This window comes from Calliphora vicina, chromosome 2 (assembly GCF_958450345.1).
Source record: "Calliphora vicina chromosome 2, idCalVici1.1, whole genome shotgun sequence".
Classification (NCBI taxonomy): Eukaryota; Metazoa; Arthropoda; class Insecta; order Diptera; family Calliphoridae; genus Calliphora; species Calliphora vicina.
This window is the reverse complement of record NC_088781.1, coordinates 70,822,250-70,966,428: the sequence shown is the minus strand read 5'-3', so window position 1 is coordinate 70,966,428 and position 144,179 is coordinate 70,822,250. Positions and strand designations below refer to the sequence as shown.

The 144,179-nt window shown below is 30.6% G+C and overlaps 1 protein-coding gene and 1 long non-coding RNA gene across 3 annotated transcripts; one reads left to right on the top strand and one right to left on the bottom strand.

Moving 5' to 3' along the window:
* Window positions 1-28,885: 28,885 nt before the first annotated feature.
* On the top strand, window positions 28,886-111,690 carry aub (aubergine). 2 transcript variants are annotated; one of them, XM_065502433.1, is made up of 10 exons: window positions 28,886-28,999; window positions 46,365-46,528; window positions 58,798-59,017; window positions 62,410-62,912; window positions 67,569-67,761; window positions 67,836-67,963; window positions 80,297-80,451; window positions 109,850-110,239; window positions 110,307-110,417; window positions 110,488-111,690. In XM_065502433.1, the coding sequence occupies exons 2-10, from the start codon at window positions 46,427-46,429 to the stop codon at window positions 111,386-111,388; spliced, it is 2,703 nt and encodes a 900-aa protein (XP_065358505.1). In that variant the 5' UTR covers window positions 28,886-28,999; window positions 46,365-46,426; the 3' UTR covers window positions 111,389-111,690. The 2 variants fall into 2 exon arrangements, with proteins under 2 accessions (XP_065358505.1, XP_065358506.1); XM_065502434.1 differs by lacking the exon at window positions 28,886-28,999 and adding an exon at window positions 46,213-46,296.
* Window positions 56,351-57,684, bottom strand: LOC135951641 (uncharacterized). The gene is made up of 3 exons (XR_010575986.1): window positions 57,567-57,684; window positions 56,897-57,049; window positions 56,351-56,831 (listed from the first exon to the last, which is right to left on the bottom strand). It is a non-coding gene; the product is annotated as an uncharacterized LOC135951641 (long non-coding RNA).
* Window positions 111,691-144,179: the final 32,489 nt, after the last annotated feature.

Sequence of the window (144,179 nt, the reverse complement as noted above, 5' to 3'; positions counted from 1 at the left end):
CGAAGTCCTTTTCAGAAATATTACAGGAGAGACAAAAAACGTTCTAAAAAACATGCTTTGAAATATTTATGAAATCTGATAATGGAGTTTTATTTCTTACAGTTAGTGTCATTAATATTCGGTTTTTTACACATTTTGTTCGGAATGGTTTCAATTCCGTAGTTTTTATTCCGATCGATTTCGTTTTAGGTTCTTCAGATTCCGTGAAACTTATTAATTCAAAAAATATTTACCCCCTTATTCATAATCAATTTTTAAATTTATTACAGGTTTATAAAACAGAATTTCTATACAAAATTTGTTTTATAAACCTGTAATAAATTTAAAAATTGATTATGAATATGGCCTTTAATCTATATATGTATATCGAGTCATAACAGCAAAAAAGACGTAAGCGCCAAAAACCAAATTTTACAGGGGAAGGTTTTTTTTAAATATCCTTGGTTGAAGTCTAAGTATTACCGTGAAATTGAGTATGTATGCACAGTTACTTCTTAACTATATATTGCATTTATTTTATTTCATATATTTCCAAGATAACGGGTATTTATGTCGCTTACGTCTTTTTCGCTGGCAGTTACACCCTTCCAATTTTATTAAAAACACAACTTAATGTTTAAATTTTTTATATTGTTCAAATTATATTCATTTACACAAATTCAAATTAACGTTTTTAACCTTAAAAGACTAATATTAATTAATTTGTTAAAACTAATAAAGACGTGAGCGAAACTTTTTGTTCACAACATATGTAGAAAAAACAATAAATTGTACTTACGTCTAAATTGTTTTTGCTGTAAAATCATAACATAAAAAAGTAACGTGACTGACTGACTGATTCATTCATCATCGCACAGCCCAAACAGCTAAAGCTAGAATCTTGAAATTCGGGTAATGGGTTCCTTTTACAACATGTAGATCCACTAAGAAGGGATTTTTGGAAATTCGATCGTTAAAGGGGGACAAATGGGGCAAAAACGGGTAAAACCTATATATCTCCAAAACAAATAAACTTAGAAATAATATTTTAAATGCGTCCGCCTTTAATCAAAAAAAGAGCCGACAGGTGTCTGGTACTTTTTTGAAATTCGAATTTCAGGTGGACATATGGGGTAAAAATAGTCCCTGTAGAACCATCTGTTAACATGTACAGTATTGGCCATAACTAAAGCACCCCCTCAATGGATTTTTTCAAATCATAATTTTTTTGATAAAAACGGCTTTTTTGGGATGTATTTTGTATACATATATTTTATTAACTAATATTGTTAATGTTCATTTAATATTCATTTAGTAAAAGATAATTTTATTAAAAATTAATTTAAAATGATAAATCATATAAGAACTCAAAACGCATCGGACAAAACAAAAGCACCCTCTTATAAAATGTTTAAAAATTTGACTCGGTACTGCATATTTGCAATGTGAGTTATCGGGAATCACAATGAATGGACTTAAAAATTCCAAAAGATAAAAATATAGGAAGACGTAGTGTGCAAAATTTATGTTTTATACAGTTTATTGTAAAAAAACAATTACAAGGAACAAGAACTCCAGTAAATTTAAAATTAATGTTATTGAAGACTGGAAGACGGGCTTATCACTACATGAATTTAGTAAAAAATATTCAATTAACAGATCAGTTATTTCCAGGCTCGTTTCAAAATTTTTTAAGACTGGTCGAAAATCTCCGGTGCATTCTGGAGGTCGTTTGCGAAAGAAAACACGATATTATGATTCCTTGATCAAAAGAGCAATACAAAAAGATCCTGCAGCATCAGCTATTCAAGTACGAACAAGTTTAGGATTATGCGTTAGCGAAAGAACAATCCGTAGAAGAGTAATAGAAGCCCGATTATTCAGTTGACGACCAGCAAAAAAACATTTCTATCAGCTAAGAACAAGAAAGCTAGACTGAAATTTGCCAAAGCCCACATCGACTGGAGTGTCAAAAATTAAAGACAGTACTGTTCCCTGCCGAATCCAAATACAACTTAAAAAGTTCCGCTGGAATAAGGCGTGTATGCAGACCAAAAGGAGGAAGACTGAATCCTAAGTATTGTAAAGGAACAATTAAACATGGAGGAGGTAATGTAATAGTCTGGGGCAGACTTGGGCGTTGCCAATTACTTTTCAATTACCAATTACATTACATGTAATTGGTAATTGAAAAATACCAATTACCAATTACTAGCAATTAGTAATTGAAATTTGCCAATTACAAATCCAATTACATTTTGTAATTGGCAACCAACAAATACCAATTACAAGTAATTGGTTGTTGTTGTTGTTGTTGTAGCAGCAGTGATTGCTGAGTTGACAGCCCTTGGCCGAGTGAACTCGGGTCATTCCGGTGCGTAGAACCGGCTGTCGTGGGAATGACAAGTAATTGGTAATTGGCTTTTATCAATTACCAATTACTGTAATTAGTAATTGGTAAATGGCAATTACCAATTACATATAATTGGTAAAGTAATTGCAAGTAATTGATAAAAAAGTAATTCTAATTACGTAAAAGGTAATTACATTTAAATTTTTTTCTAAATTTCTAAACAACATTAAATAATAACACTCTGCTACAAAATAACACATTTTATCAGAACTTGAAAATCGGCCTAATGGGGGTTGTAGGCCTAGGTTAGGACATACTAAAACCGTTTTAAAAGATTTTGAAACACCCTCAAAATTTTGAGTTATTTTGAAAAAAACTGTTTAGTTTAGATCCTAGTACTTTAGTACCTAAAGGCAAAGAATTAAGCTTTCATAAATTGTATATTTTTTTTCGTAATTTTTCAAATTTAACAATCACACAGGCAACAAAATCGAAAAAAAATTAGAGGCTTTTAAAACCGCTACACAATTTTGATGTATTGTGGTTCCAGTTGTTATGGTCCAAACTTTAAATTCTATGGAAAAGTTTTTTTTGTAAAATAGTGAATTTTTTTAGACGTTTCTCCACATAATTTATGATAACTCAAAAAGGGTTAGTCGGATATTATAAAAATAAACTTAGAAACGTTTAAAGTTACATAACCTTTAATCCGCTATTTATTGCGATTTAATCGGCTCAGTAGTTTCTTAGTTATAATAACAAATTGAGCAAATTAGTTTGTTTAAAAAAAAATCGAAAACGGCAGAAATTGTTCAGATTTATTGCCTTATCGCAAAGCCTCAATTAATAGAATACACTTATTTTCAGAAAATTGTATTTTAAAATCATCAATATTTTGATCGAGCTGAAAGTAATAACCCAGCAGTTAAGAAAGTAGTAAATCTATCCCTTATAGACAAATGTTTGATGACTTGATTGACTCCAATTGATATATTTTGGGTCATTTGAAACGTATGTGCTATTTGTATTGCAGATTAGTTACTTTATGCATCCCATGTAATCTAGCGTAAAGACAATTGTCACTTAAGTGCATCTAAGTAATCTAAGTATTGCATTCGTCTCTATGTAATACAAAGGATCAATTGACCCTCTGCTTGGGACATTCACGTGTTAAAATAACTAGTCACGTAGCTAGTTATGTAACTAGTTGTCACCCTTAATGATAGTTAAAATTACTAGTCTCATACAACTGCTGGGAAATGACTGCGGTAAAACTTTGTATCTATGTGATGTTGCAAAATCGTTCGATAACGAAATCTCTTAAAAATTGAAATTGCAAATTGTAATGAAACAACATAACTCTAAACTTTTTTGAAGCGAAATGTTTTGAAATAATAATTTTCAATTGTTCATAGAAATGAAGAAGTTAGTCGACAACATTTGGAGTTATTTCTATAACAAATTCGACAAATATGTTGCCCATTGACGACAAAAACTTTTACTTTTATTAAAAACTTGGATAATATGCACATAAATATGCATTTTGAAATTTAATATAACTAAATATTCATTATTAATAAAATATGCAAAAATATGCACTAATAAATCAATGCCATTTTACAGCAAAATGTGCGATTATAATAGATAATTGTCTACATTTTATTTGGACGTTCGAGAAAAAACATGCATTTACATATTAATCCGCCCCCTAGTAATAATATGTTTGGATTCCATTATTTTTTTTTTTTATTTTTGGTATATTGTGTAATGTACGAGTTATTTAATAATTACATTGTTGGTAATAAATACTTTAAAAGTAATCATTACACATTTTTTATCAATTACTTTCTATTTCAATTAATTTTTACCCATTACATGTAATTTGTAATTGACAATAACCAAATACCAATTACATGTAATTAGTAATTGGCAATAACCAACTACCAATTATATGTAATTGGTAATTGGCATTCACCAATTACAAATTACATTTAATTGGTAATTGGCATTTGTCAATTACAAATTACTTATAATTGGTAATTGGTTATTGCCAATTACCAATTACACGTAATTGGTAATTGGTCCTGTAATTAATTACAAAATGTAATTGGTAGTGCCCAAGTCTGGTCTGGGGTTGCTTTTCTGGTCAAGGATTTGGGCCAAATCATAAAATTTATGGGATTATGGATCGGTTCATGTACCGTGATGTATTGAAAGCTGTAATGTTGCCTTATGCCCGTGAAGAGATGCCAATTATAGGGAGCTTTCAAGAGGATAAAGATTCGAAGCACCCCTCCAAAGTTTGTAAGACTTGGCTACACAGCAATAAGATTCAAGTTCTTCATTGGCCTGGTCAATCTCCCGATTTCAATCCTATTGAGAACTTGTGGCACATTGTTAATATGAAAATAAATCGTGAAAATTGTTGAAATAAGGATCGGAAATTTTCACGATTTATTTCATGCCGTTAAAATAGCCTGGGAAGGAATATCGAAAAACGTCATAAAAACATATTATCTTCTATGCCAAGAGATGTTCTTGTGCCACCCAAAACAAAGGATTTGCAACAAAAAATTAACTAAATTTTTTTTTTATAGTATATCCTTGAAGGGGTTCTTTAGTTTTGTCCGTTTCATTTTCTACCTTAAAATATTTTTTGATTTTAAGTTGCCTCTTATAGAAAGGTTAACTTTGAAAGTATTTGTTTATCAATAGTAAACATATTAACAAATGAAAATAATACATAATATATATTTAAAACTTTGATTTTATACAAAAAAAATACCATATGAAAAAATTCATTGAGGGGGTGCTTTAGTTATGGCCATTACTGTATATCTCCTACATAAATAAACATAGAAATACTATGTTAAATGCATCTGGCTCAGATCAATAAAGACTAGAAATCTTTTTGGTACTTTTTTGACATTCGAATTCCTAAGGCCTAAAAATTGTATTCTTTTTTGGTACTTTTTTATCAAAATGTATTTTCTCAATAAAAATTGCATGAATAATTATTTTCAAATAGTACGTATTACTGATAATTAATAGGTACCTTTTTGAAAATTATTTCTTCACGGGGGACAAAAAAGGGCCAAAAAACGGTGTAAAAACGGACATTTGATATTATTTATTCAATTTAAAAATAAAAAAATTACAAAATATTCTTCCAACCACACAAAAAAGAACCCACAACATGCTATTCGGAACTCAAATACAAAGGGGTAAAAAGGGTCAAATTTCAGTACACTTATATTGGTACTTTTTTTAAATTCATTTCTACTATTTTATTCTCAATTTTAAGTAGTTTTATTTTATTTTCTTCAATAAAATTGTTGTGCCTCCACTGAGATTCGAACCCATAGAATAATATATCCATAGAAGCGTTGCTGAGAGGGAAAAAACCTAAGTCTGTTGTCAAAAACCTAAGTCGTGAGAATGTATTAGTACAAAGTTTTGAGATTGTGTTGGTGCCTTTTTAATTTTCACCAGACACACTGAGTTGTATAAAAATGTTTAAATTTTAATTTATGTAAATTTTCTTCTATTTTCAATACCAAAAATTGAGGATCTAATTTTATAAAACGAAACGACAAACGTTATAATAAAATTCTATGGAAAATATTCAAGTTTTAAACCCTTTTCCCAATATTCTTCATACAAATTGCTTTCGCTTACAATCGTTTCGTTTTATAAAATTAAGCCCTGAAACTCTGTTCAATAAATTAAGGGCCTCATTTTGTAAAACGAAACGACAAACGTTAACAAAATTTTGGGTCTAATTTTATAAAACGAAACGACAAACATTAACAAAATTTTGTATAGAAACTATTCAAGTTTCAAACCCTTTTCCCAGTATTCTTCATACAAATTGCTTACGCTTCCAAACGTTTCGTTTTACAAAATGAGACCCTTTGTATGGAAAATATTCAAGTTTCAAACCCTTTTCCCAGTATTCTTCATACAAATTGCTTACGCTTCCAAACGTTTCGTTTTACAAAATGAAACCCTAAATTCCACCACAAATAAAATTAAGGGTCTTATTTTATAAAACGAAACGTCAAACGTTAACAAAATTTTGTATGGAAAATATTCAAGTTCCAAACCCTTTTCCCAGTATTCTTCATACAAACTGCTTACGCTTCCAAACGTTTCGTTTTACAAAATGAGACCCTAATTGCCTCATTTTGTAAATCGAAGCGTTCAGAAACGTAAACAATTTGTATGAAGAATACTGGGAAAAGGGTTTGAAACTTGAATATTTTTCATACAAAATTTATTTAACGTTTGTCGTTTCGTTTTATAAAATGAGGCCCTAAGTGTCAAAAATTAATAAAAAAAATATTTTTTTTCGTTTGAGCAAAATTAACGTGTTTCGGAAATAAAATGTGCTGTAAATTGTTAAAAAAATCATAAAATAAGTGTATAGAAGTGTAATAAAGTGGTTCGGTCTGTATTTAGCCGGAAAATCAAAGGTAAAATTTCAAGTATTTTAATGTGTTAATTTCTCTCACAAGTATGTTGAATTCACATATCACAAGTACGTGTGAAGAGAGGAATTATTTTACTCTCAGCTTACTCTCAGTTGCGCCTCTAGTTGTACCCTATGTTCGAACCCATGTAGTTCGGCTACACTTCAGTTAGACTACCTTTAGCCTACACCAGAATGTTTATTTTCATGTTTAGAATACTAATTTTATTTTGAAATATAGTTTTTCACCCTATTCACCATTAGTTGAATTCTAATGGTGTTGAAAATTCCAATAGTACATACACAAACCTTATTCAATAAATATAAAATTTATTCAACATGGGAATTTATGAGGGAAAATATTAATAACAGTGTTGTAAATATGTATGGTTGGTTTAATGCTATTTGAAATGTTATAGTTTTATTTGATTAAAAACTACAAAACAAATGAGAAATAAACAAATTATTTTGTTGAAATGTAAAACAAAACAAAAAATATTCATAAAAATATGTATATTCAAAAAAAATCACGTCTTTATTCCTATTCGCTGAAATAAGAATTTTGTTCTCGCAACATTTAATAACAATTTCAGTAAATTAAGGTCCTCATTTTATAAAACAAAACGTTTGGAAGCGTAAGCAATTTGTATGAAGAATACTGGGAAAAGGGTTTAAAACTTGAATATTTTCCATAGAATTTTATTTTAACGTTTCGTTTTATAAAATTAGACCCTAAAAAAATAAAAATGTAAAGCACTATTGCTGAATTCATACAAAAATTAAATACACTTTTATTTTGTATGTTTTTAAAAAGTTGTATTGGTTTACAGCTATAAATTTCTCTGAGCACATAATAACCGTATATGTGAGAGAGTAATTTGAAAAAAATGAGAGTCGGTCTACTTGTTATACATACTACTCTTTCAAAAACATTCATACAATATAAAATGGGTGTTCACAAACTAATAAACAAAAATTGTATTTAATACAAGATACACGATACAAATTGTTGTGAATTCAGCATATGTGTATCTATGAGTAAATCATTATTCATACTCTATTTATCAGTAGTATTAGAAACTATTTATAAATTTAAAAAACAGAATTAACGCACAAATTTATGGCCTCATTTTATAAAACGCAACGACAAACGTTAAACAAATTTTTTATGGAAAAAATTCAAGTTTAAAACCTTATGGTCTCATTTTATAAAACAAAGCGTTTAGAAACGAAAGCAATTTGTATGAAGAATACTGGGAAAAAGGTTTGAAACTTGAATTTTTTCCATACAAAATTTGTTAAACGTTTGTCGTTTCGTTTTACAAAATTAGACCCTTATTCTCAGTATTTTTCATATAAATTGCCTACGTTTCTGAACGCTTCGTTTTATAAAATGAAGCCCTTAGTATTAGAAACTTTTTATAAATTTAAAAAAAAAAATTTTTTTAGACAATAACAAATAAATTTTATGCGATCCCTAAATAATTTTAGGCTTAGGGTCTCATTTTGTAAAATGAAACGTTTGGAAGCGTAAGCAATTTGTATGAAGAATACTGGGAAAAGGGTTTGAAACTTGAATTTTTTCCATACAAATTTTTGTTAACGTTTGTCGTTTCGTTTTATAAAATTAGACCCTTAAAAAAATCGTTTATTCCCACAAACATTTATTTAAATATTTTTTATTTCGATGAATAGACAACACTATTTACATATAACCGTCACCTCATTTGAAAAAAATAGTCAAAGAATAATAACAAAATAGTTGTGTAATAATAAGTGCTCAAATTTTAAACAAAAAATTTTATAAATTCAATTAAAAGAAAAAATCTAAGTTTTTTATTTCGTATTCCATATACATATATATATTGTTACGTTTTAACCTTTTCAAAACGCTGGTTTATTTCCTTTAAATAAACCAGATACTTTTGATTGCAAATAAAAGGCGTTTAGTAGTTTGAAAATTGTAACAACTCTTTATTTATTTAAAATGTACAACAACAGAATTAAATAGTCACTCAATGTTTTTTTTATACACGTTTATAAATTCACAGAAATACAGACACTTTATAATGTATACGAATTCACTTGAAAAATACAGCACACTTTAAGGCACTCGGTTGATGTTTATTCAAATAGCGTCTCTGATAAACTGACTAACGACTGCAACCTCTGCCACTATTTATAATACTGCCATCTGCACTCTAGATTGCTCTTTAACTGTCAAAGTTCGAATATTCTAGATCAAAGTAAATTAATAAAGTAGACTCAGTAGAACAGCTGACTATTTTTTTTATTCAGTCTGAACTGTCAATTCACTTGTGGTTGTTGTGGCTAAAAATACAACAAGCCCAAAAGCAAACACAACAACAGGCAACTTTGACAGCTCAGACCTTAAACCAAAAACAAAATTGCTTGTGGTTTTTGTAAATGTTGTATTTGTTGTAGTACTGTCGCTACTTTATTAATTTACTTTGTTCTAGATCATACGCCATTTGTGGTGTACTTTCTACAATGTTCTTTAACTGAATATTCGAATTCAAACAGCGTTGCCAACTTACGATCAATGGTCAACTGAAAGCTTTTATTTAATAATGCCCACAGATATGTTACAGTTTGCTATTACAGCACTGTTACTTTTAAATCAGCCCTTAAAATCGTTATATTTGAATTCAAGTACAATTTCGTAACAATATATTAATCACCATTAAGTTTTTATACGTTTTTATCGTGTAAATTATATACGTACATATGTATTGTACATACATTCTCACCACAATTTTTCAAATTTGAAATTTTAACAAAATGATCTGCTATTAGGTCATATTGTCATAATGTCCTAATATATTATGATAGTTTAAACATTGTTTGTTGTGTTTCAAGCAATAATGTTCTAAACTAATAAGACTTTTTGAACTATGTTTATTATTTTGTCATAAAATAACACTTTTTTGAAGCACAATAATAATTTGTTTAAACTATCATAATATATTAGGACAATCAGACCGTTTGAATCCCCCAAATATGTTGAAACCATAGAATAAACACATAGAACGGAAGGAGAGAGTAATATATATTGAAAAATTACTCTCTTTTCACACATACAGGTGATACAATAACAAAATACATGCAATACATTCTCATGAATTAGGTTTTTGAGAACAGACTTAGGTTTTTGGCTCTCAGTTACCTATCTAGTTATTGTCTATGGTTGAAACTGTGTTTAAAAAAATATTTTTACTGAAATTTGATTTCAACATAAAAATGATTTACAATAGATGGCGTATATTTTGAACGCGTTTTTTGTTTTTAATAACTTATATATCACTCTGAAGGGTATATATCTGTCATTCATCCTCACTTAGTTATTGAACATTATAGTGTAAACAACAAAGTTTTTTTGTCGAATTTTGTGCCAACAAAGCGTCATATGCGGAAAGTTTTGCTTTACTTCTTTCATTTGAAAAAAGTGCCGCAGAAGTACACCTATAGATCACCAAAGCTTATGGTGAACGTGTTTCATCGGTTTCAACATGCAAGAGATGGTTTGTGCATGTTCAGAAGTGGTGATTTTGAAACGGAAGACAAAAAGCGCCCAGGACAACCAAACAATTTGAAGACCAAGATTTGGAGGCATTAATCCGTGAATGTTGTTGTCAAACTCAACTTGCAAATCATTGGGAGATACTCAAACAGCAAAACGTTTGCGAGCAGCAGGACTACAAACAATTTGTAAGGTGTATTTATTTTACACAATAATTAAAATTTCTATAATAAACATTTTAAAATAATTTATGTAGTTGTTTTGTTATTTCCACATTTTTTTTCGCTAACGAAGTAGCGGGTTGCATGCTAGTAATTCTATATTTTTGATTTTAATTTGACAACGTTTTTAATTTTAAAACAAAAGTGAAATTTTTGGTACAGAAACTGATTAAAAATTTTAGATAAATAAATAATTACAAAGAAATATCAATTCCACTTTGAAAACTGAAAGTGGTTTTATTCCGAAAGAAATTTTCGTTTTACTTTTTCTGAAGAAGCAAAATGCGGAATTAATTCCACTTTCGATCGGAATGGAATTCTGTGACAGGCCTGTATATAAATATGCTGGTATTATCGATAAAGATATACATTATTGGCCATAACTAAAGCACCCCCTCAATGAATTTTTTCAAATCATAATTTTTTTGATTAAACTGCTTTTTTGGGATGTATTTTGTATATATTTTATTAACTAATATTGTTAATGTTCATTTAATATTCATTTAGTAAAAGATAATTTTATTAAAAATTAATTTAAAATGATAAATCATATAAAAACTCAAAACGCAACGGACAAAACAAAAGCACCCTCTTATAAGATGTTTAAAAATTTGACTCGGTACTGCATATTTGGAAAGTGAGTTATCGGGAATCACAATAAATGCATTTAAAAATTCCAAAAGATAAAAAGAATGGAAGGCGTAGTGTGTAAAATTTAAAATACAAAAAGATTGTAGAGCATCCGCTAGTCAAGTGAGAACAAGTTTAAGATTATGCATTAGCGAAAGAACAATCGGTAGAAGAGTAGTAGAAGTCCGTTTATTCAGCTGACGACCAGCAAAAAAACCATTTCCATCAGCTAAGAACAAGAAAGCTACACGGAAGTTTACCAAAACCAACATCGACTGGAGTGTCCTAAAATGGAAGACAGTACTGTTTCCTGACGAATCCAAATACAACTTAAAAAGTTCCGCTGGAATAAGGCGTGTACGCAGACCAAAAGAAGAAAGATTGAATCCTAAGTATTGCAAAGGAACAATTAAACATGGAGGAGGCAATGTAATGGTCTGGTCAAGGATTTGGGCCAAATCATAAAATTGATGGGATTATGTATCGCTTAATGTACCGTGATGTATTGAAAGATGTAATGTTGCCTTATGCCAGTGAAGAGATGCCACTTATAGGGAGCTTCCAACAGGATAACGATCCTAAGCACACCTCCAAAGTTTGTAAGACTTGGCTTCAGAGCAATAACATTCAAGTTCTTCATTGGCCTAGTCAATCTCCCGATCTTAATCCTATTGAGAACTTGTTGCACATTGTTAATATGAAAATAAATCATAAGGAAATAAGGATCGGCAATTTTCACGATTTATTTCATGCCGTTAAAATAGCCTGGGAGGAATATCGAAAAACGCCATAAAAACATAATATCTTCTATGCTAAGTTTGCTTTGGTTTGGATGGCACAAGAACAAGGATATGCAACAAAAAATTAATTAACATTTTTTTATAGTATATCCTTGAAGGGGTGCTTTAGTTTTGTCCGTTTCATTTTCTACCTTAAAATATTTTTTGATTTTAAGTTATCTCTTATGGAAAGGTTAACTTTGGAAATATTTGTTTATCAATAATAAACATATTAACAAATGAAAATAATACATAATAGATATTTAAAACTTTTTTTATACAAAAAATACCATATGAAAAAAATGAACTGAGGGGGTGCTTTAGTTATGGCCAATACTGTGCTTTAGTTATGGCCAATACTGTAATTAGCGGAAAATGAAAAATGTCAAAAAAAAATCTAACAGAGCATGTGTTCAAAAAAATTTACATAAATGGTTTGGTGGTAACTCTCCGACCTTGATATATTGATGAAAGTATGTAAAACCTATTTATTGCGTGTCATTATTATTCGGTTTTTTCCGTTATTTCTGAAAAAACTTGTCAGTTAAGTAAATTTTTTGCAAAATAATAATACAACTTCACAAAAGTGAATAATAATTTTTATATTTTGTGGTAAAAAATTTAGTTTGTTGCCAGAGGTGATAATGGGACGCAAAGGAAAAAATACTTCTCCCGAAAAGATAGAAGTTGTAATTTTTCACTTCAAAACGGGTAAAAGTTACAAAACAATTTCGGAAATTCTTAATATGAAGGCGAATACAGTTGGAGACATAGTCCGAAGGTACAAAAATGAAGGTAGAATGCACTTACTAAAGCAGACAGGCAAGACAAAAAAACTAACCGATCGCGAGGAGAATTCGATTGTTATTAAAGCGAATCCGCGCTTAAGTGCACCAAAAATTACCACAGATGTCTTAAACGAGTTTGGGAAAGAAGTGTCAACATCTACCACCCGAAGAAGTATAAAGGCAAAAGGTTTTAATGGTCGGGTAGCACCGCGTAAGCCATTGGTTAATTTACTTAACCGAAAAGCTCGTTTGAGTTTCGCAAGGGAGTATCTTAATAAACCGTAGTCTTTTACTCAGAAAGCAAATACAATGTATTTGGATCCGATGGGCGCGTAATGGTATGGCGAAAACCAAACGAAGAGCTACAACCTCAAAATTTCAAACCAACTGTAAAACATGGAAATGGTCACGTTATGGTGTGGGGTTGTATGGGAGCTAAGGGTGTTGGAAAATTGGTATTCATTGATGGAATCATGAATAAGGAGTCATACTTAAATATTCTGCGCCAAAATTTAAAACAAAGTGCTGATAAGCTGGGTATTTTGGACTCGTTCAAATTTTATCAACATAACGACCCAAAACACAAGTCGCGTTTAATTCAAGAATGGCTCCTTTATAATTGTCCAAAGGTTCTTCAACCACCTGCTCAGTCCCCAGACTTCAATGCGATTGAGAATTTGTGGGATGAGTTGGACCGGCGCATCCGAAAACACGAAATAACATCTATAACCGAGCTAAAATCTAAGCTTCAAGAAGAATGGGACCGTATATCTGTGGCTTATACAGGTAGCGTGGTAAAAAACTAGACTTGCCAACCATCCCGTTTTCGACGGGACAGACCAGTTTTAGAGTCGAATGTCCCGTGTCCCGGCGATACTCTGAACGGGACGCCATTTGCCCCGTTTAAAAAAAACATAACTTTTTCATTAATTACCACAAAAAATATAAAAAAAATCAAAAATTGGAAATACCGATAAACAAGGATGCTTTATTTTCTGAAATATAGTATTTTCTAAAAACTGAATAACACTATTTAATAATATACATAGGTACTTAGTGCATTAACTTCTATGAGTTTCAATAGACTCATTAGTAAACATTATTTAACTTTCATGAAAAATAAATGGCACGATACTCGCTCTAGGATGCTTGTACCTTTAGTTAAAGGTGAGTTGTTGGTCCATTGAAATGGACTGAGTTTGTTGAATTTATTACTTCAAATAATAATAAAAAAGCTGATAAAAGCGATTAAAAATATAAATTTTAAATTATGGACTGAAATAGGTAAACTTTATTAAATAACCCGTTGCGCTTCGTTACTCCTACGTAGTAAAATATAAAAATTTTAAAGATTTTATAAACTATTTTTTTAATGAGGTGAAACAAATTAGGTAAAATTATAAAAAATAAATTTTCAGACAAAGTTTGAAGAATCTCGCAATTTTAATTATACAGATATTCAAAATTTACTATGTACTTTGAATGGAAAGTTTCACACCCACTGTTCCGATCTAGACCATTTTAGCTAAACTCTGTACAGTGATAAGAATTTGATTCATACAAAGTTTAAATACATTACAATTATAGTACTCCAGATATTCGAAATTAACTATATACTTTGTATGGGAGGTGTCACTCCCACTAATCCAATCCCGACCATTTTACAGCCAAACTATGTAAAATGATAAGTGGGCTATCGGACAAGTTTGAGGAATCTCGCAATTATAGTTCTGAAAATATTTATTTTCCTTTGTGTGGTAGGTGACTTAAACCTTGTTCCGATTCTTCCCAATTTGGTTAAACTTCATGTCGTGATATGAAATTGATTCATATAAAGTTTGAAGAATTTCACAATTATAGTACTCCAGATATTTGAAAATAACTATTTACTTTAAAAAATTCAGTCTCGCCAATTTTCAGCTAATCTCCGTATAGTGACAAGAATTTGATTCATACCAGGGCACACTTAGAAAGGTGACTGCGATGAAACAGCTGATTATTTTTTTTATTAAGTTTGAATTGTCAATTCACTTGTGTGGCGAAAAATACAACAAACCCAAAAGCAACAACAACAACAGGCAACTTTGACAGTTCACCTACTTTTTAAAAAAAACAAAGTACCTGTTGTTTTTGTATTGTTGTAGTGATGCAGTCACCTTTCTAAGTGTGCCCTGATTCATACAAAGTTTAAATACTTCACAATTATAGTACTCCAGATATACGAAATTAACTATTTACTTTGTATGAGAGATGCCACGCCCACTAACACAATAACATTTTCACCCAAAAAATGTAGAATAGTAAGGGTGATATTAGGGCAAAATTTTAAGACTTCCACAATTATAGTTCTCCAGATATTCGAAAATAACTATTTACTCCTGTATAAAGTTCAAAGACTTTCACAGTAATAGTTTTCCAGATTTCACACAATTAAAATTAATGTGTTATTATACACTGCTTCAAAATAACACTTTTTGTCAGAACTTGAAAAGCGACCTAATGGAGGTTGTATGCCTAGGTGAGGACATGCTAAAACCGTTTTCAAAGATTTTGAACACCCTCAAAATTTTGAGTTATTTTGAAACAAGTGTTTTAGGGTAGGTAGTACTTCAATACCTCTAACTCAGACATTTTAAAACCGATTTAAAAATTTTAAAAAATAATCTAAGAAATTGTTTTAGTTATTAAAAAAGTTAAATTTTTTATTTTATTTTTTTTCGTAATTTTTCAAATTCAACAATAGTTATTTTAATTTTTTTCTATGAAAACCAAATTTTTTTTGCACAGTGCTTTAAAGACAATTTTATATAGACAAAAAGGAGATATTACTTATTAAAATCGGTTTATATATTTGCAAAAGTTATTAAACATTTTCGAAAAAAGTTCGAAAATATTTACCCTGTCTTTTTACATTTATATGCGCTGGGGGGAGAAAATACTCAAAAAGGTATTAATGAAAAGTTGAATAACTTTTACAGTTTTCATCCGATTTGAAAAATTAAAACCATGTTTTATTAAGAACTTTTCTTTATACATTGATATAAATTTTTATAAGCTTTCACTTATAACTTACAAATGTATCAATAAATGCATGTCATTTTGAAGCGTAATAAGTTTTCTTTCCCAACACGTTAAAAAAAATAAAAATTGAACAAAAACTGACTGAGTTACAGATCGATAAGTTGAAAAACATCACTGTAAACGGTTTCTCAGAATAACTTCTGAATTTGAAGGTGTTTCTGAAATTTTTTGACACAATTTGTAATGTACTCAGCAAGTCCTATAACCCACGCTAGGTCATTTTCCATGTTTTTTCCATTGTTCTCTGATCATTTAGTGGTGTCCCGTTTTGGAAATTTCAAGTCTATCAAAAACATGTCAAATCGTCTAAGCGAAGTTATTAAACAAAAAGGTTATCCCACGCGGTACCGAATATTAATGACGATTAATATTTTATGTTACTTGAATTAAATTAATTTATTATTTGAACTGATATCGTTTTTAAATAAAATTTTGCATTTCTTAATTGCATTTTTAATAATTACGCAAACAAATTAAGCTTAAAAACCAAATACGTCTTAAGAAACTGTATTTGAATATGTGGAATGAATAAAACCGAATATTAATGACACTAACTGTACATATTTGATATGATTTATAACGACAAATAAGCACAGCTAAGAAGAAGTGCGTCTGCATCTTAAAGGTCTTTTTTGGTATTTGTAACATTTTCTGTTTCATATCAGAAAGTCGAGGTGATAATAAATTTCAAAATTGTCAAATATTTAATAATAAAAATTAATTTACATTTTTTGGTTGAAATTTAATGAATAAACCAATAATTAAAACAAGTATTATATAGTTAGTAACATACATATGTATTTATACTCAATTCCATTTGACTGAGATAATAATTTTGAAATTTTTACAAAGTAAAATGGACTTAGCTCTTTTGTACATTTATAGTTATTTAATAATAAACCTCTGCATGAATGGATTTGTAGTTAAGTAGTACATGTGTACTTGTAAAGTATGTGCTCTTACTCGAACTATATTTAAAAATAATGTTCATATTTTTGGGAACAACAAAATTATCGAATATGTATTTGTTGTTACTCGCCTTTATGTTTACTAGTTACCCTGCAGTTCATTGCACTAGTTCCGCTACGTCGAATTCGTTGGCCACTAAGAACTACTACTAGTGAATTTTCAACCCACTCGCAACGTTATTGACTGGTGAATTTAACACGGGGATGTCATTGCAAGTGGCCGATTGGCACACTCTGCATAACACTTCACTATTAAATTCAGTAGTGAAAATACTCCAGCATTTGAGAAAAAAAGAAAAAATAAATTTTTCTGAGAGCGGGGTTGAACTCATAACCTCTCGTTTTCTAGTCAAATGCTCTAACCACTAAACCACAGACAAGGCGAATTTATACAAGGTGGTGGTAGTTCTACAAAAACAACAAATGGTCTTAACAAATGTCAAAAAACATAAATTAAAAATTAAACAAATATTTATTAAAACTAAATATAGTGTAGATAATTGAATAGTGAGGGCATTACTTATTTATGCAAAATATAAATATTTTGTTAATTAGCTTAGAATATGTAGATATTGAAGTATAAAAACAAGCTTTGACAGATGTTAGAACCAAACAAGCGAAAAAAGAGTAATCAGCTGATTGACTGACTCCACCTTGTATAAATTCGCCTTGACCACAGAGCTCTTATTTGTACTGCTCTCTAATTGTTATTAAGAATAACATGTGAGTCTACTCTCTATTTTTGCATTTTCTACATTTCACTGAGAATGAAAACACAAACGGCCACATTCAGCATTAAATGTGGCCATCGAAGTGGTATATTTTAGAAGATTTTATTTTTCTTGAATTTTTTCAAAAACTAAAGACAAATAGCTGACTATTGTTTATTACTGAATATGCTGGTGAAATGTAGTGCAAATGATATCCATTTAACTACAACTTTAGCAGCCACATCGAACTAGTTAGTTGTAGAAGTAGTAATATAGCCAAGGTTGCCAATTTAGCCATTTTCCGGCTAGATCTAGCGATTTTATTTTCATTTAGCCATAAAAAAATGGCTAGATTTAATCTAGCCGGAAGATCTAGCCATTTTATTTTGTCTTAGCCATTTTTATTTTATAATTTTTTTAATCATTTTTGGAATTTTTTAAAAATAAAACAATATTTTTTATCAAATGACAAAGAAACTTTTTAAACAAATTCGTCTATTGATGATTTGATGAGAATATTATTGATTTTATTTTACTTCGAAATTGTTTTCAAAGCAAACATATCAGGCATATTAATCCTTATCCCCATTTTCTCAATCTCTGGTTATTTTTTATGGTGACGATATACTGACAGTTCTCATACAAAAATTCTATTAATTGGAAGTATATCGTTACGAAAAACGATAACCGGAGATTGAGAAAATGGGGGTTAATATGCTAAACCCCATTAACACGAAGTCGGTAAAAATTATTTTTGAAAACTGTCAGTGTAAATGTAACACATAACCAGACTTCGTGGTAATGGGGGCAAGAAATGTAATATTTATGAATTTGTATTCAGTTATTTTTGGCTTTTAGCCATTTCTAGCCATTTTTAATTCAAAATCTAGCCATTTTCTGAGCTGAAGAGTTGGCAACCTTGAATATAGCTAGTACAAGGTTTCCAATTGGCACTTTTCAAACTGCTGGGTAATTACAGGTTTGTTTTACACACGCACTCTCCACATACAAGAAGAGAACATATCGAGTATCAAGCTACAACCAAACTTCTCGAGGTACTTGCAGTACTACGTGAAGTTTGGCAAATACAATTTATATTTAATATTTTTTTATTTTTACTTTATCAAGAATAAAATATGTATTTATCTGATGATTTTAATGAAATTTGGCTTGTTTTATTTCTAATGCACAATATACAAATGTAAATGCCGTTAATTACATTAATACATTACTATAATCTCTACTGTATAATACACAAAAATACTTGCAGTACCACATGAAGAGAACATGAATTTTAAGGTACTTCTTTTTTTGTTGTTCACATATCATTTGTTCTTTTTTTCGGTACTCTATTAACTTCGGCTACTTACTTATTCGTATTTAATAAGCAAACCAGCGTTGCCGCTTTGGTCCAATTGGACCAAAATTGGTAGTTTCAAGTTAACAAATTGACTTTTGGTAGTTTGGTTGGTTTGTTCCGATATTTGTCGTATTTTTGTAGGCTACGATATTTCTGAATACATAAGTATTTTTAAGAACAAAATAATTAAAATAATAACGAAAAAACTACTTATGTTAATCCAAAATAATAAAACTACATATTTGCAAAATATGAAGATAGCTTTTTCTTAAATATTTAGTTTAGTCAGATAAAGTGTATTTATTTAGTAACTTTTATTTTTTAATAATATGTGTTAAACTCTGCTTCAATATTTCAGTTTCATCTGACACTTTAAATGTCCAATTATGGAAATTAGGACGCGTAATTTATTTCTATATGAAACTTATTTGTGTTGATTTTTTTCGGGATATCAACACTTTTAGGAGTTTTGTGCTCGTTTAAGTAATTTTCGGAAGAGGGCCTTATATGGGAGCTATGGTCAATTATTAATTGAATTTTTAGGTGTAATTTATTTGTAAAAATGTTATTTAATATCTATATAAATCAGGACATTAATATGGGGGCTATGTGAAATACATGGACAACTAGCCAGACAGACATACGGAAGGACATGTTAAATCGACTCAAAAATAAAATCTCGAAAACTGAACGATTTTAACATATTTATGATTGTAGTGTTCTTAAATAACTTTCTTCCTCTGGGTAATTTTATAGCAGCAATAATATAATTTTAAGTTAACTATTAATTTTGAAACGAATCCATATAGCATTTCTCAAATATTATAAATTTGGTAGGTTTTGGTAGTTTTTAATTAGAAATTTGGTAGGAAAAATATTTTATGAGTGGCAACGCTGAAGCAAACATTCTCTTCACTTCCCTACTTGTGCTCTGAGTAAGAGTACAAATAAATACTACATTCGACGGCGAGTTTCACACATGAAGAAAAAAACTTACTCGCTGCAGATGTCTATTTAATATTAACCATTCCTGACTACTAAAAATTACAAATTTTAAAGCTGTATATACTTTATTGGACATTTTATGTTTTCTACACATATATGACGGTTAACCGGTTTAACCAGTTTTTTCGATGTCGGTTAACCGAAAAACCGGTTATTTAAAAAGGCCAATTTTCGGTTAACCGACAAACCGGTTTTTTAAAAAGTCGGTTTTTTATAAACACTAGTTACATACATGTCAGATCTGGTGTTTCTCAAGGCTCCGTGATTGGTCCTATTTTATTCAATTTGTTTCTTAACGATTTATTCTATGAACTAAATTTTTGTAAGCCGTTTGCGTTTGCTGACGACATACAATTACTGTGGTCAGGAGAATTCCAATTTTCTGATGCTTTGGAAGCCACTATAAATCATAACTTATCTACCTTAAATTATTGGATGCAAGTGAGTAAACTTATGGTCAATCCTGATAAAACTAAAGCCATTATTTTTAGAACAAATAGCTCTAGTTGCCTTGACATAGATTGACATGTTATTGAAGTTAATAACAACATACGATGTCTTGGTGTAGTTATTGATGGCAAACTATCTTTTGAACTCCATATTGATAAAATTTGCTCACGGGTTTGCCAAACCTTACATAGATTGTATCATGGCGTAATGATTATAAGGTGTATGCGTTACGGCAACAAATACAACAATACAAAAACAAATAACTTTTATAGTGTCAAAAACAACTGACATAATGTATACAAACTACAGCAAAAAAAAATTTTGACAAGATTGAAGTTGTAAACAAACTCGAGCAAAAAAATAATCAGCTGTTTGATTAATGTCACCTTGTATATCATTACACCATGGATTGTATCATCTAAACCTGTTTCTGCCTTTGCATGTTAAAAAATCGTTGGCTCATGCGTTGCTAATGTCACAAATAAACTATTGTATTGAGGTTTATTCGGGTTGTAACTCAGGAAACAGAAAAAAAAATTAAGTCTATTGTTCATTAAATTGTGAGATTTGTTTATGGACTTAGGCTAAGGGCCCAAGTTTCTAATCACTTCAAAGATTTTTTGAACCTTGCATTTGAGGATTTTTTAAAGTTTCGTTTATTAATTTATCTCTTTAATATTAAGTGTGTTCGCGTACTTTCCAGCAGCGCTGCCAACTTTAACGATTTATCGTCATTTTGACGATTTTTTAAGTCAAATTTATTAAAATGATGGGCCCATAATCATAGTCAAAAATAAAGTACATTTTAAGAGAATTAAACTGGACTTTACTTAAGAGTAGACTTTATAGTGCATTTACACCTACGCCATAAACATGTTATAAGTTGTTTATGGTGATAAACTATTTTGAGAAACTTGTTTATCCATACAAAACAAAAACAGGTTTGTAACTTGCTTTTGAGATAAACTAGTTACAAACAACGAGTTTTTGCTAATGCAACTCTGTTTTTCAAAATTTTTCTGGCAACGCTGGTAACATTTGACATTTTTTCTAAAAAATATAAAAACAGTTTTCTTTTAAAAAATAGCCAAACTGCAAGAAAAAGTTTATTAAAAGAGTTTTTTATATAATATGGACAACGAAAATTAAAGGTATGTTTATATGTACATGTACAGTGACGGACAATACAATAGAATCACTACATATGAATTCGATTAAAGCGGTAAAACTACAAAATTTGATTTCAAAATTTAAAATTTGTTCATTATATATTAATGGTCATAACGTAAACAATAAATACAAAAAAATAAAATAATATATTCTTATGTTAAAAACGATGTCAAATCTAAAAGACTAAATAAAATATGCGACATTCAAATAGAATCAATAAGTCTTAAAATGATTAAAAATAAAAAATCATCATAAGAATTCGTTATTTTCTTAATATTTTGTTGCATATCAATTATTTCTAATAACAGCATCAAATCTTTTGGGGATTGAATTTAACAAACTTTCGCATGTAGATCGGGAAATTGTATACCATATTTCCTGAATTTTCTGCCAAAGTTCTTCCTTGTTTTTGAATTTTTCAGGTCCGAGTTTGTCTTTTACTATTTTCCATAGGATTTAAGTCTGGTTATTGAGACAGCCATTCCATAACATGAATTTTGTTATATAAAAACCATTTTTTGGCAAGACCTGACGTGTGCTTTGGGTCATTATCTTGCTGGAAGAGCCATTTTAATTGCATATTCCATTCTGCATGTGGCATTATAACATTCTCCAAAATATTTACATACAAGTGCTTATCCATATTTTCTTTAATCCAATAAATTGGACCAACGCAATACCAAGAAAAGCATCCCCATATAATAATATTTCCCCAACCATGTTTAAACGTTTTTGGTTTTTGCCATTTTTTGGACGTCTAACCCATGTCTTATCATCACTACCAATTAAATTAATGGTCGTTTCGTCCGTCCACTACACATTTTGCTACTTTTTTATATTTTCTGGCCCACACCAATCCTTATGATTGCTCCTGGTTTTAAATGAAATATTGGTAGTGATTCTATTGTAAAAGTTCGTCACAAAGTAAAAAATGTTTAAGTTACAAGATATTGGTAGAGATTTTGTAATTATTGAACAGTAATCAATAAAATTAGTACCAAAATATTGTAATTATGATATTAATCTTATCTTTTCCATTTTTCCACAACAAACAACTTTCTTTCTTTAGATGTCCCGGTTACTTTTATTGTTTACGTTTTTTGGATTTTTTTTTTAATTTTGTATGTCAGCTGTTCAGCGTTGCCACTTGTCTGTTTTTTGTTGTATATTGTATGAAAACATTTTCTACATTTGCGGTGGCACCCAGTTAAAGTCGGTTCAATTTAAAACATACTGTTACGTTTTAACCTTTTCAAAACGCTGGTTTATTTCCTTTAAATAAACCGAATACTTTTGATTGCAAATAAAAGCCGTTTAGTAGTTTAAAAATTGTAACAACTCTTTATTTATTCAAAATGTACAACAACCACAGAATTAAATAGTCACTCAATGTTTTTTATACACGTTTATAAATTCTCAGAAATACAGTTTATAAATTCAAACAGCGTTGCCAACATACGATCAATGGTTAACTGAAAGCTTTTATTTAATAATGCCCACAGATATGTTACAGTTTTCTATTACAGCAATGTTATTTGAAAGCATTATGCTACTTTTAAATCAGCCCTTAAAATCGTTATATTTGAATTCAAGTACAATTTCGTAACACTGCCCCCCGCTTAAGCCTGTTCGTCCCGAATAGGCATAGATTCACTTCTCCCATAGGTGGCTAGTCGTTCTAGATGTATGACTTTAATTCCCGATATCGATCTTCCACATTTCCGTATTCTATAAACCATGTCGTCCAATTTCTTAACTACCCTATGTAGTCCTTTGCAGTGATTCCTTAATTTGGATGGCAAACCCTTATTACGTTGTGAGCTATATCTGGTTTTCATTTGGTCATTTATCATTTTAATTCGGCTCCGAACGAGTTCATGCATTTCTTTTTCTGCTGAAGCACCTTCACCCATCTTGGAACCCGGCCTGATGATCTTTTCTCTGTGGGACAGACCTATTACTCCAACAGGAACCATTATGCCGTTGCACTGTTCAACGAGGGACTCCATTGTTACATGGCCACTTCTCACATCCGCTGGTTCTAACACCAACAAACCATTGTCTATACAATCCTCCACTTCCTCACGGCCCCATACCAAATCCTCTGACTTCGGTGGCAACCTTTTGTGCTCAACGAAAACTAACATTCTTACTTCAGACTTGCTCTCTTATCCGACGTCAAGGGGTATTTTAACATTTCGCCAATTCATGACTTTTTGTCCCATATCCAAAGTAATGCTGTGACTAATCATGAAGTCTGCACCAATGATTACTTCGTCCACAATATCGGCAACAACAAAGACATGATTTGCGCTAATACCACCAATAGTTAGTTTAACATCAACGGCAGGCTCTCCAGTAGCGGTGCGTAGACTTACATTGCAAATTGGTTCCATCGATTTCTTTACTAAATCTGTTCTGATGATAGATTGCGACGCTCCCGTGTCCATAGTAAGGATGTGCTTCCGACCGTTTATGTACCCACTTGCAGTAAGATTGTTATTTTCCTGCTGCAGTACTGATATGGAGATGGTAGGGCCATCAGGAGTGGGTGTCAGATCCTGTCCCTCAGTGCAAGCTCGCTTTAAAGGTGGCTCCTGTAATGCTTGATGATTCGCCATCTGGTTATTTCTTGATGCTGAAACATATCTGATTCGCTGTATTGGTGCTCTGCAGTTTCGCTGAATGTGACCCATTTTTCCACAGTTATAACATTTAACTTTGGCTTTAGTTTGTCTCTTACTTAAAGCCTTTAAAACTGCCTCTTTTAATTCCTTTAATTCGTTGATCATACTTCTATCATTTTCAGCGACAACCTCGATTTTCCGCACATTACACACCTGGGGCTTTGAGATTATCTTTGCTGTTTCTTGTACCAGCGCGAATGAGATGGTTTCAAAAAATGATGACTTTGGAGTGGCACATACCGCATATTTTATCTCTGGATCGCGAATACCATTCACTATCTTCAAATGCTCCAAAATCGGATGGTTCTCCCCTGGATAAATAAGCTGTAGCAAACGCTCGATTTCCATCGCAAAATCTTGTAGCGTCTCATTGGCATTCTGCACTCTACCACGCAATTCCATTCGGTATAATTCTTTTTTATGTTCGCCACCGTACTTACGTTGTAGCGCCTCCATTATGTCATCATAACAATTTCTGTTGCTCACTGGCACGCTTTCAAGAACTACTGCTGCATTCCCTTTTAAGGCCAATATCAATTCTATAGCTTTTTCTTCATTGTTCCACATGTTTCTAATGGCAACTGTATCAAACTGGAACTTGAACACATTAAATGGTGTGGTGCCATCAAAACTAGGAGTCTTTATTCTACTCGATGTTTCTGAAATAATTCGCACCGGTCCGTCTTGGCATTGAAGATTATTAATTTTCATTTCCAGATCGAGAAATTTATTATCAACATCTTGGGATTGTTTTTCTAGGTCGCTCTCTAATTCAGACACCTTTTTTTCAACGACATCCACTCTGCTAATAACCTCAGATATTTCCTGAATTTTCTTGTCTGTGACTCTAGATGATTCTTGAAATTTCGAATTTTCGTTCAATTTCGCTTCCAGGTTCTTGTTGGCTGTTTCCATTTTTTACATCATAGCCGCGAACATTGTGCTTAAATCCATGCTGCTTGCTGTTGAACGTGTAGAAACTTCCATTTCTTCCTTATACTCGAATTCGTAAGCACGGATGTCAATATCACGCCGTTTGAATTCGTCTATAAGCCTCTTTTGCAATTCTGCCTTGTTACCTGCTGTTTGTAGCTCCAACTTACTCAATTCCTTCTTGAGTTGTTCAACTTTCAGTTCCTCAAACTTCATGCTTATTAATTTGCAATCCCACTTCTGACACCAATTGTTACGTTTTAACCTTTTCAAAACGCTGGTTTATTTCCTTTAAATAAACCGGATACTTTGATTGCAAATAAAAGCCGTTTAGTAGTTTAAAAATTGTAACAACTCTTTATTTATTCAAAATGTACAACAACCACAGAATTAAATAGCCACTCAAAGTTTTTTATACACGTTTATAAATTCTCAGAAATACAGACACAATTTATAATGTACACGAATTTACTTGAAAAACACAACACACTTTAAGGCACTTAGTTGATGTTTATTCGAAAAGCGTCTCTGATAAACTCACTAACGACTGCAACCTCTGCCACTATTTATAACACTGCCATCTGCACTCTAGATTGCTCTTTAACTGCTCTTTAACAAAGTTCGAATATTCTAGATCATACGCCATCTGTGGTGTACTTTCTACAATGTTCTTTAACTGAATATTCGAATTCAAACAGCGTTGCCAACTTACGATCAATGGTCAACTGAAAGCTTTTATTTAATAATGCCCACAGATATGTTACAGTTTTCTATTACAGCAATGTTATTTGAAAGCATTATGCTACTTTTAAATCAGCCCTTAAAATCGTTATATTTGAATTCAAGTACAATTTCGTAACAATACTTTAATTTTGACTATGTTTGCAAATTAATAAAATGCAGGTTTTTATTTTAAAGTTATTTTTAAAAAGAACCGAGACCCTTGCTACTCTTCAATTGGTATGTGTAGAAACTTTTCTTATTGGTCTCAAATTTGGTAACTACTTTACGGTAATCGTTTTCGTGATTTACCTGAATTTTGGTCTCGTTTATATTACCTCGTTTAATGCCATGTTTCCACGGCAGTCTGAATTACCTAATTCGCGTTTTGAATTACGTTTGCGAATCAACCTGTTTACACGACAACATTCGTAATTCAGTTTGACATTTATTTCTTCTTCTTGTTTTTTTTTCTTCAGTTTACATGTTTTGTTTTTTGTTTATTTTGTTTGTTTGGTGCGAATTTTAAATTTGGCAATGGATAAAAAAGGTAAGTAAAAACATAAAATTGTAGCATTATTAATTAAACAAATATAATTTAATTATTATTTTCATTATTAGAAAACAGAAAAAGTGCAAGCAAGTGGGACCAGGGCAGCGATCGGGCTTTATTAGAGGTGTGGGCTGAAAGAATGGTAGAGCTGCGTGGCTTTAACTTTAATCAGACTTTTTATTTCTTTTAATTTATTTATTTAATACAAAAATCTTTTTCTTTATTTTGTTTTGACAGCTGATTTTGATACATAAATAATCGATAAAAATTAGAGATGACAGTCATTCGTTCGTAATTCATAAGGTAATTCAAACTGAATTACGTACGAACAAGGTAATTCGCACTTTAAATTTTGTATGGCGAATCATGTAATTCAGTTCGTAATTGGGGGTTGAATGACGAATGAGAGCGTGAATGACGAATAATGCCGTCGTGTGAACATGGTATAAATGGCACAACGTAAAAAGAATTTTCTCCGACCAACGAGATTAAATTCTTCACTAAAGTATTCGAATTTTTCTCTCTCAAATAAATAATAGGGGGTTTAAACGACTTGGGTAATGTTGGGAGGTCAGTTGTTTCTTCTTGCAAAATTTAAAATCTATTTGCAGTATTTTGCCTATCAATTTCCCTATCTTTTGGTACTTTTGCGGTCGAAGCTACTTTTGAGGATTTTGGGCTACGTCCTCGTTTTAGTACGATAATGTATCTATCAATCCCCACTTGGATTTGTGGTTTTTGTGAACTATTTTTGGTCTGACCATTTTTAGGTATTGCTCCCATTCCATGGTCAATTGGGTTCGTACTCACTGTGTATGTTTTTTTACTTGACATACTTTCAGGAGCTACCAAAAGTTTGCTGTTGGTTACCATATTTCCATGAACAAGGCTGACTTCCAAAATGTTAGTTGCTTTGTATTTGAACAAAGTATACTGTTTCATAATGCCGGCATACAAAATGCTTACTGTGTATACTATTTCAAAATGCCGAAAATGAGTATTTTGAACGCAGTAAAAAGCAATCACGCATCGGTTTTATAGTTGATGCTTTCTTTGACAATTTTTTATTTACGCACATAAATAAAAAAGAAAATATAGAAAATGGCCAACTCACAAATGGAAGTAATATTATTTTTTTTTGGATAAAAAAACTTAATATAAACACCAAATAAATACTTTTATATATTTTTCAGTGAAAAAAATTATAATTTGCATTATGTTCATTTCATATCGTAAATGTAAACAAAGTATATAGTTGCTTTGTTTAGGAAGTTTAAATATGTACATAATTAAATTACCGTAGGAGAACTGCAAACAAACTTAGCATGGATACATTTTGGAAGTCAGCCTGACTATTTAAATCTGTGGTTGTTGTACATTTAAAATAAATAAAGAGTTGTTACAATTTTTAAACTTCTAAACGGCTTTTATTTGCAATCAAAAGTATCCGGTTTATTTAAAGGCAATAAACCAACGTTTTGAATATGTTAAAACGTAACATTATCTTATCTTACATTGCATATTCTCTTCTTTTGCTTTATTTTATTATCGTTTACTTTCCGTATTTTTGAGAATAATTTTTATGTTTCATTTATTTTATATTTCTGTTCTTTAATAACTTGATGTCAAAAGTAAGTATTAAATTCGTAAAACTAAAAAGCGGGAATTATGAATCCCGCGTCCCGCGCAGTTATTAAAAGTGGGACAATACCGCGAAAATCGGGATATTTGGCAATGCTACTTAATACCCAACTACTAGGGTTCTATAGCTGAAACAAAAAGTCGACCTTTCGACTTTTTCCGTTTTTTAAAAAGTCGACTTTTCGAACTTTCGACTTTTTTCGTTTTTTAAAAAGTCGACTTTTCGAACTTTCGACTTTTTGTAATTTATAAAAGTCGACTTTTCGAACTTTCGACTTTTTAGTTAAATCGACTTTTTTCGACTTTTCGACTTTTTTAGACTATTTTCGACCTTTTTAGACTATTTTCGACTTTCCAACTATTTTCGACTTTTTTCAACATTTTACCATTTCTTGTAACAAATACATAGTTTCTACATTTATTGATGCGCCTTTTGTAATGTTTAGCAATAAAAATGAAATTTATCAAGGCGATAATAGTTAGAAGAATGTTGTGTAGAAAAAAGCTTTAATTTATAAACATTTATTTATTATTTATATTAGCATACACTACAAAAAATACAAGTGTACCAAATTGTAATAGTTTTAGTATAATGTTGCAATTTAACAATCTAAAAAGTCGACTTTTATCGACTATTCGACTATTTTCGACTTTTATCGACTATTTTCGACTTTTATCGACTATTCGACTTTTGAGATAACATTATCGATTGTTCGACTTTTTTCCGACCAAAAAGTCGATTTCGACTTTTTTCAGCAAAAAGTCGATTGTTCGAACAATCGAACAATCGACTTATAGAACCCTACCAACTACTCGATAATTCCACATCACTGATGTAGTTTAATCTTTACAATAAAAAAAAAAACATTTGTTGATTTTGTGTTTAATTTTTAACTATAATTGAATTTGATAATTATTAATAAGTTTATATCTATCTGATTTAGTTAAAATACTGGAATGTAAGCAAATTTCATTACCTTTTAAATCATATATGTATATTGCCATGTAACATATAGTAAGTTCTATGTTTTATGTATTATCCTATGCAGAACAAATAATGTTATTTGATACAAGAGCAGCTTAAAGATTAAACAAACAAAACAATATTACTTACAAAGAACATTTAATACCTATAATAATAAAACAAAGTGTGTGGGAGATACATATCGTCGATTTTTTTATTGGTTAGAAATCCTGAAAATTCACATAAAACTGTGATTTCTTGGATATAATGTGTTTGGTATCGTCTCAAATTTGACAGTTTTGCTTGTTGACGTACCCATTCATACAGAAATCGCTGAATATGATTTTTTGATGAAAATTATAGTCAAAATGGAACACCCACTTCTATAAAACAATTTTATGATTTGCTCTTGTTGTTGAACACTATATCTATCCATGGTGATTTGGCAACACAAACATTAAGTCATTCGTAAATCAGGTTTGGGTGGAGGAAAAACTCTGGAGTCATTACCATTATCGCTTAAGGACAGACGGCCTGCTTTTCACACTCGCATTGGTTAATGTTGGCGTCGTGTAACTGTACCTCGTTGCGGTTTCTCGAAGTTTACATTAGCCACATACAATAATTTTGGTTTTATAACCTACTAGCTAAAACCCGGTGTGTTTCGTTACGAGTACCGTAAAGATTTACAATATATTTAGGGCCATTATTACAACTTGCCTTTAAGTTCCAAATAGTAAAAGTTAACTTTAAGGCACCTTTTTCTATTGCTTAAAGTTAACTTTTACTATTTGGAACTTAAAGGCAAGTTGTAATAATGGCCCTTAGTCTATATAAAATTAGTTTAATAAAAAGTACATTAGCGGTATTCACAATGTAAGTACTTGGCCTAGTAAAACAGCAGAAAAGCTATTTATTGATAAATATTTCAATTTATATTTAATGTTTAGTATATACAATTGTTTTATTAATTATTTGTTATTCTAATGCCCTTGGGTATACAATATTTATACAATACAATTTTTGGTTTTTCCATCTGGTCATAGACTTATAAGTCTGTGGGTTTTCCCACTCGTGAACATGCTCTCCATGTGATTTCTAAATTTTGTCCATAAACTTGCAAAGACTGGCATTGAGCTTTTTCAATTGTCATTGCAAATGCTAAGCAAATAGAAAACTGCAATCGATTAAAATGAAATTTCAAAATTATCATCGGAATACGTTGCAGTAATACACAGTCTCTTTATACTTCCCAGTTATAATGGTCGCCTCGATTAGATTGTTCATTAATTTATTTTCTGCAAGTTGAGTTCCATTACAAAGTCGTGGTGTATTAAAGTAATTCTTAGCGGTTACCCTTCTATAAAGAACAAATACACAAACAATCACACAAACACAAACAATATTTACTTAACATTGTTGGTAGTCCGCCCATTTCTGTCCTACATATTCATATTGATAGCTGCTATAGCTTCTCCTATATATAATTGGTCATATCTCTGGTAGTTCCCACGCCCACTATTGTTAGTATGCCCATTTTTGGCCTAAATAAATAATTCATACAAAGTTTTTATATTTTTATCTTAACACTATGTAGTAGAAAGTCCAGTCCATGCCAGGCAAATCATCAAAGTCGAAAAATCCAAACAGGCTTTAATAAATAAAAAATTGTAAAGAATTTTTAGTGGTTTTTAAGGAAGAACAATTTTTTTTCTTTAATTGATTCCTTTATAGAATGAAATACACAATTAATTTTCAAACAAATAAGCCTAATTGAGGAATTATATATAACAAAAAGCAGTAACTAAAATTGACTTAAGTTTCCTTTAGTTACTTCGATATAAACCAAATATGAATAATTTTCATAAGTTAGACCCCTTTCACACTAGGCAATTCAGTTGCGCAAGTCTCTTGTGTTTGTAGATGCCAGAGGTAATGTCGGGTCAAGGAGAAGAAACTTTTACATGCTGTTTTTGTTGTTGGGCAAGAGACTTGCGCAACTAAATTACCTAGTGTGAAAGGGGTCTTAATCAACAAATTTCTTTATAGAAAATATTCTTTGAGAATACTGTAGAACTGCCCTTACGAAGCATACTCTGCTTTCCATATTCATGAATCACATTCACACTAACATCATGTAGAAAATGCGACATCTTGCTCTAGAAAATGCAACATACATTTGGCTAAAAACTGATTCCAACGTCTGACCTAGTGCTTTATTTATTGTTGTGGAAAATTACAGCCTTAAGTTATCTCCAATAGTTTGCAAATCTTGATAATCAAAACAAAACAAATCAAAACAAAAACTCAACAATTTAAATTATAGAACGTATGATGATACCCATATTTATACCCTACACCACCATAGTGGGGAGGGTATTATGCGTTTGTGCAGATGTTTGTAACGCCCAAAAATATTAGTCTAACATCCACCTTAAGTATACCGATCAACTTAGATTCACTTTCTGAGTTGATTAAACTCCGTCCGTCCGTCTGGTTGGCTGGCTGTCCATGTAAACCTTGTGCGCAGAGTACAGGTCGCAAATTTGAAGATATTTCGATCAAATTTGGTACATATTAATTTCAAGCCTATTGAAACTGGCTGAAATCGGTCCATTATTTCACCTAGCTCCCATACAAATGTCCTTCCGAAATTAGATTTTATCGGTCATAAATGTTTAATTTATAAATGTATCTCTACAAATTGCGCTTAAAATAAGTTTTATATATACAAAATTTATGTCGCCAAATTTTGTTACGATCGGTCCATAATTAGTCATAGCTTCCATATAGACCTGCTTCCGAAAATCACTTTAACGTGCATAAATCGCTTAAAAATTTTGGTATACTCACAAAATTCAACATAGTAAACTTTCATATAGACATAAATCATACGACCTAATTTCATGGTGATCGGTCATAATTGGTCATAGCCCCCATATAAGGCCCACTTCCGAAAATCACTCAAAAATATAAATTATTGAAATTTTAAAAGAAAAATGTTTTTGCTCTTTTACTTAGTGTAGGGTATTATATGACCGACCATACTTTCTTACTTGTTTTTATCAGCTGCTGATTATATACATATATTGTTATATTTTTAAATACTTTAATACACCATAGTTCGCAGTTGCATACTGCTAAATCCGAAAAACGGAAGTCTGGATTAAGCATGACAATCTACCTGACCAATACTATTTGTTTGCCCATTTTTATGTTTTTTCCCAATTATGGTCCTTAAGAAAAATTTAGGAAAGGTAAAAGTACCATTCAAACAATAAGGAATTAACATATGTACATATATAGAGTAATACAACAAAAATCAATTTCCTTTAAAATATATGAATTTTTCAGTACACTAATGTTTTTAAGTAATGAAATATTTATTCGAAATGTTGAAATATTACATCAGTACATGATGATTAGTGCATTAGTACTATTGAAATCAGTTCAAATAGTCACCCTTAACATGTACTACTAATATTTTTATGTGTCATTACTGGGAACTTAAAAGTTATACAAATGAAGAGTAGAACATTTTAGGTTAGGTTAGACCTATTGGATAGTAATTCAGACACAATGGCCCATAATCATAGTCGGAAATAAAGTATATTTTAATAGAAATAAAGTCGTCTTTACTTAAGAGTGGACTTTAGGTCTACCATAGACAAGTTAAAGTATATGGGTGAATTCCAAAATGTATGTATGCAATGCAACCTTAAAAATTCGAGCGATTCTTAACGCAACCGTGTAAACTTCCCAGCAAAAAAAGTGAGGAAGAAGATGCAGAATTTTCACAACAAATAGCATGCTTGATGTACTTCCAATTTTGGTGAAAAAGCTATGAATTTTACATTAGCTTGTCATTGGAGGGATGTTGTTTATTTTTGACAACTTTTTACTTAATAAATTCGATGCTTTCGATGCGATTAAATTTCGATTTTAAGGTGTTATTTTAATGTAGGTAGTGGATACCTATATTTTTTGGCATCTTGGATGGAAATATAAATAATAGAAAAAAGTGATGTAATTGAGCATTTATGAATTGATTTTAATGTAGTTATAAAATTTATGAAACAATGGTTGATTAATTTTAATGATTAAAAAATGTAAAAATTGTTTGTATACCAATTTTTACAGGTTTTAATAAATTTCATAAAATTCAAAAAATGTTGGAAACAATTACATCAACGAAATATTTATAATTCAGTGTCAAATACCCATATTTAAAATTACATCTTCAGAGGTAGAAAAGATTCATTTGCAACTTTAGATGTGATTAAAATGTCATATGTAAAGATGCACTTCCATTATTTTTTGCTGGGTTACTGTTATGAATTTTAAGTAAAACCTATTCAGAATATTATAGCACGGATAATTCTAAATATACTCTGCAAGTTTTATTAGAAAACGTTAAACCTAAAATCGTGAAGGTCAAAGGTCAAATTTTTCAATATTTGAAATTCTGGACTATAATATTCTGAATAGGTTTTACTTATAATTCATAACAGTAAGGAAATAGAGCTCATTCGCAAAAAAATGCCCAAATAATTAGTTTTTCTCGAAAATTTCAAAATTTAAATCGCAGGTACAGAAAAACTATAAGAGATATTTTCATAATTTTTTCACATTTTTATTGCCTATTATCTTCTCAATAAATCCCAATGAGATGATCAAAAAATTCTGAAATTTATTTAACAAAATTTTTAAAAATTTGAAAATGGAATTTTGAAACTGCCGTTAAAAAATTTTAATTTTTTTGGCCATTCCTGCGAATATGTTAACGGTATCCTACGAAGGCAAAAACTCATATAAACGTAAATATGGATATATTTTAAGTAAAAATGAGCTTTTATTTTAATATTTATCAAAATATGTTAATTTTGTTCCTACATTTCTTGTTCTAGTTGCCTGAGACACGTTAATGGCCTGGCGAATTTTTAATAACTTTAACATTTTTTGGCCAATTTCTGTTTTTTTATATCTCATTAGAACAACAATTATGTACACATTTCTATTCTTTTAAATTATATTGTAAAAGTAATTTTTGAATGCCAAAAATTTTACAAAAACTGAAAAAAATGCATTTTTCCCCTTGTAAATGCATCTCAAAACTTCAGAGGGCGTGCGGCACGTCTTAACCCCAACCGATTTACCTAAAATTTTTTCAGGATAATTTTTTTTACTAATGTTCACCAAACTAGGGGGTGAGAATGGCCAAAATCCAACTTTCGTTTATTAAGGGCCACACTAATGTAGATGTGTGTAATACACATTGAGTATATTTATTTATAAAAATTTAAAATCATAATAAGTTATAAGATTAAATCAAAAGAAATTAGGTACTAACAGCTAGGGTTTTAGACCTAAATATTATTATATGTTGAGTTTGCTTCATATGAGATGGTATATGTTACAATGTTTAATATTTTGAAGTAATGCGGTAAACACAGTTTACCGTATAGAGTGATCTGGGCATTATTTATAATGTTGCAGTTGTATATAAGATGTTGAATATTTATGGTGGATGTATTGTACAATGGACAAATCGGTTGTGGATTTCCTTTTAATATGTAGTGGTTAGTAATGAATGTATGTCCAAGTCTTAGTCGGATGTATTTTTTGAAGCTTAATCTGGACACTGACTGCGGATATGTTGGTGTGATTTTTAACCCATTAATCCATTCTGCAAAGTCAGAAAGTTTTGTGGAAGAGACAATGATATTGTTACGAAATTGTACTTGAATTCAAATATAACGATTTTAAGGGCTGATTTAAAAGTAGCATAATGCTTTCAAGTAACAGTGCTGTAATAGCAAACTGTAACATATCTGTGGGCATTATTAAATAAAGGCTTTCAGTTGACCATTGATCGTAAGTTGGCAACGCTGTTTGAATTCGAATATTCAGTTAAGGAACATTGTAGAAATAGAGCTTTCTAGATGGTAATGCAGTGTTATAAATAGTGGCAGATGTTGCAGTCGTTAGTCAGTTTATCAGAGACGCTTTTCGAATAAACATCAACTGAGTGCCTTAAAGTGAGTTGTGTTTTTCAAGTAAATTTGTGTACATTATAAATTGTGTCTGTATTTCTGAGAATTTATAAACGTGTATAAAAAACATTGAGTGGCTATTTAATTCTGTGGTTGTTGTACATTTTGAATAAATAAAGAGTTGTTACAATTTTTAAACTACTAAACGGCTTTTATTTGCAATCAAAAGTATCCGGTTTATTTAAAGGGAACAAACCAAACGTTTTGAAAAGGTTAAAACGTAACAATTGGTGTCAGAAGTGGGATTGCAAATTAATAAGCATGAAGTTTGAGGAACTAAAAGTTGAACAACTCAAGAAAGAATTGAGTAAGTTGGAGCTACCAAAAGCTGGTAATAAGGCAGAATTGCAGAAGAGGCTGATAGACGAATTCAAGCAGCGTGATATTGACATTGGAGCTTACGAATTTGAGTATAAAGAAGAATTGGAAGTTTCTACACGTTCAGCAACAAGCAGCATGGATTTAAGCACAATGTTTGCTGCTATTATGGCAAAGATGGAAGGAATGCAAATGAAAATTCAAGAAACTTATAAAGTAAATAACGAGAAGCTTCTAGCTGCACTTCGAGTAAACAACGAGAAGCTGTTAGCTGAAGTTAAAGCAACTTTCCGAGTAAACAAGGATAAACTTCTAAAAAAACTTCAAGAATCTTCTAGAGCCACAGATAAGAAAATTCAGAAAGTGTCTGATGTTATTAACAACAGAGTGGATGGCATCGATAAAAAGGAGTCGGACTTGAATAATGTTCAATGTCAAAAAGAGGCAGTTTTAGAGGCTTTAAATGAGAAACAATGTAAAGCCAAAATTAAATGTTATAACTGTGGTAAAATTGGTCATATTCAGCGAAACTGTAGAGCACCAAGAAAGCGAACCAGATATGTTTCACCATCAAGAAATAACCAGCTGTCGAATCATCAACAGGAGCCACCTTTAAAAAGAGCTAGCACTGAGTCAGAGGATTTGGTATGGGCCGTGAGGAAGTGGAGGATTGTATAGACAATGGTTTGTTGGTGTTGGAACCAGCGCTGCAGCGGATGTGAGAAGTGGCCATGTAGCAATGGAGGCCCTCGTTGAACAGTGCAACGACAGAATTGTTCCTGTTGGAGTGCTTGGTCTGTCCCGCAGAGAAAAGATCATCAGGCCGGGTTCCAAGATGGATGAAGGTGCTTCAGCAGAAAAAGAAATGCATGAACTCATTCGGAGACGAATTAAAATGACAAATGACCAAATGAAAACTAGATATAGCTCACAACGTAATAAGGGTTTGTTATCCAAATTAAGGAATCACTGCAAAGGACTACATAGGGTAGTTAAGAAATTGGAGAATACGGAAATGTGGAAGACCGATATCGGGAATTAAGGTTGAACATCTAGAACGACTAGCTGCCTATGGGAGAAGTGAATCTATGCCTATTCGGGACGAACAGGCTTAAGCGGGGGGCAGTGTTACGAAATTGAACTTGAATTCAAATATAACGATTTTAAGGGCTGATTTAAAAGTAGCATAATGCTTTCAAATAACAGTGCTGTAATAGCAAACTGTAACATATCTATGGGCATTATTAAATAAAAGCTTTCAGTTGACCATTGATCGTAAGTTGGCAACGCTGTTTGAATTCGAATATTCAGTTAAGGAACATTGTAGAAATAGAGCTTTCTAGATGGTAATGCAGTGTTATAAATAGTGGCAGATGTTGCAGTCGTTAGTCAGTTTATCACAGACGCTTTTCGAATAAACATCAACTGAGTGCCTTAAAGTGTGTTGTGTTTTTCAAGTAAATTTGTGTACATTATAAATTGTGTCTGTATTTCTGAGAATTTATAAACGTGTATAAAAAACATTGAGTGGCTATTTAATTCTGTGGTTGTTGTACATTTTGAATAAATAAAGAGTTGTTACAATTTTTAAACTACTAAACGGCTTTTATTTGCAATCAAAAGTATCCGGTTTATTTAAAGGAAATAAACCAAACGTTTTGAAAAGGTTAAAACGTAACAATATTGTTAATATCACGTTTGCTACATGTATAATATTTAATTATAGGTGCGTATGTGGCATATATTGATGTTTCGTCTGCCAGGGTGTTTCCTGGTATTCCAATGTGTCCAGGTATCCACATAATTTTGAATTTTGTATCATATTTTATTAGTATGTCTCTTATTATTGAAATACATAGTTGTATTTTTAATGTTTTGTATTGCCATGACTGTAGATTTTGAATGTGAGCATATGATGTATTTGCCACGAATATTTTTGTATTTGGTTAGGGTGATTAAACTAGCAGTTGCTTCTGCAAGAAAAATAGAAGAACTTTCATCTAAGATGGCAAGAAAATCAGTTTTTAAATTTTCATTTATTATTGCTATGGATGTGCAATATGGAAAAAAATGTTTGTTAAAATTTTGAAGAGTGCCGGGTGGAATATTGTGACACTAGGCCTAAAAGTTAAGTGCTGAAAATTTAAGCCAAATCGGTCAACGATTTCTGGACGCGCATCGAGGTCAAAGTTCAGATATATGCAAAATTTTACTATTTATATGGAATAAATAGGTGAAACTCATTAAATTTCTGCATTGTATTCTAGAAATGTATAGATTTATTTATATTAATGAATATTACATTAAACAATTTTTTTTGGAAGTTAACCCTGCATCTCCTTTGGGTCAAAATGACCCAAAAACTGTATTATCGCCAAAATTCGGAAAAAATGCAAATTTTTCAGATATTTTAAAAATTTTGCTACTAAATGAATACTTTTGCAATTGAATGTAAAAGAATCGAAATGTGTACGCAATTATCGTTGTAATGATTTGGTTAAAAAATTTGGTTAAAAAATGTTAAAGTTATTACAAAATCGCCAGACCATTAACGTGTTTCAGGCCACTTGAACAAAAAATTTAGGAAAAAAATTTAGATATTTCGAGAAAAATTAAAATAAAAGCTAATTTTTATTTAAAATATATCCGTATTTACTTATGTATGAGTTTTTGTCTTCGTAGGCTGTTTCAAATCTCCATTTTCAAATTTTTAAAAATTTTGTTAAACAAATTTCAGAATTTTTTGATCATCACATTGGGATTTACTGAGATCAAAATAGGGAATAAAAATATGAAAAAAATATGTCAATACCTCTTACAGTTTTTCCGTACCTGCGATTTAAATTTTGCGATTTTCAAGAAAAACTAATTTTTTGTCCATATTTAGGCGAATGAGCCCAATTTCCTTAATGTTATAAATTTTAAGTAAAACCTATTCATAATATTATAGTCCTTGTAATTTTAAATATGCTCTGAAAGTTTTACTAAAATCGGAAAACGATAACCTTAAATCGTTAAGGTCAAAGGTCAAATTTTTCAATATTTGGAATTTCTAAAGAAAAGATAGCGAAATGTTATATATTTTTGGGCCGATTTTAATGACACTTGAGCAAAATATAAATTGGGGTCTAAAATTTACAACAATCCTTTAAGAGCACTTGGGGTCAAAATGGCTGTGTTTTTCGTGATTTTAAAAGTTGGGGTAATTTGGACCCCAAGTGCTGCTAAGAGTTAATTTCCATTTTTGTGCTGTTATTTTAAATTCTGGACTTTATGTTATACTTTCCTTAAGTTGCATTAAAATCGGCCCAAAAATATATAACATTTCGCTATCTTTTCTTTAGAAATACCAAATATTGAAAAATTTGACCTTTGACCTTCACGATTTAAGGTTATCGTTTTCCGATTTTAGTAAAACTTTCAGAGCATATTTAAAATTACAAGGACTATAATATTATGAATAGGTTTTACTTAAAATTTATAACATTAAGGAAATTGGGCTCATTCGCCTAAATATGGACAAAAAATTTATTTTTCTTGAAAATCGCAAAATTTAAATCGCAGGTACGGAAAAACTGTAAGAGGTATTGACATATTTTTTTCATATTTTTATTCCCTATTTTGATCTCAATAAATCCCAATGTGATGATCAAAAAATTCTGAAATTTGTTTAACAAAATTTTTAAAAATTTGAAAATGGAGATTTGAAACAGCCGTTAAAAAAAATATTTTTTTTGGGCCATACCTGCGAATAGGTTAACGGTATCCTACGAAGACAAAAACTCATACATAAGTAAATACGGATATATTTTAAATAAAAATTAGCTTTTATTTTAATTTTTCTCGAAATATCTAAATTTTTTTCCTAAATTTTTTGTTCAAGTGGCCTGAAACACGTTAATGGTCTGGCGAATTTGTAATAACTTTAACATTTTTTAACCAAATTTTGTCATTTATATCTCATTACAAAGGTAATTACGTACACATTTCGATTCTTTTCAATTCAATTGCAAAAGTATTTATTTAGTAGCAAAATTTTTAAAATATCTGAAAAATTTAAATTTTTTCCGAATTTTGGCGATAATACAGTTTTTGGGTCATTTTGACCCAAAGGAGATGCAGGGTTAACTTCCAAAAAAAAATTTTTAATGTAATATTCATTAATATAAATAAATCTATACATTTCTAGAAAGCAATGCAGAAATTTAACGAGTTTCACCTATTTATTCCATATAAATAGTAAAATTTTGCATATATCTGAACTTTGACCTCGATGAGCGTCCAGAAATCGTTGCCCGATTTTGCTCAAATTTTCAGCACTTAACATATAGGCCTAGTGTCACAATATTCCACCCGGCACTCTTTGAAATCTAAAAAAAAAATCGGCTGTCACTCTAATGTGCATGTGTCAGTCTTTGATCCATCGGTGTATACGATTTTCCAGTTTTTATTTATGTATTGAGTTGAAATTTCATTGAAGTGTGATAAGTAGATACTATTTGGAGTTGAATTTTTAGGTAGATTTGTACATTGTAGAACAAAGGAAGAGTTTTTTAGATTCCATGGAGGTTCATTAGGGAAGTAAACTTTTTGTGGTTTTGGATTTATATTTATCTCAGAGGCTCGCTTAATGGCTAACATAATACTGGAGGGATATCTAAGGGAAGATTGTGGTCAAAGGTTTGAGATACGTTTTATTAGATGTTGTTCCGCCGGGAACATTATGTTAGGGATTAATTTTAAAGTTAGTTCATGACTCCTAAGATTTTTTATGGGGGTGGTTCTGAATGCGCAAATCTTATTGATGAATTGTAGAATGGTACAATTTTGTTTAGTTGAGATTTTGAGGCTTTGCCATAAATAGCCAGTCAATAGTCAATTTTGGATAAAATGAGACTGCGTACAGCGTTTAAAATAGTAGTTGGGTGAGAGTTACTTTTTTGATGCAATACATTTGATGAGGTTTAAGCGAGGTTGTAGTGCTTTTTTTAGGTATTCAATATGAGCATTCCAAGAGTATCGGTGGTTGAAAAATAAGCCTAAGATTTTAAGATTATTTACGATTTCAATCTGGTTGCCTTGTATAGTAAAATAAGTACTATCACATGAGGTTTTTTTGCATATGTGGAGGCATTTGGTTTTAGGAATTGAAATTTTGGCACCAGTTATATCACACCAAGTGTTTAATGAGTTGAAAAGATCATCAATCTTATCTTGAATGACAATGTTGCGCATATGTTTGAATATTAAATACAAATCGTCAGCATAAATAACATGTTTAAAAAACTTGTTATTAGATATTATTTTGTTTAACTTGTCGGTCGCAATTTGAAAAAGTACTACAGATAGAGGTGACCCTTGTGGTATTTCATTGTGAAGAGGTTTAATAGATGAGTAAACATTGTTTATTTTTACGCGGAATTTTCTGTTTGAAAGAAATGTGTAAATGAAGTTAATACATTTTTGGCAAAATTTCCATTCTTTTAATTGTGATATTTGGTTAAAGATTTTGAGCATTTGATGTTTTATATTTTCAGGCAGATTTTTTAGCATGGGATAAGAAATTCTGTCAAATCCAGGGGTTTTACCCTTGAGTGAGTTTAGTGTTGATATTATTTCAAAAAGTGTGATATCATGTTCAAGCAGTTTCGTTGTGTTATTTAAACTGTAGTTTAATTGTATATCTATATTTTGTTTTTTGTGTATAAATGTATTACTAAAGTTTTCATTATTAGATTGTAGGGACCATGTTTGTGTAAATATATTGGCGGTGTCGTTTGAGTTGTAAACAGGGTGATTGTTACGTGTGATATGATGAATGTGTTTGTAAGAGATTATTCCATTTAGTTTGCGAATGTTGAGCCAAATCTAGTTAATTGGAGTGTTTGGGTTAATCTCACTAGTAAAGTCAAAAAGGAGCTACTTTTAGCTTGTTTACTTTTAAGTTTAAAAGTACTGTTAGCTTTTTTATAAGCAAGTCTATTTTCTGTGGTAGGATGTTTTTTGAAAACATAGAATAATTTTTGTTTTAAATTGCGTAAAGTATTTAATTCATTGTTCCACCAATGAGTATATTTTTTGTTTTGTAAAGTTTCTGATGTGGTATTGCAATATTAGCAGCTGATATTAAAGTTTTTCGTAACCTGGCTATTTCTTTATTGATGTTTGTGGAAATATCACTCAGTGGAGTAATACTTAAGTGGTATTGGAAAAGTTTCCAATTTGCCTTATCAGTGATAAATCTTGCTTGTTTTTGGATGTATGTATATAGTTAGGTTGGGAGTGAGGTAAATGTAATTTTATGTGAATTGGGTAGTGATCACTACCACTCAATTGGTTATCAGTTTTCCAAGAAAAAAATGGTGCAATGTCGGCTGAGGTTAAAGAAAGATCAACGTGGGTGAATGTAAGTAATATCATGTTAGAACGTGTTATAATATTCTCGATAATAAAACCTTTGGATAGAGTAGAAGTTGAGCTCCACAAAGTAGAGTGTGCGTTAAAATCACCAAGTATTATAGTTCGTTGATTGTTGTCGAGAAATAGCGATTTTAACTCCGTTGTAGGCAATGGATCAGATGGACTTATGTAGACTGATATAATTTTCAGTTTATAGCCAACAAATGCATTAGCTATTACAAAGTTACTCGATGAGGTTTCAAAGTTATGTTCGATGTTTTGTTTAATAAAAAGAGCAGTACCACCGTGACGAGTGGCGTTTGGGGTGGATGGAGTGCAATAATATCTGGTATATTATGGCGTATTAAAATCTGTAGTTCATGTAAGTTATTATAAAAACCATTAAGATTCCACTGCAGTATTTTTATGAATATAAATATAATAATAATATGTAGGTCTTGTATTTAGTATTTATATTAAGGTATACTTTGGTGAAGGGTATATAAGATTCGGCACAACCCAATATAGATCTGTTACTTGTTAAAAGTAAACGGACGGAATCCCGTAACTTCCAGTGATAATTTGTACAAATTATCAAGTACGCGAACACAACTATTAACTCATTTAACAACATCATCAGCTGTTCTTCGACGAGTAAAAAAGTTCGGCAAAAAGTAAAAAAAATTAAATTACAAGAATTTGGCAGAGATTTTGCAATTATTGAACAGTCATCAATAAAATTAGTACCAAAATATTCTAAATATCATATTATCTTATCTTTTCCATTTTTCCACCACAAAAAACTTTTTTTCTTTAGTTGTCCCGGTTACTTTAAGGTAAACAATACCTTTTTTGGTTTTTGTTTTAATTTTCTATGTCAGCTGTTCAGCAGTGAAACTTGTCTGAATTTTGTTGTACAATAATTTTGACTTACCTCCACAACCAACTTTGTACGATATTTTGTGCAGGTAAGATAAAAATGCAGTTAACCTTAATGCACTTACGTGCTCATTGATGCTGGTAAGTGCATTTAAGTTTACTGCCCAAAAAAAACAGCTAACGGCAAATAATTTACATGAAGCTTTGTGATTTTTCCGTCTAAACATAACGACAAATTTGTTATTTTAGCTACGTTTAAAATTATTAAGAAGTTGCAAACTTTTAATTTTTTCAAAATCGTATTTTCCTTATTTTGTTTTGATTTGATTTTGTATTAGGCAGCTAAACGAATTTATATGGAGTTTGGTAAATAAATATACAAAACACAAGTTTTGTGCACTTATATGCAAAATGCTCTTAAGTGAAAGGCAGGTAAGTCAAAACTACTGTATATTGTTTGAAAACATTTTCCACATTTGTGGTGGCACCCAGTTAATGTCGGTTGAATTTAAAACATACATACTTTAATTTTGACTATAGTTGGGAAATAATATAAAGCGGGTTTTTAATTTAAAGTTGTTTTTAAAAAGAACCGACTTTAGTGTTTGACTATGATTATGGGCCAATTTTTCAACAAGATCGGTCAAGAACTCTCGGAGTTAGAGGGGGTCAAAATTTGATATTTTGGCCAAACATGAAATTTTTCTCATCCATGTATCTTATTTCCTATTGTTCTTAGCAAAATGTGTCCCAAATAGTTTAGATAGCTATTTCTTCAATCCTTCAAAAAAAAAAAATATTTAAAAAAAAATAAAAAAATTTAAAATTTTTTTTCCGAAATCAAAAACTTTGTTGACTTTTTTTCGAAATGGGCCCTATTTTTAATTTTTTTTTGCTCAACAGGAAGCTCAGATAATTTCCTTGAAGAACTATTTAGTCACTTAGTGGGATCCGAAATAAATGTTTTGTAACTCAAAATATGAAATTTTTGACTTTTTTTTTTGTAAAATCTAACTTTTTTTTTAAAATGGGTCCTTTTTTTAATTTTGTTTTTTGCTCAAAAGAAAGCTTGGCTCTATCTTTTAAAACCTATTTGGTTGATTAGTAGGATGCGAGTGGGATGCTACTTTTTTCCAAAATGGACCCTCTTTTTAATTTTTTTTTTGCTCAAATGAAAGCTTAGGTCCATTGCTTTAAGAGCTTTTTGGTCTCTTAGTGGGATGCGAGTGGCCTAGCTTTTGTTACTCAAGACATACAATTTTTTCAAGTTCAAAAGAGAATGAGAAAAATGTCTGCCTTTCAATTTCTGCATTGTAAAATGGGACTTACGACTATATAAGCTTCGTATGATGTTCATTGGTGAAGAAAATACAAAAAGTACCATTTGAATAAGGAAAAAGTACCAACCCCTAGAATAATCCCTCACTTAGGACCTTAAACATATGCATAATTTCATGTTTTTAAGTCTATTATAGAAAATTCAAAAAAGTACCATTATAGTTTGGTGAAGTATCATTAAAAGAACAAAAAAGTTCCTATAGTTCACATATCAGATAACTTTAATGTTGATAAGTTAAATAATTTAAAATATTAAAAAAGTACCATTAGGAGAAAACTGAAATTTAAAAAATATTCCATATTATGCTACTTTTGGGTTATTGAAAAGCGCTAAATATAGCTCAAAAAACGCTAAATTGCAACGCTGCTTATTAGTATCGAGTCAGAGATGGCAAAATTGGTACAATTCGAAGATGAAAAGTACAATGGTACACCAATGATTCATTTGGTAAAATTTTAAAATAATTTCTAAATTAAAATAAAATTTTAAAAATTATCTTTCGCTTTATTTAATATTTTCTTATTTTTTTTATTAACGATATTTGAAGTTTCGAGTTTTTGGTCAAAGTACCAACATTTTCCAAAAAATCAAATTTTAAATAGTTAATGTATTTCATTTACCTTTTAATGTGTAAATTTAACCTAGCGTTTACACATGCAAGTAACAGTTCGAAAAACACAAAACAATCACACTTTTGCACTAAAACAATCACACATGCAGCGACCTGCAGCTCACTGCAGTGAGCAAGGTATATTAATTATAAGGTAGTGTCATCGGCGAATTCAGAATACAGAGCGAATTGGTTATATTTTTTTATATGTAGTTTGACATTGTGCCTGCATTTGAAGGCGAATTGGCTGGCAGGGAAAAATGTCAAAATCAGCTCACAAATAAATCAAAGAGAATTTTTGTTAAACAAAAAATGTTTATAAATTTGAATCTGTTTGTAATTTAATTTGATGTTTTTAAAAATAAAACTAATTTCGTGTAGTATTGGTTTTAAAACATAAACGAATTTAACAGCAAAACAAAGTTTGACATTTACAAAATGTAAACAAAGTTTGACATTTATAATGCACTACGGCGAAAAATGAACATAGTAGCAAAAAACGATCAGCTGGTCTGATAACACTACCTTATAATTAATATACCTTTTCAGTGAGCATGTAGGCATGCTTACTGAATTTAGGTGGACAGTGATTTTCGACACTTTCATGCAAGTGAAGACAAATAGAGTTGCCAATAAATAGTTTTTGAAAAATTTACCAGAAGGTGCTAAAATAACAATTTCCCCAGAAATTTTTGTATTTGAATATCTTGGTAACACTTTATTGTTATTAATAAAAATAATAAAATTTGGTTTCAAGCCACAAATGGACTTAAAAATAACAAATGCTGATATATAAAAGGTTTACATATCAAATTAGCTGTAATTTTCTTATATTTGTGGTTGATTGAAGGCATCATTTTGCTTAACAATTTTTATAGATATTAGTAACAATTTTATTTATTAAAACTAATGAAATTGCTATTTTTACGAAAACGATAAGCCTTAGTGGCCATTTGTACTATTTTCTTTTGCAAAAATACATAAAATAAGTTAAAAATATAATTATTATTTTACCACCTTCTGGTAAATTTTTTAAAAACTATTTATTGGCAACTCTATTTGTCTTCACTTGTATGAAAGTGTCGAAAATCACTGTCACAGTAGGCAGTGAGCTGCAAGTGGCTGCATGTGTAATTGTGTTAGTGCAAAAGTGTGCATGTATTGTGTTTTTCGAACTGTTACTTGCATGTGTAAACGCTAGGTAACATTTACAAAATTAACTTTTATTTGCATGTGTAAACGCTCAAGCAACTTGTAGACATTTCGATGTATTTTCGACATTTTCGATAATAATACGTATAATCAACTTTCATCAATGTACTTGCATGTGTAAACGCAGCGTAAAGTACAGATAAACATTTTCTGACATCGATAACCCATTATAAAATTTTCAAAATATTTTTTTTAACAAAATTTTGAAAAATTACAAATTTAATGCCTGTTGGTACAATTTTTAATTTAATTTACCATCCCTGTATCGAATATCTAAAAATATAGACAAATACTCGATAACCACAACTTAAAAATCTGTCAGCACTAAACATTTATGAAAAGCAACTGGCAACACCAAAGTAAATTAATTTACTTTGGGCAACACCGATTACCGCGTCGTTTAAAAAATTTGTCGATCAGCATTCATTCTTATTGCGTTGTCAAGAGTATTTGTTTGTTTTCGAAGAAAATTCGAGTTAACGGTAATTTAACACCGACGCTATTTTTTTTTATATATATATGTAGTGACGCAATTTAATTTCTTTTCTAGTGACTTATTTGACACCTATGAATATTTTGGAAGAATACGATAAAAGAAATTAGAAATATAAAATGGATAAGCCATCCGCAAATGTAGGTCGTTCACGTGGAAGAGCAGGTTCTGGTAACCAGCCAGCAAGTACCGGAGGACGAGGTAGACGTCCAGCTCAAATGGTAAGTACATATAAATATGTATATTGTAGCACTTGATTTACTTTGAGTGCGAACTTACCTATGGCCATCCTGAATTAGTTGAAAATTTATTGTGTATGAATGTGCTTGCTGCTGGTTCAATTTTTTATATTGCACCATTAGAATATTTGAATGATTATACCAACATACTGGGTTTTATCGTGTTATGAGCTCATTAAATAATAAACTTCGTAGGACTATGAATTCGAAAAAAATAGTTTGGGGAGAATTTCTTGATTTATTAGACTAAATGTCCTGTGTGGATCTTCGACAGTTATCGTAAAGTTAATATTGTATATGGTTAAAACTTGATGTAACAATCATTTTATTTCTTCATATGATATAAAATATTTATTATTTTAACCGCACAAAACACATTCAGTTTTGTTACAATTTTATAATTCTTTTTTTTTTTTATAAATTCGGGGAATAATGTCAATATTTGGCTATGCAAAAAACCAGATTCGCAAAAAATTTTCCAGTCATACATAGCAACAAGATTGTTCCATAGGTGAGTGCCAAGTATCTGAATACCTGTGTAACGTCTAAATTATGCGAGAGGACTTATGTGTATGCTGATGTTTGTAACGTCCAACAAAATTGTTCCAACACCCACCTTGAAAGCAGGATCACTTTCTCATATGCAATATCATATTTTTTTGCTGTGCGTCGTATGAGTAACATATGAGTTATTTAATTTCACGAATTTTGGCATATTTTGCTCTTTACTGCATATTTTGCGTTTTATATCATATTTAACTCATAACTGCATAGTTTTGTTTCATAAATTACTTTTGCTATTTAATTTAAAAGAATGTACGTAATTGTCAAATTAGACATAAAAGTAGAAATTGGTCAAAAAATTTTAAAGTCATTAAAAATTCCCCAGGCCATTAACGTGTCTCAGGCCTCTAGAACTAGAACAAAAATTAACATATTTTGAGAAATATTAAAATAAAAGCTAATTTTTATTTAAAATATAACCATACTCATACTTGTGTATGAGTTTTTGTTGTCGTAGGATACCGTTAAAGCTGCCCACACACGTGTGATTTGTGAGTGTTAATGGGGCTGTGCTCGAACAAAATTACAAGTAATTGAAAATTTTCAATCACAAATCAGGCGAACAAATCATTCCGTGTGTGGCCAGCTTAACCTATTCGCAGTTATGACCAAAACTCCATTTTCAAATTTTTAAAAATTTTGTTAAACAAATTTCAGAATTTTTTGATCATCTCATTGGGATTTATTAAAAATATAATAGTGTTACATTTTAACCTTTTCAAAACGTTTGGTTTATTTCCTTTAAATAAACCGGATACTTTTGATTGCAAATAAAAGCCGTTTAGTAGTTTGAAAATGGTAACAACTCTTTATCACTCAATGTTTTTTATACACGTTTGTAAATTCGCAGAAATACAGACAAAATTTATAATGTACACGAATTTACTTGAAAAACACAACACACTTTAAAGGGCACCATACACTATCAAAATGCTTGATGTCACTTTCGTGTACGTGTAATTTCATGCTTTGATGTACACTTGATTGATGACTCGTCAATCTGCATTTTATTTTCGATTTTGTGGTGTTAACACCAATAGCGGGAATTACATTTAATTTTTATTTGCACTAAAATGTATTTAAAAATGTCAATATCGTATGCAACTTTAATTGCAATAACGAGAACATGTTGAGAATAAAGAAAAAAAACCAAAATAATAAGCGAAATATGTAATATAAAAAATTATTCTCTTCATCCGACACGCTCATCAACCTCACGCCTTGAAATATTTTTGTAAATGACTTCGTGATTGATGAGAAAACACCATACACTATCAAAAAGTGACATCAAGCATGCTAAAAATCAAAATGTTTTTGATTTTCCATCAAGCGTTGTCGGTGTCACACATACAAACACATTTTCACTAATACTACCATAGTGCTTGATGAGTATTTTGATAGTGTATGGTGCGCTTAAGGCACTCAGTTGATGTTGATTCGAAAAGCGTCTCTGATAAACTCCCTCTCGACTGCTACTCTGCCACAATTTATAACACTGCCATCTGAACACTAGATTGTTCTTTAACTGTCAAAATTCGAATATTCTAGATCTTACTAATACATACGCCATCTGTGGTGTACTTTCTACAATGTTCTTTAACTGAATATTCGAATTCGAATACAGCGTTGCCAACTTACGATCAAATCAACTGAAGGCTTTTATTTAATAATGCTCACAGATATGTTACAGTTTGCTATTACAGCACTGTTATTTGAAAGCATTATGCTACTTTTAAATCAGCCCTTAAAATCGATATATTTGAATTCAAGTACAATTTCGTAACACTGCCCCCCGCTTAAGCCTGTTCGTCCCGAATAGTCATATATTCACTTCTCCCATAGGCAGCTAGTCGTTTCAGATGTTCAACTTTAATTCCCGATATCGGTCTTCCACATTTCCGTATTTCTATAAACCATGTCGTCTAATTTCTTAACTACTCTATGTGGTCCTTTGCAGTGATTCCTTAATTTGGATTATAAACCCTTATTACGTTGTGAGCTATATCTGGTTTTCATTTGGTCATTTGTCATTTTAATTCGTCTCCGAACGAGTTCATGCATGTCTTTTTCTGCTGAAGCACCTTTACCCATCTTGGAACCCGGCCTGATGATCTTTTCTCTGCGGGACAGACAAAGCACTCCAACGGGAACCGTTCTGTCGTTGCACTGTTCAACGAGGGCCTCCATTGTTACATGGCCACTTCTCACATCCGCTGGTTTCCAACACCAACAAACCATTGTCTATACAATCCTCCACTTCCTCACGGGTCCATACCAAATCCTCTGCCTCAGTGCTAGCTCTTTTTAAAGGTGGCTCCTGTGATGCTTGATGATTCGCCTGCTGGTTATTTCTTGATGGTGAAACATATCTGGTTCGCTTTCTTGGTGCTCTACAGTTTCGCTGAATATGACCAATTTTACCACAGTTATAACATTTAATTTTGGTTTTACATTGTTTCTCATTTAAAGCCTCTACAACTGCCTCTTCTTTACATTGAACATTATTCAAGTCCGACACCTTTTTATAAATGTCATCCACTCTGATGTTAATAACATCAGACACTTTCCGGATTTTCTTATCTGTGGATCTAGAAGATTCTTGAAGTTCTGTTAAAAGTGTATCATTGTTTACTCTGAAAGTTTATTTAACTTCAGCTAACAGCTTCTCGTTGTTTACTCGAAGTTCAGCTAGAAGCTTCTCGTTATTTACTTTAAAAATTTCTCGAACTTTAAATTGTGCCATCATAGCAGCAAACATTGTGCTTAAATCCATGCTGCTCAATATCACGCCGCTTGATTCGTCTATCAGCCTCTTCTGCAATTCTGCCTTATTACCTGCTGTTGGTAGCTCCAACTTACTCAATTCTTTCTTGAGTTGTTCAACTTCTACTTCCTCAAGCTTCATGCTTATTAATTTGCAATCCCACTTCTGACACCAATTGTTACGTTTTAACCTTTTCAAAACGTTTGGTTTATTTCCTTTAAATAAACCGGATACTTTTGATTGCAAATAAAAGCCGTTTAGTAGTTTGAAAATGGTAACAACTCTTTATTTATTCAAATGTACAACAACTACATAATTAAATAGTCACTCAATGTTTTTTTATAAACGTTTGTAAATTCGCAGAAATACACAATTTATTATGTACACGAATTTACTTGAAAAACACAACACACTTTAACCCATTCCCAGCCACTTGAGTACAGAAAAAAGGCTATATTCAAATACTCATACATTTTTTAACAAGATAAATTTGACAACTTTTTTTGTGATTTTGCATTCAACACACTGTGCTTTTAAACATCACACATAAAAATTTAAAAAAAAAATAATACCCTTAAGGTATATTTTGTCCTGTTTTTATAATGCTACATCATTTTTTGGAATATTAGCGAGGTTAGTAACAATTGAGCTGCGGAGAGCAAACACAGTTTTACGAAAGCAAGAGTTTTTTATAATTTTATGAAGTAGAGTGATTATGTGTACATTTTATAAAAATGTATAAGAAAAATAATTTTTTGGGACAAAGTTGTGTGATGGGGAAAATCGGTGTACCCAATTGGGTATAATGGCTTGATATGTATTATTTTTTTTAAGATTTTTCTTACGCTAAAATAGAATTTCAGACCATCAAAACGTGAAGTTTTTAATGCAAATGTTTTAAAAACTAGATTTTTTGGAAAAATATGAGCACCACAATTTTGATAGCTATTATTTTATCAGATCCGGATTGTAATATGGATGAAGGTGTTGCTGACGACTTTGTTAGAGATCGCATGTACCAGGTGAAATATAAGTATTTTGTGACAGTGATAGCGACGATGATGTTCCACTTGAGATGTTCTGACAGAAAATAATGCCCTCAAGATCAAGCAAAACAAATTCTATTTGGATACTATTTTTTTGAACAATGAGTTCAATATTATTTCATACTTGAATGGGAAAAGGTTATTAGTTTAACCATTTAGCAGACTTGCATTTATGCATCGCAAGCTAATAAACACAATTTATCCTTCAACGCAGAAGATTTGAATATATTCTTGAGTATTTTGCTTTACAGTGGATTTCGCTCTATGCCAAAAGAAGATATGTATTGGGTGCTCTGCGAGGATACTCGCACTCCAAAATTTCCGAAATTATATCACGGAACAGATTCAATGAAATAAAACGTTTTGTTAATTTGGCTGATAACACTAATTTAGATGCTACTGACAAGGTGAGACCCATATACAAATTACACTGGCTTCTGGTGTCGCAACTACTCCTGGAAACCAATTTCCTTAAAGGATAAAAAATCCCCTACGATGGGGTGAATGTCATAACAGAATAAGATGGTTGTATGAACAATGCGATATTGAGTTGTGTTGAAAAAGTAATGTTTTAAAAATGTTCACACATTATAAAAATAGCATACACTTTACGCCATTGTACCCATTCTGGTACTGTCCCAAAAACACGTTTCCTAAAATTTTTTAATTTTTTTTTAATTTTCTATGTTCTTTGACCGTATTTTAGTTTAAATAAATAAATGAATTTAAAAATTTTTAATTTTAAATGGTCTTGGTTTTTAATGGGTTAAGGCACTCATTTGATGTTGATTCGAAAAGCGTCTCTGATAAACTCCCTCATGACTGCAACCTCTGCCACTATTTATAACACTGCCATCTGCACTCTAGATTGTTCTTTAACTGTCAAAATTCGAATATTCTAGATCTTACTAATACATACGCCATCTGTGGTGTAGGCATTACAATAAGTTGTCAAATCTTATAACTAAAATTAAAACTAATTGCTCTCCGGCGAGAGCATTTAATGATAAATGAACCTCATCTTAGCGGGGCAGTAGATCTCTTTTATAAAGCATGACTTTAAAGTCAAGGCTTAATTTTGATTGGTCATTGCACATAGGTCTGGCGACCCACTTTTTTTGGCCAAAACTAAAATATTCACTTATATACATAAATTCATACAAATGATACAATTAATAACAAAAAACATAATTTTTTTTAAGTTTTTAATAATTTAATTTTTTTTTTTGTTTTTTACTTCCACTCTGCCAAATTCTGAGTAAATCACAATTTTTGAAGTAAAAGTATCCTGAAACAAAAATTGATTTCTTAAAAATAAGCAAAAACTAGCAGAAAGTTATGGATGATTCTTAAGCACAAAATATCACTGTAATTTTGTGCGTTTTTGGTTCGTTGAAATCGGTTGAAATTATGTATGTTATATACATTCACCCCTATCGGCAATAACATGTGAAATTTTGTTCCCATGAAATATTCATTTCCCTCGAAGGGAAAATTGCTATCGGGAATATCACGATGAACTTTACATTCACAATAGTTGATTTTGTTCGTAACAGCTGTTTATTGTTTACAAAATTCCATCTAAAAATTTCACAACAAGGGGAATTTTTTCACGTGAACAAAGTTGATGAACGAAAAAAGGAAAAGGGAAAATATTTCATGTGAAATTTTGATTCGCGATAGGGGTGATTATATAATTATGAGTAAATCACAATTTTTGAAGTAAAAGTATCCTGAAACAAAAATTGATTTCTTCAAAATAAGCAAAAACTAGCAGAAAGTTATTGATGATTCGTAAGCACAAAATATCACTGTAATTTTGTGCGTTTTTGGTTGGTTGAAATCGGTTGAAATTATATAAGTTATATACTATTTTTTGTTTATAAAAAGTTAAAATCACTGATTTTTAGGTTATGAAAGTTTTTTATGTAATTTCTTATTACCATAATTTTTATTGAATATTTCACTATTAAAAATTTAACTACTTTCCATCGTCATTAATATCCATAACTAACTGACTTAAAAAGTTGATTTATTTTCGTGTAATATGTGACTCAAAGAAAACAAAAAATTACACCACGTGCACCTGCACTTAAAACATTGAACTTTCTCCCTTCATAGAATAACGGTTAATTGAAGTTTGTAAATTTTTTTTTTTGTAATATTTTTTTTTGTTTATCTGAAGTGTTTGCTACTACATCCTAACAACAAATATAGGAAAAAGAGTTTTGAGTTTTGGCCAAAAAATGTGGTTCGCCAGACCTATGTGCATTGATTAACCAGAGAAGGCTAGAGGCTCTAACTTCATGTGAAGTTATATTAAGGTCCTTTATTATTTCGGTTACAGCTTTAAAAGGATCCCTTTTGTTATCGCGGATCAATATTTTGGCGTGAAGGGGGTTCATAACTCGTTTTCTTCCACGTCTTTCAGCCTTTTCTTTATAATAAATTGCGTTATGAATCATTTTGTTAGAAAACCTACCCAATCGACCAACTTCTCTATAAGATTTTCCATCCGATATTAGTTTTTTTTGATTATTTCGCGTTTCTCCGCACTGGAGTTTCTCCACGAAATAAAAATCAAATCCTTTAAACACGTGCTTTCCATTAAAGCACTTTAGCGAAACAAAACTGTTTTTATAAAAAATGTGTAAGTTGTGCTATTTTATTTTTCGGCATTTTTTTTGTAATTATACCCTTCACCTTCGTGAGATGGGTGTATATAAGTTTGTCATTCCGTTTGTAATATCCACAATATAATTTTCCGACCCTATAAAGTATATCGAGGGTTTATATCAATGATGTTCATTTCATTGTGCTTTCGCGCTGAGTAACAACACACCAGTGTTGCCACCAAGAAAATTATAAACTACACATGCCTCATGCCTAATTACACATATGAGAACAAATTACACATGTAAATAAATTTTTCGTGATTTCAAGGATAAATTGTCTAAAATTGTCATGAATATAAAAGGTTTGTCACAGTGGACTCTGGGATGTTTGGACCAAATACGATCACTTTATTGTCAATGGACAATTTTCACTTGCGGTAATTTTAATTTAACCAGGAATTGGATATATGTATGAGGGGTATTAAAGCAAGGTTAGCAATCTCTTTTTTTAGTGAACTTTTCTAATTTAATGAATTCTTGAGATCAGTCAAATATGTCAATCCCACATACGCTTTTAACAAATATTATTCAATGTCCATTAGGTGATTGTTCCATTGGAAATTGGTACACTTCTATTAAAAATTTAACAATATTTAAAAAATAGCACACTGTTTGCTTTCGAATTTTAATTTATTCCTAATTAATATTAAGTACTTTGAAATCAGTTTTGTTTTCAGTTTCAAAGATAAATATTTTTTACTATTTGTTTAAAAATTATAGCACTGATCATTTTCCTTCCCAGTAAAATCTTGTAACGTTTATATTTTTAAAATTTGTAGTTATAAATTTGAAATAAAGCTTCCAAAATAGTAAGTTAATTTTATTGTTTATTATTTAAAACACAAACCAGAAACCAGACAGACAATAGCATAAATATAAAACTGTTCTTACGGGTATAAAAAATAACTAGTAACAATTTGTAAATAAATGTTTCTCACACAAATTCCTACTTTCTTAGTTTTTTCTCTTAAGATTGGCTAACGTTACCCCGAAATAACTGCAATTACCGTTACCGATATAATTGTTTATACCGTTATCTGTAAATACCGTTACCCTTATTCTATAAACAATTTAAAATTATAAAAATTCAAATTTTCGATTTTGGGTTATCTTGAAAATTAACGTTTTTCCAATAACAATTTGTAATAACTTGTAAAAATGTATAGTTATTGAATAGTATTTGTTGTTTTATATTTTTTTCATGTTGAATGTGATAAACTAAAATTCATACATGGGCAAACTGCATTACTTTTTTACTGCAGTAAGCGTTTCATTAATCAGTAAATGCTTACTGGTAATGAAATATAATTTTCATTACCAGTAAATTTTTACTGATTACTGAAATATAAAATCAGTAATCAGTAAATTTGACTGATTACTGAAAAAAAATCAGTATTCAGTAAATTTTACTGATTACTGAAAAAAAAAATCAGTAAATTATTTTCAGTAATCAGTAAAATTTACTGAATACTGAATTTTTTCCAGTAGTCCGTAAAATTTACCGAATACTGATTTTTTTTCCAGTAATCAGTAAAAATAAATATATACTGAAAATGTACTGGTACTGCAAAGTGCCCATCTATGCTAAAATTTAGTTTCTATTACCAATATTACGCAAACAAAACTATCATAAACGGCGAAATGTCCACTTGGAAAACCAAACATAGCAATCTCCAAATTACTTATCGTATTTTTCTGCAAACCTTAATGTTAATTTAGTTCAAACTTGATTCATATCTTCATCTTATATATAAATAGGCCACACGTTTTTTTGTCGTACACTTTTAAGTATGTTATTGTCCACCAATATTTATAAAACATATATGGTTTTCGAATTTCGTCCACCGGGCGATCCTAGTACATATGTATAATTCTATTATACTGAGTAACAAACGAGTACAATATAATAAAAATGAATACATTTAGAGATACTGGATTTGTTTTATCAACTAAAATAGAGGATATAGCTACTTTCCTTCATATAAATGTACATATTTATTTCAGTCGGTTTTGCAATCTGAACAATCTACAATTAATTAATTCAATTAAAATTCAAAATATAGATATAAGACATACATTGACAATTGGATATAATTGGAATTTAAAATTACACATGAATTACACATTCACTCAATTACACATGGGCTACACATCCAAGTTAAAATTACACACAATATGTGTAATTACACATGAAGTGGCAACACTGCAACACACATATTCTTATTCTCTTTAAAAGAGCGTAACAAATGTCTCATTTTTTCAGAAATTCATTAAGCATTGTTTCGCGTTTCAATTACAATTGAACACAAAACAACAAAGTCAGAAATAAATAAAAAATTTTAGAGAATTTCGGCCGTATAATGTGTATTCTTTTATTTCCTTAAAATTTAAATGCTTGATGTACTTCCAATTTTGGTGAAAAAGCTATGAATTTTACATTAGCTTGTCATTGGAGGGATGTTGTTCATTTTTGACAACTTTTTACTTCGATGCTTTCGATGCGATTAAATTTCGATTTTAAGGTGTTATTTTAATGTAGGTAGTGGATACCTATATTTTTTGGCATCTTGGATTGAAATATAAATAATAGAAAAAAAGTGATGTAATTGAGCATTTATGAATTGATTTTAATGTAGTTATAAAATTTAGCATTTTAAAACCTAAAATTCATTAAAATTAATAAAATGTGATAATCACAATTTAATTAAAAGAAAACATATTTTAGTTTTCGTTTAATTAGTTGCAATTATATAAATTATTTAATTATAAATAATTTAATATTTATTAAAATTAAAGGCTTTCATTCAATAAAAAACAGGTACATATTCAATTGGAGGTACATATTCAATAGGATAAATAAAATAAATTTAATTCAATATTTGAATATATACAAAACAAATTGTTGATAAGTAAGAAATATGAATAATTTAATTATATTTAATATAATATTTTTTAAAACTAAAAAAACAGGTACAAAATAAAGCAAATTCAATATTTAATTAAATAAAAAAATAATTGTTGAGAACTAAAAAATTGAGGGGTATTTTAATACCAACTCATTGTCTGTGAGTTGCAAGACCTTTTCCGAATCCCCATCTTTGAGGGAGCCTATAGATTTGTTTGCCTTTTCTATAGATTTTTTTTTTCTTTAAAAAATCTATTTTTGGCCAACTTTAAAGCGTCTCTTAACGTATTCTTAAAAGATTTTTCTGAACTATTCTCATCATAAGTTCCTTCTGAAAAACAATAATGAAATAATTTAATATTAATTTTGTAAATTAAATTAAAATTAAATACTTACGAAATAGTATATTAACAAATTTTGGGTAATTTAGAAGTCTCTGTTTATTATGACTTCCTTCCACATTAAAGCCAACCAACAATTTGTGAGACAAAATGTCTGTAAGGCCTTTTTTAGTCCTCTTTTTCCGGCTATTGCTCTTATAGATGAAATCTGAATAATATAATGAAAAAAAAAATATTTATAAGCTTCAACTTTTGCTAGAATCGGCCACAATCCTATCGCAGAGCTTTTGTACAGTGGCAAGCCATCAATGCCAATATCCAATAACATCTCATCATTGGAATGTTGCAACAACAACAGCTTTTAACAGTTGATTTTCTAAGCCGATATGGATGTACTTTCCTGGTGCGACGGTTCTCTCTAAATATTGTTTTTTCTTTTATGAGGCCACCAACACTAATGGGTACATCCATATTTTCGGCTTTTAGAATTTTAAGGAGGCTGTTGCAACATTCTACTGATGGGTTATATTGTATAAACCAACCCGCGAACTTCTGCCTTAAGGTTTGTGGCGATTCCTGTATACAATTAAACTCCTCATTTATTTCCAACTGTGGGACATTAATTGAAGTTTGAGTGATGGAAGCATTTAAAATTTTGTTAAGGCGAGTTTTTTCACTCTGGATCTTTCTTTTGAAAGATCTTTTTGAACTCATATTAAACTTACCTGAGATTTTTATACAAATAAATACATTTTTTATTATTTTTTCACTTTTTCACGACTTATTCAGTTTTGTGTTTAAATTATTTATGTGAATTTGAGCGTCGTTTTTGTAGTGATGAAGGCATTCAAATTAATAGTTGCGGTTACTCGGTTTCGTACAAGAACGAGTAGTCGAACCACTGAACAAAATAATATTTTATTGACTAACATGTTTAGGAAAATAATTGTTTTATTTGCAAAATAAAAATATGTTTAATTATTAACAATTCTAAACGGGTTTAAATTACATATTATTACAAATTGTTATTAATAGTACTTAATGTATGGGTACTTGTGTTAACAACTTTAATTAGTAACCATAATATAAATCATAAATAATAACAACACTAATCAGCTGTCTGAATGTAAACAAAATCAACTTTTGTGTTTTTTTAAATTTATAAAAAGTAAATAAAATATGTACAATACAAAACATAAATATATGAAACAATGGTTGATTAATTTTAATGATTAAAAAATGTAAAAATTGTTTGTATACCAATTTTTACAGGTTTTAATAAATTTTATAAAATTCAAAAAATGTAGGAAACAATTACATCAACGAAATATTTATAATTCAGTGTTAAATACCCAAATTTAAAATCACATCTTCAGAGGTAGAAAAGATTCATTTGCAACTTTAGATGTGATTAAAATGTCATATGTAAAGATGCACTTCCATTATTTTTACTGGGATATGGATCTTTAAGTCACTATTTTTTTGAAAAAAAAATTATTGGAAATCTAAAAGGATATTAAGGATACAAATTTGAAAGGACATTTTTAACATCTTTTGATCCTGACAGGAATAAATCAAAATAATACGAAATATTTTACAACCCTTCCCGATCATTTGACATCAAATTTGGCATAGTAGGATGATCAGAAACGATCTAGAGTTTCAAAGAATTCTTCAAACTTTGGAGTGCTATTTTTCTAAGACTATTTTATATTTTATGGTTTTAATTTTATCATAAAAAATATTTATTGTTGTTTATTTTATATATTTTTAAGTAGAAATTTGTGAACGATTATGGCCTATAATAGGCTAGGTTATAATGAAATAAATAAATAAAATAAAAAAAGTAGATCTTTTTTAAAAATGTTCCAGCTCTCACTAACGGTTATCGCAAAACATCATACACATAATTTCAAATTGGTTTTTATTTAATATGTTTCTTTTTTCACAAATTAGGCTCAAGCCCCAGGAGGACTACCGGCACCAGAAGCTGCAGGCTCAGCTCCTTTTGCTTGGGGTAACCCAAATGTTGGTGGTGCACGGGGCTCAAGTCGAGGAGGAGTTGTTATGAGCGCAGCACAACCTACTGCGATAGCGCAACAACGTCCACCAGCGCCTGTTACTCTAGGACGAGCCACAACACATCGTGATGTACCAGATGTTGAAACTCAAGGAGGTTTGTATTTAATACAGAAAGTTCATACGTTGAAGGATTATTTTCGTAAACTTTATGAATTTAACTTGACCTTTTACAATGCTGTAAATCTGATAAATACAGGAAATAAGACCAATGGCTATTAGATTTTTGCAACTATGAAATCGGAATGAATTCTTAAGTCCCGATATGTGATGGGCAAAGTTTGTTACCGCACAGAGGAAGGAGCATTTTACCAGAAAACTAGGCCAAAATTATTAGAAGTATTATTTTAGTTAAAGGCTAAATATTCTTTCAAGATGGTCAAAATCAATTGCATTTTAATCTCTATACTAAATAATCACATCGTTATCACGAGTGAGAAATTCCAGACATAAGCAAATAAAAGCATGTCTTGATAAATGGGGAGTCTGGAATTGACCAGAGAAAATAATATTGATTGGATTGCTCAAAATTAAATAGTTAATAAGTATTTGAGTTAAAAGTTTTAGGATTAATTAGGTCCAAGGACGAACCCAACTGATTTTGGTTGAAATCGTTCCATGATTTCGGCTTGACCATGACTTACAAATTCCTCTCGGAATTGAACTTACAGTGGTGGTCAAAACATATGCAACTAGCAACAGAATTTTACAAAAAAGTTGTTTAAATTAGTTTTAAAGGTAAACAAAAATATTAATTTGCTTATATTTGTTTATTAATGCTTTAAAAATAAGAATATGAAATTTAATTCAGAATTTTTTGCATTGAAAAGAAACAAAATTAATAATAGTAGGTATGGATTGATATTTCATTGGCCAAAACATATGCAAATAATTGCTTCGAAAACATTTATGTCTATAAAACTTAATATTTGGTGGCAAATCCTATGTTTACAATGACGGCCTTACATCGGCAAAGCAGTTGGCTGTCAAATTGGCAATAAAATTTGCAGGAATAGCGTTCCAAGCATCTACCAATCCTTGAAACATAATATCTGAATTAGTGCAATTTTCGGTGTCGATTCTTTGATTAACGATTTTCCAAATGTTCTCAATGTGATTTAGATCTGGTAATTGTGGTGGCCATTCCATTACCGAAACTCTTTCTTGTGCTAACCACGATTTAACAACATGTGAAGAGTGCTTGGGGTCGTTATAGTGCTGAATAACTCATCCAAAAGGCTTATTATCCTTAGAATTTGGAAGTATTACTCTTTCCAAGATGTCTCTATAGATAAATCCATCCATTATTTCATTAATTTTGAGCGATGGGCCAACTCCAGCAGCAGAAAAGCAGCCCCCATACCATTACCAAAGAATCGATACCGAAAATTGCACTAATTCAGATATTATGTTTCAAGGATTGGTAGATGCTTGGAACGCTATTCCCTGCAAATTTTATTGCCAATTTGACAGCCAACTGCTTTGCCGATGTAAGGCCGTCAAAAAAATTGTTTAACGGCAGTTTCAAAACTCCAATTTCAAATTTTTAAAAATTTTGTTAAACAAATTTCAGAATTAGCTGATCATCACATTGGGATTTATTGAGAACATAATAGGGAATAAAAATATGAAAAAAAATGTCAATACCTCCTATAGTTTTTCCGTACCTGCGATTTAAATTTTGCGATTTTCGAGAAAAACTAGTTTTTTGGCCATATTTTGGCGAATGAGCCCAATTTTCCTACTGTTATTAATTTTAAGTAAAATCTGTTCAGAATATAATAGTCCAGGTAATTTTAAATATAGTCTGAAAGTTTTCCTAAAATCGGAAAACGTTAACCCTTAAATCGTGAAGGTCAAAGGTCAATAAATCCCCATGTGATGTTAAAAAAATTCTAAAATTTGTTTAACAACATTTTTAAAAATTTGAAAAATGGAGTTTTGAAACTGCCGTTAAAAAAAATATTTTTTTTTGGTCATACCTGCGAACAGGTTAACGATTTCCTACTAAGACAAAATGTCATATACAAGTGAATATGGATATATTTTAAGTAAAAATGAGCTTTTATTTTAATATTTCGCAAAATATGTTAATTTTGTTCGTACGTTTCTTGTTCTAGTGGCCTGAGACACGTTAAAGGCCTGGCGATTTTTTAATAACTTTAACATTTTTTAACCAATTTTTGTCTTTTATATCTTATTATAACGACAATTACATACACATTTCGATTCTTTTAAATTAAATTGTAAAAGTCATTTAATGGCAAATTTTTTCAAAAACTGAAAAAAAATTCTGTTTTTCCCCTTGTAAATGCACCTCAAAACTTCAGCGTCGTTGCGCCACCAGTTAACGTTATCCTATCATCCTAATATTTTACACAACATGTTTCTACAATACATAGAACAATTCTAGATGGGGGGACGGTCAAAATTCGCAATTTTATTTTTTTGGAGCACTCTAATGTACATATTTGATATTTTAGGGAAATTATAATTGAGACCAAGGCGAATTTACTTTACAGGTGGAGTTAACAGCACAGCTGATCTCCTTTTTTTTCTTCGCCTTGGGGGTCGACTTGTCAAAAGTTGTTTTGTTTGTTTACCTTTTCGATTTCAAAAAAAGTTAATTAAATTGTTTGATATTTATTATTATGTAATAAAATGAAAAGAATAATAGCGGCATATGCACAAAAAAAGCAAAAACCGGGATACGGTAGTTTCTTATGCGTTCCAGGTGATGCCCGCCGGTTAAGTGGATCAAAATTTGGAGTCTGGACTTCTTCCGCAAGCTCTAGTTTGCTCGCACCACTTTTCGTTTGGCAGGCCTTAGGCACATCCTCTTTGGAGGTACATATGTTCCTCTTGGAGCTGTCAGCCTTGGAGTTCCCTTGTTTTAAACCGCAAAACATTTTAAAAATACTTAAAGCCTTACTTACCTTTTTTATTTTTTATTAAATTTATTATTTTTGTTTTTTTTCACAAATTTTTGTTTGTTTGATACATTTTACTTTTGACACATTTGCCCCCCAAACAACAATAAAACACAATGTTGTTTTTGCAATGTTGTACTTGTTGTAATATCAACGCCACCTGTACAATAAATTCGCCTTGATTGAGACCATACTTTCTAATAATTGTACCTGGTTTGTTCTGCCATGCAATATTTCATTTTTTTTTATAATATTACGTAAAATGTCTTTTTTTCATCTGAAATAGTTTTGTTGTGTTTTAATTAAGCCCATATTCCATAATTTGTTTTTATATCTGAAATATTTTACATTTTATGACGTTTTTTGCTTTTCCTATAAAATTATAAAAAGTGATTACGTATTTTTGGATTTTCGACGACGATATTTATTATTATTCATAATTGGACTGAATCTGATTATTACACAACTAATCTAATGGATTAATTAAGCTTTCTGAAATTATTACCAAATAAGTAAATTTGTATATTAAATTATATATTTGTGGTGTATGTATTTACAGCCGTTGGAACAGAGGATAATCGTGGTGTAGTTCGTGGGAAACGTGTTATTGCTGAACTTGTTCACTCACGTCCCCGAGATCTGAAAACGAAATGCGGTACAATTGGTGATAAAGTGTCAGTGCAAACAAATTACTTTCGTATCCTTAGAACACCACTGTGGTCTATACATCAGTATCGTGTGGACTTTAGTCCTGATGTTGATATGGTGCGTCTTCGACGAGCTTATTTAGCTCAACATAAAGATCTATTTGGTGGCTATATATTTGATGGTACATTGCTATTCTGCACAAATTTCTTTATGGATCAAGCAGAAAACGGCCAAAAAGAACTTTTAACTAAGAACCGTGAAGGCGAAACAATACAAATAAAAATTAAACATGTCGGCATAGTTGATGTCTCAGATGCACAACAAATTCAAGTATTAAATTTAATTTTGCGTCGTGCTATGGAAGGTCTTCAGTTGCAATTAGTAGGAAGAAATTTCTTTGATCCCGTTGCAAAAGTAAGTACATTAAACGAAATATTATACACTGGTACATATTCCTATCACTTTTTTGAAACAAGTTACAAAAAATGAGGTTTAAAAAATATTTAAAGAGCTACACATTTCTTCAATTAATCTTTGTATATGAATTCAAAATTATTAACCAAAACTTCAATCGTAATTTTTAATAATGAGTAGATGATCTATTACACTGTGACACAAAATCGAACTTTCGAATCGGAATGGGATGAAACTAAAAGGAAATGAAAGCTTACGTTTTCCATAACAAAACCCTCAAGGCTTTTTTTAGTTTAGCACTAGATTTTTTTTACACGCATTTAAAGTGAGTGATTGTGGAATGCAGGCTAACTAGAAAAAATCATTAAAAAATTGATAAAACAACAATGTCAATTTATTTTTATTACCCCGGAAAATTGTGGTATCTTATTATTTTTGGGGTCGGGGAATCCATTTTTGATATTTATTTATACATAAAACTCACGCTAGAGGGCGCTGTACAGTGGTGTAAAAAAAAATGAGGGGAATAAATCTGTAACTTCTAAACGGTTGGTCCGATTTTAATGAAATTTGACATGCGAAAAAAGGAAGTGTTTTTGAGTTAAAGTTTTGAATTAGGACCTCATGAGTCCATCAAGGGCGTGGGCAGGAGTTCCCAAAGTAGGACATCTGGGATATGTTAAATATTTAATACAATACTATTTCTTCATTTGTTCTCTGATTTAAAAAAAATACATATACACATCTGCTCAAAATAATAGATACACCTAATTGGAAAAAATTTAAATGGCGGTAACATTGAAAATTTCCTCGCAAGCGTTAAGAATACATCATATTATTAAAATTTCTATCTGGCAATGTCATGTCAGTCAAAAATCTGGCAACTATTTGCTTTCATGTTGATTTTTAAAATCGAATTTATTTGAATTACAAAAAATTATTTGCTCATAAAAATAGATACACATCAGTAATTTGTAATTTGTTTATATACAATTTTTTTTTTGTGCAATTTTTTGTTCCTATTTACGTGAAACAGTAAGTATAATTTAAATTTTAGCAACAATTTTATAAAAAATAGGACTCTTTTGAAGAAAATGGGACGAAATCATCATTGTACCGAAGATGAGAAAAAAATTGTTCAAACGATGAAAAATCAAGGAAAATCATTACGGGAAATAGCAAAGAGCATAGGAAGATCTTTACATTTTGTCCAAAATGCTTTATCTAAAAAACAAAAAAGAGAAACTCGCGGTAGACCAAAGAAAACCAGTCCAGAAACAGATAGGCGGATCGTCCTTATGGTTAAAAAAGACCCTTTCATATCATCGAAAGCTATTTCTGCGGAGCTATGTAACGAATTCAGTCCACAAACAGTTCGTCGTCGTCTTTTACAAGCTAAAAAAAATATCAAGACAAGATTAGAATTTGCTAAAGAGCACTTACAATGGTCCGGGTGTGAAGGCGAAAAAAAATGGAGAAATATTTTATGCAGCGACGAAACAAAAATAAATTTGTTTGGAAACGACTGCAAAAGAAATGTACGCCGACCAAAAGGAAAAGAATTCCACGTTAAATTTACAAAAAAGACGGTAAAACATGGCGGGGGAAACATAATGGTTTGGGGTTGCTTTTCATGGAATGGTGTTGGTCCGATATTCCGAATAGAAGATACCATGAATGCTAGTGGGTATAGAGACATATTGGAAAACGTAATGCTTCCATATGCATCGGAAAATATGCCATTAATATGGACATTCCAGCAGGACAACGACCCAAAACATAGTTCAAGATTTGTTAAAAACTGGTTCTTGGAGAATAACGTACCTGTTTTAAGCTGGCCCAGCCAATCCCCTGATTTAAACCCAATAGAAAACTTGTGGAGTGAATTAAAGATAAGGCTTTCGAAGGAAGTTTTCAAAAATAAAGACGATTTATGGGAGAAAACGCAAAAAATATGGTACGAGATTCCATTGGAGAAGTGTCAGAACTTGATATCCAGTATGCCCAGAAGAGTGGAGAAAGTTTCACAAAACAAAGGTGGATTTACTGGATACTAGCTTTACTTTAATAATAAACTAATTTTTTTAAGATAAAATTTATTAGCTTTTGTTTAATAAGAATTTTTAAAAATGTATATTATTATGAGCACCAAATTTTTCGAAATTTAAGAAATTTAATTTACTTTATAATATTTATTATTAATTATGAAATATTTTGTTTTTGTTTTTTACTCTCCTTTTAACTATAAATAAAAATCGACTGAATTTTTTTTATAATTTTACAATATACCATTATTTTTTTTCGTTTTTAAAAAATTAATTTTGGTGTATCTATTATTTTGAGCAGATGTGTATAATAGAATCTCCTCGTCGAGCACTATAAAAATCCATGTCTTAGCTATCAATTAACTCTTATAGCTTATTCGCATTTGAAAATTAAATTTTCAACATTTTTACCCACCCTACTCCAGTTTTTTGATAACAACGGGTCCAAATATTTATTCATTTATGATAGTTGATGTTAAGTTAGCTTTTCAAAAAGTATAAACTCTTTATATATCTTCTAAGAAATTTTTAAGATAACTTAAGATAAAAAGTACATTTTTTTAATTTTATAAATTCAAAAGCATATAACATTGGACTCAGTAATGGTTTTTAAACAATTCTTTTTTTTATTTGACATATACATATTTAATAAAAAACAAGAGTGGTATATTCGGCTGTGCCGAATCTTATATACCCTTCACCAAATTATACTTCAAAATTTTAAATATTTTTAGGTAAACAAATTTTCATTTTTTTTTCCAGTTTTTTTAATTTTTTGGATTTTTTTTTATTTTAAATTTTAAATTTTTTTTTTAAATTTTAAATTTAATTTTTAAATTTTATTTTTTTTTTAAAATTTAAATTTTTTTTTTGTTTTTTCAATTTTTTTTTCTGAAAAAAAAATTCGGGTTAAAATTTTTTTTCCGATTTTGACCCATTGTAGGTCCAACTTACTATGGTCTTATATACGTCGTTGCAAATGTCTTTGAAATATCTATCATTAGATATCCATATTGTCTATTTTAATGTCTTAGTAATCCAGATATAGGTCAAAAATCGAGGTTGTCTTGGTTTTTTCCTCATATCTCAGCCATTTGTGGACCGATTTTGCTGATTTTAAATAGCAAAATTCTCGAAAGCATGTCTGACAGAATTATTGAAGATTTGGATCCCGAAGACATCTGGGGTCTTCAGAAAATTGATTTCAACAGACAGACGGACAGACAGACGGACATGGCTTAATCGACTCCGCTTTCATTTCCGACCCTATACTTTATAGGGTCGGAAATGAAAAATGTAGAAATTACAAAAACTGGAGTAGGGTGGTAAAAAAGTTGCAAATTTAATTTTCAAATGCTAATATCTCCTAAGCTATATGAGTTAATTGATAGCTAAGACATGGATTTTTATAGTCCTCGACGAGGATATTCTATATACATATTTATTTTTTTTTTAAATCAGAGCAAACGAAGAATTAGTATTGTATTAAATATTTAACATATCCGAGATGTCCTACTTTGGGAATTCCTGCCCGCGCCCTTGATGGGCCCATGAGGTCCTAATTCAAAACTTTAACTCAAAAACATTTCCTCTTTTCGCATGTCAAATTTCATTAAAATCGGACCAACCGTTTAGAAGTTACAGATTTATTCCCTTCTTTTTTTACACCACTGAGCAGCGCCCTCTAGCGTGAGTTTTAGGTATAAATAAATATCAAAAATGGATTCCCCGACCCCAAAAATAGTAAGATACCTCAACTTTTCGGGAGAACAAAAATAAATAAATTTTTAATGATTTTTTCTTGTTAGCCAGCCAGCGTTCCAAAATCACTAACTTCATATGCGTGTAAAAAAAATCTAGCTCTGAACTAAAAAAAGCCTTGAGGGTTTTGTTATGAAAAACGTAGGCTTTCATTTGCTTTTGGTTTCATCCCATTCCGATTTTGGTTGTTCCACAGTGTTATTATGTATTTACAAAAATCCGGATTTGATTCAACTATTTTTTTTTTTTAAAAAATTAATTTTTAGTTTTAACTTTGTTTTTATGTTTTGATTCTGGAAATCGCATTTAAATAGTTCTACCGAGAAATATTATGTTCAGTTAACTACGATTTGGATTATTTTGAAACGTGAATTGCAGCATTTTCCAGTCCACTTTTGAGATGAGAGCATCTTTAAAAATTTATTAGAAATTGTACTGTCCTTTTTTTATTGGAACAAGACATATCCTTTATTTTACAACAGCAGGAAAAACTACCCAAACCATACCACTCCTCCACAGAAATTGAGTTTCGACAATTGAATCTCATTAAAAACGTTCGTTTATAACAATATATACCAGTGTATAATCACCCTTATCGTGGTTGGCGTAAACATCTTACGCCTACAACTGTTTTGTACTAGATTAAAGATAAAATGCAAACTGTTTCTTTAATCTAGTACGAAACTGTCGTAGGCGTATGACGTTTACGACAACCACGATAAGGGTGAATATGTATTTTTATTTAATCTTTATTACAATAGAAATAAAAATGTATAAGTATTTAAACAGTTTACACTTTTCTTAATTGAGATTAATATTAATTAATAATTTGTTTTTATTTAAACTATAGATTAATTTGGATAGTTATAGAATGGAACTTTGGCCTGGTTATCAAACATCAATCAGACAGCATGAAAGAGATATTTTATTATGTGCTGAAATTACTCACAAAGTAATGCGCACGCAAACGCTTTACCAAATCCTATCCGATTGTTCAAGAGATTTTCAAGATTTTCAAACTGGTTTCAAACAGCAGGTTGTTGGTAAGTACATACATTACATGAACTCTAACTGATTAAATGATTATATAACTATATTTATCTATTCATCTTAAAAGGAACTGTTGTACTTACTGACTACAATAATAAAACATACCGCGTGGATGATGTTGATTTTAAAGCATCACCAATGTCAAAATTTGCCACAAAGGATGGAGAAATTTCTTATATTGAATATTATAAAAAGGTTAGTTACATTTTTATTTAACAAGTCTAGTTTTATAAGTACCGAGTCATTTGCAAATATGTATGCCAAAAAGTTAAAATCTCAGCAACAACTTTACTTACAAATAAGCTGAAAAATAAGGGGAATTTGACGATTATATTTACTTATTCACCCTTATCGCGGTTGGCGTATGTGTTTTACGCCCACGACAGTTTCGTATTAGATTAAAGGAACAGGTCACATTTTTTCTTTAATCTTGTACGAAACTCGTAGGCGTAAAACACATACGCCAACCATGCATGATAAGGGTGATTATTCTACTGAAAAAAGTACTAATTTTTATTTTTCGCGATGTCCCAAAAGTAAGCAGTTTTAATGTGTTCTATAATAAATTGATTAATGTACGTAAAACAACATTTTTTGTCTGGGACACGACTCGAACCCATGTACTTCAACTATTTTTGTTTGTTAATCTACCGTCTTACTACATCATGAAGCATTAGCAGCTGATTTTAATTTCCATTTTTATACCCTTCACCTTCGTGAGAAGGGTATATATAAGTTTGTCATTCCGTTTGTAATTTCTACATTTTTCATTCCCGACCCTATAAAGTATATATATTCTGGATCCTTATAGATAGCGGAGTCGATTAAGCCATGTCCGTCTGTCTGTCTGTCTGTTGAAATCAGTTTTCTGAAGACCCCAGATATCTTCGGGATCCAAATCTTCAATAATTCTGTCAGACATGCTTTCGAGAATTTTGCTATTTAAAATCAGCAAAATCGGTCCACAAATGGCTGAGATATGAGGAAAAAACCAAGACAACCTCGATTTTTGACCTATTTTTTTTACCTATATCTGGATTACTAAGACATTAATATAGACAATATGGATATCTAATGATAGATATTTCAAAGACATTTGCAACGACGTATGTATATAAGACCATAGAAAGTTGGACCTACAATGGGTCAAAATCGGGAAAAAAATTTTGAACCAGATTTTTTTTTAAAAAAAAAATAAATTAAAAAACAAAAAAAAAATTTTAAAATTTAAAAAAATAAATTTTAAATTTAAAAAAAAAATTTTTTTTAAATTTAAAAAAAAAATTAAAATAACAATCGAAAAATTTTTTTTTTCCAAAAAATTCAAATAACAACTGGAAAAAAATTAAATTTTGTTTACCTAAAAATATTTAAAATTTTGAAGTATAATTTGGTGATGGGTATTTAAGATTCGGCACAGCCGAATATAGCACTCTTACTTGTTTAAATTATATTAGGTTTGTTCATTTACTTTCCCAGTAAATACTTGCAACGAGAGAATAAAATCAAAATTTACAAAATTACCCTCTTAAATTCTCAAAATAGTAAAAAGTAAATGAACGCTTTTCCAGTAAAAATTGTTTTATGCACAAAATTTTCTTATTTTATTCCTTTTAAAATGTATAAATACTCACATTTTCTTCAATTTTATTGAAAATTCTTTTTTCACTTTTTTTTCACCACAAAAATAAAATTGTAAATAAATAAACAATAACACAAAACATATGAAATATAAGCTGCTAACTATTACGAGTTCAAAATAGAACTTGTAATAGTTTGCAACGAGAGAACACTCTCTAAAATTTATACGTTCTTGATTTTTTCTCTACTTGCAAGTTTTTTGAGTTAATGAACGCTTTTCCAGTAACAATTGTTACTAACTAGTAACAGCTTTTAGTTATTGAACATAGCTATTGTAATTTAATTAAATATAATTGTAATAACAAAAATTTTACTTGGCTACAAAATATGTAATGCATTCAGGAAGTAGTTACATACATTTAAAATTGTAAATGAAGTTTTTGCTGGGATATACACTTGAAATGTGCCAAAATATGCAAAATAAAAAAAGAATTATTTAATTAATTTAAACCAGAGTACGGAAATAAACAAATCGAAACGTTTGCCATCGTTTTGTTTTGTACTTTTCAGTGAGTAAAACAAAAACCAAACACATACAATGAGAATGATTGTCCCATTATGTTTTGTATTGTTTTTGCTCATGAGCGCAAACTTTACATTAATATAAACGTACGCAGATAGAAACAAAAACTTGATAAAAAACGTTTAACAAACGTTTGGAAAATTGATTTACTCATTATAATAGAGAACACAGTACAAAAAAAAAGCAAAACGAATAAAAAATACGTTTCTCTATCTATTGTAACGGTAAATTAAATAATGCAGATGAGTGAAAAGCTAATCGTTTCGTTTTCTCTCTTTGTCACTTGAAAAGTTTTTGTTTTGTTTTTGCTCATGTACAATACAATATAAAAATTTTTATTTGTTTTGTATATTTTGCAAACGTTTGCGAAATGTTTTGTTGGTTTTTGTAAAAAACAAATATCAGCTGATTTATGGGCAGTCGAAGTAGACATTTGCAATCAATGTTCAAAGTAGTGCATCACAAAACGTGTAATTTTGATATGAATTAAAACGTTCTTTTATCAGTTATTAAACAAATAGAAGGAAATCGTGTATAATATAAAGAGAGGGGGGGATAGTAAGTAATTAAAAAAAACAAAATATTTTGGTGGACGTTATTGCTTTTGTTAACAAAACGTATAATTCTAACTTAACCTCAAATTAATGAGTTCGAAAAAAAAAACACTAACATACCGTATGTCAGTGTACTGTACTTTAAATCTTCATGTACAGTACGCATACACATTCGCTACAAAATGTACGAAATACCTTAAATAAATTTTAGAGTTTGCGAACATGTACATTAGAGTGTCCCAAAAAATTATTATAAATACTAGACATCATGTTATATTTTTCTTGAGTTTCATCAAAATCGGCCCAAAAATGTATACCATTTCGCTATTTTTCCATGAGAAATTCCAAATATTGAAAAATTTGACTTTTGACCTTCTCGATTTAAGGGTTGACGTTTTCAGATTTCAGTAAAACTTTCAGACGATATTTAATTAAAATTACATGGACTATAATATTCTGAATAGCTTTTACTTAAAAATCATAACAGTAAGAAAATTCGGCTCATTCGCCAAAATATAGTTTTTCTCGAAAATCGCAAAATTTAAATGGCAGGTACGGAAAATCTATAGGAGGTATTGACATACTTTATTCACATTTTTATTCCCTATTATGTTGTCAATAAATCCCCAAGTGATGATCAAAAAATTCTGAAATTTGTTTAACAAAATTTTTAAAAATTTGAAATTTGAGTTAAAAAAAATAATTTTTTTGGTCATACCTGCGAATAGGTTAACGGTATCCTACGAAGACAAAAACTCATATACAAGTAAATATGTATATATGTTAAGTAAAAATAAGCTCTTATTTTAATATTTCTCAAAATATGTTAATTTTGTTCGTACGTTTCTTGTTCTGAGACACGTTAATGGCCTGGCGATTTTTAAATAACTTTAACATTTTATATCTTATTAGAACGACAATTACGTACACATATCGATTGTTTTAAATTAAATTGCAAAAGTAATTATTTAATGGCAAAATTTTTACAAAAACTGAAAAAATTTAATTTTTTTCCCTTATAAATGCACCTCAAAACTAAATCGCATGTCGGCACGGGTTGCAATCATGATAGAAAGACAAAATTTCATATTTAACTATAGTTTTATATATATAAAAAAACAGAGGGTATGCGTTCCAAAATTCAAAAAAAACATTTAGTAAATTCATTTCGTATTTTTATGTTGCGAAAAATTTTATAATTTTTGAGAATATGTTTGTAGATTTTTACTTTTGAATAGGACTTGAATAAAATATGGGAATTAATTATCGAAAATCATTAAAATATTTTTATTTTTTAGATAATTATAAATAATTTTTATCGAAAATAATTTATATTTTAAATTTTTAAAAATTTACATATACGAGTTTTGTTTGACAAAGGCAATAAATCAATACATGAATGAATATGTTTGGGGGTTTCCACACATAATTACAGGTAAAAATTATTTTTTACAGTACATACATATGTATATTGAAAAACACTTTCCATAAAATTTGCATTGGCAATTTGTACAAGTACCATAAAAACACTTTTGAAATGGTTACAAAATAATGGATTGATTGAATCAGGTAGTATAATAAAATTAAATTTTTCCCAACAATGCTCTCTTGTATTCAGTTGCATTTTTTTTAATATTTTATACATAAGCAATCCACAAACTTGTTAGTAAAAATAATTTTCAAGCCAATCCAATTGTTCTTTTTGCCTTCATTTTATATCTAAAAATCACGAACTAAAATAGATAACAAATTATTGAAATGAAGAAATTAATTAAAAACTCATACAAATTTGATCACAGAAATAATGAAAAATTTAACAACGGCATGCATATATTTCTAATAGACAAACAAAAAACACATGGAAAAATACCGTACATGTACTTTAAAATCTTCGCTACCTATCCTAAAAAGTTCACTACGTGTTCGCTAAAATCTTCCCTAAAAAGTTCACTACATGTACGCTAAAAAGAACACTAAACGTAGCGTAGATTTCGAAAAGTACATAAACGCTAGGAGGTAGTGAATGTCTAGACTGTTCCAACAACAGCTACCGTAATATAAATCCAAAAGAGCAAACAAATAAAAATTAACGATAAAATTTTGATTTGCTTTTAATGATACTTTAAGATAACGTCACGCCAGACAAACAAAGGTTTATTCTCTTTATCTCTAAGCTGACGATCGCAAGTGCGTGAAATTTTGTATTTTTACAAAGGTTTATAAAATAAACTAATTACAGAAAAAAAATCAGTTATTAAACAAATAGTTAATTTTATATTTAAGTGAGTAACGTCACGCCAGATTATGTGTAAAAAACCGTAAAATGCAAGAAAAATTTTGTTTTCAAAATAATAATGAAGACATTCCGCAAGGCAACTCAGCAATACAGATGCAAACAAAACTTGGGAATTTAATGATGAAGTCTAGCCCCCATACAAATGTCCTCCCGAAATATGACTTTATCGGTAATAAATATTTAATTTATATAGGTATCTTAACAAATTTCGCTTCAAATAAGTTTTATATAATAGTGAAGTCATATCACACAATTTCATAATGATAGCTCCATAATTAGTCATAGCTCCCATATAAAGCCCACATCCAAAAATCACTTTAACGAACATAAATCTCTTAAAAAATTAGGTATCCACATAGAATTCAACATAAATAAGTATAATGTAAACATAAATCACTCGACCTAATTTCGTGACGATCGGTTTATATTTGGTCATAGCTCCCATATAAGGCTCATTACCTAATATCAATTTAACGAGCATCTATATATTAAAAATGTAATCCAAATATAATTCAACTAAAATAAAACATAAAACTATTATATATATATTATAATAAATATATATTTTAATTTTCTATTTTTAATTATTTATGCAATTTTGTAATGCAACTCAAACCGCACTTCTGTTTTTGGTAACGTAACGCCATCGCATATTTTTACTAATATCTTCAAATCCTTATGGTCAATTGTTGTAATATTTTTACTGAATATAAAGGTACTTAATTACTTCGCAATAGTAAAAAAAAAACTTTTTACAAATTTGTCTTTATCATTAATTTTTTTTAAATTTTGTCGTACAAATGTAACGTCACGCCATAATGGAAATGCCCATATCCAAAAAAGTACCATTATTTACCAAATTTTACAACTTTCAATTAATTTCCGGCACTGGTTATATTTATCCGATTGCACTTGCAGTAGTTATGGCGTTTTCTTTTCTGGCTTAAATGATGCCTTTATTCTGCCTTTTACCCTTTTCTGTGTTCTTTTCTAAAACAAATGTAGTTTGGTAAGGGTATAACGTGTCCTTTTCAAATAATGTTGTCCTAAAACGCTGAGGATATGCTACACGTTTCACCCTCAATTTTATCAAAGGGTTAGAAATGCAGCACTTTTTAAACAGCAAAATGTATAGTTTTACAACATTTAGAAGGTATATAAAAGAAAATTGCAAAAAAAAAATTGCAAAATTGGTACATAGAAGAAAATTTTCTTCACTGTTCTTTTCATGATTTTGTAACTTATCGTAATTTGCTTTTCTTTTATAGAGTCATTAAAACTTGCAAACCACTTTCATTGTATAACTCTTTTATGTTTATTAGATCCACTAGAAACCCTCAAATTTTAATACCTAGAATATCATATTCTTTTTTGGAAAAGTCTTTCTTAGTCCGAATTACTAGATGGTGGAACATTTTACCACATTATTTACGCACTTTTTCCCAATCTAATAATGTTTTTAGACTAAAACTCTTAAGATCTTTTTTGAATTCTGGAATTTAATTTAACTTTCTTGGTACTATTTAATTATATAAATTTGTTGCTGAGTGGACCAATTTTAATATTATTATCAATGTTTTAAACTTTTCTACGGCTGGGGAGCCAAATAAAATTAAATATTATAAATGAAAAAGAAAAAAAAAATAATAATCTAAATAATTTACATATGTATGTAATTTATGATAGTTATGGATTTTTGTATACATATTATGGTATTTATAGATTTTATATTGTATGTTATCAGGCAATATTAGCTATGTAATATAATTATTTTGGCCTTTTTAGGCTTTGTATTACAAATAAATGAAATAAAAATTAAAATTAAATTAAATGGTAATGGTTTTTGTTCTATTGTGATCGTTAAAATGTAAAACATTATGAGGGTATCGGTAACTTTTAATAAATGGTACAAAATATGTTCGCAACATTTTGTGTCAGAAAAAAAAAACGCCATTAGTTTTAGTTACTAATTGTAAATAAAACATTGGTTTTATTTAATTATAACTTATATTTTAAAGTTTATTTAAACAATTTAACTAAAATATATGTGGTTGATGTAACAAAGAATAAGAATGTACATAGTACAAGTATATAAGAAAATGATCGAAATTACGGTAGTATAAAATAGTAGTAACGTTCACATCCTTCTTCTTTCAAGGAAGCCTACAGGTTCAATCTTTTAGGTTTAGTTTTGACTCTAGTCGATCTTCTCAGTACAGGTGGTGATTTAAAGTTGTCGGTTATAGGTTGGGTGGTAGTGGAGGACGGTGTACTATTGTTTTCGATACTGTCGCCTAATGTGTGAGTTCTAGAGGTGTTGAATGGAATATTGAACTCTGCTTTTTCTGCGACGACTTCTGGCGTTTTTTTTATATCGGCTTGAGTAGGTCTAATATCAGTCGAATTTCTACGGTATAGGTTGCCTTTCGCATCTTCAACATAGGTATGATGTGTCTTGATAGTTGCTGGTTTCCAGGTTCTTTGATTATTCGATCGCGTAACGACAGTATTCCCCTTGGCATGCTGATGAGGATTGCTACGGGCTCCACGGTTTGCATATTCGCTTTGCTTATCTCTTTCTGCTTTTAGGAACTCAGTAATTATTTTATTTTCGGATGATAACAATGTTTCTTTTGCAGTTGGCAGCATGCTTCGGATTCCATGACCAAATAAACGATGGGATGGTGATCCAAGATTACAACGAGGGGGTGTTCATGTAATTTAGAAGTCCTAAGTAGTAGTCACTGTTATCGTATGCTGATTTTCTAAGTATGTTCTTAGCAATCTGCACTGCTTTCTCAGCTAATCCATTTCCACTTGGATGGTATGGGGAGCTGGTACGGTGATTGAACTTCCAGACCGATGAGAAACATCTAAACTCATTGCTTGAAAATTGAGGTCCATTGTCTGTTTCTATGTGGAAAATATTTCCTTTAAAAATAAAATTTCTTGTTTTGTAGTTGTTTCGGAAAGCTTTTGAAACTTGAGGTAACCCGTATAGCTATAGATTTTCCTTGTTACATTTTTTACAAATATGGCGATATGCTGGACAACTACGTGCTGCATAATTTTTTCCGCAATTTCTACAGTCAAACGTTTTTGTTTTATTATGTTTTCTTACCAGATTTATGTTTTTTTCTTCCTGACCATTTATTTCCGCCGTTTCTTTCTGAGCCAGTTCTGTAGCTTGGCAAATTTCAGCTACAGCTCATCGTAGGATGAGCTGATCACCTAAAGGCTGTCTACGAGTTGTTCGAAATTACAATTTTGTACTTGAAGTCTTAGCCTGGTGATGTCTTCATCGATGGCCTCACCCTCATTTTGCACTATTTTGTGGAATTTGTACCGCTCCAAAGTTGTGTTCAACTTTGGTGTGAAATACTTTTCAAATTTCTGTTTGACCTCCGGCAGTTCTTCACCCTCTACGCTCGACAACGAGTTGTATATTTGTATGGCTGCGTAGCCAATGGCTGACATAAAAGTTGACTGTTGTACTTTCGCTGGTTTAGCGCTTAAGCCTGTTGCGACCTCGAAGTATTCATACTGCTGCCTCCATAGCTTCCACTCTTTGCCCATATCCTTGTCGTGTTCGATTGCTAGCGGTTTTGGTGGCCTTAACAAATTACAAGTTTTCGTCATTTTGATGTGAATATTCTGCAAACAATTGGTTTGCTGTATATTTATTTATTTTCCTTCACTATTACAACTATTTATACCCTACACCACCATAGTGGGGAGGGTATTATGCGTTTGTGCAGATGTTTGTAACGCCCAAAAATATTAGTCGTAACACCCACCTTAAAGTATACCGATCGACTTAGAATTTTTTCTGAGTCGATTAAACGATGTCCGTCCGTCCGCCTGGTTGGCTGGCTGTCTGTCCATGTAAACCTTGTGCGCAAAGTATAGGTCGTAATTTTGAAGATATTTCGATCAAATTTGGTACATATTATTGGCCCAAGGACCAAGCCTATTGAAACTGGCTGAAATCGGTCCATTATTTCACATAGCCCCCATACAAATGTCCGTACGAAATTGGACTTTATCGGTCATAAATGTTTAATTTGCTCCAAATAAGTTTTATATATGGGGCATTTTCGTCGCTCCATAAAATATTTCTCCATTTTTTTGGCGCATTAGTGGCACTTTTCTGGCAATTCTTCCCGGCAATTTAGCTTGTAAAAGACGACGACGAACTGTTTGTGGACTGATTTCGTTACATAGCTCCGCAGAAATAGCTTTCGATGATATGAAAGGGTCTTTTTTAACCATAAGGACGATCCGCCTATCTGTTTCTGGACTGGTTTTCTTTGGTCTACCGCGAGTTTCTCTTTTTTGTTTTTTAGATAAAGCATTTTGGACAAAATGTAAAGATCTTCCTATGCTCTTTGCTATTTCCCGTAATGATTTTCCTTGATTTTTCATCGTTTGAACAATTTTTTTCTCATCTTCGGTACAATGATGATTTCGTCCCATTTTCTTCAAAAGAGTCCTATTTTTTATAAAATTGTTGCTAAAATTTAAATTATACTTACTGTTTCACGTAAATAGGAACAAAAAATTGCACAAAAAAAAAATTGTATATAAACAAATTACAAATTACTGATGTGTATCTATTTTTATGAGCAAATAATTTTTTGTAATTCAAATAAATTCGATTTTAAAAATCAACATGAAAGCAAATAGTTGCCAGATTTTTGACTGACATGACATTGCCAGATAGAAATTTTAATAATATGATGTATTCTTAACGCTTGCGAGGAAATTTTCAATGTTACCGCCATTTAAATTTTTTCCAATTAGGTGTATCTATTATTTTGAGCAGATGTGTATATTTTAATTCAATGCATTAGTTTTCGCTTTGTTATATTTCTACTTAGTGTATTAACGAAATAGTTTTTATTGTTTAACTTGATGTTTTTTGACATTTAATTAAAATCCCGAAGTCCCGAAAAATCCCGGGATCCCGGGATTTACATTTCTAAAATCCCGAATCTCGGGATTTGTAAAACCCAGTCCCGTTTGGCATCCCTAGTGTATACCATTATATGTAAAACATTAAATTTAAAATCATATACATACATATTTATATAATACTTATGTATAGTATGTAAATTGTTTAGCTTTTTCTTTATAAAAGCAAGAAGTCATACCAGTTGATTATTGTCTTTTTTGAGTTTTATAAAATAATCATTTTTGAATCGAACGAACCAAAACCCAAATTGATTAGAATAAAGTATGCAATGATTTTAATCAGAGTGCCAACAAAATGTACATGGCATTCTGACAAGTATGATTGTTAAAACAATGATTTTCTATTCATAAAGCAAAAAAAATTCAAGTTTGATTTATATACCCTAGGTCTCCACGTAGCAATTTTTATTGCTAAACACAAGCAATAACGTCGACAGAACAACAGCACAGCGATTGCTGATTGCTTTAGGTGGAGAAAACTTACGTCACAAATACAAAATTTTCAACGCGAGAAGTTCTATGAAAAACTGATGTGTATTTTGCTTATATTTTGTGTTGAATGATTTTTTTCCACTAATTTCTTTGTTTTTTTAATTTTGGTACTTAAATAAATTAAATATGTATAAATTATTCGCACTGAATAATAGAAAGAAGAAATTTTACATTAATGACAACTGAACTGACAGCTTATTGCTTAGCAATAATTGCTCAGGCAATCAGTAAAGCAATCATTGCGCAATGGATTGCTACATATGGCAATTTGCGGTCTACACTCGCAAATTTCATTGACGCAATAAAATTTGACAATTGCAGCAATAAATATTGCTACGTGGAGACCTGGGGATAAAAAACAAATTTGATTTTTTTTGTTGAAGCAATTTTGAACATTTGAATAAAAATATATAAAAATATAATCATTTTTAATGTGTGAATATTTTTCAATCACCCATTGCAGTTCTCTGATTGACACTTTTCTATTTCACTTAAAAAATGTTGCTAATAGCGGAATTATCTATTGTAAACAAAATAGTGTATCCTGCCACGTACTACGATAGTGTAAACAATTATTTCGCCCGGACGAGTGCCGGTTGCATAGATCCTTATTTTACTACGACAGGGGTAGCGAAGCGCACCGGGTCAAGCTAGTAATAAATAAAATTCAACAGCTGTCACGAAATGTATAGGGATGATACCTATTTGTTTTAAATTATCGATAACAAGTCGACATCAACACAACATTGTTAGTAAATACCGATTTAGCGATGTCGACTCGAAGTGACAACGACTATAAAGCAGTCACGAGCAAAATTGGGATTCTAATGCACGCGTGCATAGGTCAAAAAATTCTGCTGACGCTTTGTTGACACACCTACACTATAAGCTTGTGTGTATTAGTGTGTCTGTGTTTTACTGAAATGACCACTTGTTTCAAGGCGAATTTATACAAGGTGGAGTCAGTCAAACAGCTGATAATTTTTTTATTCGCTTTTTGGTTCTAACAACTGTCAAAGCTTTTTTTTATATTTAAATATCTATATATTCTAAGCTTATTAACAAAATATTTATTGTTTACATAAATAAGTAAAGCCCTCACTATTCAATTATCTACACTTTGTTAAGTTTAAATACTTATTTGTTTAATTTTTCATTTTGGTTTTTTGACATTTGTTAAGACCAATCGATGTTTTTGTAGAACTGACACCACCTTGTATGAATTCGCCTTGACTTGTTTGTTGCTTTGTTACGATCTCAGAGATCAAAATCAAATCAGTTGCTGTTTAGCATTTGTAGAAGCAAGGTTATGTTGCGGATTTTTTATGTTTATGATTTTCTCTCTTTTATTACAGTCAGTCATCTCTCTGCTGCTTAACGCACACAAATATACTCATTGTGGTATGTGTTTGCCCATGACTGCTATCAAGGCGAATTTATACAAGGTGGTGGTAGTTCTACAAAAACAACAAATGGTCTTAACAAATGTCAAAAAACAGAAATTAAAAATTAAACAAATATGTATTAAAACTAAATATAGTGTAGATAATTGAATAGTGAGGGCTTTACTTATTTATGCAAAATATAAATATTTTGTTAATTAGCTTAGAATATGTAGATATTGAAGTATAAAAACAAGCTTTGACAGTTGTTAGAACCAAACAAGAGAAAAAAGAGTAATCAGCTGATTGACTGACTCCACCTTGTATAAATTCGCCTTGACTGCTATAAAGTGATGTCGACGTCGAGTCGACATACATAATCCAATCACGGTTCGAGATTAGTCAACAATTGGTTCTCGGAGAATAAATACCTGTTTTAAGTTGGCCAAATCAGTCTCCAGCTTTAAACCCCGTAAAGAACTTATGGAGTGAATTATAGAATACTATCGATAGAGTTTTTCAAAAATAGTTTAATATGCTTTCATATTTAAAAAAAAATACTTTTAGATTAATTTTATTTTTTAAGAAAATACATAAACTATTTTTACAACTAAGAACAACGAGATATAATTATAATTTAGAATTAATTACTATTTTTATTTTTAGCGCTACAACATACATATTCGAGACCAAAATCAACCAATGTTGATTTCACGCCCTACGGAGAGAAATATTCGTGGTGGTCAGAATGAATTCATTATGCTAATACCTGAGCTATGTCGTGCAACAGGCATAACTGATGCTATGCGGAATAATTTCAAGTAAGTAATTGTCAAGCTTAAGCATATGAATAATAATATTGCCAAAATCATCTACTGGATGGACATAGAGCAAAATCTATGCGAAATTAAACATCTTACAGCTGCGGTCAAAATAATAGCATCACGACATTCATATTGTTATATAATAATACGTAAAAACTGTTAAATTAATTTTTTTTGTTTTTGTCAAAATTTATACTTCAATAAACTTTTAAACATTAAAAATAATTTTGAAAATTAGATGCAAATTTTAAAGAATAACTATATAATATATAAATACCTAAGAAATTCATCAGTCAAAAAAATATTACCAAGATAGAAATTATGATAATTATAACGGACACAAAAGTATTTTGATATATTTTGTACAAATTTTATTTTCAAACTGAACAAATAATTTTCATATTTCAAAATTACGAAGTTATAAAAAACAAATATAATTTGATTATAATAAAGTATTTTCAGTAAAGTATATAATTCATTTTATTATGCAACACTTCCCCTGAATTATTACTTTACTATAATCATTTAATTAATAACAACTAATCCTATATCTGTAATACATTTGTTATGTTTTGCACTTGGTAAGCCTTTTGTTAAAATATCAGCAGGCATTTCGGCAGTAGGTAGATATTCAATTTTAATGTTTCCACTGATTACATTTTCTCGACCAAAATGATGACGTATATCCATATGTTTTGTTCTGTTATGAAATATTGGATTCTTGCTTAATAGTCCAGCTCCTTGATTATCGTTGTATATTATTGTTGAACCTTGATTTCCCAAAATTTCTGCTAAAAATCTTCTTAAATGGATTGCTTCCTTCGTTGATTCCGATAGTGACATATATTCAGCTTCTGTTGTTGACATTGCTACAGTTCTTTGTTTTCTTGAGTCCCAACTTATAGCCGCATTAGCTAGTTTAAAAACATATCCTGTATATGATCTTCTATCATCTATATTAGCTCCCCAATCTGCATCAGCATATCCAGTTAATTGTTCATTTGTTGTTTTAAAATGTAGACCAATATTTTGAGTTCCGTTCAAATACCGTAAAACTCTTTTTGCAGCAACCCAGTGTTCTTTTCCATAATTTGTATTATATTGACTTAATACACTCACAATATGAGCGATATCGGGTCTCGTTGAAACTGCTAAGTACATCCAGTGATCCAATTAAATTTTGATATGGTAATTGTTCTACTTCAGATTTTTCTTCTTCTGTTGGACACATTTCCTTTGATAATTTTATTCCAGTATTAAATGGTGTTTTTGCAGGTTTACAGTTTTTCATATTAAATTTCTTTAAAATGTTTTGGATATATTTACGTGGTGACATCGTAATTTCTTTTGTTTTTGGATCTTGTTTAAATTCAATTCCCAGGCAAAAATTTAATTGACCCAGATCTCATATTTTAATTCATTCCATTTTTGTTTATTGTTTGTTGCTACTATTAAATCATCGACGTAAATCGCTATTAATGTGATGTCTTCCCCTTGTTTTAACATGTAAATACAGTTATCTGAATTCGATGGTTTAAATTTAAATTGCTTTAATTTTTCATCTAATTTTTTATACCATTGTCTTCCAGATTGCTTCAGTCCATATAATGCTTTCTTTAATAAGCAAGCTTTACCTATGTATTTTTTCTTTTCTTCTTCGTTTAAAAATTTGTCTATTTCGTTTGGGATTTTCATATAGATTGTTTCTTCAATATCACCATTTAAGTATGCTGTTACAAAGTCGAGTTGAGTCGAGCTTTAATTCTACTGATAGAGCCATTAATAAGCGTATAGAACCAATTCTTGCTACAGGTGCAAAAGTTTCAGTGTAATCTATACCTGGTATTTGCGTAAATCCTTTCGCAACAAGTCTAACTTTGTAACGTTCTATTGTTCCATCGGCTTTGTACTTCTTTCTTAGTACCCACTTGCAATCCACAATCTTTTTATTATTTGGATAGTTGACTAGGTCCCAGGTATTGTTTTTAATTAATGCATCATATTCAGATTTCATCGCATTTTTCCATTCTTCAGCCTCTGGACCAGAAGTTGCTTCTTCAGCCGTTACTGGTTCAATATGGTCTACTAGGTTTGCAAAATTTCTTTCGATTTCAGTCTCATTGTTTTCAGCTATATTAAATAATTTTCTTGGTCTGCCTCTTCTACCAGTTTTTATCTTTCTTGGTCTTCCAGGACCACGTTTTGAAGTTAATGGTGTTTGATTATCTTCAGTTCTAATACCGTTACTGTCATCATTAATAATTTCTTCATCAGTATCAGAAAACCCATAAAATTCTTCGATTTCACTTTCACTATCTTCTTCATTTTCTTCCGAATTTCTTTGAACTTGTAAATTTGTGTTATTTTTTGGAGTAAACATTAATTAATTCAATACATTCATTTTCTGTACTATTGGGTTCAGTTTCAAGAAAATCAATATAGTTATTTTCTGGTTGATATGAACTTGTAAAATTGACATCTCTTGAACATACGATTTTTTTATCTGTTATCTGTATGCTTTCGATTTTATTGAATATCCGACGAATATACATTTTTTCGATTTTGGTTCAAATTTGCCAAGATTTTTAGATTTTATAAGTATATAAGCTATTGTACCAAATTTCTGAAAATAATTTATAGTTGGATTTCTTCCAAGCAATATTTTAAAAGGGGTTTCACCATTTATACTTCTAGAAGGACATCTGTTGCGGATATGATTTGCAGTTAGTACTGCTTCAGCCCAAAAACTTGGACTTAAACCGGATTGTATCATCATACATCTGGCCATTTCAACAAGTGTACGATTTTTCCTTTCGGCCACGCCATTTTGTTGTGGTGTGTATTCAACGGTAAATTCATGTTTTATACCTTCTTCCTTTAAAAAGTTTTTAAATTCATTGCTTGTATATTCTGTACCATTGTCAGATCGAATTGTTTTGATTTTCTTGTTTGTTCCATTTTCCACCATATTTTTGAATTCTTTAAATTTTTCAAATACTTCACTCTTCTTCTTTAGAAAATAAATTTCACACCATCTGGATTTATCGTCAATAAAAGTTAAAAAATATCTTGAACCACCTATTGAGTTTACTCTCATAGGGCCGCAAACATCTGTATGTATTAGTTCTAATAATTCTGTTGATTTTGAAATTGACCTCTTAAATGGTTTTTGGGTTTGTTTACCCTTCATACAAATTTCACAAATTTGTAGTTTTTCGTTAAGGTTAAAATTTATTCCATTTACCTTTTCTTTTCGTAATAAATCTTTTAAATCATTTTCATTTAGATGTCCGTAGCGTTCATGCCAATCTTGTAAGCTAGATTTCTGAGCTGTTTTACAATTTTCAATTACTTCTGAAACATAATATAAACCTTCATTTCGTTTTGCAATCATTACCTTTTCGCCCGTTTTAATGTTTCTTGCAATTGCTTCTTTTTGATTAAACTTTACTTCCAAACCATTATCAGTTAATTTTGCTACTGATAACAAATTTGACCTTAGGTCCGGAACGTATAGTGTATTTTCTAATTTAGATATGCATCCAGTATCAGTTTTAATTTTTACAATTCCATTACCTTCTATTTTTGTTGAATCATTATTTGCTAAATGTAGTACCTCGTTGGATGACTTCATTTCGTTAAATTTCCTTCTGTCCGAACACATGTGAGATGATGCACCAGAATCTAAGCACCAACTTTCACCTTCTCCATTAACTTGAAGTGCGACTTCAGCATTTCGAGTTGTCTCAGGATTTTTGTTTACGTACTTTTGTTGAGTTTGATCTTTAGACCAGCAATCTTTTGCATTGTGTCCTATTTTTCCACAATTGTGACATGAAAATTTGAATTTCTCACCTTTCTTTTGCTGATTATCATTTGATTTAAAAAAATTCTTATTCTTTTTCTTCGCTATCATTGCATCTGATGATTTTTCACAAGTATTTCTTTTTCTAGCTTCATATTCTTCTAAGAGTTTTATTTTTAGTGTTTCAGGAGTTGGTAGTTTTTCTTGGGTTTCAATTGCAATTCTGAATGACTCGTACTCATCAGGGATACTGTATAAAAGTAAAATTGTTAATAGATCATCAATAATTTCAAGTTCCATTTCATTTATTTTGGTCAAAGAAATTTCTTATGTGGTCTCTTTCAAACTGAACAAATAATTTTCATATTTCAAAATTACGAAGTTATAAAAAACAAATATAATTTGATTATAATAAAGTATTTTCAGTAAAGTATATAATTCATTTTATTATGCAACAGAAATCGATTAAAATAAACAAAAATTAACCAGGACAAAATTTAATTTAAAAAATTTAAATTTAATACAAATAATTATGGTTTGTAATGTTCTTTACACGTTATTATTAAAAAAACATTTTGCTGTCTTTTGTTTTCGTATTTTTTGGCAAAAAAGAGACCGACCACCTCCTACCCATTAAGATTAAAAAATTTTGAAAATTTTTATATCGAACTTGTATGCCAAATATATTTTTTCATTCCCCAAAATAAATTCTTAAATATTTTTGGTTTCCTTTTACCCTTTTTGTGACTCTTGGCCATCTATTTTGAATAAAATTCAGTTTGGGGATATTGCATCCTGTGCCACGAAATTGACCTTTTAACTTGAAACTCAAATTGATATCAATTTATCATTCCATAGATCATTCCTAAGGTCATAATTTCTTTGATTTATATCTGAGTATGATTTTATCAAGCATTTGATCATATAAGATTGAATTATTTATTCCACATATTCAATATATTCTTCGAATGTTATAGTAGAAAAATTACGATCAAACTATAATTTTAAAATCTGTGTGTTTATCTTAAATTTTGGTTGAAATTGGATTCGGAGGACATTCTATAGAAGTCTGATATCAAACAATATAATTTGTTTAATTATTTGACCAAAAAGTGTTTTGGTACTTGAATGTTGAAAAATGGTAATGCGACTTTGGAAATTATACCTTTAATAGAGGATGGTATATTGTTATTGGTGAAACTTTTCTAGGATTTAAATAATTTAAATTTTGTTCTTGTAATGGTCAGCGAATAACTGCAACACTAGTCATCACTTTTGACCACCGTGCAGAACATAAATGCCTGATTTTCAAAACGGTGGCCCAAGAGTGTTATGATTAAAAGCGATAAGCGGTTTATATATATATATATATATATTAATTCCTGTTGTTCCTATAAAGAGCATAGGGCCGTAACTAGTTCGTTCCATTCGGATCTGTCGTATGCAATGACTTTAGTTTCCCTCCAGCTTTTACGAATTCTCGTCAATTCCACATCAATCTGCCGCTTCCATGTATGAGCAGGTCGACCTCTACGCCTGCTTCCCTGGGGATTCCATTCGATTGCCTGCTTAGCAATATCATTATCATCTTTACGAAGTGTGTGACCTATCCACTTCCATTTGCGTTTACATAGTTCCGTTTGTATTGGAATTTGGTGAGTTGTTTCCCAAAGACGAGAGTTGGATATTGTATTTGGCCAATATATTTTAAGAAGTCTACGAAGACAGTTGTTGGTGAAAACTTGCATAGATTGAACATCAGAGCTGGCGGCATTCCATGTTTCACAACCATATAGTAGAACTGACTTTACGTTGGAGTTAAAGATTTTGAGCTTCGTCCTTTGTGAAATAATGGACGATTTCCACACGTTAGTCAACATTCCAAATGCTTGCCTTGCTTTCTTTACGCGCGCCGAAATATCTGCGCTGGAGCCGCCCTGCCTGTCAATTATGCTTCCAAGGTAACAAAAGGATTCTACCTCCTCAAGTTGTGTGCCACCAATGTGAAAAGGGGTATTATTTTCGGTAAAAATGCGCATTATTTTCGTTTTACCGATGTTTATTCTCAGACCAGCAGTCAGGGCATGTTCGACAATTTTGCGCAACTTGTGTTCCATACCAGCATGTGAATGTGTGAGGAGACAAATATCGTCAGCATAGTCAAGGTCTTCAAGTCTATCTTGAAGGCCCCACACAATTCCATTTCTTGATGTTGTAGCTTGTTGCATAATGACATCTAGCACAATATTAAAGAGAAGTGGCGAGAGCACACATCCCTGGCGGACTCCTTTACCGATGTTTATCTTATCAGATAGTTCATTTTCATGCAATATTCTGCATGTTGCATTAGCATAAATAGATTTTATGAGAGAGATCAGCTGTTGTGGCACTCCCTTACAGGCTAACGCGTTCCAAATTGCTGTATGGTTGAGCGTGTCAAACGCCTTTTCAAAATCTATAAAAAGGAGATATAATGGGGATCTCCATTCAACGGACTGCTCGACTATTATCCTGAGACTGTTGACATGGTCAACACAGGATTTTCCACGGCGGAAACCGGCTTGTTCCCTCCTCATACCGGGAGAGATTGCATCACAAACCCTTTTCTTGATAATGTGGGCAATAACCTTAAACAGCATATTCAAAAGAGTGATACCCCTCCAGTTACTACGTTCTGATAAGTCTCCTTTTTTCGGTATTTTTATGATTACACCTTCCAAGAGTGAATCTGGTAAATACTTGGAAGACCAAAATCCATCCATGAGCGGTAGCAGTAGTTTCGAGCTTGTCATTGGATCGACCAGCAGCAATTCGGGAGGGATATTGTCCAGGCCTGGAGATTTGTTGGTTTTCAATGCTTTTATAGCTTCACATATTTCGGGAATAGAGGGACATTCCGTGTTGATATTTTGGTTAACCTCATGTGACTCGCAGTCGCACGGTGCCTGATCATGTGTGTTGGGGGTTTGCGCTAGCATGTTCCTGTAAAAATCGGTCCAGAGCTGCATTTGTTTATCCTTTGATGTTGTTAACTCCCCATTGTCATCTTTTAAGGGCCTTCCACCGAGTACAGGGGTCTTTGTTAGTTTACGTATTGCTCCATACAAATCTCTGCTCCGATTTGTATCCGCAGCCTTTTGCGCATCTTTGGCAATATTTTCCGCCCAACGTCTCTTATCGCGTCTTGCGCTTTTCTTGACAGCTCGATCTAGATTAGAATGCTTCACCTGACTTGTCATCTTAGCGAGGCGTGTTTTGGAGGTGTTAATGTCATTCTTTGCTGCTTTTCTTTCCTCCACCAGCTTCCATGTTTCCTCAGACATCCATTCCTTCCGTCCCTTCACTTTGAAACCTATATTCTGAACTGCTGTGTCGGCCAACAGGTGTTCAAGTTTCGCCCAGCTATATTCAGGGGAAGTAATATAGCTTGGCATTGCGGTTTCCAATGTTTCGGTGTACTTCTTAGCAACGCCGGGATCCTTCAGTTTATTTATGTCGAATTTGACCCTTGACGATGTTTTGTTCCTCCTTATAGCAGCGACTTTCATTCGGAGTGTGGCAATTACTAAGTGGTGATCACTGGCAATGTCGGCCCCTCTCTTATTACGTACGTCTAAAAGAGACCCCCGCCATTTCCGGCTGATGGAGATGTGATCAATTTGGTTTTCGGTCACATGGTCAGATGAAATCCAAGTAACCTTGTGAATTCTCTTGTGAGGAAATAGTGTGCCACCAATGACGAGCGAGTTTGTAGTACACATTTCGGTAAATAGTTCGCCATTTTCCGTCATTCTCCCTAAGCCATGTCTGCCCATCGTACTCTCCATACTGTAGTTTTCAGCACCAACTTGCGCATTGAAATCGCCTATGACCATTAGTATGTCCCCGCGATTAACAGTAGCCAAAACCCCTTCAAGTTGCCTATAGAATGCATCCTTTATTGACCTTTCCGATGTTTCAGTAGGAGCGTAACACTGGATGCATGTTAGTCTTCTAGCTCTGGTGTTAAATGTGGCAGTTATTATTCGATCCGAGCATGGTTGCCAACTTACAAGTGCTCGACGAGTTTCCTTCGAGAGTAAAAACCCTACACCACTTGCGCTAACTTCGTCCGCCCTTCTTCCAGAGTACAGTAGGGTTAGACCATCACTGGTCCTGTGTTCTCCTGAATCAGACCAACGCAGCTCGCTAATGCCAAGTAGTGCCAGTTCATAATCTTTGAACTCCTTACATAGTTGTTCCAGTCTGGATGGGTGTAAAAGCGTCCTTACGTTCCATATTCCTATTCGTGTCCGTTTTTTCATGCCAAAGTTCGTCAGCATATCCGGTTGTATTTCATTTTCTTCATTCGTTACGGTTTCATTAATCATTTAAGCTTCGGATGATTAGCGGATTGGGCTAAAGCATCCGAGACTGGTGCTAGGGCTACTAGCTAAGCCTACCAGACAGGCACGGAGAACATCCGAACACATTTATATAGCGAGCCGCTTGATGCAAGAACAGACGCCCGCTTGCAGCTGTACCAAATCGGCACACCCTGCAGTAGCTAATGGTTTTGGATGGCGCCAATGACTCGCCATGTCATTTCGAGTATCATTGACACTCAGAATTTAGGTGGAGACCGGTGCAACCCGGTATCCCTCTGAGACTCTACTCTCGAAACCGCTGATTGTCCGCGACTGCATAAAGCAGCTACCCCACATATCTGTGGGACGTACCACTATCCGCAACCTGTGACGCGTCCGGTAGCATTCAGCTATGCTTCCCACAGGCAGATAATAAATCGGGCACCATCATAGATGGTAATCTCCGAATTATTATCCGCAATTGGGCGGATAAGCGGTTTCGCAACCTACAATTTATATTTTTATTTCAACGCAATGATTTTTAAATCCATTTCTAAATATCTATAAATAGTTTTATTCTGAATTAAGCAAATTTGTATGTTCAGAAATCACAATTTTTTAAACTAATGGTGTTTTCTTTTCTGACACAAAATGTTGCCTATATATTTTGTACCATTTATTAAATGTTACCCATACCCTCATAATGTGTTGCATTTTTAACGATCACAATAGAACAAAAATCACTACCATTTATGCAATTTTCTTTTATGTAGCTTCGAAATGTTATAAAACTATACTTTTTGCTTACATAATAAGTGGTGCATTTCTAACCCTTTGATAAAATTGAGGGTGAAACATGTAGCATATATTCAGGGTTTTAGGGTAACATTATTAGAAAAGAACACGACCAAACTACATTTTTTTCAGAAAAGAACACAAAGAAGGTTAAAGGGAGAATATTTTATGCCAGAAAGGAAAACACCATAAAGCTCACATACACCACTTTTTTTGTTACTAAAAAATTAGAAAAATAAAATTAATTTTTTTGTTCTTAATTTTATTCATTTCGATATAAATAGATTCAAATTATAATTTTAAATAAAAATATTTCCCATGTTAATTGCGTTGAGGTTCTGTGGTGCTATTATTTTGACCGGCACTGTATATATAGCGAAATCGACTATGCGATATTCGTCTGTATATGTATGGGTTTTTTGAAATGTGCACAAAATGGTGCTTAATTGAAGTTGCAGAAATCTTTGGAATTATGTCCTATATACATATGGGGCATTTCACGTTATGTTAGTTCTATTGGATAGTAATTCGGACACCATTTTTCAACAAGATCGGTCAAGAACTCTCTGAGTTATAGGAGGTCAAAATTTGACATTTTGGCCAAACAGGTGTTTTTTTTATCCAAGCAGTTATGTCCCTGCAAAATTTACTTAAATTTTCGTTGAAGTAAAATGAAAAGATTTCAAAACGAATTCAAACACATTATCGAATGCATCACATGGTAAATTTGAATTTTTTTTAATTGGACAAAATGGAATATGTAATCGACGCATTGCTAGCGGTTAACTCTATTGTCAAGATCTTTTAATCTAAGGGTAGGAATATCCGCATATGCAACTATGCGGACGACTTTGTGATTCTGATCAAGGGAGCAACAGCGAAACCAAGCTGGCGGCGCTAGGTGACCTCTCAACCTGGGCGAAGACAAATGGGTTGGGAAAACAGAGTTTAGTACTCTTTACGAGGAAATATAGGGTAGAGAGCTGACTTTATCAGAGAGAGCCAATTATTTACGGACTTTCCTTAATAACAAATGTAAGAATAATACTCAGGAAATGCTAAAAAAGGGTCTCATTCAGGTATGTTCTGTAATCCACGTGATTTCATATCACATACTGTTTTAAAATCACACGTGTGATTTGTGCCTGTTCTGTAAATCACACTGTTATTACATTTTCGGTGTGATTTTAAATTTTCGAAAGCACAAGAAAACAGCTGATTCGTTTATTTTAAATGTTTTGTTTTGCTAATAATTTTGTAGAAATATTAAATTGAAAATAAAAAAATTCCTGGAGCTTCTGTTATATCTTTAATGGAATTAAAAAGAATGGAACTACATTTTATAAAAATTTTGCAAAAACTATGGCGCAAGCTCAACCACTATGTCAAAAAGAAAACAAAACAGCAAAGCTGCCACAGTACACAATTGCTTTTGGTTACCACTTGCTTCAACTTTGTTGCATTTTTTTTTCCAATTAGCGCAGAAAACTTAACGCATATTGATAACTTATAATATAATCTAACAAATATTATTAATTTAGGACGAATTCTATAATTAATTTAAAGATATTGAACATATTTTAGACAAACATTAAAAAATTTTAGTCCGGCAAGCTTCCATGTATTTTCGAAAATCATAAACAGCTGACAACTGAAAACAAACCTGAAACCACAAAAGCAAATAAACTTTTTACAGCAGAAATGGTGTCTCTAGATTTTTATTAAATTTTAGGTGTTTTTTTAATAAAACAAGTAATTCTATAAGAAAATTAATAAAGGACATATTGTTTAATTTATTTAAATAATTTAATATTTTACACTCAATAGCAGCAGAAATAACCAAGTGATTTGAAAACATTAGTGACTTTGTTGAACGTTTAAAATCACAAAATTATGTGCTTCAGAACACCTTTTATGTGATTTCAAACCACTTTTATCAGGTATGTTCTGTAATCCACGTGATTTCAAATCACATACCGTTTTAAAATCACACGTGTGATTTGTGCCTGTTCTGTAAATCACACTGTTATTGTATTTTTCGGTGTGATTTTAAATTTTCGAAAGCACAAGAAAACAGCTGATTCGTTTATTTTAAATGTTTTGTTTTGCAAATAATTTTGTAGAAATATTAAAGTGAAAATAAAAAAATGCCTGGAGCTTCTGTTATATCTTTAATTGAATTAAAAAGAATGGAATTACATTTTATAAACATTTTGCAAAAACTATGGCGCAAGCTCAACCACTATGTCAAAAAGAAAACAAAACAGCAAAGCTGCCACAGTACACAATTGCTTTTGGTTACCACTTGCTTCAACTTTGTTGCATTTTTTTTTCCAATTTGCGCAAAAAACTTAACGCATATTGATAACTTATAATATAATCTAACAAATATTATAAATTTTATGACGAATTCTATAATTAATTTAAAGATATTGAACATATTTTAGACAGACATTAAAAAATTTTAGTCTGGCAAGCTTCCATGTATTTTCGAAAATCATAAACAGCTGACAACTGAAAACAAACCTGAAACCACAAAAGAAATCACAAAAGCAAATAAACTTTTTACAGCAGAAAAGGTGTCTCTAGATTTTTATTAAATTTTAAGTGTTTTTTTAATAAAACAAGTAATTCTATAAGAAAATTAATAAAGGACATATTGTTTAATTTATTTAAATAATTTATTTTAATATTTTCCATGCAATAGCCGCAGAAATAACCAAGTGATTTGAAAACATTAGTGACTTTGTTGAACGTTTTAAAATCACAAAATTATGTGCTCAGAACACCTTTTATGTGATTTCAAACCACTTTTATAAAATGTGATTTGCAGAACATACCTGTATAAAATGTGATTTGCAGAACATACCTGATTGCCTACTACACATGCAGGAATTGTATTGTAAGAATTGAAGATTTTTACTTATGGTTGCATGGTTTGGTGGGGCACCAGACAGAGTTCTGATCTGGACTATAATTATAGGGACTGGGAGGTTAAGTCCTAACCTCACAAATCTTAACTTTAGCCATTTTCGTTAACTTTGAAAAAAGCAATTACGCGAAAAACTTAGAAAAAGAAATTGTGAAAAACTACACTTCTTTCTTGCAGAAGTTTAAAAGTTTCCATTGTTTTGTCAGTAGCGAAATAGTGAATATTTTTTATTTTGTTCCCTTTTTTCATGTTGTTTGTTTTTCAATTAATTTATATAAATAAAACTATTCAAGTAAAATACAAAAAAAAAAAAAATTTATTTTAAAAAAATATTTTAAATTTTGGGCTACAATATAATTACTGCTTGTACCAAATTTTGTCGAATTATCTTTGACAAAAAGACACGATTTCGTTACATCATACTTATATATCCGACGGTAAATGCAGACTTTTCTGTTGACGTAATATCGAATTACTTCGTTAGCAAAAGTTTAGTGATTTGTTGAGAGCTTCAATTTTCTGACATTAGGGTGGTAGGAAAAAATATCTGGTGGATAAAATATTAGAGCGGTATACTTGAGTTCAATGGCAATTAGAGCAAAACATTGTTATATCAAAATGTTAAATGCCGACCCCTACATTCGGCAAAAAAAACAAGTAAGAAAGTATGGTCGGTCAAGCCCGACCATATAATACCCTACACCAAGTAAATGAGTAAAAATATTTTTCTTTTAAAATTTTAATAATTTTTATTTTTGAGTGATTTTCGGAAGTGGGCCTTATATGGGAGCTATGACCAATTATGGACCGATCACCATAAAATTAGGTCGTGTGATTTATGTCTATATTAAAGTTAACTATGTTGAATTTTGTGTGTATACCAACATTTTTAAGCGATTTATGCACGTTAAAGTGATTTTCGGAAGCGGGTCTATATGGGAGCTATGACTAATTATGGACCGATCGTAACAAAATTTGGTGACATGAATTTTGTATATATAAAACTTATTTGGAGCGAAATTTGTGTAGATACATAGATAAATTAAACATTTATGACCGATAAAGTCCAATATCGAGGGGACATTTGTATGGGGGCTAGGTGAAATAATGGACCGATTTCAGCCAGTTTCAATAGGATTGGTCCTTGTGCCGAAAAAGTAATATGTACCAAATTTGATCGAAATATCTTCAAAATTGCGACCTGTACTCTGCGCACAAGGTTTACATGGACAGCCAGCCAGCCAGCCAACCAGACGGACGGACGGACATCGTTTAATCGACTCAGAAAGTGATTCTAAGTCGATCGGTATACTTTAAGGTGGGTGTTAGACTAATATTTTTGGGCGTTACAAACATCTGCACAAACGCATAATACCCTCCCCACTATGGTGGTGTAGGGTATAAAAATTTTATATTAGGGATGTACGATGAATTTTGTTTTTGAGGTACGGTCTAATATACACCATCTTGGGGATATGCTCCTTTTGAGTTTTAGCTTTCGTTATAGCGGCGCAATCGGTTAACACTCAAAACGACTTTCCAATTAAATAAATTCGGAATCGATCTAAAGTTTCCACTACCGCCAATACATCTAGTTCGTAACTTGGTCTTCGGTTGTGTGACGACTGTAGTAGAACACGGGATGCCAATTTTCGCTATCAATTGACTGTAACACGCCGGCTAGGCAATCGCCTTATAATCTCGTCTACAATTGGCCGCTTGGAGAAGGCAATACGATACGGTCGGAACGTACCTGTATGCACGTTGGATGTGACGTTAATTAATATATCACGTTAACATCCTGAATCCAACATTTATCACCTTCAATTGCGGCATAAAATATCACCATCATCCTCAACAACAAACATTTTGGTTTCAAACGTATTACCGTCAATTTCTAATTCGGCTGCAACTTTGTTCGTACATTTATACTCGCCACCAGCAAAACCTATTAAATTAATCATACATGGAGTAGTTTCACCTACACTAGCTACAAAAGATTTCCTAATTAGATTGTAGGTACTGTCTGAATCTATATACGCAACGGTTGCAATATCGTTCAACACAACAATTTTTTTTTAAATCAGCAGTCGATTCAAAAGCATCCGTAATATTGTTCACATTGGAGGGTTGATTATTGCTTTTTATTGCCGTAGTTGCTCCAGGTTATAATTGCAATGACTATTTATGTCACGTTACAATTGGTTGCAATTAGAATATTAAGGGTGGATTAGCCGACTGTAATGTAACTTGTCAACTTGTTGATTTTAAAAGTCTTGTATAAAAAATACTTATACGACACCAATGAATTGGGCATATGTGTTGACGGAACTTCATGTTCTATGCGGGGGGCTGTTACATGAACAGTCGGTAAAGTTTGCAGGTTGGTATTTGTAACGTAGCACGGAGCTATCTGTTGATTACAAAAATATTGTTGATTTACGGGACGAGGTTGATAATTAGTGGATGTGGTGTTAACGACGGCTGCAATGAAACGGACTGTTGCGAATAAACGGTGGCTGGTGTAAGACTGCCAACTGATGATTCGGGTTTCCGTGTGAAACATTGTGGGAAAAATCACACACTGGAGACTCAGCAGGTGACGCAAAAGTTTGTGACGTGGATGACGTATCAGTCGGTTCGAAACGAGCAGATTGTACTCATAAGTCAGCAATCGTTTGGTGAATTGTGTTTCTCCTCGAGATTTTCAATTAATTGATGTTCTTACCGGTACTCGGCTTCTTCTGAGAAAATGTCTGGACGTGTTTCGTACGTATCAAGACAGACTCAACAATACTACTACAATACTACTGACCGTTGACTATTGAAAAATATATACGCAGTGTTGTCTACTTTACAATTGACACTCATTTACATAAAAATATTTCAAACAGAAAAACATTTTTTTTCTTATACTCTTGATGATATTATGTAACCCCCTGGTTATCTATCAGACCAATTATGAAAAGAAATTCCCCCGTGGAGTGTTTTCCCTTTTCGTTTTTTTAACATAGAATTTGAATAGGAAAAATGAGAAAAAACTATCACGGAATTTTTTTTCATAATTGGGTTGGTTGTATATGGGGCATTCCATGTCAAGTGAACCAACTTTTGAAATCGATGTCTTCCGACGGGTTAGTTCTATTCGATAGTAACTCAGACACAATTTTTCAACAAGATCGGTCGAGAACTCTGAGCCAAGCAGGTGTTTTTTCTTATCCATGTAACTTATTATCTATTGTTCTTAACAAAATGTGTCCCAAATAGCTTAGATAGCTCTTTCTTCATTCTTTCGAAAAAAATATTTAAAAAAAAAAAATAAATTTTTAGTATTTTTTTTTTGTTTGGTCTTACAAGAGTAACAAGAGTAAACAACGTCAAACAAATTTGTGCTAAACAAGTAAGAGAGCTGTGCCGAATCTTTTATACCCTTCACGAAATTATACTTCAAAATACAAATTTTAAATGTTTTTAGGTAACAAAATTTATTTTTTTTTCCATTATTTTTTTTTAATTTTTTGGAAATTTTTTTTTTTTATTATTTTAAAATTTTAAAAAATTAGTTTGTTTTTATACCCTTCATGAGTGGCAAGGGTATATATAAGTTTGTCATTCCGTTTGTAATTTCTACATTTTTCATTTGTGACCCCATAAAGTATATATATTCTGGATCGTTATATATAGCGGAGTCGATATATCCATGTCCGTCTGTGTGTTGAAATCAACTTTCCAAATCCCCTAAATAACTTACAAACATGAAAATTCCGGCTCGGTTGCTATTTAAAATCGAGAAAATTGGTCCACAAATGGCCGAGATATAAGCAAAAAACCCAAAAACCCATGTATTTTGTTAGTGTTTCATGAAATTATGACATACAGTGGTGGTCAAAACATATGCAACCAGCAACAGAATTTTACAAAAGTGGTTTAAACTAGTTTAAGATGTAAACAAAAATATTCATTTGCTTATAATATTTTTTAATTAATGCTTTAAAAATAAGAATATGAAATTTAATTCAGAATTTTTTGAATTGAAAAGAAAAAAAATTTAAAAAACTACGTATGGGTTGATATTTCATTGGCCAAAACATATGCAACTAATTGCTTTTAAAACATTTCTGTCTATAAAACTTAATATTTCGTGGCAAATCCTATATTTTCAATGACGGCCTTACATCGGCAAGGCAGTGAAGCTATCAAATTGGTAATAAAATTTGCAGGAATGGCGTTCCAAGCATCTACCAATCCTTGAAACATAATATCTGAATTAGTACAATTTTCGGGGTCGATTCTTTGATTAACGATTTCCCAAATATTCTCAATGGGATTTAAATCTAGTAATTGTGGTGGCCATTCCATTACCGAAACTCTTGTGCTAACCACGATTTAACAACATGTGAAGAGTGCTTGGGGTCGTTATCGTGCTGAATAACTCATCGAAGAGGCATATTATCCCCAGAATTTGGAAGCATTACTCTTTCCAAGATGTCTCTATAGATAAATCCATCCATTATTTCATTAATTTAGAGCGATGGGACAACTCCAGCAGCAGAAAAACAACCCCCATACCATTACGTTGCATTCTGCATGCTTCACCGACGTTTTCCCTACGCGCAAAAACCGCTTATATCAAAACGTAATCAAAAGAAACGTTTGAAGTTTGCTATGGAGTATTTAAATTGGCCAGAAAACAAATGGACGACTGTCCTATTTAGAGACGAATCCGAATTTAATATCATCGGAAGTGATTTCATGTGTTACGTAAGACGACCACTTAACACGCGGCTTCGAGCACGATACTGTAAAAAGACACTGAAACATGCTGGAGTTGCTGCTGGAGTTGTCCCATCGCTCTAAATTAATGAAATAATGGATGGATTTATCTATAGAGACATCTTGGAAAGAGTAATGCTTCCAAATTCTGTGGATAATATGCCTCTTCGATGAGTTATTCAGCACGATAACGATCCCAAGCACTCTTCACATGTTGTTAAATCGTGGTTAGCACAAGAAAGAGTTTCGGTAATGGAATGGCGACCACAATTACTAGATTTAAATCCCATTGAGAACATTTGGGAAATCGTTAATCAAAGAATCGACCCCGAAAATTGCACTAATTCAGATATTATGTTTCAAGGATTGGTAGATGCTTGGAACGCTATTCCTGCAAATTTTATTACCAATTTGATAGCTTCACTGCCTTGCCGATGTAAGGCCGTCATTGAAAATATAGGATTTGCCACGAAATATTAAGTTTTATAGACAGAAATGTTTTAAAAGCAGTTAGTTGCATATGTTTTGGCCAATGAAATATCAACCCATACGTAGTTTTTTAAATTTTTTTCTTTTCAATGCAAAAAAATCTGAATTAAATTTCATATTCTTATTTTTAAAGCATTAATTAAAAAATATTATAAGCAAATGAATATTTTTGTTTACATCTTAAACTAGTTTAAACCACTTTTGTAAAATTCTGTTGCTGGTTGCATATGTTTTGACCACCACTGTATGTATATCGCACTTGTTCAACAATACTGTATTAACTCAAAATTTTTAAAAATTCACTTTTTGCAAGAAATCAACTAACAACATCAATATCTATTGTAAAAATTTCAACGTATTCCGATTACTCTTTAATCTCGAAAATCACATTTGAGACCATTTTCGTGATAATTAGTGACTACCTTGTATCAAAAAAAAGGTATTATTTTGAGTTAGTACAAAAATTTAAATAGAAATACTTCGTATATTTTCATAAAAAAATGTATTATTTTGAATTGAGCCCTTTATTCAAGTTAAAAATAATCAAATTGTTTTATTTAAATTTGGTTGTATTTTGAGTTGATACTGTTTTGTTGATAAAATAATACAAAAACAAGTAAGAGTGCTATATTCGGCTGTGCCGAATCTTATATACCCTTCACCAAATTATACTTCAAAATTTTAAATATTTTTAGGTAAACAAAATTTAATTTTTTTTCCAGTTGTTTTTTGAATTTTTTGAAAAAAAAATTTTTTCGATTGTTATTTTAAATTTAAAAATTTGTTTTTTTAAATTTAAAATTTTTTTTTTTTAAATTTTAAAAAAATTTTTTTTTTTAAATTTTAAATTTTTATTTTTTTTTAAATTTTAAAATTTTTTTTTTTCTTTTTTAAATTTTTTTTTTTTTTTAAAAAATTCGGGTTCAAAATTTTTTTCCCGATTTTGACCCATTGTAGGTCCAACTTACTATGGTCTTATATACGTCGTTGCAAATGTCTTTGAAATATCTATCATTAGATATCCATATTGTCTATATTAATGTCTTAGTAATCCAGATATATGTAAAAAATAGGTCAAAAATCGAGGTTGTCTTGGTTTTTTCCTCATATCTCAGCCATTTGTGGACCGATTTTGCTGATTTTAAATAGCAAAATTCTCGAAAGCATGTCTGACAGAATTATTGAAGATTTGGATCCCGAAGATATCTGGGGTCTTCAGAAAACTGATTTCAACAGACAGACAGACAGACGGACAGACAGACAGACAGACGGACATGGCTTAATCGACTCCGCTATCTATAAGGATCCAGAATATATATACTTTATAGGGTTGGAAATGAAAAATGTAGAAATTACAAACGGAATGACAAACTTATATATACCCTTCTCACGAAGGTGAAGGGTATAAAAATATCGAGAAGTTCCAGAAAAATGGTAGTAACTCAAAAAATAGATTTATTTTGCAATAATTGCAAAAATGAAAATCAATTGCTGAATTCACAAAACCCCTTGTATCATTGTATCGAGTGTATTATTGAATTCAAATACAATAGTGTAAGCTTGTTGTTGGAAATTTTCATACACTTATACACTTTTATTTTGTATGTTTTTAAAAAGTTGTATGGTTCACAGCTATAAATTTCTCTGAGCACACATAGTACCCGTCAGTGATGGGATTTGAACATTTATATTTAGTGCCAAATTGATGTAAAAATTGTGCCAAAATGGGTTCAATAGTGCCAATAAACCGAATTTGTATCCCTTTTTAACAGAATTTTTTATACAATTTGTTAAAAAGTAATGGTAATTCAATCGAATCATACTACGTCATTTGCTATTAGGCTCTTTGAATTCGTATTTGCAAATGGCATAATGTGATTATGATGGCCTCAGACAGGGTTATGACTAGAAGATTGGAGATTAAATTAAGTTTAATCTTCGGATGTTTTGGGTTCCTCAAGATAAATATTATAATTTTGATCAAAATGTATCTGGTCGGATTGATACATTTTCGAAGCCTTTCATTCAATTAGTTTAAGTTAACTTTAGCAAATTTTACTATGAATAAATTACGAAACGTTCTTAAGAAGAAATTTATAACCGGTTATGGCCAATAAGGCTAAGTTGTTGAAAATAAATAAATAAAAAAACGTGTGGTGAAAAAAGCCCCCAAGAGAAATCCAAATTCGACATCACCACCACAGATATCGTCTTCAGACAATGAATCAATGAATGGCCCATAATCATAGGCAAACATAAAGTATATTTTAAGAGAATTAACCTTCGCTTTACCAATACCAAGACCACTTCGTTTTTATTGGTTTAATTTTTTTTTTTAAATTTTGTTTCAATTTAAATGAAATTTATACTCACTGAACAAATTTTAGAGTTCTATAGAATTTAAACTATTAAAAGGTTTTTTCGATTTTCTAAAATTTCGTTCGTCGCATATATTTATAGAAGTGCAGTACCACCCGGGTAAAGTATACTTCTGACATTGTAGTCGACACTAAATATAAAACTAGCTGAAGTTGTTTTTAACTCGGTTAACAAGAGTATCAGCTGTTTTTCGCCAAGCAAAAAGTAAAAATGTTTAAGTTAAAAGACATTGGGAAGATTTTGCAATTATTTAACTGTTATCAATAAAATTAGAACCATAATATCGTAAATATGATATTAATCTTATATTTTCCATTTTTTCACCACAAACTGCTTTTTTATTTAGATTCCGCGGTTACTTCTATTGTTTACCTTTTTTAATGTTTGACTATGATTATGGGAAATAAAATTGGAAATATTCTTAATCATTTCTACATTATTTTATAAGTTTTCCATTTTAAATAAATTTCACTCAAAAGATTTCCTGATGATCTGGCCTAAGCAACCAGTGAAATGCGCTTATCCCCCAACAATAAATTTCAGTGAATTTATCAAATTAAAAATTGGGAATTTAGCATAAAACAATTTTACTAAAATCTGATACATTTTAGTTTTTCAGGCAATTATTTAATAATAATCGTACTTCAGTACAGATTTTTAATTTAATGACTCAATTTGAAGAAGAAATTCTATTTTGTTCACTCAATTTGAAGAAGAAATTCTATTTTGTATTGCAAAAAATGCTGGTATCGGTCAAAGCTTCGTTATTTTTAAAATAAGAAAATAAAACTTGAAATCTATTTCCGAAATTAATTCAAAAAAACTATTTTTATTTTGGTTTATTTGGAAAAGTATAGAAAGTGCCAAAATAGTATCGAGTGTGCCATTGTGCCACTCAAAACGTAATAGTGCCAAAAATGGCACAATTGTGCCACAAATCCCATCACTGGTACCCGTATATGTGAGAGAGTAATTTGAAAAAATGAGAGTCGGTCTACTTGTTATACATACTACGCTTTCAAAAACATTTATACAATATACAATGGGTGTTGACAAACTAATAAACAAAAATAGTATTTAATACAAGATACACAATACAAATTGTTGTGAATTCAGCAATTTGCAATTTGTAAATATATTTTCAAATGGAATTTGCTTACTATGATGTATGCGGATTTTCAAATTCTCTTAAAATGTAATCACAAACCAGTGTTGCCACTTTATGTGTAATTACACATATTGTGTGTAATTTTATCTTGGATGTGTAGCACATGTGTAATTGAATGAATGTGTAATTCATGTGTAATTTTATATTCCAATTATATCCAAAATAAGTATATTTGTCAATGTATGTCTTCAATCATTTTTGGTATTAAAGCCTAGTACTATGTTCATATTTGCGAAAAATTATGGTTTTTTCATGCGAAAAATTTTACATGCTGTTTGACAGCTAGCTGTTGGTTTTAATTTCGTGCGAAAGAAGTGCTGCATATGTTATTTCGTGTGGAAAAATAAGGTTGCCAGATTTATTTCACATGTTTTCCACAATAAAAACAGAGTACTACTTTTGCGAAATAATTTCGCATATATTTCATTCCAAATATTTTATATGTAGTTTGACAGCATTTCGCACGACTGAAAATAAATATGTACGTTTATATGAAGGAAAGTAGCTATATCCTCTATTTTAGTTGATAAATAACAAATCCAGTATCTCTAAATGTATTCATATATATTATATTGTACTCGTTTGTTACTCAATATGATGGAATTATATGTATGAAGATATGAATCAAGTTTGAACTAAATTAACATTAAGATTTGCAGAAAACTACGATAAGTAATTTGGAGATTATTGCTATGTTGTTCGCAATATTTTAAAAATATAAACGTTACAAAAATTATACATTTATTTACTTGCACGATTTTACTGGTAAAGTGTTTATTTACTTTTTCCTATTTTTCTCTCTCGCTATAATTTTTAAACAAACAGTAAAATGTATTTAACTTTGTCTAAATAAAGCCTATTTGAAACTGAAAACAAAACTGATTTCATAGCACTTAGGCCCTAATTTTGTAAATCACGTCACCAAAATTTTAAAAATTTGGTTTGGTTTTGTATATAACAAATTCTGAACAGAAAAAATTTTGTATATAAAACAAAACCAAATTTTTAAAAATTTGAAATTTTGTTTATGCTATCCATATAAATATCACTTAGGTCCTTAACCCATTCCTGTCTAATAGGTATTTAATAGGGTATTCAATCGATTAACCGTTAATCGGTTAACCGATTAATTTTGGACGGTTAACTGTTCGAATAATTTGAAATTGCCGATTTTCAAATAACAAATAAACCGATTAATTTGTGTCGATTAACCGAAATCCCTTTTTTTTTGCACTTTAAATTTTTTTTTGTATTTATTTTTCCATTTCAATTCAAATACAAATTTCAAATTAAAATTAGATATTTTTTGAACATCCAATAAACATGTTTAGTGAGTATGTATAACAACTGACATATTGAATTTACATGTATTTAAAACTTTGTTTGTATTTACATATATAGACGAAACTTTTTTTTTGAAACGAGTCGTTTATCATATCTGAACGAAACTATTAAATTAATCAATATCTAAAACAATCCAAAAAGGAACATTCTTGATTTCTCCAAAATATACAATCAGCGAGAGAGTTTTTTCCAAGAAAAGTTTTATTAAATCTAAAGAAAAAAATCGTTTAAATTATATTCTTTTTATAAAAGATTATTTCAGAAGATCTCACTAAAACTATAAAAAACTCACACATCGCTCATTTGTTGCAACAACGTCATAATTCAAAAAGTCATTTCGAGAAAAACATTTTCGAATATTTTATGACATTTTACTAGTTCTTAAATGAATTTTCAACGAGTCATGCGATTTCAGAAATTTAAATAGGAGATTTTAATATCTTTCTAACCTGTATTTAACCCAAATTTTTACTTATCAAATATACGAGAAAACTTGAATTTTTACAATGTTTACAACAAAAAAACACCCTCACACAAAAAATAATTTATTTTTTTGAAAACTGATAAAACTATATGAAAGATTATAGAACAGCGCATATTTTGTATTACTCAGTTCAATTAACACGGATTTTGAGTAATGATGTTGTTGCAGCAAATAGGCGATATGTTTACAAAAATTATCTCAAATACCTTATTTGCCATTTTTTATGTTTTTGTATACAAACTTTGTTGTTGTATTTTCAATTTGAAATGAAAATTTAAATTATTCGGTTAATCGAATAATTTTAAATTAACCGATTATTAACCGATTAAATCTAAACCTCAATTAATTATTTGCTCGATTAACCGATTAAACCAGAAACCCGATTAATTGAATACCCTAGTATTTAAATACCCAAAATAGAGACGACAGTAAAAAAATTCTTGCGAGTGCCATATTATAGATTAAGACTTCAACTTGCGTTTTTATTTAGAAGAAGAGATTGATTAGCCCAGAAAAAATTTAAAAAAAAGTATAGTTTTTTTGCTTTTTGACTTTATCTTCCGTATACACTTTGCTTTACTAAGATAAATATTTTTAAAATATTCCAAAAAAATATCTCTTTAAAGCCTGTTGGGTATTTAAATACCCATGTCCTATCCCGGGTAAGTAACGAGGTAAAATTATTTTTTCACTCGAAACAACTTCTACGGGCCACCAGGCACATTCATAAAAATTTAGTTAAAATCTATGGTCAGGCATTAATGGGTTAACATAAATGAGGAAAAAATTCAAATGTGCTATTTTTTTTAAATATGTATTGTTAAATTTTTAATAGAAATGTAACAATTTCCAATGGAACTATCTTCGAATGAACATTGATTAATATTTGTTAAAATCGTATTTGGGATTGACATATTTGACTGATCTCAAGAATTCATTATATCAGAAAATTTCACTAAAAAAGTGATTGCTGACTTTGCTTTAATAATTTCATATATCCATTTCCTGGATAAATTAAAATCTGCGCAAGTGAAAATTGTCCATCATTTTGTCCACTGACACTAAAGTGATCGTATTTGGTCCAAACATCCCACAGTCCACTGTGACAAACTGTTTGTCTTCATGTACGTTTTAAAAATCTTGTATTCGCAATAGGATCACCTTTAGACAATTTCTCCTATTGCGATCACGAAAATTACATGTGTAATTTTTTCTCGTATGTGTAATTTAGAAATGAGGCATGTGTAGTTTATAATTTTCTTGGTGGCAACACTGTCACAAACAGTTTTTGTCCTCTACTCAAAATTTTAAAATTTTGAGTTAATACAGTATTGTTGAACGAGTGCGATATAATCAGTGTTGCCAAATTTTTTTCACAATATTCCGTCAAATCAGACTAAAAAAATCGCCAGAAATCGCCAAATTTAATTTTTCCAAAAACGCTAGATTCCCGTCAAATAAATAGCATAAAAAACATTAAATTATTATTTTATTTTGTTATTTAATGGTCTTTTTACATCAGAGGATTTTGTATTAATACAATGTATTATTAAAAATATGTATTGCAATCTGAAATCTTAAAATATTTTTTAATTTAAAATGTATTGTATTGAAATGTATTATCAATTTACAAAATACAGAATTAGTTTGTAGTCTTTTTGGATTTTCCTTATAATTTTATTCATATCCCTTTTGAAATCCAAAAAAAATTACATAGTACATGAATGAAAATTGTTTAATTTTGACAATAAATTGGATATTGTATTAAAGACAATGAATATTATATTAAAGAAAAGAAAAAAATGATATTATAAAAAAGTATTGTAATGTAAAACGCCTTTCAATTCATATATAATAATTTTACGATTTATAATTACGTATTATCAAAAACAAAGAGCCAGTCTTCTGCACTTTGATTATAAGAAGCCATTGTTCCTACTTCTCTTAGTACAGATTTTGGAACATCGTAATCGAAACAACATTAGTTTGCAAGTTTGAGACCGTATCTGTAATTAAAATTCAATATATTTATAAAAACATTATACTTACTATTTCTAACAAATTTTGAAAAATAAATAATTTGCATTAAAAAAATTAATTAATTAAAAAACCAAATTCACTAAATTTTATGTATATTAAAACTTATTAAACATATTATTAAAGCGAAATTTTTCAAATTAATTAATTATGTTCAATTTTAGATTTCATTATACCAACAATTTTCTTTAAGTTTAGTCTAGTCTATAGTCTAGTCTATAGACTAGACTAAACTTAAAGAAAATTGTTGGTATAATGAAATCTAAAATTGAACATAATTAATTAATTTGAAAAATTTCGCTTTAATAAGTTTTAATATACATAAAATTTAGTGAATTTGGTTTTTTAATTAATTAATTTTTTTAATGCAAATTATTTATTTTTCAAAATTTGTTAGAAATAGTAAGTATAATGTTTTTATAAATATATTGAATTTTAATTACAGATACGGTCTCAAACTTGCAAACAAATGTTGTTTCGATTACTATGTTCCAAAATCTGTACTAAGAGAAGTAGGAACAATGGCTTCTTATAATCAAAGTGCAGAAGACTGGCTCTTTGTTTTTGATAATACGTAATTATAAATCGTAAAATTATTATACATGAATTGAAAGGCGTTTTACATTACAATACTTTTTTATAATATCATTTTTTTCTTTTCTTTAATATAATATTCATTGTCTTTAATACAAAAAATTATATTTCAAAAGAATTGTTGAATTGTAGTGTCTAGTCTATAGACTAGACTATAGACTAGACTATAGACTAGACTATAGACTAGACTATACTATACTATAGACTAGACTATAGACTAGACTATAGACTAGACTATAGACTAGACTATAGACTAGACTATAGACTAGACTATAGACTAGACTATAGACTAGACTATAGACTAGACTATAGACTAGACTATAGACTAGACTATAGACTAGACTATAGACTAGACTATAGACTAGACTATAGACTAGACTATAGGCTAGACACTACAATTCAACAATTCTTTTGAAATATAATTTTTTTCGTTTTTGTTTTTTGCTTTCTACTTATTCTATTAACCGTTATTCGACTCTCGAAAACAAATTGCATGGTTGTGTTTTTTGTTAAAAAAACTATATAACTCAACCTTGCAAAAACGCTAACGCTGTTAAAAAAACTCCAGATTTCACGTTAACCGCTAAATGGCAATTTTTTCCGCAATTGGTATTTCAAAAACGTCAGATTTGACGGGAAAACCGTCAATTTGGCAACACTGGATATAATAGCATAATAAAAAAAAAACAAAAGTTTAGTTGTGTGTATATATGTATGTCAGTGATGTTCATCCCATACAACAATTGTTTAAAAAATGTACACACATTTGTTACGCTCTTTTAAAGAGCGTTTTTGGATGAAGCATAGCAAACACACGCGTTTCAATTACAATTGAACACAAAAAAGACAAAGTCAAAAATAAATAAACAATTTGAGAGAATTTAGGCCGTATAATGTATTTTCTTTCATATCCTTAAAATTTATATTACATTCATTTAATAAATTGGTTATATCTGGCAAAAATTCTAAATCTAAACATTCTTTATTTTGTTCTTATTTTAAGTGTTTGACATTATGTTTGCTGGGTAGCTCTCTCACCAATACATCTTCATTTTTATTTTTGAACATCACTGATGTAGATGTGTGTAATACATATATATTCACCAATTCTATTTTGTTTCTTTGTAAATCTTATTCTCTAACAAAATAGAGAGAGTTGTTTATAATGAGTTCTCATATGAGCAACTCTATCATACGAAAACAGCACAAACACCCAACAACAACATTCTACATTGTAGAACAGTAATGCGCAGCCCATACCACAATTGTGGAAAATAAAATCACACGTATTCTTATGCTCTTACATTTTAGTAGTCGTTGTCCACTCAACGAGACAACTAGGAATACGCATGAGCATTGGTGTATGACTTTTTCTTTATTTTTTCAGTTTTTGTATTTGTGTGTTTGTAGGTGCACTGAATAAAATAAAGAATTCAATGTGTTGGTGAGAGTAAGTGTATTGGTGAGAGGATTTATTTTTGCGAACCTCGGTTGTTGATGGGTAGAATCTTCAATGTGGAATGAAATGAGAATTACAAATCAAACACACTCGTGCATAATTTGTATGTATTTGAGTGCGTTTGGTTTATTTTTGTTGTTATTTTTTTCAACATACAATTAAGGTATACTTTGGTGAAGGGTATATAAGATTCGGCACAGCCGAATATAGCTCTGTTACTTGTTTAAATTTAAAAAAAAAATTGTTTGTTTTTTAAATATTTTTTGGTGAAAACAAAAATCGGTTTAAAAATATTTTTTCCGATTTTGACCCATTGTAGGTCCAACTTACTATGGTCTTATATACGTCATTAGGTCTTAGAAATATCTATCATTAGATATTCATATTGTCGATATTATTGACTTAGTAATCCAGATATAGGTCAAAAATCGAGGTTGTCCTGGTTTTTTCGTCATATCTCAGCCATTTGTGGACCGATTTTACTGAATTTAAATAGGAAACTTCTCGAATGCATGTCTGACAGAATTATGGAAGATTTGGATCCCGAAGATATCTGGGGTCTTAAGAAAATAGATTTCAACAGACATACGGACGGACATAGCTTAATCGACTCCGTTATCTATAAGGATCCAGAATATATATAATTTATAGGGTCGGAAAATTATATTGTGGAAGTTACAAACGGAATGACAAACTTATATACAGTTGAGAACAAGATAATAGCAGTACCACGAAATTTTGAAATATTTTAACTTTTTTCACAGTGTACTGTGTTTGACATACAAAGAGAGTGGACGTCGAATATATTAACTACAGCCTGAACTTCGAAATAAAACCAGTTTAGACCCTCCAGTTCACAATGTATTGCGATATTTGCTTGTAAACCTGTCGGCATTCAGCGTACTCCAAACAAGTACTACTATGTATTTTTGTTAATAGTGGCTTTTTCCTTGGACTTCGTTTTGTGAGGTTTGCATCTCCTTACTGTCATATCAATAACTTCTAAATTTCATTCGGTTTTTATTTGCTTGACAGATTAAATTTCGATATATCGTCCTGAGGTGCAGTTTTCCGTTTGCAGTTCCTATTTTCTATTTTTTTCTATCTTTCTTTTCTTTGATATAAAGTTGAATATATGGAAAAGATTTTCCTTATTTTATTAACTTTAAAATTAATTTTCGCTAAGCAATGGTGCTATGTGTTGCGCAACCCACTAAAACAGGAATTATATAAAAAAAAACTATATTTAACATTAAAAATACAATAAATTCAGCATATTTAACTAAATTTTACTTTAATCCTAAAAAATATTTGACTCTTTAAAAAAAAAAATAAAAAAAATTAATTCAATAATCCGGCACTGCTATTTCAATGTTAATAAAAAAATACATATTGTCATATATAAGAGCGTTTATTTCCGAAATTATCATTATTTTTACAAAAAGAATATCTCACAAAAAATGTACAGGCTTGACCGATTATGGGTATAAACAAAATTTTAAGTTTAAACTTTTTAAAGACGCACGCCGTTTCAAAAAAATTTCTTAGTGGTACTGCTATTTTCTTGTTCGTAACTGTATACCCTTCCCACGAAGGTGAAGGGTATAAAAAAGTGGTTACGCTTTTTTGAGTAAATGTTTGACATGTGTGACCCTACTAGTTCCGTCACATCAAATTAGTTAGCCACTGAGACTACTAGTGAATTTTCAACTCACTCGCAACGTTATTGACTGGAGAATTTAAGACGGGGGTGTCATTGCACGTGGCCGATTGGCTTCACTATTAAATTCAATAGTACTTTGGGGTTACTCTATTGCGATGCGCAAGCAAGTTCGATGCGAAAGGTAAATGCGATAAGAATACGTTTTAGTACTCTGTGTCGTATATGCAATCTCTTTCGCAAAATAAGTTGAAAAATATGCAACACTGGTACCACAAAATAAACAATAGCGAAATGAAATGTCAAAACTTGTAAATAAAAACATTTTAAACACATTTTTTTGCGATGCGAAAACGCAGTAAAGGGTACCAATTGTTCAGTTTTTCTTTCGCATCGAAATAGAGAGTAACCTCCCTGATACTCCAGCATTGGAGATAAAAGAAAAAATAACCTCGCGTTTTATAGTTAACCGTGCTAATCAGTAAGCCACAGAGCTTTTTTGTATTGCTCTCTATTTGTTATTAAGACTACATTTACACATACAAGTAAATTGGTGAAAGTTGAGAATACGTATTATTATCGAAAATGTCGAAAATACATCGAAATGTCTACAAATTGCTTAAGTGTTTGTTTACACATACAAGTAAAAGTTCATTTTGTAAATGTTAGCGAAGGAGAATGATGTCGCCAAAAAGCCACAAATATAAGAAAATTACAGTTAATTTGTTAAATAAACCTTTTATATATCAGCATTTGTTATTTTTAAGTTCATTTGTGGCTTAAACCAATTTTTATTATTTTTATTAATAAATATAAAATGTTACCATGATATTCAAATACAAACATTTCTGGGAAAGATGTTAGTGTTAACAATTTTTATAGATATTAGTAACAATTTTCTTTAAAAAAACTAATGAAATTGGTATTTTTACGAAAACGATAAGCATTAGTGGCCATTTGTCAAGTAGTCAATGTATCCCTTAAAGAAAGGGTTACGAATTTACTGTAAAGTAAATTCGCCTTGGATTGGTTCTTATAATCAATAAAATTTCAAAATGATGTCAGTTAGCTAAGCGTTATAGTAATCAATTTTATATTTATTTATTTATTTTTTTTTTTTCAATTCACAGATTAATGAGAGCCATGGGCGATTATACACGACTGAATCCTGATCGTCGTATGGAACGCTTGCGAACATTCAATGATCGACTTCACAGCTCAAAAGCCAGTATGGAAGTTTTTTCGCTTTGGAATATGAAACTTGATACAAGTTTGGTAGAAATTCCTGGACGTATATTGCCGCCTGAAAAAATCGTTTTTGGCAATCAAAGAAAAGTTCCATGTGATAGAAACGCAGACTGGCAGCGTGAATTCCGAAAAAACACTATGTATTCTCAGGTTGACATAAAACGGTGGTATGTTATTGTTCCACGTCGTAATTTGCGAGAAGTTCAAGATTTTGTAAAAATGTGCATTCAAGCAGCACGTTCCATGAAAATGCACATATCTGAGCCGCGATAGTAAGTACATTTTAGGTTTTGATTATTATGAAAAGTATGTAGACAAAATTAACTCTATCCTTATTAGCGAGGAAATGCCTGATGATCGAAATGGTTCCTATTCTCAGGCGATTGATAAAACTACAGCTCAAGATCCCCAAATACTGATGTTGGTGCTTGTTAACAACAATGAGGAAAAGTAAGTGGATTATCCGGCCTTGCATGAAATGTAGTGGAAAATATAAATGTTTTCGTTTTTATTTTGAAAGGTATTCCTGTATTAAAAAGAAATGCTGTGTGGATAGACCGGTGCCGTCACAAGTTTGTACACTGAGAACGATCGCTCCAAGAGGTGACAAAGCTGCTGGACTTATGTCGATTGCCACGAAAATTGTCATTCAAATGAATGCCAAGCTAATGGGCGCCCCCTGGATGATTGATATGCCATTGAGTGGACTAATGACTGTGGGCTTCGATGTTTGTCATTCGGCAAAGGAGAAAAACAAGTCTTACGGCGCACTTGTTGCAACAATGGATATAAAGCAATCTACCAAATATTTCTCAGCCGTTACTCAACATCTGAAAGGTCAAGAGCTGTCCAACGAAATCAGTGTGAAAATGACTTGTGCTCTGAAAGCTTATCGTGCTACCCATGGAACTCTGCCGGAACGTATATTATTCTTCCGTGACGGTGTGGGCGATGGTCAACTGCACCAGGTTTTTAGTACCGAGGTCAAATTTCTCAAAAATAAATTAGATGAAATTTATAAATCTGCTGGCTTCGAGAAAGGATGTCGCCTAGCGTTTATTATTGTGTCCAAACGTATAAATACGCGTTACTTCCTAAACAACCAAAACCCGGTACCCGGTACAGTAGTTGATGATATAATTACACTGCCAGAGAGATATGATTTCTTTCTGGTATCGCAATCAGTGAAACAAGGTACAGTTTCGCCCACCAGCTACAACGTCATATACGATAATATGGGTCTAAGTCCAGATAAAATACAAATCTTGACTTATAAAATGACTCATTTATACTACAATTGGTCTGGAACTTTGCGTGTACCGGCAGTTTGTCAATATGCTCATAAACTGGCATTCCTAGTAGCAGAGAGTATTCATCGTGCTCCAAACAATGTTTTGGAAAACCAATTATACTTCCTTTAAGTACCAAACATAATATTTTTTTTTAATAAATAAGTTTTTTACCTAACGATTACAAACATTTTCTAAAAGTTGTTCACGTTGTTTTTTATTAACGTGAGATTTAACGAATTTGTTTTTAATAACTAGATGTAATTTTCATTTAAAATGGAATTTGAATACTTTTACATTGAACTTTTTTTTATTTTCTTTTTATTTAATGATTATTATCAATTATTTTACAATTAATGCATTTCATTTGAATTTTATCGAATTTTCAGTTTGTTGTAATAACTATTAAATAAAGATTTTGAATGTCTATGAAATGTGTATTCATTCGTTGTATATTGTTTTCATGAAAGTATTTCTGTATTATTAAAATACATATACAATAAGATTACTATAACCATATCCCCACGGGACAGTTATCAAGCGTCTGCAGACCTGATTAAAAAAAATATTTTTCGTCTTACGACCATTTATACAGCTAGCTGAACATGTTTTTTGTTCTAAAAACCCGGAATTTTTTTTCAAGCAGGTCACACGAAAGAAATTTTATTTAATTAGTTTTGTGATCAGTTGTTCGTAGAACACGTTTTCTTGAGCACTTAACCATTTCAATTAATTTTTTTAAAGCTGTGACGTATAAAAACAAAAAGAAATATATAATTTTATTGTTAACAATCAGCAATTCAATATTGCTGATGATTATAGATGGGAAGTGGGTAAATACCCGGTAAAATTTAAAAAAAATCAGTCTTAGGTGTATATCTGATTGGACTAATGAAAACAGTTTAACTATTAATTATGCAAAAACTAAAGCATTGTCAGTTGGACCTTCAGATCGATTCGTTGTTGATTTTAATATTGTTCTTAATGGTGTACGAGTGGAGTTTGTGAACCAATTTAAATGCCTTGGTATTTTCCTTGACTATAAATTAAATTTTGATTGCCATATCGCTCTTATTCTTGGTAGAATCTTGATGAACCTACTTAGAATTTTTTCCACTAATTTATATTTTCCATTTCATGTAAGGTTGGCTTATTCACTGTTAATGCCTCAAATATTTTATTGCCTTGTAAGTTATTTCGGGTACACTTACCACTAATATTGCCAAGTTAAATCGTATTGTCAACACGATTGTTCGCTTCGTGTAGTTAGGAGCATAGCTGTTAAATAATTATTACTAATCTAATTACTAATAATTAGTAATTAGGTTACTTTTTTTTCGAAAGGTGAAGTAATGATTAAATTACGATTATATTCAGATTCGCATGATTGCTAATTGATTATGATTACAAATAATCAAGATTATTTGCGATTACGAGAAAATAATCAAAAAATAATCCGACTATTTTCAAAGATTACCTTTGATTATTTTCCAAAAATTTTGCATATGGAAATGAGTTATATCATAAAATTTTAATATATATTCGCGATTAATGAATTTTCCTGATATGAGCCTTATACATAATTATGAACCCATAGTCACAAAATCAAGTACATTTTCACCCCTATCGCGAATCAATATTTCACATGCAATATTTTCCCTTTTCCTTTTTTCGTTCATCAACTTTGTTCACGTGAAAAAATTCCCCTTGTTGTGAAATTTTTAGATGGAATTTTGTAAACAATAAACAGCTGCTACGAACAAAATCAACTATTGTGAATGTAAAGTTCATCGTGATATTCCCGATAGCAATTTTCCCTTCGAGGGAAATGGATATTTCATGGGAACAAAATTTCACATGTTATTGCCGATAGGGGTGAATGTATTATTTACAACCATTTTAACTTATTTGATTTTATAAGATTTTCTCCATTTGTAGAACGCTTTATGATTTCTGTATACTTGAAACTAATTTCTGTGGATTTTTTTATCGATATTAATGTTTATATGGTATGTTTATATGCTTTAATATATTTCTGGATTGTGGGAGCTATGACGTGATGTCTATGTATTTAATCGAATTTCATCTTTGCAATAAAACATGAGTATTCTAGATATTACGCAAGTGGAACATGATTTCTAAGTATTTGAGGGATAATTTTGTAGAATTTCATTTAAACAACGCTATTATCAAGAGTGTACCATATATGGGAGTTATGGAACGATATTTAAAAAGCTTGTAGTATGATTCTTGAATACAAATTACAGATCGGTGTAAAATTTGGTTCAGTACATATTTTTTTTTTTTTTGGATATTTGTGTAGGATAATGTAGTTCTTATATGGAGGCTATGACCAATTATGGGCCGATCATCAAAAATTTGGTACAGCAATTTTATATATATTCACCCCTATCGGCAATAACATGTGAAATTTTGTTCCCATGAAATATTCATTTCCCTCGAAGGGAAAATTGCTATCGGGAATATCATTATGAACTTTACATTCACAATAGTTGATTTTGTTCGTAACAGCTGTTTATTGTTTACAAAATTCCATCTAAAAATTTCACAACAAGGGGAATTTTTTTCACATGAACAAAGTTGATGAACGAAAAAAGGAAAAGGGAAAATATTTCATGTGAAATGTTGATTCGCGATAGGGGTGATTGTCATATTTTGTCTCTAATTTCAACTAGTTAACTATATTTTTAGCACATTGACTGCCAAGGCACTTTCAGCAAATAAGATGCTGGGGGCCACAGGAGTTTCTTTGGAATTTTTTTTGGGATACTGAGTTAGAAAAAATACTCAGTACAAGTTCTGAAAGTGATGAAGAATGTGAAGATTACAGTTTTGATGAGAAACTTCCAGACAACATCGAAAAAATTCTTAAAATCTAGCACTATTGTCTGACATGGCTAGAGAGAATAAAAGTCATGTCGGACATATGTGTCCGACGTGGCGTAAACAGCATAGTGCAGTGTCACACACAGGGTTTAATATTCAGCACCAAAATAAATAGCCTCATGTAACGACTGAACTGAAAAAAGTTTAAGTCTTCAATTTCAACAATTTGCTTACTGAAAACAGTTGACTGTGCACACACATTACAACAGCAAGCAGCAATCGATTTTGTTTTTTTCCAGCAGCCAAACGAATCAGCAGCCGCCATGTTTCAGTTTTCAATTCTACCGAACTGATTACACGACTTCAGCAGCAAAAACATTTCTGTGTGTGCTGCTTACGCATTGTCAGTTTCGAGTTTTGTTTTTCGTACTACGCAGCGTAACAAAAACTGCTAGCTCGACTGAATAGTACGACTGGCTAGTTTGGCTGGTTGGTTAGAATTTGTTTTTGTATACACTTTGTGAAGCTAAGTTGTATCGTATGGTTTTTGTGTTTACATTTCACAGAGAAAATTTAAGTATTGTTATTGTTAATAGAGATAAATGCAAAATTCTTGTTTTTTCAGAAAAAAATTCAATATGCATATATATATTCGATTAACATTAAATTTGATTTCATTACATTTATAAATTTCATAATTTTTCATTATTAAAAATTAAATTAATAAATAAAATTACTACATATCGATGGCTTAATATAAAAAAGGCGTAACTCGATTTTTTGTTAATTTACTGGAGAAGGAAAAAACTTAATAAAATCCATAAAATTTTAGACACAAGAAAAGTTTTAATGCAATTTTGAATAAGAAGACACTTCACATTTTATTTCTCATTTAAAATATATTTATTTTTATTTCAATGAAGTTATTTAATATACCCTTTTTACATTATTATATTTTTTTTGTCAAGTTGGCTGCCATAATAATTTAATGGCGATACGAATTTTTTTCCTCAAGGTTGATTTTTATCACTTTTTCTATATTTTACCACGGTTATATCTCGTATACCGTACGGAATATCTCTTTTGTGGCTGAAGCAAAGTTGTATATATTGAATAGTAGAAGAAAAGTACGGAACATACCTACCCGAAAAAGTTGCATCCAGTGCCTTAAAAATCGCAAAAATGCCAATTTTTTTTACCAATTTTTCACCTTTTTTGCTCAATAACTGGATTACAAATCCAATTATGGACCGAACACCATGAAATTAGGTCGTGTGATTTGTGTTTATATGAAAGTTATTTATCATGAATTTTGCTTATATACCATAATTTTTAACAGATTTATTCACTTTAAAGTGATTTTCGGATGCAGGTCTTATATGGGAGCTATGAATAATTATGGACCAATCATAATAAAATTTGGTGACATGAATTTTGTATATATAAAACTTATTTGGAGCGAAATTTTTTGTAGATACATATATAAATTAAACATTTATGACCGATAAAGTCCAATTTCGGGAGGACATTTGTATGGGGGCTAGGTGAAATAATGAACCGATTTCAGCCAACTTCAACAGGCTTCGTCCTTGTGCCGAGAAAATTATATGTACCAAATTTGTTTATGATCGGTCCATAATTATTCATAGCTCCCATATAAGCCCCGCTTCCGAAAATCACTTTAACCTTCGCTTTACCAAAGATTTTTTTTTTATGTACGAGGTTTACCAATACCCACCCGGGTGATACTGCACTTCTATACATATATCCGATGAACAAAATTTTAAAAAATCGAAAAAACCTTATAAAAAGTTTAAAATGTTTTTATTAAATTATATAGAACTCTAAAATTTGTTCATTGAGTCTAAATTTTATTTAAATCGAAACAAAATGAAAAAAATTATTAAGCTAACAAAAACCGAGTGGTCACCCGGGTGGGTATTGGTAAAGCGAAGGTTAAAGTGAATAAATCTGTTAAAAATTATGGTATACAAGAAAAATTCATGATAAATAACTTTCATATAAACACAAATCACACGACCTAATTTCATGGTGTTCGGTCCATAATTGGATTTGTAATCCAGTTATTGAGCAAAAAAGGTGAAAAATTAGTAAAAATTGTCATTTTTGCGATTTTTAAGGCACTGGATGCAACTTTTTCGGGTAGGTATGTTCCGTACTTTTCTTCTACTATTCAATATATACAACTTTGCTTCAGCCACAAAAGAGATATTCCATACGAGATATAACCGTGCTAAAATATAGAAAAAGTGATAAAAATCCACCTTGAGGAAAAAAATTCGTATGACCATTAAATTATTATGGCAGCCAACTTGACAAAACTAATGATACAGAAAGAAGTCCTTATTTTTGGGGCTACTTTCACGTGCAATTGTCAGAATTGAGTCCCAAAGCAATGGACTGAAAAATGTTGTACTGTGTTAGTCAATATAAAATATAATAAAAAAAATATCAATAATTTTTTATTCTAAATTTATTAATTAATAATTTTATTAAATTTATTTTTTAGTATTTTTAATTAAGATATAATAAATATAAGAATTTCCTATTTATTTCTATTAACAATAATAACATTTAAATTTCCTCTGTGATATGTAAACACAAAAACCAAAAAATCATACGATTCAACCTAGCTTCATAAAGTGTGTGTTGTTGTACACCAGTGATGTTCAAAAATAAAAATGAAGATATTTGGTGAGAGAGCTACCCAGCAAACATAATGTCAAACACTTAAAATAATAACAAAATGAAGAAAGTTTAAATTTAGAATTTTTGTCAAATAAAACCAATTTATTAAATGAATATAATTTAAATTTTAAGGAAATGAAAGAATATACATTATACGGCCGAAATACTCGCAAATTTTTTATTTATTTTTAACTTTGTTTTTTTGTGTTCAATTGTAATTGAAACGCGTGTGTTTGCTATGCTTCATCCAAAAACCAACCAACAACAATGCTTATTGAATTTCTGAAAAAATGAGACATTTATTACGCTCTTTAAAAGAGCGTAACAAATGTGTTTAAATTTTTCAAACAATTGTTGTATGGCGTGAACATCGCTGTTGTACACACATTTTATGCAACCAGCCAAACCAGCTCAGTCGAGCTAGCAGTTTTTGATACGCTGCGTAGTACGAAAAAGAAAACTCGAAACTGACAATGCGTAAGCAGCACACACAGAAATGTTTTTGCTGCTGAAGTCGTGTAATCAGTTCGGTAGAGTTGAAAACTGAAACATGGCGGCTGCTGATTCGTTTGGCTGCTGGAAAAAAACAAAATCGATTGCTGCTTGCTGTTGTAATGTGTGTGCACAGTCAACTGTTTTCAGCAACCATGTGATCAAAAACTGAAACTAGTTACTTTTTTTTAAGCATGAGACTGTAAAAAGTCAACTATTCAGTAAAATGCGTCTGCTTTTAGTAGTTCTTCGAAACACTGGTCACACATATGTGTCCGACGTGGCAGTCAATGTGTTAAGAAATTTATGCATGTTTATGTGATTTTCAAAAATTAACTTTTTATGGTCAAATATGGGCCGAATTACGAAAAATTTGGTATTGTGATTTCTTTTAGCACGAAAGTTATTGTTGGTGAATTTTGTGTGCATACTGCAATTCTGTAGGTATTTATAGACCATAGAACCATATTTCGGGAAGAAATTAGTATGAGGGCTATGAGAAATCATGGAGCGATTCTTATAATTTTCAGCCGAGTTACTCCTTTTATCATAAAAGTAATAACGAAAAATATGAGAAATTATAATTTGTTTTTTAGATTGCATCACATTCTGGTTCATTACTTTAGTACTTTATTGATTTAGCTGCTTAGGACAATAATAAAACACGTGAGTGTGTTTTACACAGTTGTTATGAAGGCCAATTTCAATACTTGCAAATTATTTGTAAATTATACCCCTTTATTTTTTGTAAAATGATTTAAAGTACACTGAATGTATTGGTTTTTCCAAGGCGTATTTATTTTATTGTTGTAATTGTTGTAGGGACGAGTACACCAAGGCGCTGCATCTGCGCATCAGCATTAGCTGATTTTAATCAGCAACTAATAGATGCGCATCAAATGCAGTGCAGTGATGCATTTCCGAAAAGACCCTTTATTCATGTATTTTTCCCTTTTTGTTGAGTCGGGAATTACAAAAATTGTTATTGTTTGTGTTATTATTAAAATTAATATACGTATATTTTTTATGAAAAAAAATTATGTAAATGCAAAATTTTTGGAAAATAATCTAAACTAATCAAAAGTAATCTTTGAAAATAGTCGGATAATTTTTTGATTATTTTCACGTAATCGCAAATAATCTGGATTATTTGTAATCGTAATCAATTAGTAATCAGAAATTTTTCTAAAGAGAATTATATAATCCATTAAATTATTTTTAAAAAATAATCTAATTGATTACTAATCGTTATCCAAAATAAACAGCTATGGTTAGGAGATATGAGCATATTTCTGGTTTTGTTTCCTTATTTCTCGGATGCCCCTTTTCTATTTTTGTAAAGGTTCGTTCGTTGCTACTTTTTTTTATAAAATAATGAAAACTCACAAGCCTGCACCGTTATATAGAAGCTTTACATTCAGTCGTTCTACCCGCAATCCGCAGATTATAATGCATATTATTTATTCATTCTATGAGAGATCTTTTTTTGTAAGAATTCCACGTTGCTGGAATAATCTACCAAATGAATTGAGAATCTTTTCTCATTCTAATGTTTTTAAGCTTAAATTACTTAATTTTTTACAGTTAAATAGTTCATAACTTTGTAGTATGCATATTTGTTTTAGTTTACTATTATGCTTTTATTAAGCAATTTGCTGTTTTTGGTTATTATTGTTTCAATTCTTACCATGAACCACTAATTTGGACTGGTTATTTATTTTTAATTGCTTTTGTATCGATGATTATATTAGTTTGGTTATGGCTGGGGAGTCGTTTAAGGAACATTGTATTATTATTTACTTATTTTTAATGTATAATATTAGTGCATTTTTTTTGCTCAGGTTATTTTCTATGTAATATGAATTTTTGTATGGCCTTTTTGGCTCTATATTACATGAATAAATAAAATAAAATTGTGTTAAAAATTGGTATATACTTGGGTATTCATTCGACTAATGATCGTTCGATTAATCGAATAATTTCATACGAATAATTATTCGAACAATTTAAAAGCGGCCATTTTCGAATAACGAATTATTCGAACAATAATTTTATGTAGAATAATCGAATAAAACGAACAAATGTTCATATTTATTTAAATTTATTAAATTGTTTACAATTTTTCATAATTCCAAATTTAAATAAGTAATAATGACTCACAAAAATTGTATTGTTTCTGAAATTCGACAAATAACTAAAGACAAAGGGACTTTCGATCACTGTAGATGAGTGTTCCGATAGCTCCTTCTATAAATATATATATTACTGCAAGAAGTTATAATTCTAAAAACAAATCTTTAAAAATTTTTAACTTAGGACTTGAACCAATGAAAATAAAAGCTACGGAATAAAATATTTGTTATTTAGCTGGCGAAATATTAGAAGAATCGCAATTAATGTAATTTTGAGATGGTCGTCGAAAGTGATATTGAGGATAACATTTATAATGATTACATTGAAATAGATGAATATTGCAAAGTAACGTTTTGCTGCAAGAAAAGCATGGAGTTCGTCTTATACATGATTTTGAACATCGTTGAACATCACGCACTGCCTGACTTCAAATTAGCCACGTTCACTGACAATGATATCAAGGTTAGGTTAGGTTCCATGGGCTGCTGCTCCTCAAGCAGCTCACTTGGGTCCATTCAAATCTGATCCCATTGTGATACCCAGGGGGTAGACATCAGGATATTTACAATACTTCCGTTGCATCCAAATTAAACCAGCCAGATTCCCGGATGAAGGAGTAGATTCGTTTAAGACTCAACCTTGATAGCTCGTCCAAGCATGATAGGAATGGAAATCCGAGGATGCGTTCCCTCAGGTTTGTAAGAACCGGACATTGGCAGAAAAGATGATACACAGTCTCTTCCTCTTCTTCATTATGGCAGCTTCTACAGTAATCATTGTACCGTAGGCCTAATCTTCTAGCTTGTGTCCCGATTAAACAGTGTCCTGTAATAAAGGAGACAATTAGCCTTATTTGCTCACGACGGTATTCTACAAGTAGATTCGTCCTGTTGGCATCATATACGGGCCAAGTCGACCTCGCTGTAGCACAGGAAGGTTCATTAGTCCACCTGTTTTGTGCAGTCTCATATAGTTTCTGCTGAACAACCATCTTGCATTTAACAAGGGAGATACCAGAAAAGGGATCGATTGCCTCCTCACTCATCATCGCACCCCTTTTGGCCAAATCATCTGCTATACAATTACCCTGATTTCCATCGTGTCCAGGGACCCATATAAGCGTTATTCTAGAATGTCTCGCTATCTCATTTAGGGATACCCGGCATTCCTCGGTTAACCTAGATGTCGTAAAGACACCCGCTATTCCGTTAACGGCAGCCTTGCTGTCAGTAAATATACATATATCACCAGATATTCGATAATACCTCAGCCAGTTGGATGCACGCTTACCAGATCACGAACAACCCGCATTTAGTCTCACAGCAGAGTTGAGAGCCATTTGTATCACCATCAAATCCACTGGTAACCAGTTTAGAATAGTAAAAAGTGCCTTAGAGGAAGTAGACCTTATAGCGCCTGTAATCAGTATCGCAATAGTCCTTAGAACTCGTTCAACGGCCTTCCGGTGAGTAGCATTACCCAAGGCCTGTCACCACACCAATACTCCATAGAACAAGATGGGTTTGACGACTGCTTTGAAGATCCAATTGATACCTTTCGGCATAATGCCCCAGTTAGTACCAATTGCCTTTTTGCAGGAGTAGATGGCCACGTAGGCCTTGTTAATCCTGTTCTGAATATTCATATTCCAGGACAATCTCTTATCTAGAATGATGCCAAGATATTTTGCATTATCCCTAATTTCAAGACTGATTCCATTCAGTCTAGGTGGTCTAAAGTCATCGATCTTATACCTCCTAGTGAAGAGAACCAGTTCCGTTTTTTGGGGGTTCACACTATGTCCACTCGATATACTCCACTCACTCAGTGAACTTAATGCCGATTCTATACAACTAGATATTGTATCCAGAAATTTACCAGATATAAAAACGGCTACATCGTCAGCGTACGCGACTGTTTTAATGCTTCTGTTTTCTATCCTGACCAACAGGGTATTCATAGCCAGGTTCCACAGAAGTGGAGATAATACACCTCCCTGTGGGGTTCCTCGATTGGCCACTCTTGAAACACTTGTACCACCTAGGGTAGCACATATGACTCTATAGCCGAGTAACTTTCCGACTAGCCGGCGTACACACAGATCAATCCCCAGTTCATCCATCGCAGATAGGATGGCGTCGGACCTGACATTGTTAAAATCACCTTCGATATCAAGGAAGGCAACAAGTGAATACTCCTTATGTGATAGCGACTCTTCAATGGAGCCAACTAACGAATGTAGAGCTGTTTCCACAGATCTGCCCTTAGTGTAGGCATGTTGGGATTTAGAGATGAGTTCAGTCGGAATGGTCATTTTCAGGTATACATCAATCACCCTTTCTAGGGGTTTCAGCAAAAAGGATGCGACTTATGCCAGTAATTTCAACAAATAGATATCTACGGTGTAAAATACACATCAGATAAATTTACCTAAAAGGTAACTTGACATTGATTTCAAATCAACATATACGAGTAAAAATTACCAAATATTTTTACTCCATATGTAACTAAGCGCTAATAGATATCTATTTGTTGAAATTACAGGTATTATTGGTCTATAGTCCTTTGGTTTAGTATGAGTCGCCTTACCTCCTTTAGGAATGAAGACTACTCTACACCTCGTCCACCACGTAGGGATATAGGTCCATCTGATACACGCTGTGTATATGTTAATGAGCCATGGTACAACTATTTCTTCATTCTTCTGAAGATCTGCAGGGATAATGCCATCCGGCCCAGGGGATTTAAATGGGTCGAAGCTTTTGATCGACCACTGTATTCTTTCTCTGTTCACCGGAACAGAGTTTTCACACTGAGCAACAGAATCAGCAGCCCCATTCACAGTTTCAACGTCGACTGGGAGGCAGCCTGAGAAATGAGTGTCCAGTAGGACCTCAAGTGTTTCCTTACTATTCAGCGTCCATCTACCACAGGGTTTCTGAATATAGCTTGGTACAACCGGAGAGGTTGATAAAATTTTACGTAGTCGGTTAGTCTCAGAGGATCCTTCCACGCCGCTACAGAAGTCCCTCCAGGCTTTCCTTTTCGCATTCCTCGTAAGGTTCTTGAAGTGATTCAATGAGGACTTGTATGCCGGCCAGTTGCCCAACCTCTTAGCCTCGTTGAACAGTTTACGACACGTCCTTCTGGCGTGTGCTATTTCAGGATTCCACCATGGGGGCTTATTCTTACCTCTGCGGATGATCGGAATACAGGCCAAAGAAATGTGAAGTATGAAAATGGGCAGCGAAGATTTAAAGAAAGCTATCTGAGCTATTAGAAACAACAAATGGACATTTTTTTCGCATCAGTCATTCAATGTCTCTTACGAAGCGAAGAATGTATTGAGAAGCTTCTGGTGGTCAGCCGCCAACTTTAACCGCATCCATTGAAGATGATTTAAATAAAACGCAACTCATTTACAAATTAAAATACTGTTACGAAATTGTACTTGAATTTAAATATAACGATTTCAACGGCTGATTTAAAAGTAGCATAATGCTTTCAAGTAACAGTGCTGTAAAACTGTAACATATCTGTGGGCATTGTTAAATAAAAGCTTTCAGTTGATTTGATTGTAAGTTGGCAACGCTGTATTCGAGTTCGAATAATCAGTTAAAGAACATTGTAGAAAGTACACCACAGATGGCGTATGATCTAGAATATTCGAACTTTGACAGTTAAAGAGCTTTCTAGATGGTAATGCAGTGTTATAAATAGTGGCAGAGGTTGCAGTCGTGAGTGAGTTTATCAGAGACGCTTTTCGAATAAACATCATCTGAGTGCCTTAAAGTGTGTTGTGTTTTTCAAGTAAATTCGTGTACATTATAAATTGTGTCTGTAATTCTGAGAATTTATAAACCTGTATAAAAAAACATTGAGTGGCTATTTAATTCTGTGGTTGTTGTACATTTTAAATAAATAAAGAGTTGTTACAATTTTTAAACTACTAAACGGCTTTTATTTGCAATCAAAAGTATCCGGTTTATTTAAAGGAAATAGAACCAGCGTTTTGAAAAGGTTAAAACGTAACAATACTATGCATCGGTTATGAGGTTTAGCATACAATATTGTTACGAAATTATACTTGAGTTCAAATATAACGATTTTAACGGCTAATTTAACCCAGATATACCGACTGTAGTACATGTAGTTCTTGTTTAAAGGATACGTCACGTTTATCAAAATACCATTTTTTTCACATATTTAGTACTCACCAATACCTCATGGGAGATTGTGTGATCGCATTATTTTTTGCTACTATTTTTGAGTTATTGAATTTTTAATTTGTGATATTTTCATAATGCCCATATTCAGTCATTATGGGCATATCTCGTTTGTACGGAAAGTAAAATTTTGTACATTTACAAGTGAATAAATACTATATTTTTTGTGGAATTTATATTTATGAAGAGTAGCTTGATTGTTATATGCGTGAATGTTTCATTATTGCGTTTTATTTTTGCTGTTGTGTCCTCTATATTGGACGACTTAAAAAAACACTTTTTTCAATAATTTTTTAAAAAAACTATATTTGCAATGTTTTTTATTTCTCATTTGCTTACAAAATAATATAAAAGTACTTTTAAAATGATCAAGCTCAAACAGTCGGCATATCTGGGTTAAAGTTGCATAATGCTTTCAAACAGCAGTGCCTCTCAAACTGTAATATATCTGTGGGCTAGGGTTCTATAAGTCGATTGTTCGAACAATCGACTATTTCCTGAAAAAAGTCGAAAAGTCGAAATCGACTTTTTGGTAGGAAAAAAGTCGAACAATCGATTATGTTATCTCAAAAGTAGAATAGTCGAAAATAGTCGATAAAATCGAAAATAATCGACAAAAGTCGAAAAAAGTCGAATAGGCGATAAAAGTCGACTTTTTAGATTGTTTAAAAAAAATATTGCACTTGCATTTTTTGTAGTGTATGCTAATATATGTAAATAATAAATAAATAAATGTTTAAAAATAAAGCTTTTTTCTACACAAAATTCTTACAACATTATTCTAACTATTGTCGCCTTGATAAATTAAATTTTTATTGCTAAACATTACAAAAGGCGCATCAATAAATGTAGAAACCATGTATTTTTTACAAGAAATGGTAAAAAGTTGAAAATAGTCGGAAAGTCGAAAATAGTCGAAAAGTCGATTAACTAAAAAGTCGAAAATAGTCGAAAAGTCGATTAACTAAAAAGTCGAAAGTTCGAAAAGTCGACTTTTCATAAACTACCAAAAGTCGAAAGTTCGAAAGTCGACTTTTTAAAAAACGGAAAAAGTCGAAAGTTCGAAAAGTCGACTTTTTGTTTCAGCTATAGAACCCTACTGTGGGCATTATTAACATTGAATAAAAGCTTTGAGTTGATCATTGATCGTAGGTATGGCAACGCAGAATGTTTGCTGCGACACGTATATTCGAATATACGAGCTTTGGCAGTTAAAGAAAATTGTAGAAAGTTCACCAGAGATGGCGTATGTATTCGAAAGCTCTAGAATATACGAGCTTTGACAGTTAAAGACCAATCTAGAGTGCAGATGGCAGTGTTATAATTTATAACTTATAAATAGTGGCAGAGGTTGCAGTCGTGAGTTAGTTTATCAGAGACGCTATTCGAATAAACATCAACTGAGTGCCTTAAAGTGTGATGTATCTGGTCAAAAATCAAAAGTATCCGGTTTATTTAAAGGAAATAAACCAACGTTTTTAAAAGGTTAAAACGTAACGGAACATGGTACACCACATTACCAACCAATTTTTTCAATGGCTTGTTTATGGGTTTTTTCTCTTTTTCACAAATTTCTGTAAAACTTGAACTTAAAAGACTTTTTTACTTTCATGCCCAGCGGATGTTTTCCCCATACATCTTCCAACTGAGACAAATGACAATGTAGATGCGACTAATCCAAAGTCTGTATTCAGTTTCCACTTACATTTACACAGCGATGGCCTAGGCCGTCATAAGGGTCCAACTCTACCGACAATGTAAGCGAAGGTCGGATGGGTCCAACTCCACCTACATTGTAAGCGAAGGTCGGATGGGTCTAACTCAATGATGTTCATTTCATTGTGCTTTCGCGCTGAGTAACAACACACATATTCTTATTCTCTTTAAAAGAGTATAACAAATGTCTCATTTTTTTCAGAAATTCATTAAGCATTGTTGTTGGTTGGTCTTTGGAAGAAGCATAGCAAACACACGCGTGTCAATTTCAATTGAACACAAAACAACAAAGTCAGAAATAAATATAAAATTTGAGAGAATTTCGGCCGTATAATGTATATTCTTTTATTTCCTTAAAATTTAAATTACATTCATTTAATAAATTGGTTATATCTGTCAAAAATTCTAAATCTAAACATTCTTTATTTTGTTCTTATTTAAAGTGTTTGACAATATGTTTGCTGGGTAGCTCTCTCACCAATACATCTTCATTTTTATTTTTGAACATCACTGGTCTAACTCCACTGACATTTAATCGTCTTAAATTTCTCTTACTGAAGCCGAACATTTCTTTTAATACAAAGCCCGGCAACACATTCGATTGGTCAGTTGTTGCAAGAGCGAAAAATAAGAAAAGAGAATACAGGCATGGAAATTTTAATTTTGAAATGGTGGTATTTTAATTAAAAATAATAGTCAAAAATAAAGTACATTTTTTATATCAAAAACGCGAATATACACAAAGATCTAAACGTGCCCATTGTAAAAACTGAAATCTCAAAAAACGTACAAAAATATTTAAAAAAACTTGAAGTTCACCCAAACCCGCTGGCCCGCAACATATTAGATAACCGTGGCCACACTCGATTAAGAAGGAGGGACACATCAGACCTAATCTAGAAGGAAGAATGCCAATTTAACCAAAACAACCATGAACACAAAATTTTTTCGTCCGGCACTGGCTGGACTAATTAAATAATAATATTAGATATAAGATTTGAACCACTTATTGTTAGTTCATTAAATAATGAAGATACAATAAATAAATGATGAAAAAAAAAAAATTTAAGAGAATTAAACTCGACTTTACTTAAGAGTGGACTTTAGGTCTATCATAGACAAGTTAAAGTATACGTCTGACGCTGAAGTCGACTCTAAATATAAAACTAGCTGAAATTGTTTTTAACTCGTTTAACAACAGCATCAGCTTTCTTCGCCGAGAAAAAAGTTCGTCACAAAGTAAAAAATGTTTAAGTTACAAGATATTGGTAGAGATTTTGCAATTCTTGAACAGTTATCAATAAAATTAGTACCAAAGTATCGTAATTATGATATTAATCTTATCTTTTCCACTTTTCCACAACAAACAACTTTCTTTCTTTAGATGTCCCGGTTACTTTTATTGTTTAATTTTTTGGATTTTTTTTTTAATGTTGTATGTCAGCTGTTCAGCGTTGCCACTTGTCTGTTTTTGTTGTATATTGTATGAAAACATTTTCTACATTTGCGGTGGCATCCAGTTAAAGTCGGTTCAATTTAAAACATACATACTTTAATTTGACTATTGCCCAGTTTTTGACTTGTTATTTAAATACGTATTTACTTAATTTTTACTTAAAATTAAGTTGTATTTAAATACAGTTTGAGTTTTTCAGTGCTACATAATTTGTCTTATTTAAATAAGATAAAAGTGTGGCAGCACTACTAAATATCAAAAAATTATCGATAGTTTTGCTTAAAACAGCTGTTCAACCAAAACAAAAATTGTTACATTTTGCCCAATAAGAAATGAAAGTTTATTAAACAATAAAATTATTGGTAGGAAAATGCACAAAAGAAGCTCCAATTGCCCCGCATCGGAATTGTAGTTTTTGCAAGACGCTTTTTTTTAGCAAAACGCTGCAGCGCGCTGCTGTTTGGTTTTTTTTCACTACAATAGAGTCGAAAAAAAAACTAAACAACAAAAGTCAGCTGTCAAAAACATATGGTAGTTTATGAAACTTAAATAGAATTTAAATGGCCAACGTTGGCCATTTAAGTATCATTTAAAAAAGCACTGAGAAACTCATTTTCGTATTTAAATAGAACTTAAATATAATTCATATTTAAATACGAAGTCAAAAACTGGCTCTATGTTTGCAAATTAAAAAAACAGGTTTTTATTTTAAAGTTGTTTTTAAAAAGAACCGACTTTAGTGTTTGACTATGATTATGGGCCGATATTTTTTACTGGACATTTTTTATCCAGTAAAAAATATCAACATAAAAATATGTTTAAAACACATGGTTGCAAATATAAACAAAACTAAAATGTTGAAAATTAATACAATTTACATGTTTGCAAAGAAAATATGTAAAGTAACACAAAACAAACGTTTTAAATTGATTTATAATAAAATACAACTTATTTTTACAAATTGTTGTTCGCGTACTTTTTTTGTGTAATTTTTCAGATTGAGAGTAATTTATTTTTACTCTCTAAAATAAAGTTACTGGAAAGTACGCGAACACACCTATTGTCTTCTTGTATCTTATGTTTTGTTGTTTTCGTAGCCTGTTTTTGTTCTTTAAAGTTTCTTTGTATAATCCATGATACAACCATTAGAAGGTAGAATCACTAGGGAGAGAGTTTAAAATGCTATGCCTTGTTACGTCAAATAATAGAAAAATAAAAAACAGAAATCCAAAAACACGAATAACAACAAATGAAAATTGAAAAATATTTTTTTTATATTTGAAATACATAATTTATTTGCATACGAAAAAAATCATTTACGCCTTTTACTGGCTCAGAAGAAATGATGCATGCAAATCCGGGAGTGTTTCTTCAGCTCAACACTGCAGGCTGCACTCCATTCTTTAATTTTATTTTCAGGACATTTTATAAATCTTACGAGATTTTGTTCATATGAACATTTACACAAACAACATTTAACACGCATGTTTCTTCTTATATGTATTTTTATACCCTTCAGCTTCGTGAGAAGGGTATATATAAGTTTGTCATTCCGTTTGTAATTTCTACATTTTTCATTTCCGACCCTATAAAGTATATATATTCTGGATCCTTATAGATAGCGGAGTCGATTAAGCCATGTCCGTCTGTCTGTCTGTCTGTCTGTCTGTCTGTCTGTCTGTCTGTCTGTCTGTCTGTCTGTCTGTCTGTCTGTCTGTCTGTCTGTCTGTCTGTCTGTCTGTCTGTCTGTCTGTCTGTCTGTCTGTCTGTCTGTCTGTCTGTCTGTCTGTCTGTCTGTCTGTCTGTCTGTCTGTCTGTCTGTCTGTCTGTCTGTCTGTCTGTCTGTCTGTCTGTCTGTCTGTCTGTCTGTCTGTCTGTCTGTCTGTCTGTCTGTCCGTCTGTCTGTCTGTCTGTCTGTCTGTTGAAATCAGTTTTCTGAAGACCCCATATATCTTCGGGATCCAAATCTTCAATAATTCTGTCAGACATGCTTTCGAGAATTTTGCTATTTAAAATCAGCAAAATCGGTCCACAAATGGCTGAGATATGAGGAAAAAACCAAGACAACCTCGATTTTTGACCTATTTTTTTACCTATATCTGGATTACTAAGACATTATATAGACAATATGGATATCTAATGATAGATATTTCAAAGACATTTGAAACGACGTATATAAGACCATAGTAAGTTGGACCTACAATGGGTCAAAATCGGGAAAAAAATTTTGAACCCGAATTTTTTTTTTTCTTAAAAATTGAAAAAACAAAAAAAATTTTTTTAAATTTGAAAATTTGAAAAAAAAATTTTTAAAATTTAAAAAAAAAAAATTTTAAATAACAATCCAAAATTTTTTTTTCCAAAAAATTCAAAACACAACTGGAAAAAAAATTAAATTTTGTTTACCTAAAAATATTTAAAATTTTGAAGTATAATTTGGTGAAGGGTATATAAGATTCGGCACAGCCGAATATAGCACTCTTACTTGTTTAAATTGAATTTAAATTTTTCAATTTAGTTAATTTTTTATGTTTTATTTCAATTGTACTTTTATTTTTTATTTTATATTAGTCTGACAATTCAAGGCATAGAATAATATATCCATAGAAGCGTTACTGAGAGGGAAAAAACCTAAGTCTGTTGTCAAAAACCTAAGTCGTGAGAATGTATTAGTACAAAGTTTTGAGATTGTGTTGGTCATTTTTAATTTTCACCAGACACACTGAGTTGTATAAAAATGTTTAAATTTTAATTTATGTAAATTTTCTTCTATTTTCAATAGCAAAAATTGAAACTGTTCAATAAATTAAATTCCACCACAAATAAAATTAAGTGTCAAATATTAATAAAAAATATTTTTTTTCGTTTGAGCAAAATTAACGTGTTTCGGAAATAAAATGTGCTGTAAATTGTTAAAAAAAAAAACATAAAATAGTGTATAGAAGTGTAATAAAGTGGTTCGGTCTGTATTTAGTCGGAAAATCAAAGGTAAAATTTCAAGTATTTTGATGTGTTAATTTCTCTCACAAGCAAAGAATAATAATAAGAAGTGAAACGCTGTCAAAAAAAACCTAAGTCGGTTATCAAAAAAACCTAACTATATGAATGTATTGGTAACATATTGTTTATATGTATTGGTGAACAAACCACTTTCACCACACTCCTCAAACACACATAGTTGTAAAAAAGCGACCTTAAAAATTATAACAAAATTTTACTACAATTAAATTTAAAAATTCGAACAATTATCAAATTATTTATTTTATATTTGACCTGGAAAGGATTTATAAATAGATTTTTCACCTTTTTATTCAATAATTTCTGCAAAAATTTGACTAATTTGAATTTTGTATTAATTTTCAATACGAAATTTTACAATTGTGTTTTTTTCAGTTTTAATTTCAACACCCAAAAATTGAATGTCAAAAAAAATAAAAAAATATATTTTTCGTTTGTGCAAAATAAGCATGTTTCGGTTAATTTAATGGTTTAAATGTGTAGAAAAAAATTAAAAAATTATATGTGTTTGTGAAAATGTGTGTTAGAATTGCAATTTTATTGCAATTTTCAATAAAAAGTTTTGAAGATAAATCTCTCTCTCAAGTGTGTTGAATTCACACACTACTTGTATGTGAAAAGAGAGAGAGGTTGTTGTTGTAGAAAAAGAGAGAGCCTTCCCTTCTTGTTATTCTTTGCTCACAAGCAAAGTAAATTAATAAAGTAGACTCAGTAGAACAGCTGACTATTTTTTTTACTTTGGTCTAAACTGTCAATTCACTTGTGGTTGTTGTGGCGAAAAATACAACAAGCCCAAAAGCAAAAACAACAACAGGCAACTTTGACAGCTCAGACTAGAGTTGGGTTTATTAGCTCAGTGAAGTGACCGCTCTTTCAGCTCAGCTCACTGAAATGAACTAGGTCGCTCTTTTAGCTCATTAGCTCAGTATGTTGTATAATGACCATTTCATTTTGAGAATTGCTTGTAGTGAATTAAATAAATTATTTCTGTTGTTAGTTGTAAAAACACACAGTCTTTTGACAATTAAAGATTTATGCGTGAAATAATTGATCAAAATTTTAAAAAATCAAATTGTATTTTATTTAAACTAATATTTTTGCGGAAAAAGAGTTAATTTTTTATTATTTCTAATTTCTGATTATAAGCAAATGTTTAGACAATATTTGTTAAGTAGAACATTCACTAACTATAAGGTATTATTTTACCACAAAATAATAAAATTAACAAAAAACTCGAATTTGAAAAAGGAAAAATATTTTGATGATCTGATAATTGTGATCCAAAATAAAAATGTGACAATAACTAAACCAAAATTAATATTGTTGAAATTTTTTGGGGGTTTTCCCATTTACATAATGTTAGTTATCAATTGGCAAAATATATATTTTTTACCTGACTTTTACAACTTATATACATATATATATGATCAACAAAATTTCTACTAAAAATACGAAAGAAAAATTGTTTTGTGATACAATTTGTATAAAAATATTTTCAACATTAACTTAATTATTTTATGATATAACAATATATAAATAGAATTTCTGAATAAGATTTTATTGTTTTACGAAATAAAAAATAACGTAAAACTGTCATTCCGAAAAACAGCGAAAACCCACGATAGGTCGCATAAGATATATGTTTTCTAAAAAAAAAGTGATTGAAATAATATTGCTAATTTAATTAAGAATATCAGTACTTTGTATTTTTTTAATTGTGTTTTTTGGTAGATATAATCCCACTAATGTATTTTTGAAATAGTATTTTTTTTACTAATTACATACTTTCAATTACAATTATTATTTTAACAATAACAATTATTTATTTCCCTTTTACATTATTATTTTATGAAATATACTTACAAACTGTAGCAATACTCTTTCTTTATTTCATTCTACATCACCATACCATAAATAAATTCACACTCATTCAATAGCACACATATAAAATTTCCTTGATGAAAACAAAAACAATTTGAATAACTCTAATAATTCCTGAAACAGTTCATACAAACGTTCTATCATATCAAAGCAAAAATATATTCGCGGCAGCATACGATCATATACAATGTATCCCAGCGGCGAAATTTTTGAGGCCTTCAGCTATAAGGCCTTCTGTAAGACCTTCCTGGACCTTTTTTTAGATCCAGTACTCATGCTCGCTTGCCTTCTCAGGAAGACCTTATGGAAGGCCTACCTGCTCCCTTCTTTTTGTTGCTACAAACGTAGTACAAGCAGAAAATACCGTTAAAAACTCACATTCCAAAGACAAAACTACAAATACAAAAAAATGCAAAAAGTGAAGAGAGAAAAAGAAGTAAACTTAAAATAGTTTTGCTTTAATTCTTGAACAAAGCGGTTGTGAGAATTTTTTACTTGGTCATTATTGGATTTTATTATAAAAAAATTAAAATAAATAAGATATCGCTTAGGCCGGGTAAGTTATTAAATTTTAAACATAGTTTAGGCTTAATCAAAGATACAATTTATTTAACAAAATTTATTTACAAAAGCCCTGAAAACAAGCCTGTGAAGAAGGCCTGCTGCCAGGCCTGTTGAAGAAGGCCTTCTATCAGGCCTGTTGAAGAAGGCCTTCTATCAGGCCTGTTGAAGAAGGCCTTGGCTGGCTAGGACATCGTGTGTAAAAAATATATGAGTATGGAATGGAGCAATGAGGCCTTGTGTCTGATAAATAAGGCCTTCCAGAAGGCCTGCTTACTACTTCTTTTCGCCGCTGGGATATTATACAATGTATAATATACATACATAACAAACCTACATTCGAATGATCGTTTTATTTTTATAGGACACAATACTCACTCACTTTTCAATGTCAGTGAGCGAAAGAATGTTACAGAATTGACGAGTAAAGTGAAACATGTGAAACATTGAAGATGACAAATGAATGTGCTTGTGCAGCTCTTTCATGAGTACTGAAAGAAACATGAGCATAAAACGCTCAGTGCTCAGTTGAAAACGCTCAGTGCTGAGCTGAAAACGCTCAGTATGATGAATGATTCATTTCGCTCAGTTGAGTGAATCGTTCAATTGAAGTAGGTCATTCATGAGCTACACAACTCTAGCTCAGACCTTAAATCAAAAACAAAATTGCTTGTGGTTTTTGTAAATGTTGTATTTGTTGTAGTACTGTCGCTACTTTATTAATTTACTTTGGTACTGTCGCTACTTTATTAATTTACTTTGGTACTGTCGCTACTTTTTTAATTTACTTTGCTCACAAGTATGTTGAATTCACATATCACAAGTACGTGTGAAGAGAGGAATTATTGTTACTCTCAGCTTACTCTCAGTTGCGCCTCTAGTTGTACCCTATGATTCAAGGCATGTATAATTGAGAACAAATTTTGTAGTGATTCTACCTTTTATTGTTATATTATGGTATAATCTATATATATAAAAGAGTAACGTTACATTTTAGTGGAGAAAACGGGTAAAAACTTTATTTTTGTACTTTTTTGGCACCCTATGTATCTTTTAAACCAATAAATATGGAAACAAATTTTAAATCGTATTCTTTACTAAAAAATAAAAAATATAAGTTTGGTACTTTTTAAAAATTGTGTTTATTTTTGGTACTTTCTTATAAAATAAGTTTTTCTATAATTTGAGATAAGCATACGAATATTTTATTATGAAATTATTAAGCCAATTTTGATAATTATTTTAACATTGGCTACTGGATTCATACAAAAATTAACTAACAGTGTGTTATTTGGAACTCGAGTGAATAGGTGTATATTGGGCCAAATCCGGGTAAACAATTTGGTACTTTTTTTAAAACATTTTTTCTTGGGTACATTAATTGATGTAAACAGATTAACAAATTTTGAGGATAATCAAAGTGCCATTAAATTAGCTCATAACATGGAAAATAAGAGAGTAAAATACATCGATGTAAAGCACCACTTTATAAGGCAAAAGGTTGAAGAAAGTTTAGTTGAAATCGATAATGTAAGCAGTAATGAACAAGAAGCAAATATTCTCACAAAGCCATTACCAAAGCCAAAATTTGCTTACCTCGTGGAGAAGCTGTCATTAATTCAACGAGAAGGGGTGTTGTAGAACGGCGATGTCCTTAATAACAGCTCAAAGTGCAGCATTGGCTGTTAAATAACATTAAGTTATTGAAGGTTTTTGCTCAAATAAAAATAATGGCGTCCTTTTTTGGAAAATTTGCACTCCTTGTAGTGGTTTAACGCACCTAAAGACGCGCATTTTGAGCACATTTTTCTGTGGAGCAAAAACGGTATATTGCAAATCTGATTTCATCAGTCGATTCTGAATCAATAATTAATATAATTGATGTTTTTTGAATCCTTAAACCTAAAAACCCACAACAGGGGGCGCAAATCTCATAAAAAAATAGCAAAAAGAATTTTAGTTTTTTTAAACATTTTTTAAACAGTTACAAAATATTTATTTTGATATATATCCCCTCGCATCCCACTAAGCGACTAAAACCTTCTTAAGGAACGGACCTAAGCTTACTTTTGAGCGAAAAAAATTTAAAAAAATGGCCCTTTTTGGAAAAAAAAGTTTAATTTTGCAAAAAAATGTCAAACATTTTATGTTTTGAGTTACAAAATATTTATTTTGACAGATATCCCACTCGCATCAAGGTCTTCAAGGAAAATATCTAAACTTTCTTTTAAGAAAAAAAAAAACAAGGGCCCATTTTGAAAAAAAAAGTCAAAAAAGTTTTTGATTTCGGAAAAAAAATATTAAAATTTTTTTATTTTTTTATATTTTTTCGAAAGATTGAAGAAATAGCTATCTAACCTATTTGGAACACATTTTGCTAAGAACAATAGGTAATAAGTTACATGTATGAGAAAAAAACACATGTTTGGCCAAAATGTCGATTACTATTCAATAGGTCTAACCTTGGTGCAATTTTTTTTAAATTGGTTCACTTGCCATGAAATCCCCCATACATATGTATATAAAATAATTATTTGGTAAAATTACAATAACAAAACAATCTCATATTAGCTTCCCAAGCATAAAACTTAAATTTAGATGATAAAGATGAATAAAAGAATTAATTTTTATTAAAAAAAAATCATACAATTTTAGATTGATGATACATTATTTTGTTTCAGCACAATGAGCATTTTTACTGGAATTCAAGTTGAAAGCAGTTTAATTCAAGAATTGACTTATAGTCAAGCAATTGAATTATAGTTGTATTACATTTGATTTCTATAGCATTCTTTAGTAAAAAGGAAACATAAATTCAAAACATACATATCGATGGCTTAATATAGAAAGGTCGTATCTCGTTTTTTTTTTGAAAATCGGGTTTTTTACATATTCTGGTACACAAAACTTAAATAGACCTCCCTCAAATAATTCAGTTTCCTATGTTGACGAATAACAGATTTACAGAAATTAAAAAAAAACCTAACTCATTTAAAAAATTGTTTGAAAGAAAAACCCCTAACTCATTTCAGATTTTATTGAGTTTTTTCCTTCTCCTGTAAAGTAACTAAACGTTGAGATACGACCTTTCTATATGTTACGGTTACTTTTGGTTGATGAGGATTCCGTCTAGCTCATCGACTCTCCCAGGATGTTCCAACCCTCACTCATCAACAGCGTACCTTAACAAGAAAACAAAATCAAAGGAATACAAAAAAAAACGGAAACTAAAACTTAAATTCACCACACACAACAATTCTCAGAGATAGGTGTTAGTCTCTCTACTTGCCCTACCAACCTAGTCGCGATTTTATCCACATAAATTTCCAAGCGACCCAAACTCCTCTCCCACTTACCTGTCAATCAACTCCAATACCTCTAAATTATTAAGCCATCATCATTATCTTTGAATCCTTAATCAAAACATATTTTTATTTAAAATTAATAATTTAACTAACAATATTAAATATTTAAAACTATATAATCTCACTAACATTAATATGAATATACTACTTATACTAAAAGATTTACCAATATATACTACTTATTTATTTTTTTGTGGTTCTTATTTAAAACTTTCTTTAGCCGTTACTTTTTTTTCAATTAATCAAAATAAAGAATATCTATATAAATATATCTCAATTCATGTTTTCTTTATCTTTAACTTTTTTAAATATATATATTATTTTTCTATTTGACTGATTTTATTCTTCTAGGGCTCAAGTTATTTTTTTTTTTTTTTAAAACTCACTACTTTCTTCCAATGAACTTATAATTCCTAGCCTAAAGGAGCTCCCTGAGGTGGTATTTCTTCCTGTCACTACACAGGCTTTATACAAATTTTAGTTTCACTTAAGCTCTATGAGAATTATCTTTTTTTTTGTTATATTTAAGGCCTGAGATATATATATATTTTTTTTTTGGCTATACTTGCTATACGAGGGAACACTGTTTATAATTAACATACACATACATCTAACTACACTCTCGATAGACTTACAATTTTCACACAATCTCGCATCAAACTTAAAATTAACTTAGGATAAGTATTTTATTCTACTTTTAATTGCAATAAATATAAACTATATAAGGGCTTGAGATCTATTCCCTTATGTAATTTTTAGCTTATTACTGGTTTTCTACGGTTTTTCATTAAGATTTTATATTTCTTCAACTTGACACTATAATCACTTCTTTTGGCACTTATTTTTATGTCCCTAGTGATTTTTTTTTGGATTTTGACGATAATTAGGGTGTTTTCATTAGACCTCTAAGATATTATTTCCTCAAATGCTTGGTACGTATAATATATTTGTAATTTAAAATTTTACCTGGCTATTTCTGGAACAACTGAAAATCCATATATTCCAGTGATTTACATATATCCATAGCCAGCTACAAATAAAATAAATATCTATTCATATCACTCTTATAATTTAAATTTGTATTTTCTTTAAAACTCACGTAATAATATTATTATAAAAAAATGTTAATTTTTAATACTTTCACTGCTCAGAACTTTAAATCTTTAAATTTGCACCTTTTGCACCACTACAGTAAACCGTTCAATTTTACTTTTGTTTATGAGACATTTTGTTAATATTTTATCGCTTAAATACAGGCTACCATGTACTATATTCGCGGGTTTTCGCTATATACTGGAAATATAGTTTGTTGCCAATTTTCATACCGCCAAATTTAAAAGAAAATAAGTGAAAAATTCCCCTCTAATCCTATTTAATGTTCCTATATATACTTAAATTTTTGCGCTCAATACTAGCTATTATTATCATTTGCATATTTCACAGATTCTTATTGCCCCTTAACTAAAATTTTGTTCTCGCTAATTCCCTATCCTATAATCCCATTGTATATAAAAGATATACCAACCAACTATATTATTAGGAGCTCATGAAATTTAATTAGTAATTTTTTCATTCATAAATTTATTACTATTTTGTGATTTATTCTTCCGTTGCTATATTTTTGATTAATGAAAATACAACACTGTTTAATATCATTGACTGGAGTTGCCAACTACATGCATCTTTAGAACCAAATACAACACTAAATTACATGCACACATATACAATAAAATAGACGCATTTCTTTTTTTGCACATCAGCCGAAGCACATGCAATTTTAATTTGCTAAATTTATTCAGCTTTCTACAACATATAAACAAAGATATAAATATTTAACGATAATAAAGAAATATAACCATCACATATACGAATAATAATCATTCACTAAACCAAAAGGATAGACAAAAATTAAGGAAACCAAAATTATACATAGAATCTTTAGAAAAAAAAACAGGCAACAACAAACAAAAAAAACGATACAAGAACAACAATAGCAGCAGATTACAAGAATTTTCCACGCAATCATATAAACTGAAAAACCATCAACATACAAACAACAATAACTGGTACAAAAATAAACAAACAAAACAAATACACAACAACAAAATTTCTCAGGCTTTTACACCCTTGAGCCGTATGCCCAAAAACACCACCCTGCTATCTAGATCCCTTAGCAGCACATTACAGCAGATTACAAGAATTTTCCACGCAATCATATAAACTGAAAAACCATCAAGAAACATACAAACAACAATAACTGGTACAAAAATAAACAAACAAAACATAAATACACAACAACAAAATTTCTCAGGCTTTTACACCCTTGAGCCGTATGCCCAAAAACACCACCCTGCTATCTAGATCCCTTGACAGTTCAATTTACCCGCAACATATATTAAGCCATCGATATGTACATGTTGAAAATATACTTATTGTTTTTTCACTTGCTTAATTTTTAAATAATACTTGTATCATAGCTGTAACTTGTGAATAAAATACAAAATATAAATATTTTTTATATTATTTTAGTTTTTGTTTCCAATTATAATTATTTATTTTCAAAATTATTTATTAGTTAAATAAAATATTTGTCTAATTTATTAATAATATTTATAGTTAAATTTATGCATATTTATATCTTTTAAAACCAAATAAATTATAAATAAAATCATTTTATATTAGTTTAATTAAATTATATTGATATTTTTTTTAGAAAATAGTAAAATTTTATATATTCAAATAAAACAAAGTTGAATAAAATTAAAATTTATTTCATTTAGATACAAATAAAATCAACTAATTTCTTTGAAATATTTATTCAAACAAAATACAAAAAACTAAAATTATTCAAACAAAAAATGATTGAATAGAAATAATTCTAATAAAACTTTAGAAATATTTTTATTTCTCACAAATTTGAAACAAATAAATTTATTTTTCCAAAAATTACTGAATAGAAATAATTCTAATAAATATTAAAGAATATTTTTATTTCACAATAATACTGATGTAAAATGTCTCTGATTGCATTCTGAGTTGAAAAAGTTATTTTCGAAATGAATTACAAATTTGTTTCAGATTTAACTTGTTTTTTCTTAGTTTGGGAATTGAAAAATTCAGGGAAATTGGAAACCTAGTTCTCTGATATCTAATATTATATTTTTAAAAACTACTACTTAATCATTGATTATCACTAGAATATGGACACAGATTAATGGTTTCAATTGGAGGGGTATTATTAATTTAAATTGTGAAGAACAAAATTCATGAATTATTTTTAAAAACTGTTTTTAAAGTAACTAGTTGTTCAAAATGATCGTATTACATGGCATTCCTCCTAGGGCTATTTAATAACCCTGCAAGTGAAATTAGACGTTCAAAATATCGTTGAATTATTTTTGAGCATTGTTTTTGTTTATTTATAGCAAACGAAGGATCTTTTTTATAATCCTCGGAAGAAAAATCTTTATCGTCCGAGCTCATTTTCACAAACAAAAATATTTTTTTATAAAATTTTTCAAAAATTTGTTGTTAAAATATTTGACTTTATTTACACAAATAAAATTATTCAAAGAAAATTTCTATGAATAAAAAAGTATTCTAAATTTTTTTGTTGAATATTTAAATATTTTTCTTTTTTTTGGAGAAATAAAATTATTCAAAGAAAATTGCTTTGAATACAATCTATCAACAAATTTTCGAATAAGTAAAATAATATTTTATTCATAACTAGTAGAATAAACTAAATTAATATTTAATTTTTACTATAAAAATATAATTTGAAAATAATTACATGTTTTCATATTGATTAGAATATTTTAAAATCTATTCATTATATAATAAATAAAATACAACTTATTGTTAGTAAAATACAAATACTATTAGTATAATTTTATAAATGTTTATTCAAAACTTTTCAGTATAATATATTTAATATCGTATTCTATTTAAATCAAATAATATTTAATGCTTTATATTCTAAATAGATATATATTAATTAGTATCCTATTTTGAATAATATAGAATGATTTCAATATAAATTTATTTTTTTAAATATAACTAAAATTCAAAAATAATTAAGTTTTTGGAAATATTTTGAATAAAAATATTCACAATTTACAGCTATGACTTGTATATTATTTTCGTAGTATGTCTTGAAATTGTTTTTTAGAAACGAAAATTTTTCTGACTTTACAATAATATTCGATACTTGTATTTATAACTTCTATAATTCGTTAATAAAATTTTAATAAATTTTTGAGTTCACAATTTTAATAGGTTATAGGCCTTTTATAATTAAGATTCTGTAAGATCCACGAAAGAATAAAGTTGGTTAATTTTATTGCCTGAATTCCCACTGTGTAATTTGTTTTTAATTACTGTTTGAATCATGAATAGTATTTTGTGCGGAATGGCTGATCCAAAACTTTTAATAAGTTTTTCGTATTGCCAACTGTAACTGTAACATAGTCAAATTAACTAGAACAATTTGTGGACTTAAACTGTAGCCGGGAGAGGATATGGACAAGCATATCACCCAAATGAAATTTCTGTTTTGTAAATAACAATCTCTTGGTGAGGAAATTTCTGAATCTTGGCTAATTTCGATGCTACTTAGTAGTTTACCCAGCTTGTACGATACCCTTATAACAACACTTGAAGTGAGAGATGAAAAAGATCTAACTATGACCATCGTTAAAAAAAATTGCTTGAGGAATTTGAAAAACAAAGAGAGAATCTGTTGAAGATTCCGTATTAAAAACGACAAATAAATTAAAAAGGCATAATAATAAAAACATTGTATGTCACTATTATCACGGTATTGTTCATATACGGAAAGATTGCTATAAATTCAAAAATGAAAGACATCAGAAAACTAAATTGGCCGAAAATGAGGAAAATAATTGGTGTTTTGTTCTTAATGGAAAAGAAGGTGTGTGGGTAGTCGACTCTGGTGCTACTTGTCATATTTGAAGCAGTGAAAGTGAATTTTCAAATTTAGATAAATAATGGCGTGAAAAAGTAACTGTTGCTAATGGTGATGGAGTTTATTCAAATGGAAAAGGTGACTGTAAAATAAAAATGCTAAATCAGCAAGGTGTTAAAAACGTTATTACTGTCCAAGATGTAAGAAAATGTCATTAAAAGGCTACAAGGTTTTATTTTTTTGGTACAAACTGTAAAATTCTACATTTGAATAATGCTGAGGTCGGTGTTGCTGAGTGCAACATCGTCATTTAAAAACTCAAACATGTCAACAAGTTAATAAAGTTTTATGTAAATTGAATCAATGTCAGCATTATTACCATAAACTTTTTGGACACGGAGATTTCAATGCAGTAAAGGTCATGCAATCTGGTAAGCTAACCCCCCGTTGCCACATGCAAGTGCAAGTTCGAAAAACTCAATACACTCATAGTTTTTTACTAACACAATCATATTTTTCTTACTTGCAGCTCAGCTTGCAAGAGAATTTGCTTGCAACTAAATTTTTTCACTTGTCTTAAGTAAAATGACAAATGAAGAAACAGTGTTACCAATAATGAGTTTTATATCAATTTACTAGAACTTAGTAAAAGAAAATAGCAGATTTTCTATGTATTTAAAAAAATTAATATGTCACAAATATAAAACAACACATATTAATAAACATAATAATGGAACTGAATATAAGTCGAAAAAGATGTTCGAATTTCTAAGAAGTTATGGTATCATGTCTCAATTTAGCGTTCCATATTGTTCACAACAAAACGGAGTAGCTGAACGAAAAAAATCGCTATCTTGTGAAAATGGCTCGTTGTCTTTTAGAAGAAGCAAGTCTACCAAACATTTATTGGGGGAAGTTATCATGTACTCCAATTATCTACAAAATCGCTTTGTTACAAGCGCTATACCTTGTACTCCCTATGAAAGATGGGAAGATCGAAAGACTAAAATAGAAAAATAGAAATATTTGGCTCTAAAGCATATGTCCTAATTCCATAAGTGAATAGGAAGAAATTTGATAACAAATCTAATTTATTAACTTTTATGGGTTGTGATGAAGAAAGCAAAGGATTGCGTTTTGTGGACACAAGTACAATTAAACTAACTATTAGCAGAGATTTCAAATTTGTTTCTTCGAAAGTATTGTTGAACTTGAAATGTGACAATAAAGAATTGGAAACTGATAATAATTTGGAAATAACTATTGCGCATAAATCTATTAATGATAGTGATATTATTACAGATGATGACACTGATGTGGGTTCAAACTGCAGTATTACAAGCGATCTTGAATATTTTACGAATGTGGAACATCTGGACGTGAAGTGTGCTTTTTTAAATGGATTCCTTAAAGAAACCAATTACATGAAACAACCACCTGGTTTTATCGAAGGTGATGAAAGTCATGTATGTCTACTGAAACGTTCGTTATATGGACTTAAGCAAGCAGCAAACGTATGGAATAAAGCCTTGAATGATGACCTCATGAGTGGTAAATTTGAGCAAAGCAAAACAGATCCATGTTTATACAGAAAAGTCATCAATGGAGAAGATATTTATGTATATTTTAACTAGCTGACCGCCCGGCTTCGCTCGATGGATATTTACTAATGATTTGTATTTCATATAGAATTAAAACACAAAAATTTCAGTAAAAGAAAAAATACAAATTTTTATCAATTTATTGCTTAAAAAGCAATTATGCGGTTTTTATTATATGCAACAACAATTGAAACAATTATTAAATAAAAAACAAACAAAATTCATTTTAAAGCTTGATGATAAACAATGTTTTTTGTTCTTATATTGAGGCGTATTCTTAGCTCTTCAAGTTTCTAAGGCAGTGTTGTTAGTTCTTCAAGTTTCTCCAAAAAATTTCTCGTATTAAGAAAAATGAGAAGTGAAAAGGAGACAATCAGCCCAATTATGAACAAAATCCCCGGGAGCTTTTTCCCTTTTCCCATTTTTCCTATTCAAATTCAATGTTAAAAATAAGAATATATTAAAAACTTAAAATTTCCGAGTTTTACCAGGAATTTTTTTCTTTACAAACCATCTCCTGAAAATTTCAAATCGAATAAAAAAATCAGCCAAATAGCTCCAGCCGTTCTCATGTGATGCCATTACATACATGGATCATTTCATTTTTATATACATTGATGTGAAAAATAATAAGGATACTAATGTGGTACATTATTATTTGGTGAGAATGTAAGTAAAATGAGAGAATTGCTGATAAATAACGGTGATTAATTTTAGCTATTTTTTTTTATATTTACATGCTTTTGATAATAACAGATGTTGTTTTTAGCTGTGCGAAATAATAAGGACAGCGCATCAATTAGAAAATAAACATATTGTAAAAGTTATTGAAAGTTATTATATTAAGTATAAAAGGTAAGAACAGTGTTCTAAAGTACATTCCAGCATAAAAATAATTTATTTTGTTTAAGTCAATTACACGGTGCTACGATGGAAAAAAAAAAACTTGGAAAACGGCCTAGCGTGGGTTATAGGTCTTGCTGAGTACACAACAAATTGTCTCTAAAATTTTCAGAAACAGCCTCAAATTCAGAAGTTATTCTGAAAAAACCCGTTTTCAGTGGTGTTCGTCGACTTATCGACCTGTAGCTTAGTCAGTTTTTGTCCGACTTTAAATTTTTTAAAGGGTTTGGAAAGAAAACTGATTACGCTTTAAAATGACGTGCATTTTTTGATACATTTTTAAGTTATAAGGATTGTTTTTGTTAAGAATATCTAAAGGAAAAACAAAATTTATCAACATTTTTGATTTTAGTCGCTTTTCATTGCTTATTTTGATATGAAAGTTTATAAAAATTTATACCAACATATATAGAAAATTTAGTTCTTAACAAAACATGGTTTTAATTATTCAAATCGTATGAAAATTCTAAAAGTTATTCAACTTTTAATTAACACCATTTTTAGTATTTTCTCCCCCAGCGCATATACATAAATAAAACTGTAGAAAAAAATATATTTTGAAAATTTTGAATTTACAAGGTAAATTTTTTCGAACTTTTTTCAAAAAAATTTAATAACTTTTGCAAATATAAACCGATTTTAACAAGTAATATCTCATTTTTTCCCATATAAAGTTGTCTTTAAAACACTGTGCAAAAAAGAATAGGTTTTCATAGAAAAAAAAATAAATTAACTATGTTGAATATGAAAAATTACGAAAAAAATTAAAAATAAAGCGAAACTTTTTATAAAAACTTACGCATTTTGTGCATATATTTTATGAAAGCTTAATTCTTTGTCTATCCATAATTGTTTAAAATTTTGAAATCGGTCTAAAAATGTGTGAGTTAGAGGTACTAAAGTACTACGACCTACTCTAAAACAGTTTTTTCAAAATATCTCAAAATTTTGAGGGTGTTTCAAAATCTTTGAAAACGGTTTTAGTATGTCCTCATCTAGGCCTACAACCCCCATTAGGTCGCTTTTCATGTTCTGTCAAAAAGTGTCATTTTGTAGCAGAGTGTTAGTGAAAGATGGGAAAATCTAAG

Coding starts and splice junctions, on each gene's coding strand:
- aub (XM_065502433.1), top strand. CDS start 46,427: ATGGATAAGCCATCCGCAAATGTAGGTCGTTCACGTGGAAGAGCAGGT. Junction 62,913..67,568: donor TCTTTGATCCCGTTGCAAAA/GTAAGTACATTA, acceptor TTTAAACTATAG/ATTAATTTGGATAGTTATAG. Junction 110,240..110,306: donor CACATATCTGAGCCGCGATA/GTAAGTACATTT, acceptor TATCCTTATTAG/CGAGGAAATGCCTGATGATC.